The 144,179-nt window shown below is 38.1% G+C and overlaps 1 protein-coding gene and 1 pseudogene across 2 annotated transcripts; both read left to right on the forward strand.

Annotated features, from left to right (window-relative positions):
- Positions 1–39,100: 39,100 nt before the first annotated feature.
- LOC149826630 (cysteine-rich receptor-like protein kinase 10) lies at positions 39,101–96,543 on the forward strand (annotated as a pseudogene). Its single transcript, XR_016435095.1, has 5 exons — positions 39,101–39,355; positions 55,793–56,331; positions 94,697–94,934; positions 95,883–96,030; positions 96,108–96,543. The product of XR_016435095.1 is annotated as a cysteine-rich receptor-like protein kinase 10 (transcript).
- A 34,855-nt stretch (positions 96,544–131,398) lies between these two features.
- Positions 131,399–140,254, forward strand: LOC149826631 (G-type lectin S-receptor-like serine/threonine-protein kinase RKS1). Its single transcript, XM_090018351.1, has 4 exons — positions 131,399–131,578; positions 131,655–131,862; positions 139,372–139,592; positions 140,063–140,254. The coding sequence occupies exons 1-4, from the start codon at positions 131,399–131,401 to the stop codon at positions 140,252–140,254; spliced, it is 801 nt and encodes a 266-aa protein (XP_089874477.1).
- Positions 140,255–144,179: the final 3,925 nt, after the last annotated feature.

Genomic DNA, 144,179 nt, shown 5'->3' on the forward strand with positions numbered 1-144,179 from the left:
CACCTATCTTTACTCAGTCTTCACGTTGCTGGGCTTTCTTTCATAACCATAGTTCGGGACAAAGCCTCACAACTGGGCCACCTATTTGGGTTAAAAAAACCTTGCCATGTACCAAGGGTCATAGTCCAAAGTATATCGGCAGGTGCTCAAGGATGTTGGAAGACATGAACCTAAAACCAGAGAAATTGATTTTATGCCACGTACATCGAGCCTTGGCTCGAGTATATCGGCATAGCATGATTGGACACAGATGATCTGAGCCTAGAGACAGGATTAGGGTCCTACACCTATTTCAAAACTTGTGCACCTAGAGTCAGCTTTTAGGGAATTCTGTGTGTGCATACTTGTTTGTGCAGGATGTGATTGAAAGTACTTTGTTTATTTCCCTTTATTTTTTTTATTCTCTTATATTTTTCCTAATTTTTCCAAAACCACTTGACGATTTTTCAAAATCCCCAATTTTTTCATCTATTTCTATATACTGCCTAAAATCTCTATTTTATTCAAACCCTGGGCGATTTTCAAAAAGATCCTCTATTTTCTTCAAAAACTCCAGGTGATTTCCACCCTTTCTTCCCTCTGGATCTCGAATTTCCAAATTTGGTTTTTTAGTCTACCTGCATTTTCTTCAAAAATTATGTGATTTTTCTCTCAAAGTCTTATCCTTACTTCTTTTGTAAATTCCAGCCTATCCTGATGGCATCCAGTAAGCTTGATTTAGTCTTTCCTGAGGGTCACATCTCCTACGAGGTGCGACAAGGTCTTCCCGAACATTGAACTCTCAACACTGGATCCTTCATTCCCCGGTGGTATTATTCATGACTCAAAAACTTCTCTCGTATGTTTCCGGACCATTTGAGCGATTGTGGATTGGAACTGGCATCCGTAGTGGGAAAGCAGATAGTCAACGGTAATTTGATCCATGCACTAGCAGAGGGGTGGAACCCGCGCACTTGTACTTTCTGGTTCCCATGGGAGGAGATGACCCTTCTGATGGATGAGTTTTCAGAAATTATAGGATTGCCTGAGCCAGCCAGTCAGCCTAGAGATCCATTGGAACAACAGTTCTTGATCAATGTCAGGGGTTTGGATCCTCAAGATGCCTTAGCTTGCGTGATAGGATGTAAGTCTTGGTCGCTAATCGAGGAAGCTGAAAATGAATATGTGAACCTGCTCGAGATTTACAGACAGTATGAAGCATTCGTAGAAGTCAACTCTTTATCTCGAACAGCTCAAGAGAGAATCCAGCATGCGATGGTCTTATGCACTGTGGGATTGGCTCTCTTTTCAGATGGATGGAGTTACGTAGACATCAGGATAGTTCAACTTTTGCGGAGGTGGGGAAGTCGACAGACTAGCCGCCTCTCTATAGTCATGGCCGCAATGGCTTTCTTGTACTGAGGGTTGACCTGTTTCACACTTGGAGAATCAATTTTAATCGAAGGGTGCACCTACACATTATAATCCTGGTTCCTTCGGCATGTACCCACCAGGGCCAGTTCATTTAGATACAATGAGGAAAAGCTTCTTCCAGTGGCACGATACTGATTCTTGATCGACAACCTTCAAGGGGAAGAAGACATGTGGGATTACTTTGATCGTCAGGAATCACCTCCCAGATATACTTGTGCATACGACAAGCGGTTCAGGCTACTTGGTCCATTCGTTTGCACCTACTATCATCCAGAATGATGTGTCAGGTAGTTTTCTCAGAAACAGAAGCACATAGAAGCTCGTCTACTATCAAAGATCATGTCACAGTTCGATCTCACATCAGATCAGTGGTCCGGAGCATACCATTCTGTCAGACATGGCTGGGATTATTTTGTAACTCATACTATTTTTTCTGGTCCTCGAGTGTCTTCTGATTATAAAGAGTGGTGGCAAATTGTTTGTCCGCCCCTTCTTTCTCAAGCTTATTATTAATAAAATTATTTTTCTTTCAACAATTCTCACTCTTTTATGGTTTGACGACTTCGCCTAGGTAACAAGGCATATTTTAGTTGTTTATCTCTTTCTACAAAGAATATCAATGCAATTATCGTAATTCCAACGACGACCCAATCCATGGTAATGGGGTATACTTCAAAATTGTCAACCTAACCCTCGTCAAATGTTTTCCCCTCTATTTATTGTATTCCAAAGCTATCCTTCCAAGCTAATTGCCCATTTTGTCCTGCAGAGAGCACTTGCAATTTTATATGGTTCAAACAAGATCCAGCAGGAAAATCGCACCAGTTCAGCATATCAATTCCCCTTCAGCCTCCAAGCAAGAAATGTCGTCTCCACGATCTCTCAGGGGTCAGATCCAGCAGCGCAATGATGATATTGATTCCCATATATATGCTTTGTTTCAAAGAATGATAAAGAAAATGCTATCTGAAAAAACAGAGACCAGTTCAGGAAAGAATCGTAATAAGAAAAAGGGTAAGGGCCGAACAATGAAAAAGAATGTGAAGATCTCCAAAAAGCAGTGTCATCACAAGGAAACTTTTGAGGAAGCAGAATCAGTGGGTGATATTGATGAAGAATATGAAATTCAACAAGAATTTAGAAGGTCGACTCAGGGACAGGGGTCGGATTACAAGTCCAAGAACCAGTCTGTTAATGACCCTGACCAGCCACAGCTCAGAGATGTGGTCAGGATGGTCAGAGACCGGCAAGCTCATGACAAAGGCAAAAAGGTCTTTACAAGCGAAGATTTTTATGACAAGCTGGATGGGGATGATAATCTCGACAATCTCCCTAAGAAATATATCAAATTCGATGGATCTGGTGACCCAAAAGCACATCTCGCCATGTTCTTCGCAGAGTATTCCAAATTTAAAAGGGACAACCGGGATTTATTCCTTTGCTTCCCTCGCAGTCTGGAGGAAACAGTTGCGAAGTGGTATTCAGAGCATTTGAATCCAATTGAATTGAAAGAATTTGACAAGGTGGTGAATTTGTTCATCGAGCGCTTCATTTTCAATGTTGAGGCACTTCTAACACTCAATCATCTATGCGGCCTCAAGCAGAAAGAGAATGAAAAGTCCAGAGACTTTATTCACCGATGGAGGTTAGCTTACAACAAGATGAGAGACCCCATATGAGAGAGACACGCATTGTCATTAATATTGAGCAATTTTTCACAACCTCTGAGAGGCCTCATTTCTACTGCACCATCAAGAACGTTCATCGAGTTGACAGAGCGAGCTGAATGGCTCGAGTTGAGTATGGAAAATGGAGTCTATAAAGGCTTCACATTTACCAAGAGCAATAATCAGAATGAGCAAAAAAAAAAAAGCTCAATTCACCCATTCTACCAGAAACAACAATTGGAATCATCACAAGGGGCAAAACAAAGACTTTTGTTATGGTGCAGAGGCTTCGAATCCCCATAAGAATGACCAGAAAGGCAAGTCGGCTCCTCAATACAATAAACCACTTCAGCTAGAGCAGGGATCAAAACCCTGTGAAAAGGTGAAACATGAAGGGTGGAGCTATGACAGTAAATTCACTCCGCTGGATCAATCGCTCAAGACTGTGCTCAAGTATATATTGACCAAAGACATGGTCAAATTGCCCAGAATGGTCGATCCCCCCATGCCCATGGGGAAGTTCAAAGATCAATTTTGTAAGTTTCACAGGACAGTGGGGCATAACACTAAAAATTGCTTTGTTCTCATGAACATTGTTCAGGACCTTATCAACAAAAATCTTCTCATAGAGGGTGCTGAAGATGAAAATATGGAAATTCTAAAATAACCATTTCTCCATCATTCCGCTGCAGTTATCTCATAGAAATCATTTCAGCCGCAGGATCACATTATGCCATGCTCCTACAATGATACCCAAGTCCAAAATGAGATCCTCATACTTCAACAGGCTCAGTCAGATACTCAAAAAATGGACCTCATTTCAGCCTTCGGCAAGCTAGATATATATGCAAAAAGAGCCAAGAGAATTCCAAGATTCCCCAAACATTTCATTAAATCCGTTCTAGAAAATGGCAAGACATCTGCACAAAAGCCAATAATTGCCCTATCCAATGTCTTAATTTTGGATTTGGCACACACTTCATCCAAGCATCGACAAGTGTTAAGTAACTTATTGCAAAAAATCAAAGTGAAGACGAGCACTACTCCCGAAGATATGGCTCAGATCGTCAATCAGGCCATGACTAATGCTCTGATCACCTTTTCAGTTAAGGACCTGCCGAAACCTCATGCATTTCACAACAATGCTCTGTACGTTGTGATTCGAACCAGAGGAATGAAGGCAACAACCTCAATATATGCCCAGAAATGACAGCAAAAGCTTTGGGCATCAAGGAAGAAGAGTACATCCTGGACCCAATCACCATCTATGGGTTCGATAATCATGGTCAGACTGCAAAAGGAAAAATCTTCCTAGAGATCTTCATTGATTATTCCGTCTATTCAGTTCTCTTCCATGTGGTCAATGTGCCACCAACGTACAATCTATTGTTGGAACAAACATGAATCCACAACACAAATGCAGTGTCATCTACCTTGCATTAGTATATAAAGTGGTCAAAAGGTGGCATGATCACAACAATCTTGGGAGAAGATCCGGAACAGAGGCTTACGCGACTCATGATTCCCAAACCCACTTTTATTGCCGATATCCCAAGCATCAGGGATATTGATGAAGTCAACCTTGGAGAAAGTATGGACATACTACAAATAGCAGAGTCACCAAAGCATGCGGTAGCCATGACTCAATGGAAAGGACCACAATTCTTCAAGATTGGTGGTCACCTAGATTACAACATTGTTAAGAATCATCCCTTATTTTCACAATTCATGAAAGCCAAGAAGGGGTTCGATCTATTATTGAAACATGGATATCAGCCATTCAGAGGATTGGGCATGAATGAAAATGGTCAATTGGAGCCGGTAATCCCTGAGCATCACCCTCGCAGAGACGGATTGGGTTTTACTAGCAAAAGATCTCAAGAGAACATTGTCTTTGTCAAGGGAGCACATTAGAAGCATTTAGTCTTTTCATTTCTATTCTTTTGTTTTCACATCGGGATAATATCCCGTGTCATTTCAATCATTGTTATTTGATCAATTCAGTTTTTCAATAAAGTTGCAAGTTTTTCTCCATCTATCAGGATGCCATCTGTCTTCTTACTTCAAATCTTCGCAAATTTATCATCATTTTACTTTCTTATTTTTTAAATTATTTTCTTAACAAAAGCAATTTATTTTATGATGGGTGATTTTCCTGAATAAAATTCATTCTACAATTTTCAGAATGTTATCCCGATCAATCAAGAAGCTCACCCTCAATCCAAGCGCCTTTCCAAAACCGGTCGTGATCCACCGAGTTAAGGCAAGAGCAGAATGCCGTCAGGCTATAAAGCAGTCAGAAGAGCCCACAGAATTTGATTCAACTCTTCAAGAATTACCTGAGTTTACAGCGATTCAGAAATAAGATGAGCCGTTATCCTTAGTTCAAGATCCGACTGCGGACATTAATATCGGATCGAAAGATAATCCCAAAATTCTCAAGATCGGCACCAATTTGAGCCCAGAAGAAAAGAAAAGGCTCACCAATTTTCTCAAACAGCATGAAGAAGTATTTACATGGACTTATGAAGACATGCTGGGTCTGGAAACTAAATTAGTTGAGCATCGCCTCATCCTAAAGCCAGATGTTAAGCCAGTTAAGCAGAAATTGAGAAAGATGAATCTCCGAGTAGAGCAGCAGGTCAAGGAAGGACTTGAGTACTTGCTCAAAGTTGGATTCATTCGAACTATTAATTACCCAGATTGGTTAGCAAATATTGTTGTTGTTCCCAAGAAGAATGGTAAAGTTCGAATTTGCCGATTTCAGAGATCTCAACAAAGCAACTCTAAAGGATGATTATCCACTTCTTAATATTGATCTTCTGATCGACAACACGGCAGGGCATGCCATATTCTCTTTTATGGACTGGTATTCCGGATATAATCAAATTAAGTTGGTCGTTGGTGACCAATCTAAAATATCCTTCATTACGCCTTGGGGTACTTTTTATTATATCGTCATTTCATTTGGGCCCAAGAATGCTGGAGCAACCTATCAGCGTGCAATGGCCGCCATCTTCCATGACCAGATGCACAAAACCATGGATGCATATGTTGATGACATTCTAGTGAAATCCAAAGAAGAAGAAGATCATATTGGTGCTCTTGATCAAGTCTTCAAGCGACTCATTCTTTACAAGCAAAGACTCAATCCTGAGAAATGTGTCTTCGAAGTTAAATCAGGCAAGTTGTTATGCTTCTTGGTTAGCAAAAAGGGGATAGAAGTGGATCCCGCTAAAATGAAGGCCATCATTGACATGCAGCCTCCGACTAATCTCAAAGAATTGTGAAGCCTTCAGGGACACATGCAATCAATCCGGTGATTTATATCCAATCTGGCCATGAGATGTGAGCCTTTTAACCACTTACTCAGAAAAGGAGTAAAGTTCGAATGGGGCCAGAATGTCAGCAATCGTTTGAACTTATCAAGAAGTATCTTCTTAATCCTCCTATCTTGAAGTTGTCAAAATTGGGAAAACCCCTTTTGCTATATGTTTCAATTAATCAAGTCGCCTGTGGTGGATTCCTGGCGCAATATGAAGAAGGTAGCCTGATTGAGCACGCCATCTATTATGTGAGTAAAACATTTATTGACTATGAAAAGAAATACTCTCAAATAGATAAGACATGTCTAGCCCTAGTTTGGATGTGTCAGAAGTTGCGACACTACCTGTTGGCATCCGAAGTCAAGATTCTATCAAAACTAAATCCTCTCAAATATATTATAGAACATTTTCTCAGCGGACAGATCGCCAAATGGCAAGTCCTATTGATGCAACATAATTTGGAGTATGTCTCTCAGCAATCTATCAAAGGCCAAGCAATTGCAAACCAATTAGCAGACTTTCTTTTGGCAAATGATGTAAAAGCCGAAGATGATTTTCCCGATGAACGGATATGTAATATTCAACAATCTTCAGTTTGGAATTTATTCTTCGATGGTTCCAAGAATATGGTAGGCATAGGAATCAGGATCTTATTAATTACACTGGAAAAGGAGATGATCCTCTTTTCTCTCAAACTGGATTTCCAATATACTCATAATATGGACGAGTATGAAGCTCTGATTCAAGGCTTAAAAAATTTACAAGACTTCAATGTCAAGAGAGTGCATGCCTATGGTTATTCGTTGCTCGTCGTCAATCAAGTCCTAGCTGAATGATAAGTGAAAGATCAAAAGTTACTTCCCTATCAAAAGATTGTTTCAGCCCTTATCAATAATTTTGAAGAATTTCAGCTTTTTCATATCAAGAGAGATTTCAATCAAGTAGCAGATAGTTTAGCCAACCTAAGCTCCATTATGTCTTTCAGGAGCGAAGAATCCTGTCGTTCCTTTGAAATTGGCAGACTTGATCAACCTGTCTTCATACAAGCAGAGCAAAAGAAGAAGCCCTGGTATCATGACATCAAGAATTTCATTGAAACTGGTGAGCTTCCACCAGGATCGTCAAAGAGGGAGCAGAAAGCGATTCAGCGTATGTCCACCCGTTATTTTATTCTTGCCAATGTTCTCTATTGTTGGGGGTTCATTTTTGAGTATTCCAGGTGTTTAGATGAATATGAAGCCAAAGAAGTTGTGCGAGAAGTACACGAAGGCATTTGTGGTGGCCACGTCGGCTACCAGACTCTGGTTAAGTAGATCATTCAGGCAAGATACTATTGGAAAACCATGCAGCAAGACTGTTATCGTTTTATGAAAAAATGCGTTCAATACCAGATGTATGCACATTCTATTCATGCGCTAGCAACATATTTGCAATCTGTCATCTCTCCATGGCCATTTTCTATGTGGGCTTTTGATGTTGTGGGCCCCATCACTCCTTCTGCTTCAAATGGCCACAAGTATTGTCTTGTCGCAGTAGAATACTTCACCAAGACGGTTGAAGTTGTCACTCTACGTATGGTAGAAGGTCGACACGTGGTTTTATTCATCCACAAGAATATTCTTTGTCGTTTCAGCATACCACACGATATCGTATCGGACAATGGCAGTCATTTCAAGAATGAGAGAATGAGGACATTCTGCTCAAAGTTCAGAATCCATCATCACTTCTCCGCTCCATATTATCCTCAAGGGAATGGTCAGACAGAGGCCACAAATAAGATTTTGATTCGAATCTTGGAGTGAACTATGGAAATAGGACGTGACTGGCATGAGAAGATCAATGATGCATTATGGGCATCTCGAAGCATCATTCGTACTTCAACTAATGCTACTCCGCCAGAACTTGTCTACGGAACTGAAGTAGTACTGCCTCTACATGTTCAGAAACCCGCTCTAAAATTTGCATCACTTTTAGAGCAACCACTTGATCAATATCAACAATAGCGACTGGTACAACTTGATTTACTCGATGAAAGAGGGCTCAGAGCAGCGGAGCACGCTCAATCATATCGTCAGAAGATAGTCAGACAATATGCAAAATCTGTCTTTGAAAGGAAATTCTGAATCAACGATCTAGTGCTCTGATTAACGGCCTATCTCAAGCACCTCCCAGGTGGCAAGTGGTCACCAAATTGGGAAGGTCCCTATGTTGTCAAGGAGGCATTACCCCACAATTTATATCGGTTCATCAATGCCGACGGAGTGGAACTGCCAGATCCCATCAATGCTCGACATTTGAAAAAATTCTATACTTTAATCATGTCTTATTCTTTGTAATTCCTCAAATTTTCTTCAATAATGGTCAAATTCTCCTTTCTCAGTTACACTGGGGTATTTTTGAAATTTTGTTTTTATCTACAAATATTCTGTTTGCGGGCAGGATAAACAAATCTCTCATTTTGCACAGATGAGCACCCATTTACATCATTTTTCATTCGAATTTGCATACATCTTCATTCATTTGCATCAAATTCATTTCCCCTTCAGGTTAAGGGATAAACCTGAGTTACCCATTCAGGATAAGGGATAACCCTGAGATCCTGACAATCATTCTCGTTACAATTCCCAAATATTTTGAGAGCGCCGACCTCTTTCCAAAAATTCAAGTCTCGATTGAAAAACAATGTTGATTTTTAAAATCCAGTTTTTACACTGGTTCATTTCCAAAATCCAGTGTTTGTGCCAGTACATTTTCAAAATCTAATGCTTATATTGATACATTTTCAAAACTCGGTACTCATACTGGCATTCTTTCAAAAATTTAGCGCGCGTGTTAGTGTCTTGCTGATTGGTCGTGTTAAGTCGACCTCTTGGGTTCAGTCATCGTGCTGATCATTCATCAAAATTCAAGCTCTATTTTCCAATTTTGACCTTCGGGTCACCCAATTCCCAATTCCCAATTCTCAAATTCCAATTTCCAATTTCCAATTTCCAATTTCCAATTTCCAATTTCCAATTTCCAATTTCCAATTTCCAATTTCCAATTTCCAATTTCCAATTTCCAATCTCCAATTTCTAATCTCTAATTTCCAATCTCCAATCTCCAATCTCCAATCTCCAATCTCCAATCTCCAATCTCCAATCTCCAATCTCCAATCTCCAATTTCCAATTTCCAATTTCCAATTTCCAATTTCCAATTTCTAAAATCCAATTTTCAATTTCCAATTCCCAATTTTGACCTTCGGGTCACCCAATTTCTAATTTCTAATTTCCAATTTCCAATTTCCAATTTCCAATTTCCAATTTCCAATTTCCAATTTCCAATTTCCAATTTCCAATTTCCAATTTCCAATTTCCAATTTCCAATTTCCAATTTTGATCTTTTGGTCACCCAATTTCAATCATTTTCTCTTGCAAGAGACCCTTTTTATAGGGAGAGTTCAAGGGAGCTCGTTCTTTTCACATGCTATCCTTTTGTTCACTTAGCCTCTTTTCAGGGAGATTTTGAATGAACTTGTGTCTTTGTGAACCGTTTGCAAAATAATTTTCAATTTCACACAAGGAACCCTTATTTCAGGGAGAGCTTCGACGGAGGCTCGCTTTCCTTGTGGCCCTCCAAATTTCTATACTAGGCCATTTTATCATGGAGGACCCTCATTTTAGAGAGAGTATGATGGACTCGCTCCTTCATGACCAATTCACCGACCTCACCATTACCTGTCCCTTTTCATAAGAGAAGCCTAATGTTATGAAGTTTTGACAAAAACTTAAATTCTCTTCGAAAGTTCATTTTGCAAACACCCCCTCTTCACGGAAGAGAGGAGTAATTTCTATTTCTCATTTTGAATCTTCTCCTTTGGGGAAAGGAGAGAAGAATGTTTGTCATGGATGTGTTAAGTCGGACTTCAAATACTCACTTTCACCAAGGGTTTCAAGAATATTTTGCCAATTTGTCATTAAATATTTATTGATTTCAAAAATCTTTATTGCATAAATCTTTACTTCAAAATACCTTCAGCATTACTTCTGAAAGAGCGAAGCTTTCGCGAAGAAGGATTCAAAATCCAAATTCTTTCTATTGGCCAACCAAAGGGATGAAGAATAAATCCTCGATATGGCCAGCAAAGAAAATTCAATGTTGTTGCAAAGCCATAAGTGATTGATATTGATCGCAGCTATGACACATCTTTAAAGACCATTCTTGTAAAAATGAGGCAGTCGAAATATCCTGGGTGATAAAGAAAATTCTACTCAATTCCCATATCTCCTCAATCATCTAAGCTGCAATTAAATATCTGCAAAAGGGATCTCTCAATCATCGTCAAGTTGAAGACTGGTGGGTGAGTTAGACCCCCGGGGCCAAAGAAGATTTGGATCATCTCTAAGATAAAGGAGTTTGTGACAGATCCTTCCAAGGAAAGTTCAGATCACAGCTAAGTTGAAGGCGAATGTGATAAACCTCCCGACAAACCCTAAAAGATATTTAATTTCCGTTGTCATCAAGAGACCACCTACCAATAAGCCAATACCGTCAATATAATTCCTAAGAGAAGAAGAAGGATCAGAACATCTCCAAGTTGAAAGAGTTTGTGACGTACCCTTCCAAAAAAAGAAGAAAAGTCAGGACATCTCCAAAATGAAGGATGATGCAATAAACCTCTCCCCAAAAATCCAAGAGAGCTCCAATTCTGTAAAAAAAAAGAGTGCGGAAAGACCATCATGAAAAAAGAATCCAAGGATATCAAACTGCCAAATCTGCCAAGAATCTTCTTTAATTTTGTGAAATTCTATTATCAATATTCTTTCACCAATTGCTTTCACAATGTCAAGAATATTGTCTTTTCTGTTCATATCAAGGAAATTGATAGCTTCCTTGAAAGAAAGCCAATGGCAAGCATTTTGAATTTGAATCTTGATTCTACAAAGTTAAGCCCAATTGGAAGTAATACTTCAGGTAGAAAATAGGGAATATTTTCTCACCAATGTGCATCATTTTCAATTACTTTGAATCAACAACAATTTTCAATATTTTGACAATATTTTCTAGCTATCCTGACGTGAAGTGAGAGCTTGTTGTCAGCTTTTGACACATCCTAGCATCATTTGTCATCCCTTGTTAGGACTTGATAACAGGAGTTTTTAAGGTTCCTTCTCTTCTTTTGGTATAATCTGAGCGCTCGGGTTCTCAGATTCACACACTTCCCTGTGTCCCCACTGTCCTACCATTGACAGTCCAATTTCGGCTTGAGGTTAAGCCACCAATTATTTTCTCGCAAAAGGTCATCAAGTTCAAAAGTTATTTAGTCTCAACAACGAGGCGCCCAAAATCAACCTCTTTTCAAACTTTAGGGATCCCAATTTCCATCCTTTTGCAAAACCCCTATCGGATTTATTGTGCGGAAGTTCGAAGGTCCCATCATGGTTTTTTCAGTCAAGGATTCTATCATTTTCATTTTCCCGATCAGGTTAAGGGTTTAAATCTGAGCCTCATTCTGATGAGGTATTTCATTTCCCGATCAGGTTAAGGGTTTAAACCTCAGTCTCATTCTGATGAGGTATTTCATTTCTCGATCAGGTTAAGGGTCAAACCTGAGCCTCGCTTCTATATGAGGTATTTCTCGTCCCATCCAGGTCAAAGGCAAAACCTAAGTTTCACTTCTACAAGATGAGTCTTTCTTCATCATTCTCCATTTCATATCTATCATTTTTCGTCAGGGCTAATTTCTTCATAACCAGTTAGATCCTTCTAATTGAGGCATTTTTTTATGTAGCCCAAATTTGATGTATTTTTCTTTGCCACTAAGCTCGGCCCTATACCAACTTAGTAGAAAAGAGGGGCATCTGTAAACACCCTAAATTTTTACCCTCATTCACAAACACTTGCCTCCTGCCACTGGGACCCACTCTCTGCAGTCTTCAGGGAACCAGCTAGTTGAAATCTGAGCCAAGGTTGTTCACAGCCCAAATTTTTACAAAAATTTCAATACTTCATCCTACAATCAAGATTCAACCCTCATTTTGGCTCAATTTCAATTATCAGTTCTCATCCTCAGATGAAAAACTCCAAATTCTTTGTCTCTGCCAGGGATCCGGGATTCTAAGTTCCTCATCCAGGGTTCACATTTTACATGTCATTGCATATCACTGCATGCATTCGACATATCATTTCATTACATTGCATGTCATTGCATCTCATCATCGAGATCCAACACTCCTGTTTTTAAAATATTGGATTCAGATTCGAGTTTTAAAACTTTTCTTGCAAAATCAGTTTCAAAACCTAGGTTTTGAATCGACATTTTATCATTTGTCAACCGCTAGGACACTTATATTTTAAATGTTTTTCTTAGAAAACAATCTGGATTCATTTTAAACTCAATTTCAATTGATTTCAATTGATTTCAATTATCAGATGAGACCCATTTAGGTGGTGTCGCTTCTGGATTCTTTCTTTTATCAAAATCTCAAAAAATTCAGAGTCCTAGTTGGATCAGGACTCTGTATTTTCATCTTTTTGAACCTTTTTAAAACTCTATTTTTTATTTTAAACCAGTCGTGGTCATATTCCTTGCCCATTTCTGTCATTTTGACCAAAATCCCAGAGTCCTAATTGGATTAGGACTCTTTTTCAAGAACCCCAATCGGATTAGGACCCTTCTTCAGAGTTTCGGTCGGATTAGTACTCTATCTTTCATGGCTATTTTCGCTATTTTCAATCAAATCTTTTAAAATCTTTCGAAATGAGTAAAAAACTCAGAGTTTCAGTTGAACCAGAACTCCATTCAAAGAGTCCCAATTAGATCAGGACTTTGACCTTGATTTCAGTTTCGAGAGAATCTTTTCAAAATCTTTTTTTTTATCTTTCCAAATTTCAAAATTGTTGCACGTTTATAGAATTTCAAAAATTCTGAGATTTTATCCCAGAGTCCTCATCGAATCAAGACTTTGTCTCAGAGTCCTGATCGAATCAGGACTCTATCCTGAGTTCATTTTCTCACTTCATTTTCACCGATTTTCAAAAGTTTTTTTTAAAATCTAATCATTCACTTTTTAGAAAAACCAAAAATTCTTAGAGTTCTAGTCGAATTAAGAGTCTTCCTTAGAGTCCTAGTCAGATCAGGACTATGAACCGAACTTCAACTTTATCTTGTTTTCATCTATTTTTCAAGATCCCCTCATCTGTGTTCTCATAAAATCTAAAATTTTGAGAGTCTTCGTTCGATTAGGACTCTGTCCCCAGAGTCCCAGTTGGATCGAAACTCTGTTTTGATTTCAATACTTATTGCTATTTTCACTATTTTCACAAGTTCTTTCATCTATTTTTTAGAAAATACCAAAAAGATCTAGAGTTTCAGTCCTATCAGGACTCTATCCCAGAGTCCTAATCCAGTTGGGAGTCTATTCTGAAGTTTGTTTTTACTCCCATTTTTATCTTTTTTATTTGTTTTTCAAAAATTAGGTCATCTTGCAGAGTCACGGTTGATTCAGGATTCTCTTTCAGAGTTTCAGTTGAGTTAGGATTCTAACCTTAACTGCATTTTTCTGACCTGTTTTACCAGTTCTGATAAAGTCTTTCAAAAACTTCTTCATTTGGCTTTCAAAATTCTAAAATCTCAGAGTCCTAATTGGTTCAAGACTCTGATTCAGAGTTTTACTTTGCTTAGAACTCTATTTTCAAACCTTTAAATTTCATTTGTTGCTTTTAACCCCTCTTTTAAAGCCATTTTCAGTCTTTATTTCAAAACCCTAATGTGGGGCCCACTCAGTTGGCACCATATCTAGAGGAGTTTTGACCCAGTCAGAACTCTGTGCCATTTTAAAACTTTTAATTCCAAGTCTACCTTTGAATGTCTTTTGACTCATTTTCATGTTTCAAAATCGTTTTTGAAAATTCAAATGGGGCCCACTCGAAGTGGTGCCACATTTGCAAAAGTCTGGGTTAGACTAGGGTTAGTCAGTGTTCTAGTTAGGTTAGGAGCTTAGTAGGTTTCAAATTAATTTTAAAAAATTATTTTTACTTTGGTTTTAAATAGTGATTTTAAAATTTTTAAAATCAGGATTTTAAAATCCAATGTGGGCCCACTCTAGGTGGCGCCATATTTGGGAGAGTTTAGGGTTAGCCAATGTCCTACTTAGGTTAGATGTCTAGGTGAGCCAAAGTTTGTTTTTAAAACCTCCATTTTTATTCTTTGTTTTTAACTTCGATTTAAAGCTTTAAAATTTAGGGTTTTAAAAAAAAAACAAAAAACAAATGAGGCCCACAAGGGTTGGCGCCACATTTGGGGTATTTTAGGGTTTTGATTAGGGCTTAGATAGGTTAGTAATTAGGTTAAATCCCTTTAGAAAAATTGCTCCCACTAATTTTTTTGGATAAATTTTAAAAGGGGCGAAATTGGAATTAATTAGCCCTATTTTTAAAACCTAATTTTGCCTATTTAAAGGAGCCCATAGGGAGGTCGACCCCTATTCCTTTCTCAGTAGTTTCTTGGAGATTCTCTTTCTTCCTAGCTGCTTCCCCCATTGCTGCAACCTCTAAGGTAAGATCTTCACCTTTTATCTCATCATTTTTATGAAATTTATTACTTTTTTTTTAGATTTCACCATGTCCGCCCTTTTTTTCATGGGTTTTAACCATGGATTCCATCCAAGAACCCAAGGTCAACCCAAGAAGATGATATAACTCATTTTGATGAGTTTTTCCAGGATTCTAATCCATTAGAATCATTCACATGACTGTTTTCTATGTTCTTAACCAATGAAACATGAGATTTACCCGTTAAATGGGTTAAATCCATGTTTTCAAAGGTAAAATCAATTTTAATCATGGATTCCCTATTTTTTTTTTTCTTATTGTATTAGTATTTATTTTATATGGTCCAGCATTAAATTAAATTTTGTTATGCTGTTTATGTAATTTTTTTTTATTTTTCATGTTTAAATCATAGTTTTTAGTGTTTTATTATATTTTTGTGGGTTTTGATTCTAGATCTGTAGAAATCATGCTATTTTGTGTTTAAATTTCTGTTAAAAAAATCTGATTTTTTTATGATTAGTCCATGGATTTGTCAGTAAGTCTGTGTAAAAAAATCAAAGGTTTTGGGATTTGGGAACCTTATTAGAAAAATACAAAGTCAAATCGTGATTCTTGTTGCTTAAATTCGTTATTCATATTCAAGTATAACTTGCAGTTGCGTTATTTTTGTCATCCAAGATCCGATTCATAATTCGTAAATTGCAGTCGCTCCATATTAGAGTCTATTATTTACTGTAAATTTTTCATAATTTTTTGTCGTTGTTTGATATTTTTATTTTATTAGAGAGTCAGATCAACTTTTTAGAACTCGTTATATTTTATTAAAACCCTAATTCAACTTGTGTTGATCGTATCTCCCTAACCAAAGATTTGATCAATGATCTGTAAACGGGAAGTTTCTTATCTGTATGTCTTCTATTCACTGCTAAAATCCTAAAATTTTCTGATGTATTTTGCTATTTGTCTCTATATTTAAAACCGGAAGCATCTGTTTTGATAGTTTTTATATTCGTTATAATTGATCAAATATTGCTGGAACGATGTCTCCCTAACCAAAGATGATTTTTCCGATCTGTAAAAAGGAGAATATTTGTTTTTATGTGTAGTATTTTTCTATAAAATTTTATGAATTTATATGCTGGTTTCATCTTTGATCTGGGTCTGACACCAAAATAGGTACGTGCCTCCGGATAAAAATAGCATATTTTAATCTTTTTTTTAATATTTTTATATTAAAATTATGTAAAAATTTGATATTTCTATTTTCAATCTAATTTTAGGGTTATAAGGAGTACATATATCGATTTTTATTAATTTTGGATATCATTTGATACTTGAATTGAATATATTGCAAAACAAGGTACCCGTAGGATCCTAAAACACTGACAAAATCATGCTTTTCATGATATTTTTGATTTTTTTTTATAGAAATTCATGTTTTTAGGGTTTGTGTATGTTTTTAATCATATTAAGGTGTTTCTCATCTGATTTTATGTTTATTTGAGCCCCAAATCTAAAGTTTTTACCAAAATATTTTCTTAAAACCCTAATTTCAAGGCCATAGTCTTCTTATCAGGGGCATTTTGGTCATTTGACCTCAATTTTGAAATTTCAACCTTTGATTTTCTCATTTTCTATCATATCATATCATCTTGTGTTTGATTTATTCTCATTTGAATTTCAAATTTTGCATTTTACAAAACATCTTTTTAAAAAACCCTGATTTCAAGGCCATAGTCTTGCTATCAAGGCCATTTTCTATCAAATTCTGCATTTCTCAAAGATACAAAAAGATTTTCTCAATTCTTTAAAACAATGTCTTCCAAATCCATATTCATTCATTTCATTCAATTTGTAAATTTCAATTCTAGTTCAGAGAAATAGATTTTCTCAAATTTTTTTAAGTCTTACTCAGAAATTGATTTTCTTAAAACTCTGAGCTTTCAAGTGGTATTTCAAGTATTTCTCAAGTTCAAATCACAATTTTCCAAGATATATCCTCAAATTCAAAATTTGAATTCAGAGAAATCAAGTTTTTTTTTCAAAGTTATTTGAAATCCTTCAGAAATCGATTTTCACAAAACACTTGGATTTCTTCAAAAAATGATTTTCTTTTTTCTTCAAAAATGTTCTCTCTATAAGGCTCACAATTTTCAAAGTGTCATTTTTTCCAAGAATTCTCTAAGTATTTTTCAAACTTTGAAGCAAACATCATGTTTTAAAATCTGCATTTTCAGAAATTCATAGCACATGCCTGATTCTTTGTGTATTTAGGAAATAGAACATCGATTTAGATAAGTTGAGTAAAGCAAAGCACTAGATTGATCCTTGGTTCAATTACCTCTGGTAAAGGCGCCAGGAACGGTTGAACCTCGTACCGACAGGCGAGTCCCATTCTACGAAATTTTTCCGTATTTTAAAACGAAGGCGAGTTATTTTCAAAAAACTTTTTCAAATGTCAGTTTGACTTGCAAAAGTAAAATTTTGCAATGATAGCAAGGGGACATCGCCTCGACAGAGCATGAGTCCATAGACTTGATAGGGATCAACACCGTAGGAGGTGTTGTAAAAGCCAGTGGCAGGAACCAAATCAATTAGAGAGATGAAGAGTTGATTCAGGTTTCTCTGATAGTCGCTCTGCGAACCAAGTCTCTTTCGGAGCAGTTATATTTTAAATAGGTCTTGCTTATAAGGTCACCTTTAGTGCTAGCCCGGAGAATGAGATGGAGTCAGAACAAGAAGAAACGCTCATAAGTATGGTTGATGATTGCATTGTTTTTTGTCTTTGCACGTGGAAGAGATAGGGAAAAAGGGAGGAGAATGGTTGGAGTCTGAATTAGTGGCCTCTTCATTGTACCCAAATAATTATAAAGTTTTTTCCAAAATGATCCCCAACCTAATGAACATTATCGGTTGATTTCTCAAGATAAAATTTGAAATTCCACTAGAGGGGGAGTGAATAGTGAAATATGAAATAGATCGATAATATAAAAAATAAAGGCAATAAGGCACAACACATAAAACATAAGATTTATACTGGTTCGGTCGAGTTACTAACCTACATCCAGTCCCCAAGCAAAACACTTGAGCCTTTCACTATAAAATCCGAGTCACCGGATAAATAGTACAACACCCTCTTCCTCAGATGTCTATTTCTCTCAACAGAGAAGGGAAAACACCCTCTTCCTCAGAGGTCTACTTCTTTCAACAGAGAAGGAAAACACCCTCTTTCACAGAGGTCTACTTCTCTCAACAGAGAAGGGAACACCCTCTTTCATAGAGGTCTACTTCTCTCAACAGAGAAGGGATACAATGAATAACAGAAAGTCACAATACTTCCTAAAGAACCTTCAGAATGATATGAATGCACGAATGAAGATTCTCAGAATGTTATTTTCTTTCCACACAGATGATTCTCTTTGTCAAAGAACTTTTCTTGACTTTTTCTCTTTCTTTTTCTAGGCTCTCTTTTTCAAATATTGAATAAAATTTGTTCTCTTTGTAAGCTCACATGTCTTGTTCAAAATACTATTTTGTTTGTGTATATATAGCCTCAAGAAAATAGTTGTTGCCTTTTTTAAATGATTGTCCTTTTGGGATATGAGGTATTAGGTCATTTCAAAAACAACTTTGTGTGTACTATATTGCTTTTTCAAAAAGTCTTCTTACCATAAGTGTAGCATTTGGGGTACACTATTCGTTGTTGTGTTTTAAATGAGATATAATTTGTAAAAGGTCTATTCTCATAATAAATGATTTGTAGTACATTGAACGTTGGAATATAAGTTATCATGTAGTTTTGTCTTTACTCAATTTAATGATTTGTAGTATATTAGTATTTTTCTTACAAATCGTCACTTCTTTAGTTAAATGCATGTAAGTACAATAAATGCTTTATTGAGTACTTTATTTATAAATGGTCATTTCTCAAATGCTTTTTGAGGTGTTATTCAATGTTTACAGAAAGAATGATGACTTTAAGTAAGTCAACATTCTTGAGTGTGGATTTTATTTATTAAATAAATAGTCATTTCTCAAATGCTTTTGAGGTGACTTTTAATGCTTACAGAAAGAATGATGACTTTAAGTAAGCCGACATTCTTGAGTGTATAAAGTAAATAAAGTTTTTTCCAAACACAATTGTCTTGTATATAAAATAATATTTGTTTTCTCAAATTGTCAATTCAAGATAGACGATTATGTATTATGATTAAATTCATTTTGTCTTTTTCTTTCATACTTGAAATCATTAGCTTTTATTTATTTTCAAGTTGTCTTTTTCATAAATTAATGCTTTTGAAATCATGAGCTATTATATCTTGTCAAAATACCTTTTTCATAAATGCTTGTAAGAAAGTACAATGATTTGTTTCCAAAAAGGTGCTTTTTGAAATATCGTATCCTTTTATGAAAACATAGCTTTTTGTAAATAGATGGCTTGTATGATAAAGCATGTAATATGAAATATGCAATATGCATGCTTCTGAAGGTTCTGTTACATATGACTCTAAAGAAGAAAAAAGTCTTCATCTTGAAGTAGACGATCTCCTTGGATGATCTTTATGGATGTATGACCCATCAAGCTTTTTCTTCAGAGAGTATGATTGCACCAAATAGTTGTACTTGAGAAGGTTGTCTCTGATCATGCATAATACTTGCATTTTATTAATAATTATTTATGCATGATCAGTGTTAAAATCGATCTAAAAACCCATTTTTATTGTTAGTTCTGAGAAATTGCATTGAATTGAATTTTATCAGAAATTCGTATTTTTCAAAGCTTTCCCTGCATATATTTTCTTTAGTGTTTCTATTATAGTTAGAATGTTTTAATCATAGTTTAGTTTGCTTAGGTTTTTTAATTTTTAGGAAGTTTGTTTGTTTGTTTTTAGACAATAAAAGTTGTTTTACTAAAATGGGTCTTTTGAAAAATATGGAAAATTGTGGACTTGTTTTGAAAATTTTCTTTTACCCTAATTTAGTATTATAAGTAATCTTCTACAGCCAAAAAAAAAAGATGTCTCTCTCTTTGGGATTGACGCCTCTCTCTCTCTCTCTCTACCTTCAGCCGATTTTGCTTTTTCTTCTTCTTCTTCTTCTTCTTCTTCTTCTTCTTTCTAGCCAGCGGGTTCCTCTTCTTCCTTCAGCAAAAGGGAGGCAACGTGAAAATCTGATATAGGGAGAGACCGTTCTTCCCTCAACCAGTCCAGCCGATCCACTCGGTAACTTCTTCTCCCCTCTTTTTTTTACGTGTTCAGAATAGTTTCTTATTTTATTTTTTTTTGCTGAAAAGAATAAAAAAATCATATCCTAAATTCTGCGTAAATTGTTTCCTTCTTTTGTCTTTAGGGTTAATGTGTGTGGTGTGTACCGTATAGTTAGATCTACATGGTATACAGTTTCTTTGTTTTTTGTCTGTCAAAATTTAAAAAAAGAGAAAAAAAAAGGTAGCAACGTGTTTGATCTTTTATTTTGATTCCTTCTCAACGGTCGGCTCAGTCTGTGCATATAGTGTTAGGTTCAGCAATATTTTTTGGGCCGATAGTTTATTTTGCTTCATTGTGTTTGTTTTATTCATTCTTGTTCAACGTTTTTGTTTCTGTAGGTTCAACATCTTTGTTTTACAGCGTGATTCAGTTTAACAGCAGCATTTTCTTAAGTCAATAACATAGTTTAGTCGATACATGCTTAAGTGCCTTAGCTTTTAATTTCATTAGTTATATGTTTCAGCCATTTATTCCTTAACCAACGTTTTAAGCAATTGCAGTTAACAGATTTTTATGTAGGTAAGGTTATTTGATTTTTACATAGGTTAGTGAATCATACTTTAGGCAGATTCAAGTAACGTTTTAGCCTTCTTTTTGTTGCTTCCTATTAACGGGTTTTGTTTTGTCAACTAGTGCATTGCCTGTAGCGATAGCTTAGGGTAGTTTTATTTAGTTAGTTTATATTACATTGAACTCACGTGATTTGTTGTAGGGTTATTGAGCATGCATATGTAGTCAAAAACAGGGTAGCTGATTGCTATGTTATCATTGCATTGACATATGTTTTATCATAGTTGGGTCAAACATATATTTGTGTTTTATTTCCAGATTCTATTAGTTTATATTCATCTTCCTTACAACATAGAATTTAGACTGAATTAGTTTATTTTGTCATTCATTAGTTAGTTAATAATTTTTGTTATCTTGCACATAGTTAATAAGTAGTTTTAATCAATTCGGGATTAGCCAATTAGGGTAATTTACCTTCAGCCAATTTTTAGTTCTCATTCATGTCATTACTTGTTAACATTAGTTAATAGGTTCAGCTGATTACCTTCTTGATTTTTTTTAATTCACTTTAGTTAATCTATTGCTTCTTGAATTAGTTAAGTTTAGCTACTACAATTGTTTTCTTGATTTTTTTAGTTAGTTAGGTAGTTTTGCTACTCTGGCTTTTAGTGTAGGTTGTTACATGTTCGTTCATAGTTCAGTTCATGTTTAGTTTAGTTTAGTTAAGTCAAATCCTGTTTGTGTTAAATTTTTTTGTCATTTGTTAGGAAATTCCTAGTTAGTCTTCCTCGTACTGCTTTTTGTTTTGTTTTTGTGTTTTGCAGGAAAGCGTTTGGACGTGCGAGAGAAGTGATCTCGAGCTTCTAAAGAGCCCTCTGAGGTCCCCTCAAGTGACCCTTAGACCCTCAGAAAGGTCCTCAGAGAGCCCTTAGAAAAGCAAAAGTTCAAGAAAACATACATTACCTCAAGAAGGGACAAGAAGACTCAAAGCACTGAAGCCTTTCTTTTCTTTTTAGATTAGGGTTTTATTTTATTTTATTAATTGGGTCTGTAATAAAACCATTTATTTATTTTGTTTAAGCCCTCTGTGTAGGGCCGTACTCTCGTAGTTAATTATTTAATTAATTCTTTTTATTTTGGCAATAAAGAGTAGTTAGATTGTGTGTTTGAATACGAAGTATTTTCCGTTCCCTGAGATCGACCCGGACTTCACCACTTGTGCGAGCCGGTTTTTATATTTTTGGTGTCTGGCTTTCACCGGATTTTCATTAAAAAAATTGTTTTAAAAAGGGTTTTCATAAAACTCACACCAGTCTCCATTCTTCTTAGGTGAAATAACCTTGCATCAAATACTCGTTAAATGCATGACAAATCATATCCAGTCATAATATAACATCTTTCATGAAGGCATATCATCATATCATATTAAAGCATATATGACAGTATATCATATTATGTGTCATCAAAACATAGTTTCTCAACATTTTCCCCCTTTTTGATGATGACAAAATATGCTCCCTCTGTCAAAAATCCATATGCATAATAATAATGCTATCATAAAAATGCATAAGACATAAGCATAAAACATAAAAGTTTTAAGTTTAAAGTAGGGATCAGAGTATTTTTCTCCAACATAGGAGACAGGTTTTTCTCCCCCTTTGTCATAGACAAAAAGGTGGGGATCAGAGTATAAAAAGTATTATTATTACAGACCAAAGAAAAAGTCATTCAGAATCGGATGTGTGATTAAGCTTCTGGAGTAGAGCATCTTGGCCGATCTTCAAAGATTGAAAGGCTTGGCACAGAGAAGCTTAGTTCTTTAGTAGGAGATCCTGAGAGTTCTGTACGTCGACAAGGGCTGAGAATATGTCGAGTTCAAAAGTTGTTGCCAGATCTGTCTCACCATGGCCTTTGTCGTCAGAGTGGTGTTGAGGTGACCCTTCTTCAGGAAAGTAGGAGTCATCAAATACATGAATGGAATAAGAGACGACATCATTTTGAAGTGGCACTTGGAAGTACGTAAGAATGTGGGTGATAAAATAACCGAATGGGAGAGAACGAAAGGTGCAAAAATTAATCATGTTATTGAAAATGATGTTGGACCAATTTATGGGGAAGTTACAGAAGATCGCATAGAGAATAAGAGAGATTTCATTTGCCACGAATCCCTTCGATGGTTGTTTAGGGAAGACATTGGAGGAGAGGATCTGTGACAATAGCAGAGCATGAGTTTTTAAATTGCTTGTATGCCACGGGAAGTGGGTTGAACGAGTAGGGTGGAGGACCTTCTTGAACACAGTATGATCTATAGGTACTATGTTTGGTAGTTCGATGTCATAAGAAGAAATGTTAAGAATACAACCTAACAAGGGAATGTCAAAAGAAATGATTTTTTCATGGACCATGGATGTGATAGTCGACTGGTTTTGGTTGACTGATAGTTTGGTGTAGAAAATTTTGATGAGGTGAGGATAAATGGACATAGAGTTGGACGATCCTAAGATATAAACAAAGTCTTGAAAAGAGGTTTCTAGGTCGAAGGAGGTGAATGCTTCAAAGTGGACTACCTTACCAGTTTGGATCGGCAGAGAGTTAATGGAGTGGAAGAGGTGAATGAGATCAGGATATCTCAATTTGACTGCCTCAATCATATTGACATCAGAAGATCTTGAAGAAAATGCCATTGCAAGTAACTTGAGAGAATAAAAGCTTGAAGAAAATGAGAACTTGGATAGAATAAGAGCTTGTAGGTTGATGAAATTTTTTGAATGAATTCGTGAAGAATGAATAATTTCATTAAATAGAGGAATGAAAATTATTATAATACCAAGTGAATGGCAAGTGAAGTGAATGAAATTTAGATTTTAGTTGAATTGAGAACTCGTGAATTGTAACTTAAGGCACTTGTGAATGATAGATCAAATCATTTTTTGGAAGATTGTGTTGATGAGAGTATATTATATTATGATAGATGACAAGAAGAATATAGTTTCAAGAATTAATTTTCTATATAAGGAAATTTTAATATAGGAGAGTCCATCGTATTGTGAAAGTTGTCATAGTTTGAGTATGGAGTGCTCTTTGGAAGTAGTGTGTGAAAAAAAATACGGATGAATAAAATAGGATAATTGAATAGAGCTAAAGAGGTGTGTTCCACGATGTGAATTATGAAACATAGATTTTAAATATTTCAATTAAAGAGGTGATGAGATGTGAAGAGTCTTGGAATAAAAATATCGTAAAAAGAAGGTGTGTAAGAGTGTTATAAATGTGAGATGAATAATGACCTAATAAAACAAACAACAAGTAAAAATATTTTTACTTAAAGAGGATAGATTTAAAATTCGTAAGGGATGCATTTAGAAAGAGACAAAAGAGACTTATGAGAGAGGAGTGATGATTGCTTATATAAAAAATAGTTTTTATGGATAGGCGTGGAAGGATCAAGAGTGGTAAAAAAAATGATGTCATACATGGATTTTTGAATAGGACATGGATGGAGAAGAGGACAAAAATAATTGATGATTGACATGAGATGATAGACATAAAGTAATGTCATGATTGTCTAGAATTAATGTTAATTTGAAAGACATAGTTTTAAAGAAACTCGACATGAGAGAGTTCACGGTTTTAGAGAATAAAAACTGAGGTTGTCAAGGCTTGTAAAGGGGCCAAAACCACGGTTTTGAGATGACAAAAAAAAAAAAGAGACTCAACTTTCGTAGAAGAGAGAGAGAGAGAGAGAGAGAGATGGGACCAATGAAAAGGACAATAATTAATAAAAAATATAATAGGAGAGACATGTTTGTCGAAAATGAGTTTGTGTAAGGATTCTTATAGGGATGTGTAAAAGTGATGATTGGACATAAAGTTGACTGTACTTTGAAAGATGTATTGAAAAAAAGTTGACATAAAGCATTTGTTTTTGTGTTTAAAAGGCTTGTGGTGTATGTGAACTACTCTTTTTGGCTTTGAAAAAGGTGGTAAAAGGGAATGAAGACAAAAAAAAATAAACAATATAAACACTCGATTATACATTATGATGATTGTCTAAAAAGCAATTCGTAAATGAATGAGGGAAGACAAAAGATGATTTGACATAGAGTGTTTTTGACATCCTTATATGTTAAGTTTTATAAATTTTGTAAAGGAAAGTGTGTAGTAAAATTATATTTTAATATTTTGTAAAAGTGAACTTGTGTAGAATAATTTTACTATATCCCAATTAGTCATATGAATTAAATTTATAAATCACTTAATTTACAGATTCCTAACTCTCTCCTAATTCTTATAAAGTCTTCGTTTTTTAAAGGTTTAGTGAAAATATCTGCTAATTGTTTATTAGTGGGTATAAATTCCAGTTTGATTATGTTGTTTAGGAGTTGTTCTCTTAAAAAGTGGTGTCTAATTTGAATGTGCTTAGTTCGTGAGTGTAAAATAGGATTTTTAGATAAGTTTATAGCACTTGTATTATCACACAAAATAGTTGTATTTTCAAATTTTAAACCAAAATCTTTTAAAGTCTACTTTATCCAGATGACTTGTGTACATGCTAGGCTTGCAGCTATGTATTCAGCTTCAGTAGTTGACAATGATACACAGTTTTGTTTCTTACTGAACCATGAAACTAGTGAGTGCCCTAGCATATGACATGTTCCACTTATGCTTTTTCTGTCAGATTTACTTCCAGCGAACTCAGCATCATTGTATGAGATTAAATCAAATGTAGATGATTTTGAATAAAATAACCCAAAATCAACTATCTTTTAGATATCTCATTATTCTTTTTACAGCTTTAAGATGTGATTATTTTGGATTTGACTGAAATCTAGCACACAAGCAAACACTGAACATGATATCTGGACGGCTAGCAGTTAAATAAAGTAGTGATCCTATCATACCTCTGAATAACTTTGTATCCATAGTCTTACCATCTTCATCTTTGTCCAATACAGTAGTTGTGCTCATAGGAGTATTCTTTGAAGCAGTTGAGTTCATGTTGAACCTCTTCAGAAGTTCATGAGCATATTTAGACTGATTGATGAAGACTCCATCATTGGTTTGCTTAATATGCAGTCCAAGAAAGTAGGTGAGTTCTCCCATCATACTCATTTCGAATTCTTTCTGCATGGACTTAGAAAAATCTTCACAAAGACTGTTGTTAGTAGATCTAAAGATGATATCGTCCACATATATTTGAGCGATTAAGGTATGATTATTCACTATTTTTACAAATAAGGTTGAATCTGCTTTGCCTACAGAAAATTCAGTTTTTAATAAAAAAGTTTTAAGTCTGTCATACCAAGCACGAGGTGCTTGTTTTAAATCATATAAAGCACGTTTTAGTTTAAAGACATGATCCAGAAATTGTTCATTTTCAAAACCTGGAGGTTGTTTTACATAAACTTTTTCATTTATAAAACCATTTAGAAAAACACTTTTAACATCCATTTGATAAAGTTTGAAATCCATATAGCTTGCATATACTAAAAGCATTCTTATAGATTTAAGTCTAACAACAGGAGCAAATGTTTCATCAAAATCAATACCTTCCTCCTGGTTGTATCCTTGAGCCACTAGCCTTGCCTTGTTTCTTATAACATTACCTTTTTCATTCAGATTGTTTCTGAAGATCCATCTTGTCCCAATAATTTGATGATCTTTTGGTCTTGGTACAAGATCCCAGACATCATTTCTTTGGAACTGATTCAGTTCTTCAGTCATGGCTAGCATCCAAAACTCATCAATGATGACTTCATCAATCTTCTTTGGTTCAAGTTGAGAAATGAATGCCATGTTTGCAATCCGTTCCAGCTAAGCTCTTGTTTGAACCCCCTTGGTCAGGTCTCCCAAAATCTGCTTTTGAGGATGATCTCTGATTTCAGCAAATGTTCTTTGAAGATCATCTTTATTAGGTTTAGCTGTGTTATCTAAGAAAAAATCTGTACTTTCAAGATCATCATCGTTAGTCTGCTTATGAACAGATTGATCAATAGATTCACAAAAACTGACATGCATAGATTCTTCAATAGAATTTGAACTCTTATTAAAAACTCTGTATGCTTTACTATGACTTGAATATCCTAAGAATATGCCTTCAACAGATTTAGCATCAAATTTATCAAGGCTATCTTTTGTGTTAAGGATAAAGCATTTACACCCAAAGACTTTAAAGTAGTCTATCCTTGGGGTTCTGTCATAGAATAGTTCATAGAGAGTTTTATTTAATAAGGGTCTGATAAGAACTCTATTTGATATATAGCATAGAGTATTAAAAGCTTCTGTCCAAAAATATTTAGCAAGATTATTATGTTAGAGCATAGTTCTAGCAGATTCTTGAAGAGTTCTATTCTTTCTTTCTACTACACCATTTTGAGGTGCAGCTCTAGGAAAGGCAAAGTTATGAGAAATACTATGCAAGTTACAAAAATTTACAAAAAGATCATTATCAAATTCTCCACCATGGTCACTATGAATTTTGATAATAGTAGAAGATTTTTTATTTTGTAATTTTTTTACATAAAATTTCAAATTTATAAAACGTATCACTTTTGTTTTTCAAAAATATTACCCAAGTAAATCTTGAGTAATCATCTACAATGACAAAAGCATATTTATTATGATTAAGACTAGCTACCCTAGAAGGACCAAAAAGATCCAGGTGGAGAAGCTCTAAAGGTCTTTTACTTGAAACAATATTTTTTGTTTTGAAAGATGATTTTGACAATTTTCCTAATTGACATGAATCACAAAAATATTCTTTTTTAAATGATATTTTAGGTAACCCACATACCAAGTTGTTCTTAGCTAATTTAGACATATATTTAGAGTTAACATGACCCATTCTCATGTGCCATAAATTTTGAGTGTCATTATTAGCTATAAGACAGTGTTCAGTAATATTTTCTAGGTATAATTCATATATATTATTTTTTCTTATACCTTTTAAAATAATATTTTTGTTGGTGTCTGCTATGAGACATGCATCATGTTTAAAACTAACGTTATAACCTGTGTCACACATTTGACTTATGCTTAAGAGGTTATGTTTTAAACCTTTAACAAGGAGAACATCTTTGATAAGAGGTTTGTCGATATTACCAATATTGCCAATACCAATTATCAACCCTTTGTTGTTATCTCCAAAGGTGACGGTTCCTCCTTTTTTATGATGAAGAACAGCAAAAAGATCTGGATGTCCTGTCATATGTTTTGAACATCCACTGTCTAGTATCCATCTGTTCTTCTTCTTTAGTGCCTGCAAAACATCAAGTAAAACTTCTTTTTGGTATCTGATCAGGTCCCTTTTTGTTAGACTTTGGAACCCATATCCATTTAGATTTGGGTTTGTCTACAAATTTAGAGGAGTACATGGTATTAAAATTGAAGTTGTAATACTCCTGTTTAGGCTCAGCAGAACCTTTGACAAAAGTAGTCCTTTGATTTATACAAGAAGGTTTATTTATATGAGAGTAACTAATACCATTCTTGTAAAAAGAGAATTTCTGAGAGGATAGGAGTTTATCCAGGTTCTCTTTCCCTTTGGTAAACTTGAAAACCGTTTTCATAAGGTTTTCAGTTTTGCTTTTTAATTCTGAAATTTCTACTTGAAGATTTTTTGTCTTGGAATTAGTAGAACTGATTTCAGAAGTAAGAATAAAATTTTTCTTTTTCAACTCAGAAATTTCAATACTGAGTTCTTCATTTTTCTGGAGAAGCTCTAGATTTTCATATTTCAAAATTTTGTTTTTGAGAATCGCTTTTCTTGATTCTTCAAAAAGTTCTTGAAAAGCATTTTGAAGTTCTTCAAAAGAAAAATCAAAAGATTCACTTACAGAGCTATCTTCTGCCATGAAGCACATGTTAGTTGTTTCGGCTTCATCATCACTTGACTCTTCACTTGTGGATGGTTCTGAATCATCCCATTGAGCATGCAGAGCCTTTTTCTTGAAGAACCTTTTCTTTGGTTCCTCGGTTTTGAATTTTCTTTTTAGAAGAGGACAGTCACGTCTCATGTGACCTGGCTTATTACATTGATAGCACATGGTATCTTCCTTAGAATCTTTTTTTTCCTTGTGCTTATTTGATAGCTTGTTCTTTCTCATGAAGCGTTGAAATTTTCGAGTAAGCAGCGCAATTTCAGATTCCTTTTCTGAGTCCTCATTCTCAGAAAGGGCTGGGAAAGCTAGAGTTTTCTTTATAGGTTGTTTCTCTTCCCTTCTTTCCTTCATATGAACTTCATAGGCCATAAGATTGCCTATTAAGTTATCCAGAGTAAGCTTGGATAAATTTTGAGCTTCTTCAATAGCTGTTGTCTTTTTCTCCCAATCAGTTGTAAGAGATCTCAAGATTTTCTTCACCTTATCGGTCTGAGAATAGGTTTCTCCCAGAGATTTAAGGTCGTTGGTGATGTTGGTGAATCTTGTAAACATCTCTGTAATGGGTTCATCATTGTTCATTTTGAACAACTTATATTTTCGAACCAGAGATGAGATCTTGGCTTCTTTCACTTTGTTGGTTCCTTCATGAATAACCTCCAAAGAATGCCAAATATCATAAGCAGATTCACAAATTGATATTCTGTTAAATTCATTTTGATCAATGGCACAATACAAAGCATTCATAGCCTTTGCATTTAGATTGGCCATCTTCTTTTCTTTATCAGACCATAAGCTATAGTTTGAGGATGGAGATGTGTATGGATATTCAACAATTTTCCATACAGCAAAATCTATAGACTTTAGAAATATGGTCATTCTGTATTTCCAATATCCATAGTTGGAGCCGTTGAAGAAAGGAGGGCGAGATGCGTGTTGTCCTTCAATATCACGAGCATAAGAGGTTGATGTCATTTGTGCTAGAAGACTTGTTATGTCAAAACTAGCAAAACCTACTCTGATACCAAATGAAATTCCATTAGAGGGGGGGTGAATAGTGAAATATGAAATAGATCGATAATATAAAAAATAAAGGCAATATAGTACAACACATAAAACACAAGATTTATACTGGTTCGGTCGAGTTACTGACCTATATTCAGTCCCCAAGCAAAACACTTGAGCCTTTCACTATAAAATCTGAGTTACGGGATAAATAGTACAACACCCTCTTCCTCAGAGGTCTACTTCTCTCAACAGAGAAGGGAAAACACCATCTTCCTCAGAGGTCTACTTCTCTCAACAGAGAAGGGAACACCCTCTTTCACAGAGGTCTACTTCTCTCAACAGAGAAGGGATACAGTGAATAACAAAAAGTTACAATACTTCCTAAAGAACCTTTAGAATGATATGAATGCATGAATGAAGATTCTCAGAATGTTATTTTCTTTTCACACAGATGATTCTCTTTGTCAAAGAGATTTTTTTGACTTTTTCTCTTTCTTTTCTCTTTCTTTTTCTAGGCTCTCTTTTTGAATATTGAATAAGAAATTTTCTCTTTGTAAGCTCACATGTCTTGTTCGAAATACTATTTTGTTTGTGTATATATACCCTCAAGAAAATAGTCATTGCCTTTTTGAAATGATTGTCCTTTTGGGATATGAGGTGTTAGGTCATTTCAAAAATAACTCTGTGTGTACTATATTGCTTTTTCAAAAAGTCTTCTTACCATAAGTGTAGCATTTGGGGTACACTATTCGTTGTTGTATTTTAAATGAGATATAATTTATAAAAGGTCTATTATCATAATAAATGATTTGTAGTACATTGAACGTTGGAGTGTAAGTTATCATGTAGTTTTGTCTTTACTCAATTTAATGATTTGTAGTATATTAGTATTTTTCTTACAAATCGTCACTTCTTTAGTTAAATGCATATAAGTACAATAAATGCTTTATTGAGTACTTTATTTATAAATGGTCATTTCTCAAATGCTTTTTGAGGTGTTATTTAATGTTTACAGAAAGAATGATGACTTTAAGTAAGTCGACATTCTTGAGTGTGGATTTTATTTATTAAATAAATAGTCATTTCTCAAATGCTTTTGAGGTGACTTTTAATGCTTACAGAAAGAATGATGACTTTAAGTAAGTCGACATTCTTGAGTGTATAAAGTAAATAAAGTCTTTTCCAAACACAATTGTCTTGTATATAAAATAATATTTATTTTCTCAAATTGTCAATTCAAGATAGACGATTATGTATTATGATTAAATTCATTTTGTCTTTTTCTTTCATACTTTAAATCATTAGCTTTTATTTATTTTCAAGTTGTCTTTTTCATAAATTAATGCTTTTGAAATCATGAGCTATTATATCTTGTCAAAATACCTTTTTTATAAATGCTTGTAAGAAAGTACAATGATTTGTTTCCAAAAAGGTGCTTTTTGAAATTTCGTATCCTTTTATGAAAACATAGCTTTTTGTAAATAGATGACTTGTATGATAAAGCATGTAATATGAAATATGCAATATGCATGCTTCTGAAGGTTCTGTTACATATGACTCTAAAGAAGAAAAAAGTCTTCATCTTGAAGTAGACGATCTCCTTGGATGATCTTTATGGATATATGACCCATCAAGCTTTTTCTTTAGAGAGTATGATTGCACCAAATAGTTGTACTTGAGCAGGTTGTCTCCATTCTTCTTAGGTGAAATAACCTTGCATCAAATACTCGTTAAATGCATGGCAAATCATATCCAGTCATAATATAACATCTTTCATGAAGGCATATCATCATATCATATTAAAGCATATATGACAGTATATCATATTATGTGTCATCAAAACATAGTTTCTCCACAAAATTGAGTCATGTGCTATCACATTGCACAAGTATATGTGCTTCTACTGCGCACACCACGCCTATCTAACACAGCTTGTCAGATTTGGAGCCCAACGGGCAACAGATGATGGGTGGTTGTCAAGCCTCTCTCTCTCAAGATCGTCCCCACCTTTTACTTGGTTAATACATCACTGTCCTTGAGTTAGGTGGTGTCAGTTATTATAAGAAAAAAAAGTGGGCATAGTTTAACCATAGTTACGAGGTTAGCAGTTTTGCCATGGTTATACTATCATTAATTTGCTTCAGTCCCACTTCACCATTGTTATGTCACATCAGCGCCTTCAACATGAAGAGAAAAGGAGAACTTAAAACTCCCTGGTAAGGGTGTCAACGGGTCGGGTTTGGTTCAGACTCAGCTAAAATCAGACCTGGCTCTGATTTTTTAGTATGATATCGGGTCTAGACTTGGGTCTAATCTGACCGACCATAAGAAAAACCAAATTTGGACCCGACAAGAACTATATGAACTAGACCCGGGTTATACCCAGTAAAATACTATTTTTATCATTTTTGTATTGAAAATTTGCCAGTCTTAATAGAAACACTGGTCGAGCCTGGGTCTAATATAAAATTTCTATACCCAGATTCATGTATTAATCAAACTTTCGGGTTTAGACTCAGGTCTTAATTGGGTCTTCTTATTTATCACCATACCCGGACCCTATAGGGTTTGGTAGCGGTCAGGTCTGGGTAAACCCCACCGGTTGAGACCCCTAGTCCCTAAGGGTGAGCCTGCAAGAACAGTGATGGACCAAAATCTAGATCCACTAACTTTGACCAATTCTGTGTCCAAAGATGGACGCCAATGGGTCGGACAAACAACACCCAGTTCTTCATGATGTACATCTGTCTACCTTCAAGACATATAGTTCACAGTCAACAGTAACCTACCCAGCGCAGTGGACCACAAAATTTGCTGACTCAATCTAGATCCAGGGATTTTGACCAGATTTGCATCCATATGTGGTGCCTAATCGTGCATCATACTTTCACGAGACCATACGGGATGGGGCGGCCGGATTAGGCCCACCAGAGGCTGTTAGTGGGTGCAATTACTGTGCTAAGTCGGGTCCAACCACATGGACAAAGGCAATCACAATCGATACTGCACTGTGGACCACGAAAGTTCCCAAGACTTAGACCAGATTCATGTCCACAGACTACTCCTTATCTAGAAATTCTTTTGTGGATCTTACTTTGACCAGGTCATGCAGCTTTGGCAAGCCTGGCTAGGCCCTTCCAACACCCTTGGTGGGTCCGATTAAGGTGTTGAGCAATATCCAAAAACATGAAATGCGAAGTTCATTGGGATAGAGACTCACCACCAAACCTTGTGCCATGAACAACCAAACGACCAAAAAAAAAACAAAGATGAGAAATTCATGATGCATGAGAGGGTCATAAAGTCAAAACTAGAGCGTATAAAAATGGCTGAGAGACAGAAAGTTTGAGGCACTCAATAAATAATTGCTACCTTGGGCATATGGATGGCAGTGGACTTGGGGGACCAAATGACAACCCGGTGTGGGGGACCAAAAGCGCACTTCTAATGCGAAGATGGCGAGAATAGAGAAAAGAGAATAGCGAAAGATGGACGGTGGGATGTGTAAACCCCCATGGTCATTCAACAGTTCAACTGTAGGAAAGGGTTCACGACTCGGAAAGGAAAAAAAAGATACACACGTTACAAGAACGGGGGTCTGGCAGATGAGGCTCACAGGATGGGGAGGGTTGTGTATGTTCGCCCCCGATGATTCACTGAATCCCACGTCCGTGTTCGGGGGATCGAATGAGCGCCACGTATTCATGCACTTGGCGCTCGTATTCCCGTGTATGTTGACATAACTTTGCATCGGACTCTGGTGTTGTTGCAAAGACTTAAGTACCCTTTATTGCTATTCTTCTCATAAAGTGATGGTTTGAAAAAATGACAAAAATGCCCTTCATTTAAAAAAGAAAAAACAAATAGTTCAAAAAAAGGACAAACATGTCCTCCATCCAGAAAGTCGAGGATGATGTTGACTCTTCAAAGTCTTCTTCTTTTTCTGTTCAAAAAAAGGACAAACATGTCTTCTTCTTCTTTCTCCGTAAAACACTGTAAAACCCTTTCTCTCTCTAGAGAAGAAATCAAGGGAAACAAAGAGTTCTTCCTGGAGAAGGCCATGAACATCAACCCTCTCACTCTCTCTCCCTTCTCTGTCTACTTCTGTGCACATCCAACAGACGATCCTACATTGCTCCATCGTCATCTTCTTCTTCTTCCTTCTTCGTAAAACACTGTAAAACCCTCTCTCTCTGTAGAGAAGAAATCAAGGGAGGTAAAGGGTTCCTCCTGGAGAAGGCCATGAACACCAACCCTCTCACTCTCTCTCCCTTCTCTCTCTACTTATGTGCCTGATTTAGAGTTTTTGCCTTTACAGGAGGGGGGTCCGGGGGCTCCCCCCCGGCGCGGATCCCGCTGCGCGGTCAGCGGGCGGGGGTCCAGGGGGGGCTGCCCCTGGCGGGGGGCTCGGGGGGGCAGCGCCCTCCGGACCAAATTTTTTTTGGGCCTTCCAACAATGATTTGTAGTATTATCGGGCTTTCCTACAACAATTTGTAGTATTTGTAGTGTCTTCCGTAAATCGCGAAACGCTATAGCGATTTGTAGTGTCTTCCGTAAATCGCTATAGCGATTTGTAGTGTCTTCCGCAAATCGCTATAGCGATTTGTAGTATCTTCCGCTTTGTAGTGTCTTCCGCAAATCGCTATAGCGATTCACAAGCTCCGCTTTGTAGTGTCTTCTGCAAATCGCTATAGCGATTCACAAATCGCTATAGCGATTTGTAGTGTCTTCCGCTTTGTAGTGTCTTCCGCAAATCGCTATAGCGATTCACAAATCGCTATAGCGATTTGTAGTGTCTTCCGCAAATCGCTATAGCGATTTGTAGTGTCTTCCGCAAATCACTGCAGGATTATCCGAGAAGTCACCGTTCTCGCCCTCCTCCTCGACAGCAACCCAGTCGGTGCAGTCGCGCTGAGGATGGCCAGCAGAAGCTCCACCACGTCGTCTTCCTCTCCCTAGCGAGGAGGTCTCAGCGGAGCCGTCATTTTGGTGACGGGTGTTCATCTCGTTCCGGTGACGGGTGTTCTACGAAATGTAAATCCCCCCTTCTGTAAGGGCAAAAGGCCATGAACACACTGGGAGGAGCCCTCAGACCCCCTTCTGTAATGGTAAAAGCTCTGAATCAGACTCCATAACTCTTCAAGTTGAATGATGCTACCCACACTGGGAGGAGCTCTCAGACCCCCCTTTCTGTAAGGGTAAAAACTCTAAATCAGACTCCACAACTCTTCAAGTTGAATGATGCTACCCACGCTGGGAGGAGCCCCCAGACCCTCCTCCTGTAAGGGTAAAAACTTTGAATCAGGCTCCACAACAGTAAATGTGCAGGTCAGTCGGTGCTTGATGGAGCAATGTATGATCTTCTAATGGATGTGCACAGAAGCATAAATAGAAGGGAGAGAGAGAGAGAGAGAGAGAGAGAGAGAGAGAGAGAGAGTTGAATGATGCTACCCACGCTGGGATGAGCCCCCAAACCCTCCTCCTGTAAGGGTAAAAACTTTGAATCAGGCTCCACAACAGTCAATGTGCAGGTCAGTCGGTGCTTGATGGAGCAATGTATGATCTTCTAATGGATGTGCACAGAAGCAGAAATAGAAGGGAGAGAGAGAGAGTAAGAGGGTTGATGTTCATGGCCTCCTCCAGGGGAGATTTCTTTCTCGGATAATCCTGCAGTGCAGAGACTGGGTCTTAAATAATCATCTTCGGGGCACTTAAGTCTTTACAACCACTCCTTTTCAAGAACCGTCATTTTTTTTGCACCAATGAAGGAGAGGGTACTTAAGTCTTTGCAATCGCATCAAACTCCAACGCTAATTAATGGTGACAAACATGGGGATACGAGACGCACATGCTTACATACGTGATGCTCTTTGGGACCCGATCATGAGATGTAGCTAACTGCCCTGGTCGGGGGGAACATATAACCTGCTTCCCACAGGATGGGGCCATCTTCTGCCTTTCACGTGGGGCCCTCATACCCAAAACAGGATTAAATCTTACAACCAGCACAATGAAGACGATGGTGATGTCGTACGGCGGGGGAAACACCACCATCACTGGTCTATGGCACCAACAGAGACCATTCATTGTTTCCTGGTGACGTTGTCTGTAAGTATCAACAAAACCGAGTAAACACAAAACTTTAGGGTATGTTTGATGCGCTGTTCTCAGCGAGATTCAGACGGAAATCTCGCTGAGAACAGTGATTTGTCTGCTGCGTCCATAATTCTATGTAATTTTAGTTCCACCTCCCCCTGTTACAAAACAAACAGGAACGGAGGGAACGAAAAAAAATGCATGACGGGCGCACCGCGCCCGTCGATCCGTCTCTCTCTCTATGTGCTCTCTCTGTGCAAGGACTCCACTGGAGTGATGGGTGGTGGCACAACTGCCTCCCGCCCCAAGAGGGGGCGTCCCTTTGGCAACACAACGGGTGCCTCCTCCTCCTCGTCTGCCACTGGTCGTTTGCTTCGTGCCTTTTTCGATGATTTTTCTGGCCGTTTGTAAAGGTGTTTTATGATCTTTTCCCTTTCCTCTTTGGGTTGAGGAGTGAGGGAACCGAAGATGGAGGAGATGTCGCTGCCGGCTCTCTTCGAGCATGCTTGGAAAACGTATTCTGCAACCACCATTCTATGTAATTTTCATTCGACCTCCCCCCTCTCTATGACCTATATCTCGCACCACCACCATCACCGGCCACCTCAATCGCAGGCTCCCGATCTCTCCCACCCTCTCTCTCTTAACCGAGCCCGCTCTGTGCCCTCTATCTCTGGCCACCACTCATTGCCGACCACCATCGACCCTTCTCTCTCTAACCCCCCCTCCCCCCCCCAAAAAATAAAAAATAAAAATAAAAAATAAAAAATAAAAAATAAAAACAAACAAACCAAACCACCCCAAACTACAGACCAAAATTATTCTTGATGATGACATGATTCCGGGCAAGAAGATGCTCGAGATTTTGTCACACATTGCAGGATTGGATAAGTATAAAAATTCTGTTTTGAGCAATATTGGGAGGATATTGCCTTTCAGACAGAAGGATTACACCTTTCCCAATTACAAAAAGTTCCGTTCCGAGGAAGCTGGATTTTATTTGCCAGATCCAGCTTACGGAGTCACTGTGGACCGGATTGTTTAGGTGGATTTTTTGTCTAGCTCATGGTTTTTGTCTTCCGATCTTGTGAAGACTCTGTTAATTGAAACACCCTTCACTTTCATGACTGGTGAAGATCTTCATCTCAGGTATGAGGCTGACTGTAATCAATCTTTAACTTGTATGTCAATGTATAAAATTTGATTTCCAAACTGTGGTTGAATTACTAGATGTAAATGTTGATTTCAACTTATATTCAATTGCACATACTCTGTAAAGTAGCAATTGTACCTCTTAACACATATTATGCATTTTATGTTCTACCAATTCAGATTCATAAACTACATGACTCCATTACATTCTTGCCCCTGGCAGGGATTCTTCCCAACCCTGAGCCCATCCTTGTGCTTTAAATTCATCTGAAGTTTAAAACCTATAGCTTTATTTGTAAAAACAAGTATATTTTCACCTTTTGTATCTGTTTTTCAATTTGGCCATGATGTGTGCCCGATAGCTACTCAGCTCACGTGTTGTTTGTGTTTCAATCTTGTAGCTACCAACTCCAAAAGTACAAGAATGTAGGCTCATTTGTCTTACCAGTTGATTCTAAAGACAAGGAGACATGGGGAGACAATGAACACATACTTGCTTATATTTCTAAGACCACTGTAATTTTTAAGGATATAGTCCAAGTCTGTGATGATCAATGGTGGCATGCTCTCTCAACTGGTTACATAACCCAGTGGGTTGCTATGTATCCTCAGAAAATAGATGCCCAGTTCTATGCTCATTCTGTCAATGAAGTGAGAGCATTAACACCTCTTCTGGAGAAATTTAGATCAACAATTGGAAAGAAGGCCTATATTTTGGTGTCTGGTGGTAGTTTTTGCCCATGTGAAGGCACTGCAGATGCACTCAAGTAGCCAAGGGCAGGTTGCTGTGAGAGGAGATTCAAGATCTTTGATTTAGCCATTGGTGCTACTGGGGGAATTTTAGATTCTGAGGTGCCCGTCCTGCATGTTGTTTATCCTTATTGAGAAGTTATACAAACCAACTTATCTGCTCCCAAGTTATTGAGAAGTTGAACATGGTCAATTGTATAGATTTTATCCTTCATCTGATTAATGAAAATTATTCATTTCATAATCCTTCATTCTAAACTTGCACGGTTTATGATATCTTCAGGATTTGTTATTCTCTTCTCTGAAACAATCTGATATTTTTGGAAGGCCATTGCATTGTTGCTCTTTGCTCTTTTTTTTTCTGGTGCTGAATTCTGCATCCCATGGTTAGTAAGGATCAAAGTGTCCTGGATTTATCTCTATATGGTGCCTACAACAACAACAACTACGCTTTCATCTCAAAACAATTAGGGTCGGTGGATTCACATAATTTACAGACATACAATTTGAGATTTATTTGGAGCAAAATCCATATTTAGGGCAAAAATGTCATTCAAAGTCTATATGCAAGGCAAAAAATTATATTTGGGGCAAAAATCTATATTCATAGCAAAAAATCATGATTTTAGATATAATTTCATAATTAAATCCATATTCGGGCAAAAAACCACAATAAAGTTGTTAGAACATGTAAAATGATAGACGAACCCATTATTCTTGATTGTCCAAGTTGTTCACACATCGTCATCAAACAGCGGACAATTGAAACATAACATTTGAGTACGGTTCAAACAAACGTTGAACTTAAAACAGTTGTTACAAAACGAACTTCCATTCTTTTTGTTCATTTGGTTCAACCCTGGACAAGCCATTAAACATACCCTCAGCACCAAAAAATCACTAGGTGAAAGTAAAACAGTGAAAATGCACAATCTTTACTAGCAGATTTTCACTGTTTCACGTAGTAATTTTCTCTGTTTTACTAGGATGTACTCTGCTAATCATGGAGTCTTCTCTCATAAATATCTCTCCAGGCTTCCGTGTGGGTGACGTCTCTTTTCTTGACTTCCTTTCTTTCTCTATTTTTCTTTGCCTAAGCATGCACACTTATAATTCGATATAACACTTGGAATTGGGTTGGATTTATTTTGAAAGGCAAGCTGGGTTAGGCAGACTCTACTAGATATCTCTTAAGCCCCATGTGGTATATGTACTCAAACCTGGGCCTTCAGCTTAGCACAGACCCCGCTTACCATAGGATACCACCTCTGGTGGTGATTGGGTTGGATTTTTTGCACATGAGCATCAATTCTTTGAGAACTTGATAGTTGGTCAATCGTTGGCTACTCAACCCAAACTCAATAAATTTGCCGTTGGATGTATCAAAGGTATTTAAAATAAAAGAAAAGGGCAAAACTCATGTTACGTGTCCTTTCTCTCTCTCTCGCCCTCTCCTTGTGTGCTCTCCCCCTCACCAACCCGGCATTGTTGCAACCTCCCCATCTCCCTGTCTTTTCTCCATCTTCTTCTCGTTGTCGTCGCTGCGTGCCCTCTGCCCATCTCCTCTTGTTCTCCTCCTTTTTCTCTTCTCTCTTGCTGCAACCTTAAACTGTCTTCCTCTCGAAAGATCGCGAGAAGGGGAGAAAAACCCCTCACCCTATGTGCCCTCTCCCTCTCGAACCCACGCCATCGCTGTAACCACCTGTGTGTCGAACACAACACGCTGGAAACTCGCTTGTCACCAGAAATTCTTAGGTATGCTCTCTCTCTCTCTCAAAACCCTCTCACTGCCTCTTTCTTCACCTCTCTAAAAACCTTTGATCCCTCCCTCTCTCAAAACCCTCAATCTCGGAGAAACTCTGTCACCAGAGAACTTCCCCCCACTTCGCCCTGTCCATGCAACGCTGCATCTCTTTGATCCCTTTCTCGAGAGAGGAAACCCCTAAACCTCCCCGTCCGATTGCTTTTTCTGTTTTTTTTTTCTAAAGAAAAAAAAATTACCAATTACAATTACAAGTATATGTTGCCTGAGGTTTCCTAAAGAAAAAAAAATCACCAATTGATTTATGATCGTGTATGATTGGAACAATTCTTGACAAGAAAAAAAATCTTAATCGTTTCACCCAATGTTTGTTTATCAACCTTTCATGTTCATTCTAAATGAATCTCAATATTGTTTACCTTTACTTTCATATATTGTTTTTTGTTATTTTTTTCTATGTTTGTATGCATTTTGTTAGACAACATGAAAGAAATTTCATCACCACCACCGTTGAAAGTGTTTTTTTTTTTTTTTATACTTTTCAAAATAATCATGAAAAAAATAGAAGGGAACTGAACAATATGCCCCAGGTTTTAATTTCTAACAGGGTCTCCCTATTCTTGAAAATGATTTTTTTCTGTCTACACCCATAACCTTATGGAAAAGTTCTCAACACTTACTTGGCAGCAACATTTCATTATGCATGCATTCATAACTATCCTAAAGTTGGGTCATGCTATTTCTGCTAAATTATTGTCAAGTTTTTGTATTGGATTCAAGAGTTTAACAAATTTGGTTACAAGTGTGTACTTTCATGACCATGTTCTATCTTTTCTGTTGCACATTCCAGTGATCTAACTTGAGAATTCATGTAAATACCTACTCGAACAATGGTAGTCAACTGGGGATTTGGGTCTTCAATAGTAAATGTACAAGTCCTCATATCTAAATGTATTGTTTGATTAATATAGTTGAACAAGAGCAAACCCAGATCTAAATGTACCATTTGGTCTTCCTAGTTAGTTCTTGAAATGACATGTTGAAACAAAAGATTAAAATTGAGCAATAAGAATCATTGCAGTTTTCTGCAGTGCAGCTAACATCATTAACACTTTAAAATTTAATTTTTAATACACAATTTAATGTGAGATTTTATGTATGGTATTATCTTAACTGAATCAATATTTAAGGAGTCAACCTGCAAGCACCAACGTTTAATAGCTTTTTAGAACTGAATTGGAGAAAAAGATTATCAAAAACAAATTTAGTGATATAATGCTCAACTTGACTGAGTTCTAGGGAGTTAGCTTGCACACAAGAGCTTCTTCTAGGTAAGAGGAGGCCCTCTAGAACTTAGTTCAAGATAGAGACTACCTGATACCAAAACATTTATCAAAAAACAATGGAAAATCCTTTTGCCATCTAGTTACAAAACTATGAGTGAGTTATAGGAATAAGAGTATGACTCAAAGTTGAATCCAATTCTCTATTCTGGACATTGGCTTCAGGTGTACAACACAATACGGATCCATATTCAGAATCTGAACGGGATTTAAGCAAACCATTTAATAATGAACTTAAATAATAATCAATTGAAAAGTATGAATAATAATAATTCAAAATGTCTAATTTATAATCAAAATATCCTAAGGACAAAAGGACGGGTTTAGGTGGCCATCCACAAGATCCCACCTTCGTGCTAGTAAACTATTCATCACCTTTATGTTTCTTATGTTGGGGGGTTAGACTCGTTTTGAGCCTAAGTAGGAAATCGCTAACTAATAATGTACATACAAATCTAAGTATATAAATAACATGCAAATATCAACAAAGTACAATAATCATGCTATCATTCACGCAATCAATTATTGCGATTTCAATCAAGAGGTATTTCAGCAAACCATAACAACAATTTATGCATACAACACTGGGTCTCACATAAGATAGTTTAGGATTTGGATCCATTCGGATACAAACCAACAAAAAACACAACACTATTGCATTAAATTCGAACCGGATCCAATCCAATATCAATCCAATGCATTAAACTTAGAAATAGGTTTTGAAATAGATTTGGATTTTTATCCAAATTTAAACCACACCTATACTATTTATATAAAATAAGGATGGCGTTGGGTGGACCCAACCCAATCCAACACCATAACTGACCCATCCATCTTTAAAAGTGGCTTGGACTTGGGTTGGACCCAAATCCAAACACACTTTCCCCACCCATGTTAGTGTGTTGAGTTTGGAGTTGGATGGGGGAGGGTTAACAACCCCCCCCCCCCCCATCCTCGCCACCATCCCCCTCTCATACTCAACCTCTCTTAGCTCTCATCTTCCCTCCCTCTGCTCAACCTTTGGTGAGTCACCACTAGAGAAGCCCATGCCACCCTTGCCTCTATCACCCTCGACTGAGGTAAAACCCTCCCTTCCCCTTCTCCTCCCTCTGCTTTCTTGGGAATACATCTACAACAACCGCTATTGCTGCTGCTACCACGTTGGTGGGTGGTCGATGCTGCCCTCTGCCACTTCCCCTCTCCTCCTTTTTCTGATCCTTTGGCTGCACATGGCAGCTAGGGTGCCTTGGGTCGATGGCTTCGACGACTTGCCGCACCACTTGCAGTGCAACAAGGGCCCCTTGCTCACCCTCTTCTCCCTCTTGGCTCAGCTAGGGAACTAGAGCCACCAGTAGTGGTGGCTCGGTTTTGCCACCCATCAAGCTGCAACAGTAGAAGCAGAGCTTTAGCGATGATTTTTTTCAATATTGAACTTTAACGAGGATTTTTTTCGTTACTATTGACCTTTAGCAGTCACTTTTGTCGTTGTTATTGCTCGTTTGGTGAAAAAACTCATCTTTTATGTTGGTTGTCTGTCAAGCACGCGACGACCAATATGTTCAAGTACGTGTCAAGTACCTAATGTTCAAGCACCAACCTACTACACTATACATATATACATACATGTTTATTTCAAGTATGCAGTTTTGCATACTTTGGCTTTATTTAAATTATGCATTTATTTCATGTAATTTTGTATACTTTGGCTTTATTTATGATGGCCTTTTGACGTAGAATGCTTTGTTATACGTGACATATATAATTATTCAGATTATGCAATTTTGCATACTCCTGCTCTATTTAAATTATGTGAGCTCTTATTTAAATTTCAAAATTTTGTGTACTTTTACCTTATTTACGATGGCCTTTTGAAAAACGCTGTCTTGTTATATTTGTACGTATATACACATATCAGTATAATTTACTTAGATTATGCAGTTTTGTCATACTAATGTTTTATTTAAATTATGCACACATTTATTTAGTGTACACAATTTTGCGTACTCTTACTTACTTTGAATTATGCGAGCATTTATTTAAGGTTCGTAGTTTTGCATACTTCTGCTTTAATTCAATTTTGAAAGGCTCACATATGAGACTTTAAGTCTGCATGCCTTTGATGTTTAGCAAAATAAAACACGTGTCCGCATATATGAGATATTTGACATCTATGTGCGCTGCCTATCCCACAAATAATATAGAACTCCCATTCTTGCATACATCAAAAATTCATCTGTCAAACATCCTTCAAATATTGGTGTGTTGTTCGAAACACTGTTCCTACCAGGTTTGAACTTTAAAAAGATGAGATTGTCATGTTTGAGATATTCGTAACTGAGTCTACTCTTTGAACATGCAAACACGAGATTTCAACTATATAGACTTTGGTCGTAGACACATCAAGTTCTTCCATTTTGCATTCAGGAATGACCCGGATATGACCTGTCCTGAGGTTCGAGAAGTCTTGAATTTTCAAAATTTTTGGTTATTTTTGTTGAAAAAAAACCAGGTTGATTCTCATCACATTGGTACTATCAGATATACGAGACATGCTTATACATTGATGAATGAATTGAGGTTTATTACAAACTTCTTTGTGCAATAATGAAGTATTACAAAAAAGAAAATCACATGCAAATACTCGGATAGCCTTTGTAGGCAAGATGTTTGATTCGGTTTAAAAGGTCAAAGCATGTTCAATATGTTACTCTAATAAAAGAAGATCTGATAAATCCATTCGACCTTGAGTTATATCAATAGAAGGGATAGGAGGTATAGATTCCAATGGACAATGTTGTTAACAACTATACTTCTAGAGTGCCGGCGACTCAGCATCCCAAGTCATTATTTAGGTTTTTTATTCACTAATTAAGTTTTTTAATAAAAAATTTAAAATTAGAGTTTTTTATAGTTAATTTGATTAGTTTTTCTTTGAGTTTTTATGATTAGGACTTTAAAACAAATTTTTTAAAGCTTTTTATTGTTAATTTGATTAAAGATATTTTATTTTCTTTGGTTAAGGTTTGAATTAAGGGTTTTTATTTAATCTTATGGTTTTTTTGCTTATTTATAATTTATTTTATTTTATTTGGTTAGGGTTTGAATTATGGGTTTTTATTTAATTTTATATTTTTTTCTTATAGCTTCGAGCTTTTTGGTTTATTTATTGTATTTAAAATTTTTATAATTTGATTAGAGTTTTTGTTATTTTCTTTGGGTTAGGGTTTGAAATAAAGTTTTTTTAATTTAATTTTATGGTTTTTTCTTATAGTTTATGTTTTTTTGGTTCATTTTATTTATATTATTGCATTTTAAGCATATATGATTTAATAGGATTTGATAATTTAATTTTTTATTGTTAATTTTCTTTTAAGATTTGATTTTTTATGATAATCTTTCATAATCAGATGTGATATGACAGTTTAAATCATTTATATATAAAAAAATATCATTTCTTATTTTTTCTCAAATGACTTATATTGTAAACATTTTTTAGTTTTTAGATCCAGTTTGAGATCCATATCTGATGCAGTGCGGGAGTGGAAGTGTCGGCTTGCTCGTTCTTGACGTCGGCTGGAGAAAAGGGCACGACCCTCACGGTCGTGCGTTGTGCAAGAATGAAAAGAATGCCCACCGTAAATGATGGGGCTTAAATTTTATTTAATGAAAATTTTCAAACATACATACAGAATGTAACTAAAGAATCAACAGTAGATTGGAAATAAAGAAGGCAAAGGAAAGGACGGCTGGAAGAAAACAAACACTAAATGACAAAAAGGGAACAATAAAAGGAGTCGGCTGAATGCAAGCAATAACAACGAAAACTAAAGAAAAAAACAAAAAACCCAAGGCTGCTGCAATCAAAACTGACATATCATTAAAGAAATGAAAAAGCTGACAGGAAAGTAATAAAGAAAACAGAAAATGAAGACAAAGGCTGCTGCCAACTGTGCGTTAAAGAAAAAACTCAGAAAAAAAGCATAAAGGAAAAGGCTGTTGCAGCATTGATATTTTCTTCCCCCACTTTCACGAAACCCTAGGCAGCTTATTTAAAGGGTTTTGGCTGGATCCCGGGTCTCGGGTCCGTACCCGAACCTGATATGAACTCTACGTGCTGTTGGATCTGGGCGCCTGGGATGTTCTGGGCCTGCTCTGCATCATTCTCCCCGGGTTGGGAAGAAGTCGGCTCCGACGACTGATCTTCCCCACAGTAAGCATATAGAGCAAACACATTGAAGATAGGCGCTTCCATTTAAAATTATGATCTGCTCTTGACTCTGCAAGCGTACCAATGACCACCTCAACCCAGAAGTTGCTGCCTTCCTCATCCCGAAAAGTTCTTGATGATGGCTTGATGTAAATTCCTTCATGATTATACTGTGAGGTGACATTATTCCTCCCCTGATTGATGGAGGTCCAAGCCTTCAAAGGATAGTGAGGAGATGAAGTTGAAAAGCAAAAGACATTGTCGTTCATGGTTGTAACAACAAGGTCAAGGTCATCTTCACCATCAACATTATCTGCCAGAACCATGCTGTATGAGGTTTCACCAATAGCAACATTAAGATCAAGTAAAAGAACCTGATTCATAACTCTGCCATGAGTACGATAAGGAAACAAACGAACTTGCGACCCATCTTTTCCACTAAGAACAAAGATGGTCCCTGATACTCTTGGAACCACAACGTCTATCCTCCTATCTGAAAAAGGTGGAAAGGATCCAACCCGATCCACGTCGATCCATGGATTGTGTACAACCATGTAACATATCCATACTTATGTATTGTAACCCACTTAGACTGTCGGGTCTGGATACACCAGACCCGGATCCATATAACTGTGTTGTAACATTATAAAAACACCTTTTAGGTCACGATTCTAAGTATGAGAAAATAGAATGCGTAACAGCTGAAAAAGGCCTTGCGTTTCTTCTTTGTCTCTCTCTCTCTCTCTCTCTTTTCTCTACAGGTGAAAAACTTTCATGGTATCAGAGCGTAGATCCGACTAAGGCTGGGAAGGATTCCGGCAAGAGCGAAGTTCGGAAAATCAAGGTTTTTTTCTTCTTTCCCCTTCTCCTTTTTTTTCTGTTCCTCCTTTCCCCTTTTCTTCTGTTCCTCTCCATTTCATCCCCTCTTTGCTCACTCGTCCGCTTTTTTTTTTAAATCTACTGTGTACCCACACCTCACGTGGGTTCCTTTTCTTGGTGAAACCGTGATCCACGTGACCTCTATTCACGTGGGTTTCATATTTGGTGAATCTGCGATTCACGTGCACCCTGTTTACGTGAACACAGACTGTGGGTAGTGTTTTACGTGAAACACCGAATCTCTCCTTAATTTTTTTCTTGATCTTCCTTACCTAATCTCCTCTAAGTCTGTCTTTGCATATTCGAATATTTTTGTTTTATGATTCTTTACTGCTATGCTATGAAACTTATTCTTTGATTACCTATTTCTATTCTTATAAAAAAAAAGGGGGTTCTTTTAACATGTGAAGGCATTCTTCATCTCATCAATCTCAGTTTCTGGACTGCATAGAAAAGGTTCAGAAACTGAGTTCCCTGCATCCGACAGCCTGCGATTCTATATCCTAAAAAAAAAAAAGGGAAAGCAGGCTGAACTTTTTGTGAACACTCTAGTTGACATTCTCGTTGTTTTTTTCAAATGGACCCTTATCACTCTCAATCAAATCTTTCTTCAAGCTTCCTCAACCAACTTGTCTATGAAAAGTTGAATACCTCAAATTTCTTGATTTGGAAGAGACAAATTATTCCTTTTATAAGGAGTCAATGTCTCTTAGGTCACCTGGATGAAACCACTCTTGTTCCACTAGAATTTGTCCCGAGAGAAGAGAAAGATGATCAAGGGGCGAGCTCGATCGTGTATGTCAAAAATGTAGAATTTCTCAATTGGGAAAGGAAATATCAATCAGTTGTCGCATACATCACCTCAACCTTGTCTCAAGAAGTTCTAGTTGCCATTCCCGACAATTGTACAACGCTACAACTCTGGGAGCAACTAGTTCAGACGTATTCACAGGTTTCTCAAGCAAGGATGGTTTTCCTTAAAAGGGAATTTCAGTTGTTAAGAAAAGAATCCATGACCATCATGGAATATTTGAACAAGATAAAGACCATCACAGATCAACTTGCAGTTATAGGATGTGTCGTAAGCGACAATGACATGGTGCAACAAACTCTGAGTAGATTGGGATCTGACTACAATATGATAGTCACTTCACTATTGTGCCTTTCTGCTCTTCCTTCCTTCGATGCGTTACGGGCGAAATTGATTCAGTATGAAATGACTCTGAAGGGATTCCATGAAGAAACTTACATCCACACAAATTCTCAAGAAGTTTTTGCCATAGGAGTGACTTATGGTAGAGGACGAGGACGAGGACGAGGAGGACAAAGGCGAAATGGATACGGAGGGTGTGGTCTGCTCCCCACTCCAAATATGTCTGCTCATGCGCAGGGATCAAGATCCGTTCCCACTTGCTTCTTTTGTAACAAAAAGGGGCATATCAAGGCGAATTGTTGGCACAATCCAGAGAATAAAGGAAAGGGCCCATAGACAGAAACGAAAAGAAAATTCACAAATACTAGAGATAGTGGAGAGATCAAAGATCTACTAATATCTGCCTTGTCAGAGTTGAAATTGAAGCAGAGTGATGAAGGCACTTGGTTTGTTGACTCAGGAGCAACGACTCATGTGACAGGTGATGCAGGTAAAATTTCTAATCCTATTCCTTATTTTGGAAAAAGTAAGATTGTTACTGGAGATAGATCCCACCATCTTGTTTCTCATGTTGGAAAAACAGTCATTCCCATGTCACATTCCACTCTTACTCTTTCTGACGTTCTTCATGCTCTTGACATTAAGAAAAACATCGTCTCTGTCTCCAAGCTTATTGATGATAATAATACTTCAGTTGAATTTACTCAATTCTCTGTGCAGGTCAAGGACCTACACACGAGGGAAACATTCACTGAAGGAAAAAGATGAGGCAATATGTATGTCTTTGAAGAAGCTCCATGTCATGCTGTCCGCCCTGCTCATCTGAATTTGAAGCCTTCGTTAGAGTCGTGTTCATTTTCTTCTGCCAGTGTTTTTAGTATTTTTAAATGTAATAAGTCGTTCTTATGGCATAGTCGGTTAGGACATTGTGGGAGTCATTTCATTAAGAAACTTGTTTCTAATAATCTCATTCCAAAAGAAAGTCTCAATGGGAATGAGAGTAGTCATAAGTGTTCCAGTTGTCTTTCATGTAAGAGTCATGTATTGCCTTTCCATTCCATTAATAAGAGAGCTTTAAAACCTTTTGAGATTATTTGTTCTGATGTATGGGGACCCGCCCCAATTGTCTCTGGATCTGGGAGCATATACTATCTAATCTTTGTTGATAGTTATTCTCAATACACTTGGATATATTTCATAAAGAATAAGTCAGAAGTCTTCTCTTTGTTTCAATTTTTTTTTCCTTGGTCAAAAATCAATTTTCCGAGTCCATTCAATTTTTCCAATGTGATGGAGGTGGGGAATTCTCATCCTGTGATTTTGTTTCTTTTCTTCGAAATAATGGAATAGGAAGAAGGGTGTCCTGCCCCCACACCCCTCAACAAAATGGGATTGCTGAACGAAAACATAGACATATTGTTGAAAGTGCCATGAGTATGCTTCATGACAGTCATCTCCCTATCAACCTATGGACAGAAGCCTTTCATTCTGCCGTGCATGTGATAAATAGACTGCCCATGGTTGTTCTGAAAAAGAAGTCTCCTTATCACTGTCTTTTTGGAGCTCATCCTAGTTATCATGATTTGCGTGTCTTTGGTTGTGTTTGCTATGTGCATATTGATCAGTCTCTGAGAAACAAGTTTCAGGACAAAGCCCAGAAATGTAGGTTTGTGGGATATGCAGATGACTACAAAGGATATAGGTGTTATGATCCCACCAACAAACGTATCAGAATCTCAAGAAATGTTGTTTTTGATGAACAAAATTTTGATGACGGAGCTGATGCAACGAATATGCCAACTGAAGTTTACTATCCTTGGTTGAGTTCAGAACTATCCGATCCCACTGACTTTAACCAGAAGTTGGTGCAGTTCCTGAGGAATCTCTCTTCTTCCGCTGCGGCCAATTTGAGCTCCATGTACGCGAGCGGCCGCACATGGCTCATCGATTTTCAGACCCTGTATGGGATGGTGCAGTGCACAAGGTACCTCTCAGCGACCGACTGCAGCACTTGCTTGGGCCAGGCAATGACTGATATTCCTGCTTGCTGCAATCAGAGACAAGGGTCGGTGATTGTGAGTGCTACATGCAGTCTAAGGTATGAAATATATCCATTCCTCTTAGGTTCAACAACAGATGCGTCATTCCCATCCTCATCAGATGCCCTTCGCCGTCGGCTCCTAATGCAACCAGTGAGTTGCTCTCTCTCTCTCTCTCTTGTGTTTGTGTGAAGTAATGAAGATGACTGATGCACAAAATTCGGGTGCAAGGAAACCTGGTTCATACGCCCTCTAGGATTTCATTGATGCCACTTGTTTTGATCAAATCTGTTCGCAAGATGGATTCAACACGATCGATTTAATAAGAATCGACAGTGTTATTTAAAAAAAAAACATGATTTTTAAAATCGCAAACTTTTTGAATTTTTTAGCCATTGATCTTTAATCACCAAAAATCCTCCACACAAGTTGGATTTTAGCAATTGAAATGTTGATCTTCACAAAATGAATGAGCTAGATCACATTTACAAGGTATGGTTTGAAGAAAGCAACTCGCATCAATGAGATTCCACGGAGGGTATAACAATAAGGATGACTTCATGGATGATTGAAGTGGCAGACCACGTGATGTCGGAAGAGAGCATTTAATGCTTCCTATTAAAAGAGAGAGAGAGATGTTAAATTATGTAATCAATCATGCAATGTAATATATATATATATATTTTATATATTAATATATATGTATATGTATCTACTTATTATATATATAAAATATATATTTCTAATTGTTTAGCCATAGGGGTAGTTTAGTCTTTTTACACATATTCTTTTTAGAATATGTTTTGTAATTATTCTTTTCTTTTGTATTTTTATTTTTTATTTTTTTATTTCTTTTTGTTAAAGGTGGAAAGTACCTCGGAGGGGCCCACCATCTAGTCGTTGGCCCCCTTCCCCTTCCAACAGTCACATTTGTGACCGTTGGAAGGGTCTCCAACGGCTAGAGGTGGAGCCTCTCCAAGGACTCCGCCTCCTCTATTTAAAGGGGCTCCCCCCTTGTGTATTCTCATGCTTGTGGGATTATAGCCCAAGCTCTTTTAGTGAAGTTTATGACTTTTGGGTTCGCATTTGCACATTTGTGAGTTTATATTGTGCTCTTTGTGCACACGTGTTCTTGTTGTGCGTGTGTGCTCACTTTTGTTTCCAAGAATATTGTTATATTGTTCTTGGTATCTTGTTGGAGATATTTTTACATGGTATTAGAGCCACATTAGTAATAAAGGATCATGAATTTACTTGTTTTTTGAGTACCTCGAAAAACGTGCCTTTGGATATTTGAAGATTGAACTGGTGGAGCTTGCTTCTCAAATATTTTGGAAGAATCTTGTGCAAGTAAGAGCTTAAAATCTTGTGTTGGTGCGTATTTCTCCCTCTTTCTTTACTCCTTAATGGGTGAAAAAGAGTCTAATTTTGCTCTCGGCTTTAAGCTAAATGGATCCAACTATCACGTTTGGGCCGGGAATATGGAGGCCCACATAAAGGGGAAGGGTCTATAGGGCTATGTGCAAGGCACAATCCCCGACCTGGAATCGAAAATTACCATTGTTAATGAGGGTGAAATCAAAATTCTCGATGGAGAAGAAAGGACCAAAGCTCTTGAGGAGTATTAAAAAAAGCACGAGGAATGAGAAATGAGGAATGAGGAATTTTAAAATCCTCTCTTGGATTTTTTCCTCCGTAGAAACAAGAATCAATGCCAACGTCATCAAGTTCAAGAAGGCCTCTCAAGCTTGGGAATATCTTGAGAAGATGTACACGTCTAAGGATTTATCCCATAAATATTATCTTCAAAAGAGGGTGCTAACGCTTCAACAAGGGGAAATATCTATAAGAGAGTATTTTGCCGAGCTCTCTTCTATTTGGGACGAGATTGCAATGCTGAAACCAAAATGGAGTGGAGAAGCAATAGAACTTCGCCACAAACAATTAGAAGAAGATAGGTTCTTCAATTTTTTGAATGGGCTTAGGCCCGAATTTGAACAAATTCGGTCTTCCCTTTTATCCGCTTTCACTTCTCCCTCTCTTGAAGATGTAATTACTAAACTTAGTGGGGAAGAGACTCGCATGGAAATTAGCAAGAACCATCCAAGTGTTCTTGCTACTCACATTGAAGAAAATGAAGGTACTAATGCCGTATCAAGATCGGGGAATAATTTAAAGACCTATAATCCCCCTCACTTCAAGAATCAAAACTCAAGTGGTCAAGGGGCAAAGAGGGACTATAGCAAGCTTACATGTCATTTTTGTAAAGAGCCGGGGCATATTAAACCTATTTGCCCAAAATGGAAAAAATTGCTTGCAACGACTATGACATTTCAACCGGAGGAATGACCATCATCATCAAATGGGTCCCTTTCTTTTCAACAAATTGTAAAAGCCTTACAACCTCTTTTCAAGGGAGGGGTTTCCGGAGCCGCTAATGACTACTTCCTCACCTCCTAGTAAGACATCTTGGCTTCTTGATTCCGGTGTATCTTTTCACATGACCCCGAGTGCTTGTTCTCTTTCCGAGTTTTTTAAAAATTCTCTTCCATCTTTTGTCTCAACGGCGGATGAAACACCTCTTGAAATTAAAGGAATAGGTAATTTTGAAAAACAAGATTTTTTTTATTTCAAAAATTCGTCTCATACCAAAACTAAGTTTAAATCTACTTTCGGTCTCTCAACTCTCGAACCATAGTTGCGATATAAAATTCTCTTCTAACAAATGTTGGATACAGGATCGCCAGTCCGGGAGATTGATTGGGGTAGGCTCTAGGAGAGGAGACCTCTACTATGTGGATTTTCTTCAAATTCCCAAGAATCAATTTTGTAATGTTGCTCAAAACAAAGATATTCATGTATGGCATAAGAGACTGGGACATCCCAACATTGTTAAAATCTCTTATTTGCCTTTTATTAAACATCTTTGTAAAAAGGATTTTGTATGTAATGAATGTATTCTTGGAAAAATGAAAAGTATACATTTTTCACAAAGATCCATGTTTACAACGAAACCCTTTGAAATTGTTCATTCCGATGTATGGGGACCGGCTCCTGTAATATCTAAAGGAGTATTCTCGTACTATGTGATTTTTGTGGACGATTACACTAGATTTTATTGGATATATTTCCTTAAACATAAACATGAAGTATTTTTAACTTTTAAAACTTTTCATATGATGGTTTTTAATCAATTCAATGGAATTTTAAAAATTCTTAGATCCGACTCCGGTGGCGAATATCTTTCAAACGAGTTCAAGAGTTACCTTGAAAGTTATGGTATCCTTCATCAAAAAATTTGTCCTAAAACTCTTCAACAAAATGGGTTAGCTGAACGAAAGCATAGGCATATCATTGAGACAACTAGAACCTTACTCATTTCGCAAAATATTCCAAAGAAACTCTGGGCTGAGGCAGCTCTTGCATCGGTTTATCTCATAAATAGACTTCCATCAAAAAATTTGAACAAGATTTCTCCATTTGAAAAATTGTATGAGAAAGAACCTGATTATAGCAAGTTAAGGGTTTTTGGATGTAAATGTTTTGTTCTTACTGATAAAAATGACAAACTTTCCCCAAAGGCTATTCCTTGTTCCTTTCTTGGTTATTCTAAAACTCAAAAGGGTTTTCGATGTTATGATGTTAAAAATGACACATTGTATGTTTTAAGAAATGTAAGCTTTTTGGAAAATCTTAGTGGTTTCGAAAACCTTGAATCTAATGACGAAAACATAGACTATTCTTTTTTATTTGATCTGTTATCTGAAAGTGATGATACTAGTGATGATAAGACAAATCCGAATGACTCCAGTGATAATAAAACCAGGGAAACCGGTCCTGTGTCTTCCCCATTTTCCCAACATGTTGATAAAGAACCTCCTAGGAACCCCATCATCTATACCCATAGAGATAGAAGCACCTTCAGAAGTGCCCTTGAAAGATATGATGATGATAGTAGGTCTGCTCCTCAAGGTGAAGAGAACCTTCGTAGGACCGAAAGACATAGAAAACCCCCTTCTAGGTTCATCTCATATGAATCATTTTCACCTAAACATAGAGCATGTCTAAGCTCCATTCATTCATATATAGAACCTAGAAACTTCGAGGAAGCACGAAAATGTCTTGAATGGATAGCCGTCGTGGATAATGAACTCGAAGCTCTGAAAAGAGCCAAGACATGAGAATTTTAAGACCTTAGAGGTAAGAAAACAATAGGATGTAGATGAGTATTTAAGGTTAAGACTAAGAGTGATGGATCCCTCGAAAGATATAAAGCTCAACTGGTTGCAAAGGGGTATAGTCAAGAATACAAAATTGATTATGAGGAGACCTTTGCTCCAGTAGCTCGTATGGTTACTGTTCGATGTCTTATCACTGTTGCATCCATTAACAATTGGAACATTTATCAAATAGATGTTAAGAATGCTTTCCTGAATGGTGATTTGAATGAGGAAGTCTATATGGATGCCCCACCTGGAATGGAGACTCCCAAAGGAAAAGTGCTTCGTCTTAGGAAAACACTCTATGGCCTAAAGCAAGCCCCTAAGGCTTGGTATGACAGGTTTAACTCAGTAATATTGGAAAATGGTTTTTCTTGTTTTACTGACACTGCTTTATTTGTTAGAAAATTTAATGTAGGGATTGTGATTTTGTTGTTGTATGTAAATGATATGCTCATCACCGGAAGTGATTCTAATGGGGTTAAGAGTATAAAATCAATTTTAAAAGATAAATTTGAAATGTCTGATTTGGATTTTCTAACTTATTTTTTGGGAATCGAAGTAACATACTCTCATAGAGGGTATTTCTTATCTCAAACTAAGCTTGCTTCTGAGATCATTGACAGGTCAGGTATTACAGATGAAAAGGTTTGTTAAACTCCTGCTCCCTACAGACAACTTGTTGGATCACTAATGTATCTGAGTATCACCCGATCAGATATATCTCATGCAGTCCATACTGCAAGCCAGTTTCAGCACACACCAACTTCAGTCCACATGAGTGCCGTCTTGCGAGTCGTAAGATACATAAAGGATACTCTAAATAAGGGATTTTTTCTTTCCTCTTCTTCAGATTTAAAGTTAATTGCTTATACTGACTCTGATTGGGGATGTGACCCAAATAACCGTCACTCCACCACTGGTTTTTGTGTGTTCTTAGGAGACTCACTGATTTCGTGGAGATGTAAGAAGCAATAGAAAGTTTCTCTATCTTCAACTGAAACCGAATATTGTGCCATGACAACTACTACCATGAAAATTGTGTGGATTCATCAGTTGCTGGAAGATATGGGGGTCACAATCGAATGGCCTACCAAGCTTTGCTGTGACAACAAAAGCGCAATTTATATTGCTAAGAATCACACTTTTTATGAGCGGACCAAACACATAGAGATGGATTGCCACTATGTTCGTGAGGCGTACCTCAAAGGAGTCATTGACCTTTCATATGTCACGTCAGAATATCAGTTGGTGGATTTCTTCACTAAAGCTTTGTGTGTTGCGCGCTTCAACTTCCTTCTTAGCAAACTCTCGGTCATCCTGCACTAAGTTTGAGGGGGGGTGTTAAATTATGTAATCAATCATGCAATGTAATATATATATATATATATTATATATATATATATATATAAGGTAATACATATACATATATTAATATATATGTATATGTATCTACTTATTATATATATAAAATATATATTTCTAATTGTTTAGCTGTAGGGGCAGTTTAGTCTTTTTACACATTCTTTTTAGAATATGTTTTGTAATTATTCTTTTCTTTTCTTTTATATTTTTATTTTTTATTTTTTTATTTCTTTTTGTTAAAGGTGAAAAGCACCTTGGAGGGGCCCACCATCTAGTCGTTGGGCCCCTTCCCCTTCCAATGGTCACATTTGTGACTGTTGGAAGGGGCTCCAATGGCTAGAGGTGGAGCCTCTCCAAGGACTCCACCTCCTCTATTTAAAGGGTCTCTCCCTTTGTGTATTCTCATGCTTGTGGGATTATAGCCCAAGCTCTTTTAGTGAAGCTTATGACTTTTGGGTTCGCATTTGTGCATTTGTGAGTTTATATTGTGCTCTTTGTGCACAAGTGTTCTTGTTGTGCGTGTGTGCTTACTTTTGTTTCCAAGAATATTGTAATATTGTTCTTGGTATCTTGTTGGAGATATTTTTACAAGCGAGACTTCGGGAATCATTTAAACTGAATCGGGTGCTAAATTTTTAAGTATAATAGAAAATGACTGGTATTTTTCCAGGTCGTGTGTCCTAAAAGAGTGGCTTTTGGTATTTCATTAATAAAATATAGTTGAAAGCTCAAAAGATACCCGAATGGCTATGTGGGCACCTTTGGAAGTGGGGAAAAGACAAGAAAATTTTACATAAAATATGAAAAGCTGAGCCCTCCCATCTTGGGTTCAAGTGGGAGAATGTTTTTCGACCATAAACTTTCTTGTTTTTTCTCTAATTTTCATGTCCATACATACGAAAAGTTATCCACCAAAATCGGTGGAGCAATGGTGGTGAAATTTCTCTCAGCCGTACGATTACATGCTTTTCATATGATAAGATTCAATTTTTATATTAAGTTTTTACCATTATCAAACTTGGTGGCAAAGGTATAGAATTATTACCAATATGGCAAGAAACCCAATTCCATGGAATATGTCATGCTATTCGACATTGAAGAATTGTTCATTATTGACCAACTCTAGTTTATATAAATATTATGTCAAAGTAGGTTTCAAATGCATGTTTTTCATTTTTTTTCATGTTGTAAATTTTCATGGTCTAAATCATCTAATCAATGCAGGTTCGGGTTCAAAGAAAAAAACTAGTCCCGCCATAATTGCTGTCTCCATATTGATTCCTTTTACTAGTGCTCTGCATGCGTCCTTCTTGGACTCTTGTTAAGAAGGAAGTCAAAGAAGCAAACTTATAAAGGCATAAACAAGCGTAATGAAGAAATTGAGGACATGGAATCATTGATTTTTGACTTGGGCATCATAAGAGCTGCCACCAACGACCTCTCTGAAGAGAACAAGCTTGGGGAGGGTGGGTATGGTCCTGTCTACAAGGTCATGGTCATTCTCTTATAATCCTTAGGGTATTAGGGTTGTTTGGTAATCAAAATCTAAGGGTCAGAGCCCGAAAAATGACTTGTACCTGTATATGGGTTTTGTAAGGCACAATAGATGGTAAAGAAATAGCAGTGAAAAGCCTGTCCAGTAGGTCAAGTCAAGGTTCAGCATAGGAACCTGGTTAGGCTCCTTGGTTGCTGCATGGAAGAGCAAGAAAAGATTCTAGTTTATGAGTACGTGCCCAACAATTGCCTGGACAGCATTTTATTTGGTCAGTACACCTTCTGCTTTACCTTAAACTTTTTTTTAATACACACTATACATGCACATAGTTAGTAGATAAGATAATATTATAAAAAATATATATAAGTAGATAACCACATGCTACGTAAAACAATTGTAGATAATATTTTCAATTCGAAGAGTGATTCTCACTTTAGGCGACAAATTATGCTTGCCCCTAATCAGCAAGGTGTACTCGTGAGCAAATATTTTATGGATTTTTTGGGCAAATTGGTGACTGCCTTATGGGCGATTTACAAAATAGTCTCTGCCCTATACGATTTTGCAAATGGGTCTCCGCCTTTTTTATTAACCTTTCCCTGAGGTTAACAGTCATTAGTTTCTTTAATGCTAATGGTTAAGAGCAGTTGAATTGACAATTCTGCCCTTGTACAAGGACCAATTTGCAAAATGCGAATGACGTAGGGGCTAATTTGCAAAAGGTTAGGGATAGTCTTCTTGATTGATGCAGTGTTGCATTATCGAGACTTTTCTGATCTCTTCCTCTTGTTTTTACCTCTTTTCCTTTTTAAATCTCCAAAATCCATCTCTTGTCCCAAATACTTGGTGCTCTCTATCAAAATGCCACTAGAGTCAGGATGCCACTTCCTCCCCTTTATGGTCCTGATCATCGTTGGGCAGAGACTTCGCACGGATACGGATTTGCAGCGGGATGAAGGCTTCACAGTTACGCCATAAGGGACTTCATGTGTTTATATGCTTGTCCTCAACCAGAACCTTGCATACACACTTTCTGAGTAATCTTTACTCACCCCTGTGTTTATATGCTTGTTCTCAACCGGAACTTTGCATACACACTTTCTGAGTAATTTTTACTCATTTACCACTTAGACATATTTGAGTCCCATCTGACTTACATGTCTAGTGAAAACATCTTCAGTGACTGCCTTGGTTAGCGGGTCTGCTACCATGTTACTTGAAGGAACAAAGTCCACTGCTATTTTATTTTTCATAAGCATATCATGAATATATTGATACTTAACTTCAATGTGCTTACTTTTAGAGCTATCTGCCCTTGTTTGTATTAGTCTTATAGCAGCTTTATTGTCACAATATAGTTGAACTGGATCTTTTGGAATGTCCAATTTCAACTCATTTAAGAAACGATTTATCCATACACCAAATGTGGCTGTCATGTTAGAGGCTATATACTCAGTTTCTTGGGTATGATGTGCCACACACCCTTGTTTCTTGCAAGACCATGCAATTGCCCCACCTCCTAACATAAATACATAACCAGATGTCGACTTTGCTTCATCCCTATCACCAACAAAGTCAACATTTGAGTATCCTATAAGCTTTAAACTATCTGATTGATAGCATAGCTTAAGTTCCTTAGTTCTCTTCAGATATCGAAAAATTCTCTTCACTGCTTCTTAGTGAGAGAGCTCAGGGTTACTTAGATATATACTTACTAGACTTACAACAAAGCTTAAGTTAAGTCTTGTACAATGCATTGCATACATCAGGCTTCCAATTGCCTGAGCATAGGGAACATTCAACTTTTCTTGTCCATCCTTTAGACAGTCATTCTTACTTAGCTTTTGGCCTTTTACTATAGAAGTACCATTTGCCTTGGTACTTTCCATTCTAAAGATAGAATGTGGTCAAAATATTTTTCTTGACTTGGACATAGCAATCTCGATTTTCTATCTCTGTGGATTTTAATTCCAAGGATATATGAAGCGTCACCCATATCCTTCATTTCAAATCGAGAACTTAACCATGATTTAGTCAAATTTATCATGTTTATGTCATTCCCTGCAATTAATATATCATCAACGTAGAGGGATAACACAATAAACTTACTCCCACTTTTCTTGGCATATACACAGTGATCTACACTATTTTCCTCATAACCCAATTTGGTTATAGCATTATGAAAGGTCAAATACCACTGTCTTGGTGACTGCTTAAGTCCATCCAAGGATTTATTTAACTTGTATACCTTATCTTCTTGACCTTTAATTTCGAAACCTTCTTGTTGCTGCATGAAAATAATTTCATTTAATTCACCATTTAAGAAGGTCGTTTTCACATCCATTTGATATAAGTCAAGATCAAAATAAACTATCAATGCCAAAATAATACAAATAGATGCTATTTTGGCTCCAGGAGAGTAAGTTTCTTCATAATCAATCCCTTCTCATTGAGTATAGCCTTTTGCTACAAATCTGGCCTTGAATCTATCAATAGATCCATCTGCCTTGAGTTTTTTCTTTAGAACCCATTTGCTACCAATTGCCCTATATCCATTAGGCAAGGTAGCTAATTCCCAAACTCCATTCTTTTCTATGGAGTCCAACTCATCTTTCATTGCTTCCTTCCAGAGTTCAGACTCATTAGAAGCAATTGCATCTTTAAAACTCAAGTTATCAAGAGTTTTATCCAAATCTATGAAATAACATAATTCCTCACTCAAGAATGTATAATAATCATTCAAATACGATGGACGAGTTCTTGTTCTTTTTTGTCCAGTTATTGGTTGTGAAGTTTGTTCATTATTCACAACTGGATCGTTATGCACTAAATCTTGAATGGGTATCCCAGGATCATTTATGATATCTAGAAAGACATCATCTTTAGGATAAAAAACGCTTTCTTGAGTTTCCAAGAATTCTACCTCTACTCTTTATAAATCCTTTTTTAGGATTATATAGTCGATATCCCTTTGGGTGTCCCATGAAGATGCATTTGATAGTTTTACTATATAACTTGTCCCTCATTTGACTAGGAATTAACACATGCGTAGGTGACTCCCACTTTCGTAAATGACTCAAGTGTGACTTCCTACCAGTCCATAATTCACGGGTAGTAAGCTCTACAACTTTAGAAGAAACCTTATTCAGGATATACATGGTGTAGACGTTGAACCTAGCCCTAGATAGATAGATAGAGAGAGAGAGAGAGAGAGAGAGAGAGAGAGAGAGAGAGAGAGAGAGAGAGAGAGAGAGAGAGAGAGACGGCTGCACTTGAAAACACAGAACTCGTTATGTTATTAGGGCCTCTCTCTATGTTAAATAGAGAGAGGCTTAAAAGCCTAATTACAATAAAGCCCCATTATAAAAGCAACATTCCAAATAGCATATTACTATAAAAGAACTTTACTTAAAACCACCTATTCTCAACACTCCCCCTCAAGCTGGAGCATAGATATCAATCATGCTCAGCTTGTCACAACATTTTGAGAAATTTGGTCTAGCGAGAGGTTTTGTAAACATATCTGCAACTTGGTCTTCTGACTTTAGATATTTTGTATTGATATGACCAGCTTGAACCATATCCCTTACATAGTGGCAATCAACCTCAATGTGCTTTGTTCTCTCATGAAATACATGATTGTTCGCGATATACGTTGCAGCTTTGTTATCGCACATCATGGTCATGGGAGAGGACACCTTCACCTGAAGATCAAGAAGAACAGTACGAATCCACATCAATTCAGCAGTTGTTTGGGCCATAGCCCGATATTCTGATTCTGCACTCGACCTAGAAACCACATTTTGTTTCTTACTTCTCCAAGAGATCAAGTTGTCTCCCAGGAACACACAGAATCCTGTGGTAGATTTTCTATCCACTACAGATCCTGCATAGTCAGCATCAGAATAGGCCACTATCTCCAGAGTTCCACCTTTCCTGAACAATAACCCCTTTCCAGGAGAAGATTTTAGATATATGAGAATCATAATAGCTGCATTCCAGTGTGCCTCACTTGGTTTGTCCATAAACTGACTAACTTTACTTACTGCTAAAGCAATATCCGGCCTGGTCACAGTTACATATAGTAGTTTCCCTACTAGGGAGCGATAGCTTTTGCTATCAACCAGTTTTGACCCTTATTCAAACAACTGAACTTTATGGTCCATGGGAATATTTGCTGGTTTAGCTCCCAACATTCGTGTTTCCTTTAATAAGTCAAGAACATACTTCCGTTGAGACAAAACCATCCCTTCACGGCTCCTGACAACTTCTATACCCAGAAAATACCTCAGTGAACCAAGGTCTTTTGTAACAAAGTGTTTTTGAAGATGAGCCTTTGTGGCATCAATAGCTTTCACATCATTTCCTGTAAGAATGATGTCATCCACATATACCACCATAACAACTATGCCAGAGCTAGTTTTCTTTATAAACAGTGTATGATCTGCTGCTGACCTATTAAAGTCAAAACGTGACATCACTTCAAACAACTTTTGAAACCATGCACGAGGACTTTGTTTCAAGCCATAAATCGCCTTTTCAGTCTACACACCTTTTGACACTCCCCCTCAACCTCGAATCCTGGAGGTTGTTGCATGTAAACGGTCTCAGATAAGTCCCCGTATAGAAATGCATTTTTCACATCTAATTGGTACAAGCTCCAACCATGCTGAACAGCTACTGAGAGAACAAGACGAATGGTACCCATTCGTGCAACAGGCGAAAAAGTTTCAAAGAAATCAATACTATATGTCTGAGTATACCCTTTGGCTACTAATCTGGCCTTGTACCTTTCAATTGATCCATCAGATTTGTACTTTATAGTATATACCCATTTACATCCAACAATGTCAGCATCTGCTGGGGAATCAACTAGATCCCATGTATGCTGAGATATTAAAGCATCCATTTCTTCTTGCATAGTCAGCTTCCAGCGAGTATCAAGCTCTGCCTGCTGATAGTTCAGAGGAATAGTTTCAGCAGATAAAGCTGAAATAAAAGATTTCATCTGATTTCCAATTCTGGCATCGGAGACAAAATGAGATATGAGATATAAGGTACATTGTCGTGTCCCCTTGCGTAGAGCAATCGGCCTGTTATCACCATCATGAAGATCACTATTGTCAGTAGAACTTACCTCAGGGGAAGAAGAAGATGAAGGCACTTGCGGAGGTGGATCTCTACGCACATATACCAATGGAGGATTATGAAATCTGGAAGAGGATGAAGTTTGGTTCGGGAATGAGGGCACGGATTCCAAAGGAAAAGGAGGTATAGGTAATGGACAAGACTCAGCTGGATCAACTTGCAGCAGGGACCCAGTACTAGAGTAATATGGAGTGGATTCCAAGAACGAGACATCCGCACTGACATACTCTCGGCGAGAAGTGGGATCATAACATCAATATCCCTTTTGATTTTTGGGATAACCGATAAATATGCATTTTGTAGCTTGAACAACTAATTTATCACGGTCAGGGCCAAGTTTGTGTACAAAAGAAACACATCCAAATACTTTGGGCGAGAGGGAGAAGAGGGGGGTATTGGGTTTTAGGATATGAATTGGAACTTGATCACCCACAGAGGAGGAAGGCATGCGGTTGATCAGATAGCAAGCAGTTGTAATTGCATCTCCCCAGTATAACGCAGGAACATTAGATTGAATCATAATGGTCCTGGCAACATCAAGTAGGTGACGATGTTTTCGCTCAGCCACCCCATTTTGTTGAGATGAATAAGCACAAGAAGTTTGGGGTTGGATGCCATTATCTTGGTAAAACTGTAACAGATTTTTGGATTTAAACTCGAGAGCATTATCAGTGCGAACAATCTTGACACTAGATTCAAACTGAGTTTTTATTTCAAGAATTAAAGATTTGATAATACTTGGAACGTCAGATCGTTCCTTTATTAAAAACACCCATGACAACTTAGAGAAATCATCAACAATAACTAAATAGTATCGACACTGAGTCCTAGTAGGAATCTTACTAGGACCCCATACATCTGCATGAAGAAGTTCAAAGACTTTATTACTCTCTGACTCGAAGGAAACGAACTTCGATGATGCTTGCCCAACTGACATGCTTTACACTGAAATGATGTGGTGGAAGGAATCTGAGGAAAGACTGAACGGAGCTTTGACAATGAAGGATGACCAAGACGACGATGCCACTGAACAGGACTGAATGAATGTTCCACTGCAGCATGAACGGTACCCATTGGATGATGTAGGTAGTAAATTCCATTTTCTTTATAGCCTCCACCAATCTTTTTCCCCATCAACAAATCCTGAAAATGACAACCCATTGGATCAAATATTACTCTACAGTTTTGTTCTTTTATAAGGCAACTAACAGAGAGTAAACTTTGAGGAAATTTTGGAGCATGAAGAGCATTTTTCAACTGTAATGAGGAGGAGATAGAAATATTTTCCTGACCAACAACCGGGGAGGTGCTTCCATCGGCTAATGAGACTCCAAGTTGCGCCTTAATATCCTTTAGATCTGAAAAAACAAGTGAATTTCCACACAAATGTCTGGATGCACCAGAATCAATAATCCACTTACTGTGAGTCGGATGAAGAGGATTTCCAGTTGAATAGGCAACCCCAGCTACAGGAGAGGTGGAACTCAAAGGACGAAGAGCTATCAGCTCATCATATTCAGCACGACTGAGGGTGATACTACTGTCACTTGCAGAGATATTTTCCTGTGTCTTTGCTGCCTTGAGAGTAGTAACATTTGCTTTAGGAGCATATGACTTTGATGAAGAGGAGGTTGGACGGCCATGCTTATCCCAACAATGATCTTCTAAATGTCCAGATTTTCCACAGAATGTACATAGAAGCTTTCCTCTGCCTCCCACACCTCGTCTGCGACCTCGTCCTCTGATATTCTGAAGATTTCCACGCCCATAACCAGATGAGACAACTAAGGCAGATGAGTGAGTCACAGATTGAGACTGTGAAAGTGAGATCGCAAGTCTGCTCAGACGATTATATGCCTCAGCAAGAGTAGGTACATCCGAACCAGTCAACATTTGGACTTTTGCAACAGAGAATTCTGAAGATAAACCTGTAAGAAACCGAGCAATCATAGTTTGTTCTTGATGATCCTTTTGTTTCGAACAACAGAGGGGTCTGTGAGCATTAAGTCTTTCAAACGCAGCTTTTACGGAGGCATAGTACTGGGCCAAGGTTTGATCTCCCTGCTGTAAATTATATATTTCTTGTTCAACTTGTAGGATACGACTCACATTCGTCTCTTGTGAGTATGTATCTCGAAGATTGTCCCACATCTGTTTGACCGAATTATAGTAAATTAAACCATCTGCAATATTGGGTTCGACACTATTCATAATCCATGACATAACTATGTCATTATCTTCATCCCAGGTAACATATTTTCCTACCTTTTCAGTGGGTTCGTCTTCAAACAAGATATGTTTTTGACGATGTCCAGATACCGACATCATAAATGTTCTGGACCACCTGGCATAGTTAGTGTCATTCAACCTGACAGACGAGCCGTACGAAAATGGATTGGCAAATGCCTTATATTCTCCAATATTTTCCAATTTTGAATCACATTTCAAAGTTTCAGCCATACTTCTGGTTCCACAAAACTGAACAAACTCCAAACAAAAACAGAAAACAAACCGTGTGTTCCACTCACACACCAACTGATATTACAATCAACAGTTGTTCACACATGAACCAAAAAACAACCCCACGACAGTAGTGAGCAGCAGCCCACAAACAAAAAAATCAGCACGGTAGTGAATCACGACCACATAACTTCTGCATACGCAGACCCTGTTTCATAGCAAGGGTAGCTCCCCAGACATGTACAGATCGACAATCAGCCATTTTCCAATTACGAGCAACACCTTTAGGAGTTGGATTGCTGTTTCTTAAAAAAACAGGAACTCAAGACATGAAAGCACGATAAAAACCAACTCAGGGCCCAAAAGAAAATCAGGGTATCACGGCTGAAATAGAATCACTGATCTCTTTCAAACATTCACTGCAGATTAGAAGGCAAAGATAGTAACCCACAGAAACTAACGTGCTTCCACCACGATATCAAGATCTCACAAAAAAAAACACCAACAGCAATCAAAAGACTGTACCCATTTCCACGATATCAAGATCTCATGCAAACAAAACACCACCAGCAATCAAACAGGGCCCCAAACAGGTGCAGAATCACCAACAGCAATCAAACTTTTTTTTTTAATCACGGCAGAATCACGACAGAAGATACCAACTCGTCAGTAGGTAGTCACGAGGAAAAAAAAAGAAGAAGTTACGAAACCCACAACAAGCATCCACGACCAGCAACATGCCCAGGTCTGTCATCAGATCCAAACAAAAATTTTAATCGCTGACCTGTTTGGAAAAAAAAATTCATTGGGTTGAAGTTTGATCACGATCAAGACATCCTCCACGATCGACTGTGCTTTTAATCACACTCGATCACGCTCCCACGATCAGCTTGGCTTTGATACCATGTAGACGTTGAACCTAGCCCTAGATAGAGAGAGAGAGAGAGAGAGAGAGAGAGAGAGAGAGAGAGAGAGAGAGAGAGAGAGAGAGAGAGAGAGAGAGAGAAGAGATATAGAGAGAGAGAGAGAGACGGCTGCACTTGAAAACACAGAACTCGTTATGTTATTAGGGCCTCTCTCTATGTTAAATAGAGAGAGGCTTAAAAGCCTAATTACAATAAAGCCCCATTATAAAAGCAACATTCCAAATAGCATATTAATATAAAAGAACTTTACTTAAAACCACCTATTCTCAACACATGGTAGTGCAAATTGCTTCTCCCCAGAATTTCTTGGGAAGATTTGCATGGGCCAACATGGATCTTGTCATATCCATTAAGGTTATATTCTTTCGTTCTGCTGCATCATTTTGTTGTGGCGTATAAGGCATTGTTGTATGAAGAGTTATATCATGTCTTAAACTCATCAGAGTTATATTTACCTCCTCTATCTGATTTGATAACCTGGATTTTTCTTCCTAGTAATCCTTCAACTTCATGTTTGTATGCCTTAAACTTTTCTAGAGCTTTTGATTTCTTAGAAATTAAGTATATGTATCCATACCTAGAGTAATCATCTATAAATGTGATGAAATATGATTTTCTTTCGTGTGTTTCTACGGTTAAAGGTCCACAAATATCTGTGTGTACCAGAACTAACAAATTATATGACCTATTTCCCTTAGGAAAAGGTTTTCTTGTCATTTTTCCTTATATGCATGGTTCACATTTTTCAAATTCTATATTTTTAAGAGAATGTAATAAACCCATGTGAATTATTCTTTTCATTTTATTCATATTTACATACCTTAACCTTAAATGCCATAAATATACATCTACATTAAATGCATAATCAATATAACAAAAAATATTCATTGCATTACTTGTAGAAGGAGTTACATTAAGACGAAAAAGACTATGGTCAACATCATAGCAACCCTTGAGCTTCACTTTTTCATCTTTCCCAATAGTGACCGTGTCACCCCGAAAGCGGATTTCGAAGCCCTTTTTAATAAAATCTCTCAATGCTAAAAGATTCCTTCTCATCAAAGGTACATAAAATACATTTGTTAGTAGGAGACTTGTAACACCCCGGATTTCCAAAACAAAGCTAAGTTTAAATTTTCTTAGCAGCGGAATCAGACGATAATGAGTCGTCAGTTTTAGAAAACTCCGAGCACATTACAGGTATGTGGCCACGTAACTCATTGATCACCAAAGTGTTCTATTTTATCGAAAACCACATGTTTATTACAACATCACTGCTAGGAAAAACAATATAGGTTCAATAAAAGGAAGCAGTACAACTCTGTCTAGAGAAACCCTGGAACTCGATGCTGCCTTGCTCCGCATATCGCAACGCAGGTTCAACACCTGAAATCCCCATAAAACGGGGTCAGTACCACTGATGGTCTGGCAAGTAAGTAAACATTAATACATTTAACTCAAGTAAATGCGTCGACCACTAAGGGTCACAATTCGTAATAAAGACGCTCAAGTCTCCACGACTTAGCGTATATCGTAAAAGCCTTATTAGGGCTATGAGTTGAATACCTCGCTCAAGTCTTCATGACTTAGCGTAAGCCTCTTTAGGGCTGTGATTGAAATAACATACTCAAGTCTCTACGACTTAGCGTTTACCTCTTCAGGGTCTCGAATGGATGTCTAGCTCAAGTCTTTATGCTTGACACATCCATATCCTACGAATATAAGGACAGCTCTCCGAGCTTCGCTTAGTCGTACGAATATCATTTGGGGTCTTTTCCCAGTCGGTCTAGTGATATACCGACTATGACACCTTTTCATGAGGTTATACAAGACTTGACACAACAACGTTCATTCACTCATACATTCAAAGCAGCGTTGCACCTAAGCTAATGCTTTGTTTCGATAATTGGTCCTCCCTCTGGGCTTAAGGGACTAATATCTGAGCGACAACGTGACGATCTGGGGGTTGATTATTCTATGTATTTTAGATATCCCAGAGGCCTGTTGACCCCATCCTACTAGTAGGATGATACATCATACTAGAAGAGATCCTTACTAGATAGTCGGATGCATCCTGCTACTGCAGTAGTTGGGTTCAATCCTTAGATATTTAAGGATAACCACGACCTCCATACCTTTGAGTGACGCAGGCCATCAATGAACTCTATCAGGTTCGGGTGAAATATATGTCACTCAAGGCTGCGCCATCACCGTCTTCCTTGGTGAGAAATTCTGAAGGGCTCTGTCAGTCTTACAATTACTTGACGAACATTACGTGCCTATAGGGTAGCCTTTGAGAAGTATGTACCCGACCCAAATCAGTAACCACACGGTTTTCACCGTGGAACAAAATTTGATTCATATGCATGCTTAACTCTGCTCTCGGCACTTTGGCCCTGTCGAGCACCTCACCTCTTCTAGGTGGAAAACAACACACTCTGGCTCAGCGGCTCTTACGAGTCTTGGTTGTGTACGAATTCTTAATGAGCATGCACATGACTCGATCTCTACGGATAGGCTACTCGGCGTATTTTTACGCTACGAGCTCAATACCTCGTCAAGGTGCTACTACTACTTTGGTGCAGTGGCTCTTACAAGTACAGTGCCCTTACAGGTATTAGGGAGACGAGTGATTCTGACATCGTTCCAACAAACGGCATCGTTGTGCCACTTAACTGGTTCTGGTAGCTTATTCCAGAAATTTCAGTAGCACTTCCTCTCTTTAATGGAGAAAGCGTGTGTTTCTTTTAACAACTTTTGCAGCATCTCCCCTCTTTGGTGAGGAAATCGTTGCGCTTTATCCTGGGGATGGATGCACACCGTTGTGCATACTCCGCATCCATCGAGGTTCGTTTGGAACCTTCAAGCCAAAGCTAGGCCAAACGTAAGTGACTTAGTCATTACGAAAAAGCGGTTTCGCATAAAAGCGAAGCCTTTCCAATACGGGCTTCATTCGTCAAGCAGAATCTTGGACGAGGAGCGGTAAGGGAATCGCATGGGCGATTTGGAGTTGGTCTTCATTTGAACGCTCATTTACGCGCCATATAGGTAGTATAAGCTGAAGCCTATGCTTTATTAAGCGACAACGTAAAGTAGTGCATCATATAAGGTCCGATGGGGGAAACCGAACGAAGTATCCTGCCGAAGCAAGTACATATATATGTATATGCAGGAATCGGAAAGACATAATCGAAAATTGCAGAAAGCAGGGAGCCTTGGTATCTTTCAATGCGACGGCGTAAGTAAAAGTATAATCGGAAGTGCAAAATTGGAAATTGCAGAAAGCAGGGAGCTTTGGCATCATACGACGCGACGACAACGGTAAATTACATAGCCTATGCGATATAAGACGCGCCGACAGTATCAACAGATATACACCTAGATCTGTATCCAACGAAAGTCACGAGGCGAGCGGGTGAACACTGAAGTGTCCTAGAGGGCTCAACCAAGAACTAGGGCGAGATACTATTTTGAAGAACGCATATATTGCGCATTCGAACATATATATCCGACGATAGTTACGAGGCGAGCGCGTGAATACCGAAGCGTCCTAGAGGGCTCAACCAAGAACTAAAGCAAGATACTACTTCAGAAGGTATACGTATATACAAACAAGAAAATACTTGAGAGAGATGGATTAATGAAGCAAACTTACTTCAAATCGTGGAAAAAACGACTCCTGAACGCTCCAACGCTTCGAACGAGTTTCGATCCTTCCGTCAAGAGGTCAGACTAGTTCAGATGAGGTCGACCTAGTTGAGAAAGAGGTGAAGCAGGTCAAGCTGCTCAACCTAAGTGGTTTGAACCAAACTGGGTTCGGTCCAAGTCAACTGGGTTCAGCAGGTTCGGTCTTAGCCCAAGCAGTCTAAGTCTGGGTTCAGAAAACCAAACCAAAATCTGGACCAAAAAGGACTTTGACTTTTACTTCAAACCCAACTAGGTTCAAGTCAAGTCAACTGGGTTTGGACCAGGTCAGGTGAGCTAGGACCAGGTCAGGCAGGCTCAGGCCAAGTCAGGCAGACTGAGACCTACTAGGGGAGGTTCTAGAGAGAGTAAGGGCTAGAGAGAAGGGGGGGTGGCGATTTTTAAAGAGAGAGGGGGCTCCTCTATTTATAGAAAAGGTTGCTTAGCCCCTAAGCAACCCTTTTGACCCTTTTGCCCTTTGGCTTTTTTCTAAAATCCAGGTTGATCTTATCCATCTGACTGTTTGATCTTATCCAGAAGGAATATTCCATGGAATATTCTCTGAAAGGTTATGGAAATATCTTAGGAATATTCCAGAACATTCTAGAATATTTTCTGCGGAATATTTTTGTGGGTCCCACAAATATTTTCGCGGGTCCCACAAAAAGTCGGTTTTTCGATGATTTTTTTTCGAATTTTTTTGAGTAGGCCATTATCTTCGTATTGACGTAACTAAGAAAGTTGACTCGTACAAATCTCTTGATTTCATTCAGGCAGGAAGTTGTGACTTATAGAGTGTTTGAGCATATATTCGTGAAACAACGAACATCCTAAGTATAACTGGCTCGCAGGAATTGGTTCGTTTCATATTCTGAGAAAAAATGCTATTTTTACCGGTAAATGCCTCATGAATTTTATTCAGAATTTGTCTGAAAAATTACGGGTCTTACATCATTACCCCCTTAAAGGAATTTTGTCCGCGAAATTCAGTTAAGAGTACAAAGTGCGTAACTCGGGATATTTCTCCCATATGTTAGATTTATAATGTTATTCACTTAGTTCAATACCGTATTTATTCCAATCATAACCTCATATCATGATTCTTGATCGATGAGGTATGCTTCTTATATCTGAGTTCAAATTACGCTACGACCACAGTAGTTTTGTTGAATCAATATTCTTTCAACCAGCTATCAACGTAGCCATCTTGTGTAACTATTTCATATACACACATCATTCCTACTAGGATTTAACCATTTTGGAATAAGTCCCCTGTCAGACTACTTGGTATTGAAAACGTACCTCCTCACAGGTTCGCCCTCGTCAGACTTATCTGATATTGGATCAGTACACCCTCACAGAATCATACTAGCGAAGATACTGATTTTGGAACAATACACTCGCGCAGAGCTGTATACTCTCATAGGCTCGCTCTGGCTAGACGATCTGATCTTGAATATGTAAAACCTCACAAGACTCTCTTCTTGAGAACAATTCCTCAATGATTTATTTTATTAAGTGACTTTTAGCGTTCTAATTACGTAAACTCAATTTCTCAATCATGGGTCTATAGCCATCAATTTTGGGTATAAACACTTAAGATTTAATCTGACAAATCCAAAATTACTTTAGAGAGCAAGGATACATATCGATCCAGATGACCGTACACAAGGTCATAAGCCACTTGTCTCGAGCATTCATTAGATCTTGTCTTTCAATTGCTTCTTACCCTATACAACTCTATCTATCAAGGTATTCAGACTCCTTGATATGGTCATCATTTGTGAGTTGTTCGGCTGTCACCGCATAGACACGACCTGCCACAGGTTTCTGCTCTGCCCTGGGTAGTGGCAGTTGTCGTCGTTGTGTTTGTTGAGAGGGTCCTCCAGATCTCATACCTCTCTGTTGAAGATCTGAGGCCTTCTTGCGTCATTCTCTTACACGATGCCCTAGTTTGCCGCAATACAGGCAACCTCACGTATCGCGAGGACAAACCCCTCCGGGATGATCTGAGCTACAACTTGGGCATCGAAAATTAGACGGTTGGTAGGGCTGATTGGCTTCTACCATCTGTAATGGCCACTTGGCCGGTGGAGTGAAGTTCTTTTCTTGAAAATCCTTTTTATACAAAGGTGGTTGTGATTCCTGACCACCTGGGAACGTCATCTTATTGTTCCCATTACTTGTTACCGGTCTCTTTACTACGATCCCTTTACATCGCTCCCAGTCTGCGCTAATCTTTGAAGCTGCCGCCATAGCGGCTTGGGATGTTTGAGGCATACTAGTTATTACACGAGACCGTAGCCCTTCCCGAAATCCATTGATATACTTATCGGCTCTTTCCTGGTCAGTGTCAAATAACCGAGAGCAGTACCGCTCAAGGTTCTAAAACTTGGTGGTATAGTCGATGAGACTCATACCACCCTGCTTTAGTTACAGAAACTCCATCTTTTTCTTATTTCTGGAGTGCAACGGGAATTAGTTATCCAAGGAAGTTTTCCAAAAATCATCCCAAGGGATGACTTTAAGCTGAGAGAACTGGATGATCTTAGTGGTATCCTACCACTTTCGTGCATTATCCTTCAGCCTATATGTGTTGAAGTTTGTCTTTTTCCCTTCCGGTACTCTCAGTACCAGGAAAACGCGTTCTGTCTCCTCGATCCAGCTTTCTGCAAGCTCTGGATCAGCACTACCAACGAAAATCGGTGGGTCGAGTTTGAGGAATTTTTCATAAGTTATTCCTCCAAGTTTCTCATGGCGAGGCAGGGCTGGTGCTTGCCTTGTTTCACGAATGGCAGACACAAGCCTGTTGAGTGTCTCCAGCAGGAACCCCTGTGTATGGGACTCCTCGCTCGGCATGGTTCTCCTCGTCCTAGGAGCCATTTATCTATTCACGCAAATACACCCAAATTAGAAAAAAGTATAAAATTTATACTTACAGTGTGATACCGCAAACAAGATGGATTTTAAACCAGGTTTCACAGACTCATGCTTTGATACCAATTCTGTAACGCCCCGGATTTCCAAAACAAAGCTAAGTTGAATTTTTCATGATTTTTTTTTCTTTGCAGCAGAACTTAGAAAAGCTTTTAGTAGCGGAATCAAACGATAATGAGTCGTCAGTTTTAAAAAACTCCGAGCACATTACAGGTATGTGGCCACGTAACTCATTAACCACCAAAGTGTTCTATTTTATCGAAAACCACATGTTTATTACAATATCACTGCTTGGAAAAGCAATATAGGTTCAATAAAAGAAAGCAGTACAACTCTGTCTAGAGAAACCCTGGAACTCGATGCTGCCTTACTCCGCATATCGCAACGTAGGTTCAACACCTGAAATCCCCATAAAACGGGGTCAGTACCACTGATGGTCTGGCAAGTAAGCAAACATTAATACATTTAAATCAAGTAAATGCGTCGAGCACTCAGGATCACAATTCGTAATAACGACGCTCAAGTCTCCATGACTTAGCGTATATCGCAAAAGCCTTATTAGGGCTATGAGTTGAATACCTCCCTCAAGTCTTCATGACTTAGCGTAAGTCTCTTTAAGGCTGTGATTAAAATAACATATTCAAGTCTCTACGACTTAGCGTTGACCTCTTCAGGGTCTCGAATGGATGTCTAGCTCAAGCCTTTATGCTTGACACATCTGTATCCTACGAATCTAAAGTCAGCTCTCTGAGCTTCACTTAGTCGTACGGATATCATTTGGGATCTTTTTCCAGTCGGTCCAGTGATATACCGACTATGACACATTTTCATTAGGTTATGTAGGACTTGACACAACAACGTTCATTCACTCATACATTCAAAGCAGCGCTGTACCTAAGCTAATGCTTTGTTTCGATAATTGCTCCTCCCTCTGGGCTTAAGGGACTAATATCTGGGCGACAACGCGACGATCTGAGAGTTGATTATTCTATGTATTTTAGATATCTCAGAGGCCTGTTAACCCCATCCTATTAGTAGGACGGTACATCATACCAGAAGAGATCCTTACTAGATAGTCGGATGCATCCTGCTACTGTAGTAGTTGGGTTCATACCTTAGATATTTAAGGATAACCACAACCTCCATACCTCTTAGTGACGGAGGCCATCAATGAACTCTATCAGGTTCGGGTGAAATATATGTCACTCAAGGCTGTGCCATCACCATCTTCCTCGGTGAGAAATTCTGAAGGGGTCTGTCAGTCTTACAATTACTTGACGAACATTGCGTGCCTATAGGGTAGCCTTTGAGAAGTATGTACCCGACCCCAATCAGTAACCACACGGTTTTCACCGTGGAACAAAGTTTGATTCATATGCATGCTTAACTCTGCTCTCGGCACTTTGGCCCTGTCGAGCACCTCACCTCTTCTAGGTGGAAAACAACACACTCTGGCTCATCGGCTTTTACGAGTCTTGGTTGTGTACGAATTCTTAATGAGCATGCACATAACTCGGTCTCTACGGATCGGCTACTCGGCATATTTTTACGCAACGAGCTCAATACCTCGTTAAGGTGCTACCACTACTTTGGCGCAGCGACTCTTACAAGTACACTGCCCTTACAGGTATTAGGGAGACGAGTCATTCTGACAATGCTCCAACAAACGGCATCGTTGTGCCACTTGATTGGTTCTGGTAGCTTATTGTAGAAATTTCAGTAGCACTTCCTCTCTTTAATGGAGAAAGCATGCGTTTCTTTTAACAACTTTTGCAGCATCTTCCCTCTTTGGCAAGGAAATCGCTGCGCTTTATCCCGGGGATGGATGCACACCGTTGTGCATACTCCGCATCCATCGATGTTCGTTTGGAACCTTCAGGCCAAACGTAAGTGACTTAATCATTACGAAAAAGCGGTTTTGCGTAAAAGCGAAGCCTTTCTAATAGGGGGCTTCATTCGTCAAGCAGAATCTTGGACGAGGAGCGGTAAGAGAATCGCATGGGCGATTTGGAGTTCATCTCCATTTGAACGCTCATTTACGCACCATATAGGTAGTATAAGCTGAAGCCTATGCTTTATTAAGCGGCGGCGTAAAGTAGTGCATCATATAAGGTCCGATGGGGGAAACCAAACGAAGTATCCTGCCGAAGCAAGTACATATATATGTATATGCAGGAATCAGAAAGACCAAATCGGAAATTGCAGAAAGCAGGAAGCCTTGGCAGCTTTCAACGCGACGACATAAGTAAAAGCATAATCGGAAGTGTGAAATCGAAAATTGCTGAAAGCAGAGAGCCTTGGCATCATACGACGCGACGACAAAGGTAAATTACATAGCCTATGCGATATAAGATGCGTCGGCAGTATCAACAGATATACATCTAGATCTGTATCCAATGAAAGTCACGAGGCGAGCAGGTGAACACCAAAGTGTCTTAGAGGGCTCAACCAAGAACTAGGGCGAGATACTATTTTGAAGAACGCATATATTACGCATTCAAACATATATATCCGACGATAGTTATGAGGCGAGCGCGTGAACACCGAAGCGTCCTAGAGGGCTCAACCAAGAACTAAAGCAAGATACTACTTCAGAAGGTATACATATATACAAACAAGAAAATACTTGAGAGAGATGGATTAATGAAGCAAACTTACTTCAAATCGTGGAAAAAACGACTCCCGAACACTCCAACGCTTCGATCGAGCTTCGATCCTTCTGTCAAGAGGTCATAGGTCAGATGAAGTCGACCTAGTTGAGAAAGGGGTAAAGTAGATCAAGCCACTCAACCTAAGTGGTTTGAACCAAACTGGGTTCGGTCCAAGTCAACTAGGTTCAGCAGGTTCGGTCTTAACCCAAGCAGTCTAAGTCTGGGTTCACAAAACCAAACCAGAATCTGGACCAAAAAGGACTTTGACTTCAAACCCAACTAGGTTCAAGTCAAGTCAACTGGGTTTGGACCAGGTCAGGTGAGCTAGGACCAGGTCAGGCAGGCTAGGACTAGATCAGGCAGGCTCAGGCCAAGTCACGCAGGATTAGACCTACTAGGGGAGGTTCTAGAGAGAGAAAGGGCTAGAGAGAAGGGGGTGGCAATTTTAAGAGAAAGAGGGGGCTCGTCTATTTATAGAAAAGGTTGCTTAGCCCCTAAGCAACCCTTTTGACTCTTTTGCCTTTTGGCTTTTTCAGAAATCCAGGTTGATCTTATCCATCTGACGGTTTGATCTTATCCAGAAGAAATATTCCATGAAATATTCTCTGGAAGGTTTTGGAAATATCCTAGGAATATTCCAGAACATTCTGGAATATTTTTTGAGGAATATTTTTGTGGGTTCCACAAATATTTTCACGGGTCCCGTAAAAAGTCGGGTTTTCGGTGATTTTTTTCCGAAAAATTCTGAGTAGGCCATTATCTTCGTATTGACATAACTAAGAAAGTTGGCTCGTATAAATCTCTTGATTTTGTTCAGGTACGAAGTTATGGATTCCAGAGTGTTTGAGCATATATTCGTGAAGCGACGAACATCCTAAGTATAATTGGCTTGCAGGAATCGGTTCATTTCGCATTATGAGAAAAAATGATGTTTTTACTGGTAAATGCCTTATGAATTTTATTTAGAATTTGTCTGAAAAATTGTGGGTCTTACAAGACTGGTCCCTTCTACCTGAAGCCTATAGGTCCCTATCCCGACCACGTCACTATACATGTTATTTCTCATATACACCTTAAGATCTCCAGGCTTTAACTCCTTCATTTCTACAAGTCCTTCCTTTGTTTTAGACACACGTCGCATCGCCCCTGAATCTATCCACCACCTTGGGAGATCACTATCTGCGTTCAATGATTCAGATACAGTGTATACTAATTCTCGTTCTCCATTTACTTGCTTTCCTGGAGTCTCTTTCTTGATTCTATTTGGGCAATTGTTCTTGAAATGCCAAACTTTTCCACAAGAGAAACATGTTTCCCTGATTGCAGTCTTGGAGTTATTGGTTTGCACTGGACGCTTTTTGTTGGATTTATTCTTCTTAAATTTCTTGAAGAATGTGCCTTTAGGCTTGAACTTGTGAGAATTTGCTGAAAAGGATTCTTCAGTATTCATAACTTCATAACTCTCCCTTTTTGTCTTTTGACATGTGCTCTTAGAGTAAGACTTTTCTGGTTTAACCTCATGGCAATCGACACCATCTTCCATGTTGGAGGAAGACTATTTAATATAGCAAAAATTTGCATACACTCGGGAATATCATTTCCTGCTATGGCTAAGTCCTTAGCCATTACCAGGATTCGATTCATATGATCGACTACATTATCTAACTCTTTCATCCTACAAGAGTTGTACTGCTCTAGAAGAAGTTGAATATGGGTTTCTGAAGTCATATCATACTTTTTCTTAACTTCTTCCATCATGTGCTGCAAGAACAGAACAAAAAGGAAATCTCCAGCATAAGCAATAATTCCAGCTATTACTCATGAATGGATTTAGTGTTATGGATAACACTAACCATGACCAACATATTTGGCTTAATGCGCAACACGCATTCAAGCTGTTTACCTTCACAAATTCCACGTCAGAATAGCCCACATACACAGGAGTTTTATTTTCTGTTTAGCACTGGAATAGCCCACAGAAAGTGGGTATCCAACAAGTATTTTCCCATGAAAATTGTAGTTGGAAACTATTCAGACTTCCCTTTTCTTAATTCTGGATAGAAAAGTCGATGCCCTATTTCTTTGTTCACTATAGGTCAGCAAAAGCAAGTCATTCTTCGATTGTATGCATCCTTTAGGAAGTGAAGGGTATCATGTGATATTGATCCTTTATAATCAAATGAGGAAAGCAAAACAGGACATTGTTCTGCATATAACTAAACACCTAAAATACAACAACCAGTAAATTATAAACCCATACAATGTCTGGGAAACTCTTGATCTGCTAACCAGCAACTCATATCTCATAACTCTAGTAAGACCATATCTGCCTAAGATAAAAATTCCAATGCCTGAGACAGACCATTAACAACTTAAGAGCAAACTTTGAGTCATAACCTAAGAAATGCTCAAATTCCAAAGACAGAGGATGCAACAACCAATACACCCCCTTTATATAAGAAAAATAGAAATCGCACATCCCCTTCATAAAGGAAATACAAACAACATACATATAAGATTAAGAGTGAAATCACACAGTCTGTGGTCCAGTTCTTGTATATATATCTTAATCAACATTAACTATGCAAAATCATGAAGAACGTCCAAATGGAAAACACAGATGGGCATAGCGATCACAGTGTTGTCCTAGCTTTTCTGTTGGTAGAGATGATGTATAGTCATTTTCTTCATTCACAGAATATCAATACCGGATAAAACTCAGAAAAATATTTGTGATTCTCTTTTGTATCAAGAGTTAACCATGGGGATTCGATCCTAGAAATGTAAGTCAAAGTTTATTAAACCAACCCAAGAGAAGGATACCCCAAATCGAAAAGAAACTGAAAACCCCATGATTCTTGAGAAAAAGAATAGCCCCAGGAAGGGTTTCCCAAGAACCCATCTCAAATCATCGCACGGAATCGAACCCTTGTTCGATTCCTCCCCCAAAATCCAAGAAGCACCATACCTTTTTGAAGCTTTTCCGGCGATCGGAGGCTGGAGACGCGAAGGCAGGGCCGCGACTAACGTTCCTTGCTGCTACCGTAACAGGAGGTACTCGCTGCAGTCGCTGATGGCTGCTGGTTGCCGCAGCTCGCCGGCGACCTCCTCCTCTCCGCTGCACACCCAACTCGACAGAGAGAGAGATATAGAGAGAGACGAGGGAAGAGATGAGAGCCCGAGTGAAGAGGGCAAGAACCCCCTCTCCACTCCCCCTTTATCGGCCCCAAGCCCTCTCCCTTGCCGAGGGGTGCGGGGTCGGTTACGCCCTGCGTAACCCCCCCCCCCCTTGCCCCCCTTTCTTTTTCTGTTAAGGATTTATCGGGAAACCCTTATCGGGTTGCCCTTTTTTTTCTTTAAAAGGGCTGTTACATGGGTGCGGCTTGTTAAAATATGATGTATATTTATATATATATATCTATATATATCGATTACGACACATATACATATATATGATATATATATATATATATATGTCTACGTGTCTATCTATATATATAAATATATATATATATTTTTGTAAAACCCCATAGGGGTATTTCTGTCATTTCACCTGTACACGCATATCCTTGATATGCTTTTTCTTTTCTTTCTTTTTCCTTTATTCTTTTTCCTTTTTTGTATTTTTTACTTTTTCTTTTTTTACATTTGAGAGGGGTCCACATAGAGTCGTTGGACCCCTCCAACAGTCATAAATATGACCGTTGGAGGGGCTCCAACGACTCTATGGGAGCCCCTCCTTGGGTCCCTTGCTGTGTATAAATAAGGGGCTCAGCCCCATGTATTCCTCAAGCTTCTTTTGAAGCATTCTATGAAGTGAGATATATTTTTTATCTTCTTTTTGTGCTTGACCACTTTTGTGGTTTATTTTGCCCTTTAGTGGCATCTTGTGTATGTGCGTGCTTCCGTGCTTTCGCTTGGAGACGTTGCTCTTTTCATTTGGCACTTCATTACATGGTATCAGAGCCTTGGCTAAGAAGGCTTCATTGGATCCTCCATTGACAAATAATACCTCTCCTCTCTCTTGTCTTATAAAATTTTCTTCTAATGGCCAACAAAGATGCAAAAATCGATCTCTCATTCAAATTGGATGGGACCAATTATCGCATGTGGGCAGCCGCTATGGAGAATAATCTCAAAGGTAAAAGGCTTTGGGGTTATGTATGTGGAACCATTCCGGAACCACAACTTAAGTTAACTAAATTTGAAGGAGGTGAAGAAAAGGCCTTGAATGAAGAAGAAAAAGAAAAGGCTATTCTTGATTACTCTTCTAAAATGGAAGATTGGGAAAGTGAACATGCTAAAATCTTAGCATGGTTCATGAATAACGTCGAATTGAAGATTTGTGCAAATCTTGCTAAATTCAAGAAGGCTAATGAAGCATGGTTTTTCATGAAAGGTATGTACACTCAAAGAGACCTTGCTAGGCATTTTTTTCTTCAAGAAAAGGTAAGAGCTACCAAGCAAGGTGATATGAGCATTAGGGACTACTATAGTGCCCTATCCTCTTTATGGGATGAACTTGTCCTTCTCGAACCGCAATGGGAAGGAAGTGCTATTGCTATGAGACAAGAGCAAATGGAAAAAGAAAGGTTCTTTCAATTTATTCATGGGCTTCGTCCCGAATTTGAACAACTTAGAGGATCTCTACTTCATAGAGCCTCTACTCCTCTAAGCGATATTTTGGCCGATTTATGTCAAGAAGAAACCCGTTTGGCCTTGAAAAGGGATGTTGATGAAGTACATGCCGTGTTTAGACCCGGCAACAATGTAAGATCATATAAACCACCACATTTTTTGAAGAATAATGGTGGAGGAAGGAAAATCATTTGTCATAATTGTAATGAACCAGGCCATATTCGTCCCGATTGCCCTAAATTCAAGAAGAAGGTAGCTTCCGTGGGAGAAACTCCTTCAATCATCAATGAAGATTCAAAGAAGGATGGTGACATAAAGGATTTCATCGCTCATCTAACCGAAACTCTCCAACAATTTATGAAGATGAACGCCTCTACATCATCATCCTCACCTTCCACTTCCGGTGCCGCCATTTCTTCATTCCCAGGTATGTCTTCTTGGATTCTTGATTCGGGTGCCTCTTTCCATATGACTCCAAATGCATCACTTTTGTCAAAACCAAGTCTCAATAAGTTTAAATCATATGTATCCACCGCCGATGGAACTTCTTTAAATGTTGAGGGTATTGGAAACCTTGAGAAAATTTATGACCAAAACAAAGAATTTTTTGTTCCCAAAATCCGAATCATCCAAAAACTTAATCTAAATCTTTTCTCCGTCTCTTAAATCACCGATTTTGGGTGTAATGTCTCTTTTTCACCAACCCATTGCTATGTGCAGGATCTCCGGTCCGGGAAGCGGATTGGGCAAGGCCATAGAAGAGGGGACCTTTACTATATGGATTTTTTGTCTTTGCCATCCAAATCATTTTGTAATCATGTTCAATCCAAAGATATTGAGACTTGGCATAAGAGACTTGGGCACCCTAGTATTTCCAAATTGTACCTTTTTCCATTTTTGGAAAAATTTTGTAATACAAATACATTTACATGCAATGATTGTATTCTTGGGAAAATTCACTCTCTTCCATATTCTCATAGCAATTTTGTGTCAAAAAGGCCTTTTGAACTTGTGCATTCCGATGTATGGGGACCGGCACCCGTTATGTCCAAAGGAGGCTTCTCTTACTATGTTTCCTTTATTGATGATTTTACTAGATACACATGGGTTTATATTATCAAGAATAAATCTGATGTCTTCACTAATTTTAAAGAGTTTCACGCTCTTGTTCAAAATCAATTCCAACACAATATAGCCATTTTTAGATCCGACTCAGGAGGAGAATACATGTCTAAAGACTTCCAAAATTATTTTAAAACAAATGGAATTTTGCACCAAAGATCTTGTCCTAAAACTCCGCAACAAAATGGTCTTGCGGAAAGGAAACATAGGCATTTAATTGAAACCACAAGAACTCTTCTTGTGTCTAAATGTGTTCCTAAAAACTTTTGGGCCGAAGCTCTTCTTACCGCAACATATCTTGTGAATCGTATGCCCTCTTCCTCTTTGAAAAATGTTTCGCCCTTTGAAAAATTATTTAAAATTACTCCCGATTTTAATAGATTAAGAATCTTTGGATGCAAATGTTTTTTACTTAGTTTAGGACAAGATAAGTTGTCACCTAAAGCTATTGAATGTGTGTTCATTGGCTGTGGTGAGAATAAAAAAGGCTATAGATGTTTTGATATTCGAAACAATAAATTATATGTATCGAGAAATGTAAACTTTATTGAAGAACAAAATGGTTTCGATATCCACACATCTAAGGAAGACATCGATTATTCTTTTCTATTTGACTTAGCTCCTAGAATTGAGTCTCCTGAGGCTATTTCTTGTGATACTAGTTGTGATGGAATTTCACATTATAATGATATACAACAACATGACAATACCTCCCAAAATGAAAACCTTAATGATATAAATGTTTATACCCGACGGATAGGAAATGAACATCAACCTGCTATTGACAGATACTCTCAAGACTTCTCTTTAGAAGAATCTACTGACAACAATCTACCTAGGAGATCTTCTCGTACCAGTAGGCCACCACAAAAGTTTGTGTCCTATGAATCTTTTTCTCCGAATTATAGGGCCTGTCTTATGTTAATACATTCGTATCACGAACCTACATCTTTTAAGGAAGCTAAAGATCACCCACATTGGATTGAAGCCATGAAAATCGAACTAGAGGCTCTTAACAAGGCCCAAACCTGGAGCATTATTCCTCAACCTTTAGGGAAGAAGGCAATTGGGTGTAGATGGGTATATAAAGTCAAAACTAAATGTGATGGGTCTCTTGAAAGATACAAAGCTCGTTTGATAGCAAAAGGCTATGCCCAAGAATATGGGATTGATTATGAAGAAACTTTTGCTCCCGTGGCCAGAATGACTAGTGTACGAACCTTAATTGCTTTAGCATCCATCAAACAATGGCCTATATACCAACTTGATGTTAAAAATGCTTTCTTAAATGGAACTTTATGTGAAGAAGTTCTTATGGATCCTCCGCCGGGTCTTGAAATTGGGAAAGGCAATATTCTAAAATTAAACAAAGCTCTTTATGGGTTAAAACAAGCGCCAAAAGCGTGGTATGATCTTTTTAGCAAAGTAGTTCTTGATAATGGTTTCTCCTCATGTTACACTGATACTGCTTTGTTTGTTAAATCCTCTAATGAATACATAACCATTTTGTTATTATATGTTGATGATATGATTATCACAGGTAATGATAAGAAAGGTATTGATCTTATTAAAAATATTCTTAAGAAAAATTTTGATATGTCTGATCTGGGTTTTTTGAGGTATTTCTTAGGAATTGAAGTTGCATACTCCCCCAAGGGGTATGTCCTATCTCAGATGAAGCTTGCCTCTGATATTATTGCTAGGTCTGGGCTAACAGATGACAAAAGGGTGGAGACTCCAGAAGTGATCAATGCCAAGATGAGAGCCAATGATGACACTCCTTTAGCAGATCCCACGCCTTATCGTCAATTGATTGGATCATTAACATATTTATCTATTACCAGGCCTGACATTTCCCATGCAGTTCATAGTGCAAGCCAATTTCAGACTGCTCCTACCACCACTCACATGGCAGCAGTAATGAGGATTATCAGATATCTAAAAGATTCCATAACTAAGGGAGTATTCTTATCCTCTTCTTCACCTCTTACTTTACTTGCGTATACTGACTCTGATTGGGGGGGTAACCCCGATGATCGTATTTCTACCACAGGTTATTGTGTGTTTCTTGGGGAGTCACTTATCTCCTGGAGGTATAAAAAGCAGCGTAAAGTTTCTCTCTCATCTACTGAAGCTGAATATCGTGCGATGGCCACTGCCACAACTGAGATTATATGGTTAAGAAGCTTACTTAAAGATATGGGTGTCTCATTCTCAACTCCCTCAAAGCTATGCTGTGACAACAAGAGCTCCATTTATATCGCTAGCAATCACACTTTTCACGAACGAACGAAGCATATTGAGATGGACTGTCATTATGTTCGAGATGAGTTCCTACGTGGCACCATTCAACTCCCATATGTTCCTACCGAATATCAGTTGGCGGACTTCTTCACCAAAGCCTTGCCTTCGCCTCGCTTCTATTTCCTCCTTAGCAAACTCTCGGTGATTTCACCGTGTGTTTGAGGGGGGGTGTTAAAATATGATGTATATATATATATATATATATATATATATATATATATATATATATATATATATATATATATATATATATCGATTACGACACATATACATATATATGATATATATATGTCTACGTGTCTATCTATATATATAAATATATATATATATATTTTTGTAAAACCCCACAGGGGTATTTCTGTCATTTCACCTGTACACGCATATCCTTGATATGCTTTTTCTTTTCTTTCTTTTTCCTTTATTCTTTTTCCTTTTTTGTATTTTTTACTTTTTCTTTTTTTACATTTGAGAGGGGTCCACATAGAGTCGTTGGACCCCTCCAACGGTCATAAATATGACCGTTGGAGGGGCTCCAACGACTCTATGGGAGCCCCTCCTTGGGTCCCTTGCTGTGTATAAATAAGGGGCTCAGCCCCATGTATTCCTCAAGCTTCTTTTGAAGCATTCTATGAAGTGAGATATATTTTTTATCTTCTTTTTGTGCTTGACCACTTTTGTGGTTTATTTTGCCCTTTAGTGGCATCTTGTGTATGTGCGTGCTTCCGTGCTTTCGCTTGGAGACGTTGCTCTTTTCATTTGGCACTTCATTACACGGCTTGGGTCCGGACCCGAGACCCGTAACCCGACCCTAACGAGATGGATCCACAAGTTGGATCCAACTGTGGATCCTCGGATTAACTTTTTTTAAAAAATTAAAAATTTTATTTATTTAAGATTATACATGTATATATATATATATATATATATATATTAAAATATATATAGGTACATGGATCCGGTATGTGGATCCCGGACCCATCTACACACCTCTTTTAAATAATTATTCCCCGAATTATTTAATTAATTAAAAATTATTGTACTTATACGTACATATCAAATTTACGAGGTAAATTTATTCGGAAAACCCCTTTATGGGTCTTGGATCTGCAATTTGGATCTAGGCCCAATTTGCATATTTTAAAATATTTTGTAACAAAAATTTTCGGGTTTTACAGTTGAAATGGCTTTCAATCTCAAGAGACACTTCTCTTGGAACGTGACTCTTGGAATAGCCACTCCAAGAGTCACTTATGGCCATATGACCTTACAATTGAGATAATCATCATTTTTATTCCACTGATTTATGCATCATAGATTTCCTTTGGTTCGATTCTCACAACTTCTTGAAACAACTATTGGACCTCCCAAATGGTGATTTTGCATTCAAATTCTTTAATAGATCTAGGCATCCGAACCAATTTGCTGTTAATATTCGTTATAATTCCATTACTTAGGACTTTTGTTATGATTTGTAAATAGTTTTGTGTCATGATTTACAAGCTACACCGTGTCACGATTTACTTGGTGTTGTTCTCACAATTTACAAGCAACACCGAGTTACGATTTACTTGGTGTAGTTGTTGGGGTTGTCATGATTTGTAGGCATTGCATGCCATGATTTACTTGGTGAGGGTGCTGGGATTGTTGCGATTTGTAGGCGGCACAATGTGACGATTTACACCTATTCAAAGGAAAGACACACTCACAAAAGGAATTAACGTGGTTCGGCTACTCAGCCTACATCCACAGAGAAGAGGTCACTCCCTCGCAATTTATTCAAAGCACTCAATCAATTTGGATTACAATATACAGGGATATATATAGGCAGCTCCAGCCACACCAAACAAGGAAATGAGTGGCTTGAGATAGACTTTCTCTATATAGGGATAATCACTATAGTAACAACAATAACAGATGCTAATAAAAAAGGGAAGATATCCGTTTTAACATTCTCCCCCTCAAGTTGGTGCGCAGATGTCAATCAAGCCCAACTTGTGACTTAGTTTGTGATGCATTTCATGATTTAGAGATTTTGTAAAAATATCTGCCAATTGTTCCTTGCTCCCAATGTATGATGTGAATATTTCTTTGGCTTGAATTTTTTTCTGCACAAAGTGAACCTCGATGTGTTTAGTTCTCTCATGAAACACTGGGTTTGTTCCAATGTACATAGCAGTCATGTTGTCACACTTGAGTTCTATCGGTTGGGTTAAGCTTATACCTATATCTCTGATGAGAGCTTTAATCCAGATAAGTTCCCATGTGCATGTTGACATGGCGTGGTATTCTGCTTCTGCGCTGGATCTAGCAACAACGGATTGCTTCTTGCTCTTCCATGTAACCAGATTTCCTCCCACAAATGAGCTGAAACCCGTGGTGGATCTGTTAAAATGTACCCATCAATTGCTGTAATTAGACATATTTTATATATATAAAAGATGATACATATACATATATGGTATATATGTATATGTATCCTCCTATTTATATATATAAAATATATATTTTCCTTTTGTTTAGCCGTAGGGGTATTTTAGTCTTTTCCTCTGTTTTACGCACATTCACTTTATGAATGTGATTGTAATTTATTTTATTTTTATTTTTATTTTTCTTTTATTTTTTATTTCTTTTTTCTCAAGTACCAAAAGGTACCTTGGGGGGCCCACTCAAATAGACGTTGAGCCCCTTCCAACGGTCACATTTATGACCGTTGGAGGGGCTCCAACGTCTATGAGTGGAGCCCCTCCAAGGCTCCTTTTTGTTGTTATAAATAGGGGCTCTCCCCTTTGTATTTCTTACTTCTTGAGGGAGCTTATGCTCCATTGTAATGGGGTTTTTACCCCTTCTCCATTATTCTTTAATGATATGCAACTTATGACTTTATGTCATATTTTTCCCTTTTTATGGGTTTTATGTGTTAGCACATTATGTGCTTATGTTGTTTCCCTTTAATGGGTATATTTGCACTTCACGTGCATAGATATGGGTTCATTATTGAACCCAATGTATTTCAAGTCACTTTCTAACATGGTATCAAAGCGAGGTCACGATGGGGTTGTCCTTTGGTGCAACGGAAAGCATGTCACTCAAGAAATGGTGAAGTATTCATTGCTCTTCCTAAAGTATTATGCTTTTCAAGTTATTCGGTATGTATCCCTTTTCTTAAAAGTATTATGCATTTGACAATATGTTTCTTGCATATAGTTTGTTCGTTTAATGGTCATGATAGTTGAATTATTTCTTTTCACATTTCGTGTGCTCATATATTTTGAAAATATCTCCTTTTAAATTTGGTGAAATCGTTTGTTGTCCAAATATAAAATTCGTGTTTATTTTTCGAACTACTCATCGCATATAATAGTAATTTATGTTTAAAAAAAAAAAAAAAATTTTACCTTCAATTATGTGAGATTTATAGTTCTTAAATAAATATTTCATGATTGACCTATAAGTTAACTTTTAAAAATTATATATATGATTTCTTGCTAAAATAATGATCTTTGCTTAAAATTTCTTAACTCTCATATGAACCCTAATTTGATTCGAGTTCCCCTCTTGATTATGGATTTTAGTGCATTTTTGAAAAATTTGATATAATCATTATATGAGAATCTCTCACATCTAAAATCTTTGTTGAATCCTAAAGTAGTTCTTGTTAATGATGACTTATAAGAACTCCTAAAAAGTTTTTCAATGTTTCTTTTTTGAAAAATTATCTATGATAAACCATTAGGAAAGATTGTTTTAAAAGGAATTTCCCACATAGAGTGCATAGTTCATCTATTACATCCTTTTTGGTATAAATGATTTCATTTTTCATCCTTATAAACTTGTTGGTTTGTATTTTTCATAAGGTTTCGAAACCTCTTAATAATATCTTTAAAGATACCTACATTGGCCATAATATGGTTTTCTTTGTCCTCAATTGCACTTATCAAGCATGTAATTACATAATTAAAATTTGAGAATTTCAAGCATTGCTCTTTTTATAAAGTACATACTTGCTCACTTTTGTGTATTTTTGTATTTTGTGCACATTTGCTTCTCAAATATTTTGCGCTTGTATGCATTCCCTCTTTTTTATGATATACATGCCTTAGTGCATGTTTGTTTACACCTTGGTGTGTATTTGTTCAAGTATTGTATGAGTGCCTCCGTGCACATCTTTTATAAAGCCTTGTGTGCTTACATGTGTATTGTCTCTTCGTAGACATTTTTTGCATTATGGAGCCTTTATGCACATTTCTTTTGTGAAAAATATAATGAATTTAGATATTGAGTTCTTTTTAAATCATTGTAAGTGCTTATATCACTTTGTATGTGTCCGCATATCTCATCACAATCAAAGAATATTTTAAAATTGTTGTATGGGATTTAATCCCAAATCTATAAATTTTCAAGTGTTTTTTGAATATTCTTTCCTTGAGTATTGTGTTAAAGCCTTCTTTGTGAACCATTACGGTTCTTATGATTTCTTTGATTAAAAGCTTGATTGTCTTGATGAATTCTTTATGTTGTTGCTTAATAAGTCTTTTTTGGTACAAGACTTCTTTTGAAGATTAAGCATAATTCGTGTTTATGCAAAATTGTTTTGATGGATTATATTGGACCTTTGATTCAATTTGTTAATCGGTCTTCTTGGTAAAAACTTTTATTTGGAAAATGATTCCTTATGTGGTTACTGCCCTTTTGTGGCACTTATATTTGTCCATCACATGTTATTTAATGCATCATTTATTTGGCCTTATTATTGTTATATTAGAGATGGTTGTTGAGGTGAGTTATGGGCACCTTGGGACTCTAAAATGATTTGTTATTTGATCTCTAATTATGAGTGTGTCACTCATTTTTTCTCTTGTGGCCATTGATATTATGGATGCCTCTATGTAAATGTGATGGACATATGGTGTTTGAAACCTTAAATGTTTTAAGGTATATTTAAAATCAAGGTGTTTTGGGATTATAGCCCAACCTTTTATTTGTTTAAGAATCTTATGAGTGCACTTGCACATTTTTGATTCCGTATGTTGTGCTTGTTGTGCACATGTGTTCTTGTGTTTTTTCACAAGTGCTCTTGGTGTGTGTATGTTTACACATTTGTTCTCAAGAATATTATTTTATCGATTGTAGTATCTTGTTGAAGATACTTTTTACATGCATTTATTCCAAAATGTTATGAGTATTCTTTTTTAAAAGGAATATTGTTTCATTCGAGGTTTTATTTATATGTTGTCATTACAAGCTTTATTGCCTCAAAAGTCCTTTCCTTTTATGCCCATTATCTAAGTGTCATCATATGTAGACAAGAATTTTATTACACCTTCGTGTGTTTTTAGCCCTTTGTTGGCTTTTGCTCTCTTGGTCTAGTAGCTGAACACACTTGTCTTGAGTGATCTTATATGTAGACAAGACACGTTGATTCACACCATCGTGTGTGATCTTAGTCCATGTTGGCGTTTGTGTTCTTGTTCTAGTCGCTTAGATGTATGCCCATGGTTGACTTATTTCACTCATTTCAAGTGCCATCTTATGTAGACAAGAGATGTATTATGTTTTAGCCCATGGTTGGCTTATTACTCTTGTTCTAGTAGCTGAACATACTTGGTTTTAAGTGTATTTTTACGTAGACAAGAGATACTTTTTAGTCCATGTTGGCATGTATTCTCTTGCTCTTGTCGTAGATACACTTATTTCAAGTATTATTATATGTAGACAAGAGGTTCGTTTACACACCTTTGTGTGTGTCTTTTGCCTTTAATGGCTTTATATTCTTGATCTAGTAGCTTATACACTTGATTTATGGGTTTTGGAGGACTAATGAGGAAGTTGTTTGTAATGAATAAACTATTATTGAAATTTGCAAAATTTCATTCATGACTTGTGTTTTTCAAGTAAATCATCTTTTTGATATGCATATCAAGTTGATTTCTTAGCATTTAATCTATATATTAAGTGCTTATGGTTTTTGCCACCCTTATATGTAAAATGTTTTTTTTTTTTCTCTTTTCAATTAAGTGTGACTTTCATAAATGTTTTTAAAAACCTTGTGAACTCTTGGGCTTATTTTGCCTAAAGTATGCTTGGAGACTTCGTTTCTCTTATTTGGAACTTCACTACATGTTTGAAGCATGTTTTAGTTCTTTGAGTATCAATTCATATAATGATTCGTATATGCATATGCTCTTTATGGCCTTTTTTGGGCTCTCATTCAATAAAGCATATGTATGTTATGCCTCTTCGTAGGCTTCTTGTGGTATCCCTTAGTGGATCATTTTGTTATTCCCCATTATGGGGTTATATTTGTCCAATGGTGGACCTTATGAATGCATTATGCATTCTTGCAATTTTTGCATTTGCTTCCGCTCATTTTGTTTTAACATAATGTATGATTTAGAAACTTTGGTTTTCTAAATTTTTCGTTTCATACTAAAGTAACTATCATATTATGCATAAATTTTGCACCTTGTTAGGAATGTTCCTTTTTTTGAGTAAAGTGCAAAGATATTGTTTACTTGTTCTTTGTTGTTTTCTTTTCTCAGGATCTTGGAGATAGGACAAAGGGAAGTACCCTGGATGGTTCGGGAAATGGGTTCATCATTTGAAGACAATTGGAGGAAGGCTATTTCAAGTTTCATTGCATCCTTGCCGAAGCCTCTTGGAGTCGCCGAAGCCTCGTGGAGTTTTGCCCTTTTTTCAATCTTTTCGTTTCCCTGTAAAGCTTGAGGGGGGGTGTTAAAATGTACCCATCAATTGCTGTAATTAGACATATTTTATATATATAAAAGATGATACATATACATATATGGTATATATGTATATGTATCCTCCTATTTATATATATAAAATATATATTTTCCTTTTGTTTAGCCGTAGGGGTATTTTAGTCTTTTCCTCTGTTTTACGCACATTCACTTTATGAATGTGATTGTAATTTATTTTATTTTTATTTTTATTTTTCTTTTATTTTTTATTTCTTTTTTCTCAAGTACCAAAAGGTACCTTGGGGGGCCCACTCAAATAGACGTTGGGCCCCTTCCAACGGTCACATTTGTGACCGTTGGAGGGGCTCCAACGTCTATGAGTGGAGCCCCTCCAAGGCTCCTTTTTGTTGTTATAAATAGGGGCTCTCCCCTTTGTATTTCTTACTTCTTGAGGGAGCTTATGCTCCATTGTAATGGGGTTTTTACCCCTTCTCCATTATTCTTTAATGATATGCAACTTATGACTTTATGTCATATTTTTCCCTTTTTATGGGTTTTATGTGTTAGCACATTATGTGCTTATGTTGTTTCCCTTTAATGGGTATATTTGCACTTCACGTGCATAGATATGGGTTCATTATTGAACCCAATGTATTTCAAGTCACTTTCTAACAGGATCTTCTATCATTAGTGTCTCCGGCCCAGTCGGCATCAGTGAATCCGATAATGTCTAGATTTTCATTCTTTTTCATAAGAATACCTTTACCAGGGGTCTCCTTAAGGTATCTTAGGATTCTGTGGGCTGCTTCATGCATGAATTGACTAATCTCACTCACCGCATAAGAAATAACTGGACAGGTAATAGTGAGATATATCAATTTTCCCACAAGACGCTGGAAACTTTCAGTATTGTCAATCGGATCTCCGTCATTTTTTTTAAATTTGCAGTTGGCTTCAAGAGGCATTCCAACATCCTTTGCTCCAATTACTCCAGTATCTTTAAGAAGGTCTAGAGTATACTTGCGCTGGCACAAGAATATTCCTTTTTTTGAGAATGCCACTTCGATGCCAAAAAAATACCTTAGTTTTCCAAGATCCTTGATCTCAAATCAGGCATGTAAGATTTCTTTGGTTTTTTGCATCATAGTTCTATTATCCCCTGTCAAGATTATATCAACGTATACCAGAAGTATCACAGTGCCTTGAGTAGACTGGTGAACAAACATAGTATAATCCGAAGTACTGCGTTTAAAGCTGATGTTGGTGAGAACCTCACTAAGTTTTGCAAACCATGCCCAAGGAGACTTCTTGAGGCATGTACACCTCTTCTTATACTTCGCCATGAAGAAAGGCATTCTTCACATCTAATTGATAGATGCCCCACTGTTTATTGGCAACAACTGATAGGAGAATACAAATAGAGCTCACCTTGGCCACTAGAGCAAATGTTTCAGTGAAATCAATTCCCTCTTTTTTAGTATACCCTTTTGCAACTAGCCTTGCTTTGTATCTTTCTAAAGAGCTGTCACTGTTGTACTTTATTTTGTATATCCATCGACATCCTACCATTTTCTTTCCATGTGGTAGCTTAACCAGAGTCCAAGTGTTGTTTTTTAGTAATGCCTTTAACTCATCATCTATTACAGACTTCCAATGAGCATCCTTGAGAGCCTCATTGAAGTGTGTTGGTTCATGATGGTTATAGATCTTGGTTAGATAGGTACGATAGGACTTTGTCAATTTGGAAAAATCAAACTGTTGTTCTATGGAATGATACTTAGGGGATTCATTAGCACATTATGAGTAGTAGTCTCTTAGGCAAACTGGTGGTCGAGTGGATCGAGATGATTTCCTAATGAGAACACTTTCTTGACCAAGGTTGGGCATAACCATAGGCTGATTTGGATCGGTACCAGACACAGAACCAACAACAGATGGGTTTGTCTCAGTGTCAGTAACAAAAGGACTTGCTTCAAGGGTAGGAGTGTTATCTTGAAAAACAAATTCCGGATCTTCAAAAATAGGTAAAATGAGACTTGGATCTCGAGTAGTCTCGACCTGAATCTCCCCCTAGAAGTAGGGTTCATTTTCAAAAAATCTCATATCTCGTGATACAAAGTTTTTTTCTAATAGGATCAAAGCATTTGAAACCCTTTTTTGAGGACGAATATCCAATGAAAACACACTTGACGTCTCTTTTTCAAGTTTATTTCGAAAGTTGGTTTGAATGTGCACAAGAACCTTACATTAAAAAACTTTCAAATGCTGAATTGACACTTTATGGCCCCTTAACTTTTCCATTGGAATACTGTTTTCCAAACTCGAACTTGGAATACGATTTATGATGTAACAAGCAGTGACAACAACATCAACTCAATAAGGTTGAGGGATGTTCATATGAAACATGAGAGATCGAGCAATATTGAGAAGGTGTCTGTTCTTTCTTTCAGCGACCCTATTTTGTTGGGGAGTCTCGACACACGTGTTTTGGGGAATTATACTATGTTGCTTCAAAAAAATCATTAAGGACTTCATTCAGGTATTCACCTCTATTATCAGACCTCAGGATTTTGATCTTGTGTTCAAATTGCTTGAGCACAAGATTATAAAAGGATTTAAAAACCGAGACCACTTCCTTTTTTGGTTTCAAAAAATAGACCCATGTAGTTTGAAATTTAGCTTCAATAAAAGTAACATAATACTTGAACCCAAAAATCGAGTCTATTGGGGCTGGACGCCACACATTAGAATGCACTAATTCAAACAAATTGTTACTTTTGGTGAACGATTTTTGAAAAGGAAGTTTAGAGGACTTAGCAAATTCGCAAGCATCACAAGCCAAGTTGTCATTCCTTACTTCAGGCAACATCCTGATAATTTTGGCCGAGGTATGGCCAAGACGAGAATGCCAAAGACTATAGTCATTGTTAGATTGAGCAAAACTGAGCAAGGTATGCAATGGTTGGCTGAAGACATATAATCCATCACATTCTATGCCTCTACCAGTCGTCTTTTTCGTTTTCCTGTCCTGAAATTTTATACCCTTAGAAGAAAAAACAACCAAACAATCATAAGTTTTGGTGATCTTACTTACTGACATAAGATTAGCAGTGAGCTTAGGAACAATGAGAACTTCTGATCTTGACTTATGAGATTCATGTTTTTCATGCGGGTGACCATCATGATGGATCGATCGGCAGTGTAAACCGGTTTTGAAAAACTGGCTATACCGGTGTCATGTTTTGTTATGTGATTTGAGGCTCTTTAGTCCACAATCCATTCGTTATTAGAAATATGGGACAGAAAAATATGAGATTTGCCTTGTTGTTCAGCGATATCATCTTTGATGGGAGCAGTGGATGCTAAATTGGTTTTTGCCATTTGCTGGAAAAACAGTGCAAGTTCATCTTTGGTAACAAAGTTAGCAACTTCTGGTTTAGACTTGACATCACGGTTTGGACGTCCCACCAGATCCCAACACCGTTCCTTGGAATGACCCACTTTGAGTTTTGATCTGGCTTTGAATCGATCTTTATTGAGGTTGGTGAACGGGCTGGACTTGTTGTCAGACTCAGTGTAAGACTCCTTTTTCTTATATCCTACCTGAAAATCCATTTTTTCAGGTTGTACCTCTTTGATTTTTGGACTCGGATTCATCACTTTCCGTCGAGTTTCTTCCCATTGTATCATGGCACATACAATGTTGTATGATGGCATCAACGTCATCATCAGGATCTGACTTCGCAGAGGTCATAATCTGGGTCGAGGCCAGCAAGAAACTTAAACACTTTATCTTCTTCAAACCTCCTTTTACTCTCTAGTATGTCATCGGTTGGGTGACGATATTGCAACAATTCGTCCCACATCCCTCTAAGGGTACTTATGTACTCGCTGAACGACTTATCATCACGAGTTAATTTGGTGATTTCAAGTTGGAGTTCATAAACTCTGGAGAGAATAAATTGTTCGCCATAAATCTATTGGATTGCATCCCAAATCTCCTTTGCAATGTCAATAAACAAAAAGCTTTTTGCAATGGTTGGTTCCATAGAATTCAAAATCCAGCTCATAACAATATCATTCTCAGATTCCCATTTTTCATATGTGGGATCTGAGATGTCTGGCTTCAGATTTTTTCCAGTGTTATATCCTAGCTTGGATCTACCATTAAGAACCAACTTAATGGATTTTGCCCAGCCCAACTCAGGTAGTCAGTCTCTAAGAATAACGAGTTTGTAATTTTAAGCAAATGAATTTGAACATGGCAATCAACCTTATGATTGGCAGAGATTTCAACAGTGGAATTGATAGAATGGTCGGCCATGTTCGCTCCATCTTTCTGCATAGGATTGATGCCCCGAAGATTGCTTCAACAACATGGCTTTGATACCATGTTACAATTTGTAAATAGTGTCGTGTCATGATTTACAAGCAACATCGTGTCATGATTTACAAGCAACACTGAGTTACGATTTACTTGGTGTGGTTGTCGGGGTTGTCACGATTTGTAGGCAGTGCATGTTACGATTTACTTGGTGAGGCTGTTGGGATTGTTGCGATTTGTAGGTGGAACAATATGATGATTTACACTTATTCAAAGGAAAGGCACACTCACAAAAGGAATTAACATGGTTTGGCTACTCAGCCTACATCCACGAAGAAGAGGACACTCCCTCATAATTTATTCGGAGCACTCAATCAATTTGGATTACAATATAAAAAGATATATCAGAGTTACCGGAAGCGCCTAAGTAAAAGGGAAAGCGTGAAACGTTGTGCTTCCGAAGCGTGCAGGGAAGCGCGCTTCCCTTTAATGGGAGACATGCTTCCCTTTGATGGGAAGCACACTTCCCATCACGCTTCCCCCATTTTTTTTTCAATTTTTTAGTATTTTTTATTTTTTATTTTTATTTTTTTCGCTTCCCCCTCGCTTCCTAGGTCGCTTTCGGTTCGCTTCCGAGACGATTTCCGAATCGCTCCTAAGTGGTCCCACACTTTCCGCTTCCTAAAATTTTGAAAGTGCCTCGCCTCTCGTTCCCGCTTCCCGTATCGCTTCCCGCTCCCGCTTCCTCAACTGGCAACCATGGGATATATATAGGCAGCTCCAGCCACACCAAACAAGGAAACAAGTGGTTGGAGATAGACTTTCTCTCTATAGAGGGATAATCGCCATAGTAACAGCAATAAGAGGTGCTAATAAAAAAGGAAAGCTTCATGCCAAATGCGGACCTGCTTCTTAGGTAACAGATAGATATCCGTATTAACAACTTTTGGTTTGCCTTAACATGTCAACATGTTGAGACTGTTTGTGCACATGGCACTTATATTTGATCGGCCCTTGATGAGACCCTACAAGGTCAAGTTTTAAGAGAAAAAAGTTTTCTATTTTTTTTTTGTGTTTTTCTCTTCCTCTCACTGTGAAGCTGTTCAAGATAACTTTGTCGTGGTGACTAGCCTACTCAATGCTAAGGGTGGATAGTATTACACGAGAGGTGAGGCTTGGTTATATCCCATAATTGAAGTTGTGAACAACCCTACTCCACTCAGGATCAAACCTGATGGGGCAACTGTCGCTTTTAAGAAAACACTTTGTTGCACGCCTCCAAATATTAGCCCCACTATCAAGATAGAAGGTCCCAAATCTCCAACAACCAAATGGTTTTTCCAGCATTTTTCTTTTCAATTCTGACCTTGTAGATGTGCTTGGAATGGTCGATTTGCTAGAAATCCACATCTCATACTTTTTGATGAAAAATGATTTTCAAGGCTAAAGAAATTATGAAGATTTCTTTTTTCGAAAGCAGAAGTTATGAAGATTTCTAGTTGTCGAAGTCTAAATCTGTTGATCCAAGAATAAATCTATATGAAATCAACCAGGTAGATAGATCACATCAATATATTTTGAATTTAGAAAAAGAAATGAAAACCCTAGAAAGCCATTTTCCGTGTTTTATTTTGTAAGCTTTTATCACTATATGTATATATATAGCTATCCCAAAGAAACAGTGTATGGAAAAATAATTGAAATACTAATACGACAGTTTTTCATGCTTATCCACCAGATCCAATTAATCGTCTGCAACTTGATTGGGCTACACGTCTCAAAATCATTACGGGCATAGCGAGGGGCCTTATGTATCTGCATGAAGACTCACGACTCAAAATTATCCACAGAGACTTGAAAGCGAGCAACGTCTTGTTGGACAAAGAAATGAACCCAAAGATTTCAGACTTTGGGATGGCAAAGATCTGCAATATAGATGAGACACAAGGCAATACAAAAAGAATCGCCGGGACATAGTAAGTTCATACTAAGCTGCTTAATATATATTCCATGCCCTTGATAGACTTACATTCAACTAATCTCACCAACAATCTGATCTTTCACTGTCTTGTGCACCCATGAAAAGGTATCTTAATATACTTTAAGGCTATGCTTAATAGATAGATTATGGTTTCTGGGTTTTTGTTATACTAACTGCTTCAAAATCCAAATGAATACAATCATTAATTTCAACAAAAAAATATCACATAATTAGTTGGCAACAAAGTATATGTAGCTTGATTGTGTCATGAGTTGCAACCTTGAATCTGTTTGGCAAGATCTACCGCTATAAACTATGCTTTGGTCAAGTTAAATTATGAAATAATAGGATATAATGCAAATCATGTCTTGTATTTATATCAGTAACTCAGGTTACATAAGATTAATTACCATAATTGCCCACTTCTGAGAATTGTTAAGCTTAAGCATACACAAACTAAAAATGGGTATGGAAAAGATTCATTTCTGTGCTTTTGTTGACGGATGTAATGTCTTCCTAGATAAATTGGGATCATGGCCTTATGGTTTATTCTAGCATTAAATGAATTCACTTGATCTTCTGCAACCAAGGGCACTTGTTTGGCCTCAAATGAGAACTGTTCTCTCATAATGGTGAGAGCGATTCTGAATTTGCCCCATTTTCTCACATACAAGCAAACTTGAGATGGCATCCTTCATGCGACTCAAAATCACAGTAGGGGCCATTTTGCTGACTTTCTCATGTGATTTGAAATCTACCTTGTCTGATTTCAAATCACATGAGATGGAATCACGTGATTTTGAATTATGTGAGATGCAAGCAAACGTGAATGAAAAAGAGGAGACTTACTACAAATTGCTCTCAATTTAAATGACATAAAATTTGCTTATTGTGGATTTATTATCCAAATGGGAAAGCTTGTGACATCCTTTATTTTTGGCAGTGGCTAGATGTCCCCAGAATATGCAATAAAAGACAATCACTTTGTTAAATCAGATGTGTTTAGCTTTGGAGTATTACTGCTAGAGATTGTTTCTGGCCGAAAGAACACTTCATTTCAGTCAGAGATCAGTTGAGACATGCTTAGTTATGTACGTATCCTTTCAGTTGTTACTGCTGCAATACTAAAGATTCAACCAGATCGAATGTTTATTCCAAATTGGTGCAGGCATGGAAGCTATCTAAAGAGAACAGGCCAACAGAATTGGTAGATGAGGCGTTGGGCGAATCGTATCAAAGAAATGAAGCACTGAGATGAATCCATATTGGACTACTGTGTTCAAGATGATGCAGCAGATAGACCAACAATGTCCTCGGTTGTTCTCATGCTTGGTAGCACCTCTGTGACTCTTCATGCCCCTTTACCACCGGCATTTTATGTGGGAAGTAGGTCAATGGAGGGGCCAATCAGTGTGTCTGATGCTAGATCAACATCAGAGACCCACTCTTTGGGTGTATTAGAGTCGTCACCATCTTCAAATGACTTGATAATTACTGAGTTGCGAGCTCGATAAACTTCTTAATACCACTAACAGGTCATGGAAGTTCAAAAGAATTCCTCACTGTATGTTGTAGAGGATACTAGACGGATGTTTTTGTGGAAGCATTATTGACTTCCTTGTGCCACTGTAATCTCCCTGTGGCTCAGTTGGGTGAGGTCTTAAAAGGGTTGCAATCATGCTTTTAATGCAAGGAACTATGCTGCCTCATTTTGCATGATTTGTTTTATTGTGGATAGGTGACTAGAGTTTGAAATTTCTAAAGTTATAGATGTTAAAAGTAAACGAATTCGTTCTGTAGTTGATCCGTTATATATGGTATCAATTTGGATTGGCATTTCTTCAGTTGGAAAATGTGGTTCGAGGAATTTGTACTTCAAGGAGTTCAACGAAGACATCCAGTTTCATATATGCGTACTTTTTTTTACCTCATTTTCTCCTTTTCAAATGTCCTGATCTCATTTTCATGAAGATAATGCCACATGCTTAGATCAACTTTCATGACAAGGTTTTCATGCCACGAAAGCAACGTGTAATGGAGTCAACAAGTTCCCAGAAAATTATATTTAGAGCTGTCATCAAGCATAAGGAAAATTTAAATGACGTATTTCAATCCAGGATGCACATGTACCTGCTTCAATAACCTTGATCTCGAGATATCCTATTAAGAATTGTTGATGAAATGAAAGTGGACATGAATCAAGCTTCTTTCTAAACATAATCTTGCGACTGATCAAATGCCTCATTGCGCCAAGCAACAAATTTTTATGAGGTTTCTTCAAACGTATATCCAAAATGTTTCATTTCATGAGTTAGAGTCCAGCATAAGATGAATACTGCTTGAATCAGTGTGTGACCTATCTGCCATGACAAATTCACGAACAGAAAAGTTTATTTCAATCCAAATACAACCTGGAATTTTTCAAACTCCACAATCTGTTATTTTTGCTCTAAGCTTAGAAGCATTATTTCACTGATTTGATGCTGCATACTTGTTGGACAAAAGGATATAACTACTAGAATTATAAGGCGCAATCTCAAAAGAGTCGGTGTGCAACAACTTCAACTAGCTTGATATTATCATGAAGTCGGCAAGCAGAAAGTGGAGGCCCCCAGATGCCTGCATGTTGGCTCCATAGGCATACTCTGGATAAGCTGATAAGCCTCCTCAAGGCATGCAGGACGGCCAAAAAGATCAACCATACATGAACAATGAGTGGTGGAAGGCAGGCAACCACATTTTTTAATCATGGAGTTAAAATAATTCCTACGCTCATCTGCAAGCCCTGTATGGTTACAAGCCGTCGAGATGCTCATAAATGTAAAACCCACCCGATTGCGTCAGGTGGAGAGGAATATCTTAAAAAAAAAGAGACGACAGTGGGGAAAAATGAGGAACCGCTTTACCCTCTCGTCTGTGAGAGGATGAGGATAAACCTCAACTCCCCCCATTATCAGGAGGGTGAGGCTTATCCTCACCCACCGTGAAGAGCCCTCATGGTAAGCCCTGTCCCACCAAATAGTGAGAAAGAGAGAGTTGCAGAAAGATGGAGTTTGAGAGAACTGGAGAGAAAGGAGGAGCACCACCAGTCGGAGGAGCCGCCACCAACATGTAACGCTCCTCCCCTATTTCTTTTTTTTTTTCTTCCAACTTTTTTTGAAAAGAAACCGGCAGCCAAGGCTGTCGGCATGCTTGAGGGGAGGAAGCCGATAGTCACCGGCTGCCGGTATCATCTCAAAGAGAGAGAGAGAGAGAGAGAGAGAGGAAGTTAACTACCGAGATGATCAGTGCACAACCGAGTCAACCTTTTTTTTTTGTTTTTTTAATCTCAGATTAGACTTAGTCTGGGCTGTACCCAGTCCCAGTCGATCCCTCAACTTGGCCAGATCCTGTCTGGGTTTACACCCAAACCAGTTCAGGTTGGGCTGACTTGGTCTGGTTCAGTCCAGATCGAGTCGGTTGACTCTCAACTAAGAACGGTCAAGATGATTGTTCTGTTCTTTCTTCCCACGAAAGTCGGCAACCAATGGTTGCCGGTTTCCATTTTCTACTGTTTCTCTCACTATGCCCGTAGCCATGGTTGTCAACCTCCTCTTAATAGACAAGGGAAGGGGATTTTCCTACCGATGGTTGCTCCTTTGAGCCCCTCTGGTTTCTCTTTCGAGCTCTTTCTTTTCACTTCTTTAGCTCTCAAACTCTCTTAGAAGGATGCACCGTCAGGGCTCTTACAGAGTCCTCACGATATGTGAGGATAACTCCCACCCACAAAAATTGTGTTGAGGGTGAGGTCCATCCTCGCCTCCTCCTGCAGGAGAGAGGGGGAGGTGGTTCCTCATTTGGAGGAACCTTCTTTTTCCTTTCTCTTCAAATTTTTGTTTTTTTCATGTTTATCCACGAGCTTGCTTGGGTTTGAAGCCACCAGGCTGGGATGGATTGGGTCTTACACCTGCCCGGTAAAGATATTTTCTGGTTGCCGTCAACATGGCGGAAAAGGACATATACCTCGAATATCAAGCTCACATCCTTCAACTTAAAGGTGTCATGCCAATCCACCTAGCCAAGTGTGCATAGTTCTTGTGGGCTAGTTGACCTGTAACTTGATTAACCATTTGGGCATGGAGTTGAGTAAGGGCGATTTTCTCGATTGTATACATATTAATCACTATCACAGTTATACATGTGTTTTTAGTTTTTTTGTCTGTGTGTTGTTTCAGTCACTAATTTTAATGCTTAAGTAATATGCGTGTTCAGTAGATATGTGTACGTAGCGTTCAAGTTGCATCTAAAAAAAAAAGAAAAAAAGGGGGTTTGTGTGTTTACAAATTAGCATTTTATTTCCATTCAACGTTTTATTTCATGTTATTCCATTCAGTCAGTTTTGTTCTGGTTATATCCATCATTTTATATTTTTTTTGTGTTATTTATTGAGATCAACGACTTGTGTTATTCAGTTTAGCGTTTTTGTTGGTTGCATATAGTGCCGGTTCTTTAGCAGCATAGCAACGTCCATGTTAGCTTGTTTTCTTTAATTTTTTTGTTCAACAAGTAGTCTAAGGTATCCTTAGTTTATACACTATCAAAATAATGGGTTTGGTTTTCTTTTTAGTAGTAGACGTATGCTGTGAAGATGCATTAGCATGTTCCACGGTAGTAAAGTCTTTGTGTGTGTCAAGAGTATAAGTCACGTTAGTCTTTTTATTTTCTGCATAGTTGTAGGTTAATTAGTTACATTGAATTTATGTTCTTAGCAAGGCTGATACATTGCTAATTGATTGAGTTAGTTGATTTGATTAATTTCATTAGTTACGTAGCGTAGATCCAAATTATTAGCTCTTATTGTTTTGTTTCATTCATTTGCAATAGTCGTTTTAAGTAATTGTCAGGTTGTAATCACCGGATTGCATAGTGATCAACGTTGTCAATCACAAACTCTTCGTGCGTGTTTGACGTTGAGCATTATGCAGTCCCTCATAGGTAGATGATAGTTAATTGGGCAAAGATAATTCGAATAGTTAAAGTTTTTTTTATTGTTAGTCTAATTAAGGATCTAGTTAAGTTACTCATACTGCACAGTGTTAGATTTGTTTAGTATCTAAATTGTTAGTTGATTTTTGCATAATGTTAGTTCGATTAATGTATTTTTGTCTGTTCTAAATTCAGTAATTCATACTTGTTTGAGTATTGTTGAGATTTTGTCCACGTGATTTCATAATTTGTTACTTAGTTTTACTATTTCATCTTTTAGTAGGTAGTTACTTAATTAGTTTGGATCTTCATTTTGAGTGTTTTTTATTGAATTCACCTGTAGATTTGTTTTAGTCCATTCGTACTGTTGTGTCTGTGTCATTGTTTTGTGCAAGGAACATTGAAACATGTGGTAGAGCCCCTTTTATGCCCTCAAAATACCCTCCGAGGTCTCTAAAAGGTACCCTCAGACCCTCAAAAGTGCCCCTCAAGGGAGCACTCAGAGGAAGAACATAAATAAGATTTAAGCAAGGGACAAAAGGACCACGGCAAGAAATCAAGCACTGAAGACTCTTGCTTTTCTTTTTAGATTAGGCTTTTATTTTATTTAATTCAATTCATTGGGTTTGTAATAAGGCCTTTCTATTCTTTTATTCGTTTAAGCCCTCTGCATAGGGTAGTACTCTTGAGTGATTCATTTATTTAATTAATTCTTTTTCTTTATTTTGGCAATAAAGAGTAGCGTAGTTGTGTGTTTGAATACGCGTATTTCTCATTCCTCGAGATCGACCCAAACTCCACCACTCGTGCGAGCCAGTTTTTATATTTTTGGTGTTTGACTTTCATTGGATTTTAATTCAAAATTATCGTTTTAAAAAGGGGTTTCCAAAACATACACTAGTACCACATACAAACATTGTGCGCTACCTCACACATCAATGAGGTCAATGACCTCGATGTCCTGACTAGTCATAGCATAAAAAATGTAGGGCTTTAACTGTTGCCCATTGCCCTTGAAGTTCTCGCCCGAACGTGGGTCCAAAATATCAATAGCGCTATGTAGGAATTCCTCCTGGACTATGAACGGGTCGTCCCATCTAGACTTCAGCTTTCTTGGGAAGAGATGGAGTCACAAATTAAAAAGCCAAACCTTCTAACCAGGCTCAAATTATTTCCTCAAAATATGCTTATCATGAAAATGCTTAGTTCGAGCCATGTAGATTTTGGCGCTCTTATATGTATGGTTTCGTAACTCCTGAAGCTCACTCATCTACAACTTTCGTTTAGCGCTAGCTTGGGCCATGTCAAAATTAAATTTCTTAATCGCCCAATAAGCTCTATGTTCCAACTCAAGAGGGAGATGACATGGCTTTTCAAAAAGCAATCGGTAAGGGTACATGCCAATCAGAGTCTTGAAAGCAGTCTTGTATGCCCATAATGCATCATCTAGGCTCTAGGACCAGTCCTTTCGATTTGACAGAACTGTCTTTTCAAGAATCTGTTTGATCTCCCTATTGGAGACCTCAACCTGACCACTCGTCTGTGGATGGTATGTCATAGCAATCTGATGATGTATAGAATACTTCTTGAGTAAGAAAGCAACATGCACATTCTTAAAGTGCTTACCTCTATCACTAATCATGACACTTGGGACACCGAACCTACTAAAGATATTGTGCTTGATAAATCTAAGCATCTCTTTATGATCATTGGTTTGGATAGCCACGACCTTGACCCACTTGCACACGTAATCGACTGCTACCAAAATATAAATATAATTGAACGAAGGCAGGAAGCAACCCATAAAATCGATGCCCCAAACATAAAAAATCTCAACTACAAGAATGAAGTGAAGGGACATCATATCGCACTTGGCTCCCTGTCTACTGACAACATAATTATCTCCTACAAAACTTGTGAGCATCTCAATGCAGTGTCGACCACCATAATCCATATTGGATGACCTTTGCAGCAGTCTTTCGACTAGAAAAGTGTCCTCCATAGGCCAAGGAATGATAAAACTCTAAAATGGATGGGAACTCCTCTTCAAGGACGCACCTTCAAATCATCTGGTCTGCACATAACCTAAAAAACTCTGGATCCTTCTAGAAATAATGTTAAACCTACGTTAGAAAATGATCTCTCTCATTCTTGTTCCAATGTGCATGGCACTTTCTAGTCACCAAGTAGTTGATGATGTTCGTGAACCAGGGCAGACACTTCACATGAAGAAGTTGTTCATCCAAAAAAGAATCATCAATCTCTCCCTGATCAGTGGATGTCTTCACAATCAGTCTGGAGAGATGGTCTGCTACAAGATTCTCGCATTCACTCTTGTCTCGAATATCAAGATTAAATTCTTTTAACAGAAGAATCCACCATATGAGACATGGTTTGATATCATTTTTACTCATCAGATACCGCAAGGTGGCATGATCTGAGTAAACGATAACCTTACAGCCCAACAAGTAAGAACAAAATTTTTCTAAGGCAAACACTACTGCTAGCAGTTCCTTCTCAGTAGTCGTATAATTAATCTAAGCCCCAGAGAGGGTCGTACTAGTGTAATAAATGGCATGAGACCTTCATTCAATATTCTGGCCAAGAATGGCTCTGACTGCATAATCAGAAGCGTCACACATGATTTCGAAGGGTACTAACCAATCGAGAGAATGAACAATAAGAGTTGTGGTCATGGCCTCCATCAGAGATAAAAATGCCTTCAAATAGGCATCATCAAAATGAAACGACTGGTCCTTCGAGAGCAGGTTATATAACGGTCTAAAAATTTCACTAAAATCCTTAATGAATTATCTGTAGCAACCTGCATCCCCTAAGAATGATCACACCTGCCGCACTGAGGTCAATGGAGATAATTTGGCTATAAACTCCACTTTTGCCTTATCAACCTCGATCTCTTTCTCAGACATAATATGTCCAAGAACAGTCTCCTACCCCTACCACTAGAAGAAAAATGCGTATTAGCGATGGACGCTATCCGTCGCTAATCCATCGCTAACGTGTTTAACGACGGCTTAGCGACGGAAAACATCCATCGCATAATCCTAGTCGCTAAACTACGACAAAGTTTATCTGTCGCCAATCCATCGCTAATTAGTGATGGACGACAGATCATATCCGTCGCTAAATAGAGACTGATTTGGTTATGCGACGGAATTTAATCCATCTTTAATCCATCGCTAAAGTGTAACGAGGGATACATATCCATCGTAAACCATCGACTGATTTAAATTGGTGACGGATTAGCGATGAATAATATTCGTCGATAATTTAAATTATTTTTTTTTTAAATATGAAACTCAAGAAAAATTTCTTGTTATACAATTCATATAACCTGCTTATAAAAAACAAAGTACACATAAAAAATACATATACAACTGAAACAAATTAAACACAAGTTCTAAGTTAAATAACTTTAACAACCAAATACAATCCTTGTCAAGTTATAATTAGTTACAAGTACGTCAAACAAATTAAACACATGAATCTAATCCTTGCCAAGATTCGGGGCATCATCCTCTTCATTTTCTCAATCTGCCCCTCCCTCCATGCCTCCATCAACTCCTCTACGCTAATCATCTCCAGCATCCTACAAGAGAACCAAATGTTAGTATTTACACTACAAGAAAAATGGCCATTAGCGACGGAAGTTTGCGACGGATTTTTTCCATCACAACTTTGCGGCAGATTAACGAGCGAAACAAATCCATCGCTGAAATTCGTAATATTTACGAAAATAGCGACAAAAAAACTTTTGTCGCCAAATTCATCACTAATTACCAACGGCTTAGCGACGTCAGGTTTTTGTCGCAATACCTGTAGCATTTAGCGACAAATTTGGTGATGAAATTTTTTCGTCACTACGTAGCGACGACGTTAGCGACGGAAATATTCTGTCACTAACTGGTCATGTAAATTTGCGATGGAGTTACGATAGAAGTCGGTCGTTGCCAAATCTGTCGCTAAGTTTCCCGTAAATCCCTAATCAGAACCCTTCTTTCTCTTTCATGTTTCGTCTCTCTCCGCCCGACGCACTCCTTGGCCCACCGCCCGCCACCCGTCGCTCCCTGGTTCGCCGCCCGTCCCTCTCCCGGCCCATCGCCCCCTGTTCCGCCGCCCGTCCCTCCCCCGACCCATCGCCCCGCGTTCTGTCGCCCCCCGCCTGACGTCTCCCAGGTAAGTGGGTCATTTTTTTCTCGGCAGCGGGGGTGCCTGCTTCTTCTTTTTTTTCTTGCAGGGGGTCGCCCCATGCCTTAAGCATGCGAAAAGAACGAGCTCCCTCGAACTCTCCCTGTAAAAAGGGTCTCTCACAAGAGAAAATGATTGAAATTGGGTGACCAAAATTGGAAATTGGAAATTGGAAATTGGAAATTGGAAATTGGAAATTGGAAATTGGAAATTGGAAATTGGAAATTGGAAATTGGAAATTGGAAATTGGAAATTGGAAATTGGAAATTAGAAATTGGGTGACCCGAAGGTCAAAATTGGAAATTGGAAATTGGAAATTGGAAATTGGAAATTGGAAATTGGAAATTGGAAATTGGAAATTGGAAATTGGATTTTAGAAATTGGAAATTAGAAATTGGAAATTGGAGATTGGAAATTGGAAATTGGAAATTGGAAATTGGAAATTGGAAATTGGAAATTGGAAATTGGAAATTGGAAATTGGAAATTGGAAATTGGAAATTGGAAATTGGAAATTGGAAATTGGAAATTGGAAATTGGAAATTGGAGATTGGAAATTGGAAATTGGAAATTGGAGATTGGAGATTGGAGATTGGAGATTGGAGACTGGAGATTGAAAATTGGAAATTGGAAATTGGAAATTGGAAATTGGAAATTGGAAATTGGAAATTGGAAATTGGAAATTGGAAATTGGAAATTGGAAATTGGAAATTGGAAATTGGAAATTGGAAATTGAGAATTGGGAATTGGGAATTGGGTGACCCCAAGGTCAAAATTGGAAAATAGAGCTTGAATTTTAATGAATGATCAGCACGAAGACTGAACCCAAGAGGTCAACTTAACACAACCAATCAGCAAGACACTAACACGCGCGCTAAATTTTTGAAAGAATGCCAGCATGAGTGCCAGGTTTTGAAAATGTATCAATATAAGCATTGGATTTTGAAAATGTACTGGCACGAACACTGGATTTTGGAAATGAACCAGTGTAAAAACTGGATTTTGAAAATCAACATTGTTTTTCAATCCAGACTTGAATTTTTGGAAAGAGGCCCACACTCTCAAAATATTTGGGAATTGTAACGAGAATGATTGTCGGGATCTCAGGGTTATCCCTTATCCTGAATGGGTAACTCAGGTTTATCCCTTAACCTGAAGGAGAAATGAATTTGATGCAAATGAATGCATATGTATGCAAATACGAATGGAAAATGATGTAAATGGGTGCTCATGTATGCAAAATGAGAGATTTGTTTATCCTGCTCGCAAACAGGATATTTGTAGATAAAAACAAAATTTCAAAAATACCCCAGTGTAACTGGGAAAGGAGAATTTGACCATTATTGAAGAAAATTTGAGGAATTACAAAGAATAAGACATGATTAAAGTATAAATTTTTTTCAAATGTCGAGCATTGATGGGATCTGGCAGTTCCACTCCGTCGGCATTGATGAGCCAATATAAATTGTGGGGTAATGCCTCCTTGACAACATAGGGACCTTCCCAATTTGGTGACCACTTGCCACCTGGGCGGTGCTTGAGATAGGCCGTTGATCTGAGCACTAGATCGTTGACTCAAAATTTCTTTTCAATGACAGATTTTGCATATTATCTGACTATTCTCTGACGATATGATTGAGCGTGCTCCGATGCTCTGAGCCTTCTTTCATCGAGTAAATCAAGTTGTACCAGTTGCTGTTGTTGATATTGATCAAGTGGTTGCTCTAAAAGTGATGCAAATTTTAGAGCGGGTTTCTGAACATGTAGAGGCAGTACTACTTCAGTTTCGTAGACAAGTTCTGACGGAGTAGCATTAGTTGAAATACGAATGGTGCTTCGATATGCCCACAATGCATCATTGATCTTCTCATGCCAGTCACGTCCTGTTTCCATAGTTCGCTCCAAGATTCGAATCAGAATCTTATTGGTGGCCTCTGTCTGACTATTCCCTTGAGAATAATATGGAGCGGAGAAGTGATGATGGATTCTGAACTTTGAGCAGAATGTCCTCATTCTCTCATTCTTGAAATGACTGCCATTGTCCGATACGATATCGTGTGGTATGCTGAAACGACAAAGAATATTCTTGTGAATGAATAAAACCACATGTCGACCTTCTACCATGCGTAGAGTGACAACTTCAACCCACTTGGTGAAGTATTCTATTGTGGCAAGAAAATACTTGTGGTCATTTGAAGCAGAAGGAGTGATGGGGCCCACAACATCAAAGGCCCACACAGAAAATGGCCATGGAGAGATGACAGATTGCAAATATGTTGCTAGCGCATGAATAGAATGTGCATACATCTGGCATTGAACACATTTTTTTATAAAACGATAACAGTCTTGTTGCATGATTTTCCAATAGTATCTTGCCCGATTGATCTACTTAACCAGAGTCTGGTAGCCAACGTGGCCACCACAAATGCCTTCGTGTGCTTCTCGCACAACTTCTTTGGCTTCATATTCATCTTAACACCTGAAATACTTAGAAATGAACCCCCAACGATAGAGAACATTGGCAAGAATAAAATAACGAATGGACATACGCTGAATCGCTTTCTGCTCCCTCTTTGACGATCCTAGTGGAAGCTCACCAGTTTCAATGAAATTCTTGATGTCATGATACCGGGGCTTCTTCTTTTGCTCTACCTGGTTTATTTGCTCTGCTGGTATGAAGACAGGTTGATCAAGTCTGCCAATTTCAAAGGAACGACAGGATTCTTCGCTCCTGAAAGACATAATGGAGCTTAGGTTGGCTAAACTATCAGCTACTTGATTGAAATCTCTCTTGATATGAAAAAGCTGAAATTCTTCAAAATTATTGATAAGGGCTGAAACAATCTTCTGATAGGGAAGTAGCTTTTGATTTTTCACTTATCATTCAGCTAGGACTTGATTGATGATGAGCAACAAATAACCATAGGCATGCACTCTCTTGACATTGAAGTCTTGTAAAATTTTCAAGCCTTGAATCAAAGCTTTATACTCGGCCATATTATGAGTACATTGGAAATCCAGTTTGAGAGAAAAGAGGATCATCTCCTTTTCCAGTGTGATTAATAAGATCCTGATTCCTATGCCTGCCATATTCTTGGAACCATCGAAGAATAAATTCCAAACTGAAGATTGTTGAATATTACATATCCATAAATCGGGAAAATCATCTTCGACTTTTACATCATCTGCCAAAGGAAAGTCTGCTAATTGGTTTGCAATTGCTTGGCCTTTGATAGATTGCTGAGAGACATACTCCAAATCATACTGCATCAATAGGACTTGCCATTTGGCGATCCGTCCGCTGAGAAAATGTTGTTCTATAATATATTTGAGAGGATTTAGTTTTGATAGAATCTTGACTTCGGATGCCAACAGGTAGTGTTGCAACTTTTGACACATCCAAACTAGGGCTAGACATGTCTTATCTATTTGAGAGTATTTCTTTTCATAGTCAATGAATGTTTTACTCACATAATAGATGGCGTGCTCAATCAGTCTACCTTCTTCATATTGCGTCAGGAATCCACCACAGGCGACTTGATTAATTGAAACATATAGCAAAAGGGGTTTTCCCAATTCTGACGACTTCAAGATAGGAGGATTAAGAAGATACTTCTTGATACATTCGAACGATTGCTGGCATTCTGGCCCCCATTTGAACTTTACTTCTTTTCTGAGTAAGTGGTTAAAAGGCTCACATCTTATGGCCAGATTGGATATAAATCGCTGGATTGATTGCATGTGTCCCTGAAGGATTCGCAACTCTTTGAGATTAGTCGGAGGCTGCATGTCAATGATGGCCTTCATTTTAGCGGGATCCACTTCTATCCCCTTTTTGCTAACCAAGAAGCCTAACAACTTGCCTGATTTAACTCTGAAGACATATTTCTCAGGATTGAGTCTTAGCTTGTAAATAATGAGCCACTTGAAGACTTGATCGAGAGCACCAATATGATCTTCTTCTTCTTTGGATTTCACTAGAATGTCATCAACATATGCATCCATGGTTTTGTGCATCTGGTCATGGAAGATGGCGGCCATTGCACGCTGATAGGTTGCTCCAGCATTCTTGGGCCCAAATGAAATGACGATATAATAAAAAGTGCCCCAAGGCATAATGAAGGATGTTTTAGATTAGTCATGAGCGACCAATTTAATTTGATTATATCCGGAATACCAGTCCATAAAAGAGAATATGGCATGCCCTGTCGGGCTGTCGATCAGAAGATCAATATTAAGAAGAGGATAATCATCCTTTAGAGTTGCTTTGTTGAGATCTCTGAAATCGGCAAATTTGAACTTTACCATTCTTCTTGGGAACAACAACAATATTTGCTAACCAATCTGGGTAATTAATAGTTCGAATGAATCCATCTTTGAACAAGTCCTCAAGTCCTTCCTTGACCTGCTGCTCTACTCGGAGATTCATCTTTCTCAATTTCTGCTTAACTGACTTAACATCTGGCTTTAGGATGAGGCGATGCTCGACTAATTTAGTATCCAGACCCAGCATGTCTTCATAAGTCCATGTAAATACTTCTTCATGCTGTTTGAGAAAATTGGTGAGCCTTTTCTTTTCTTCTGGGCTCAAACTGGTGCCGATCTTGAGAATTTTGGGATTATCTTTCGATCTGATATTAATGTCTGCAGTCGGATCTTGAACTAAGGATAACGGCTCATCTTATTTCTGAATCGCTGCGAACTCAGGTAATTCTTGAAGAGTTGAATCAAATTCTGTGGGCGCTTCTGACTGCTTTATAGCCTGACTGCATTCTGCTCTTGCCTTAACTTGGTGGATCACGACCGGTTTTGGAAAGGCGCTTGGATTGAGGGTGAGCTTCTTGATTGATCGGGATGACATTCTGAAAATTGTAGAATGAATTTTATTCAGGAAAATCTCCCATCATAAAATAAATTGCTTTTGTTAAGAAAATAATTTGAAAAATAAGAAAGTAAAATGATGATAAATTTGCAAAGATTTGAAGTAAGAAGACAGATGGCATCCAGATAGATGGAGAAAAACTTGCAACTTTATTGAAAAACTGAATTGATCAAATAACAATGATTGAAATGACACGAGATATTATCCCGATGTGAAAACAAAAGAATAGAAATGAAAAGACTAAATGCCTCTAATGTGCTCCCTTGACAAAGACAGTGTTCTTCTGAGATCTTTTGCTAGTAAAACCCAATCCAACTCTGCGAGGGTGATGCTCAGGGATTACCAGCTCCAAACGACCATCTTCATTCATGCCCAATCCTCTGAAGGGCTGATATCCATGTTTCAATAATAGATCGAACCCCTTCTTGGATTTCATGAATTGTGAAAATAAGGGATGATTCTTAACAGTGTTATAATCCAGGTGACCACCAATCTTGAAGAATTGTGGTCCTTTCCATTGAGTCATGGCTACCGCATGCTTTGGTGACTCTGCTATTTGTAGTATGTCCATACTTTCTCCAAGGTTGACTTCATCAATATCCCTGATGCTTGGGATATCGGCAATAAAAGTGGGTCTGGGAATCATGAGTTGCGAAAGCCTCTGTTCCAGATCTTCTCCCAAGATTGTTGTGATCATGCCACCTTTTGACCACTTTATATACTGATGCAAGGTAGATGCCACTGCATTTGTGTTGTGGATTCACGTTCGTTCCAACAATAGATTGTACGTTGGTGGCACATTGACCACATGGAAGAGAACTGAATAGACAGAATAATCAATGAAGATCTCTAGGAAGATTTTTCCTTTTGCAGTCTGACCATGATTATCGAACCCATAGATGGTGATTGGGTCCAGGATGTACTCTTTTTCCTTGATGCCCAAACCTTTTGCTGTCATTTCTGGGCATATATTGAGGCTGCTGCCTCCACCTATCAACACATGAGGAACAATCATTCCTCTAGTTCGAATCACAACGTACAGAGCATTGTTATGAAATGCATGAGGTTTCAGTAGGTCCTCAACTGAAAAGGTGATCAGAGCATTAGTCATGGCCTGATTGACGATCTGGGCCATATCTTCGGGAGTAGTGCTCGGCTTCACTTTGATTTTTTACAATAAGTTACTCAACACTTGTCGATGCTTGGATGAAGCCTGTGTCAAATCCAGAATTAAGACATTGGATAGGGCAGTTATTGGCTTTTGTGCAGATGTCTTGCCCTTTTCTGGAACAGATTTAATGAAATGGTTGGGGAATCTTGGAATTCTCTTGGCTATTTTTGCAGATATATCTAGCTTGCCGAAGGCTGAAATGAGGTCCATTTTTTGAGTATCTGACTGAGCCTGTTGAAGTACGTGGACCTGATTTTGGACTTGGATATCATTGTAGGAGCATGACTTAATGTGATCCTGCGGCTGAAATGATTTCTCTAAGATAACTGCAGCGGAATGATGGAGAAATGGTTGTTTCAGAATTTCCATATTTTCATCTTCAACACCCTCTATGAGAAGATTTTTGTTGATAAGGTCTTGAACAATGTTCATGAGAACAAAGCAATTTTCAGTGTTATGCCCCACTGTCCTGTGAAACTTACAAAATTGATCTTTGAACTTCCCCATCGGCACGAGGGGATCGACCATTCTGGGCAATTTGACCATGTCTTTGGTCAATATATACTTGAGCACAGTCTTGAGCGATTGATCCAGTAGAGTGAATTTACTATCATAGCTCCACCCTTCATGTTTCACCTTTTCACAGGGTTTTGATCCCTGCTCTAGCTGAAGTGGTTTATTGTATTGAGGAGCCAACTTGCCTTTCTGGTCATTCTTATGGGGATTCGAACCCTCTGCACCATAACAAAAGTCTTTGTTTTGCCCCTTGTGATGATTCCAATTGTTGTTTCTGGTAGAATGGGTGAATTGAGCTTTTCTTTTTCTGCTCATTCTGATTATTGCTCTTGGTAAATGCGAAGCCTTTATAGGCTCCGTTTTCTATACTCAGCTCGAGCCATTCAGCTCGCTCTGTCAACTCGATGAACGTTCTCGATGGTGCAGTAGAAATGAGGCCTCTCAGAGGTTGTGAAAAATTGCTCAATATTAGACAATGTGTGTCTCTCTCATATGTGGTCTCTCATCTTGTTGTAAGCTGACCTCCATCAGTGAATAAAGTCTCTGGCCTTTTCATTCTCTTTCTGCTTGAGGCCGCATAGATGATTGAGTGTTGGAAGTGCCTCATCATTGAAAATGAAGCGCTCGATGAACAAATTCACCACCTTGTCAAATTCTTTCAATTCAATTGGATTCACATGCTCTGAATACCACTTCACAACTGTTTCCTCCAGACTGCGAGGGAAGCAAAGGAATAAATCCTGGTTGTCCCTTTTAAACTTGGAACACTCTGCGAAGAACATGGCGAGATGTGCTTTTGGGTCACCAGATCTATCGAATTTGATAAATTTCTTGGGGAGATTGTCGAGATTATCATCCTCATCCAGCCCGTCATAAAAATCTTCGCTTGTAAAGACATTTTTGCCTTTGTCATGAGCTTGCAGGTCTCTGACCATCGTGACCACATCTCTGAACTGTGGCTGGTCAGGGTCATTAACAGACTGGTTCTTGGACTTGTAAGCCGACCCCTGTCCCTGAGTCGACCTTCTAAATTCTTGTTGAATTTCATATTCTTCATCAGTATCACCCACTGATTCTGCTTCCTCAAAAGTTTCCTCATGATGACATTGCTTTTTGGAGATCTTCACATTCTTTTTCACTGTTCGGCCCTTGCCCTTTTTCTTATTACGAATCTTTCCTGAACTGGTCTCTGTTTCTTCAGATAGCATTTTCTTTATCATTCTTTGAAACAAAGCATACATCTGGGAATCAATATCATCATTGCGCTGCTGGCTCTGACCCTTGAGAGATCATGGGGATGACATTTCTTGCTCGGAGGCTGAAGGGGAATTGATATGCTGAACTGGTGCGATTTTCCTGTCGGATCTTGTTTGAACCATATAAAATTGCAAGTGCTCTCTGCAGGACAAAATGGGCAATTAGCTTGGAAGGATAACTTTGGAATAAAATAAATAGAGGGGAAAACATTTGATGAGGGTTAGATTGACAATTTTGAAGGATACCCCATTACCAGGGATTGGGTCGTCGCTAGAATCACAATAATTGCATTGATATTCTTTGTAGAAAGAGATAAACAACTAAAATATGCCTTGTTACCTAGGCAAAGTCGTAAAACCATAAAAGAGTGAGAATTGTTGAAGGAAAAATAATTTTATTAATAATAAGCTTGAGAAAGAACGGGCGGACAAACAATTTGCCACCACTCTTTATAATCAGAAGACACTCGAGGACCAGAAAAAATAGTATGAGTTACAAAAGAATCCCAGCCATGTCTGACAGAATGGTATGCTCTGGACCACTGATCTGATGTGAGATCGAACTTTGACATGATCTTCGATAGTAGATGAGCTTCTATGCGCTTCTGTTTCTGAGAAAACTACCTGACACATCGTTCTGGATGGTAGTAGGTGCAAAAGAATGGGTCAAGTAGCCTGAACCGCTTGTCATATGCATAAGTATATCTGGGAGGTGATTCTTGACGATCAAAGTAATCCCACATGACTTCTTCCCCTTGAAGGTTGTCGATCAAAAATCAGTATCGTGCCACTGGAAGAAGCTTTTCTCCATTGTATCTGAATGAACTGGCCCTAGTGGGTACATGCCGGAGGAACCAGGATTATAACGCGTAGGTGCACCCTTCGATTAGAATTGATTCTCCAAGTGTGAAACGGGTCAACCCTCGGTACAAGAAAGCCATTGCGGCCATGACTATAGAGAGGCGGTTAGTCTGTCGACTTCCCCACCTTCGCAGAAGTTGAACTATCTTGATGTCTATGTAACTCCATCCATCTGAAAAGAGAGTCAATCCCACAGTGCATAGAACCATCGCATGCTGGATTCTCTCTTGAGCTGTTCGGGATAAAGAGCTGACTTCTATGAATGCTTCATATTGTCTGTAAATCTCGAGCAGGTTCACATATTCATTTTTATCTTCCTCGATCAGCAACCAAGACTTACATCCTGACACGCAAGCTAAGGCATCTTGAGGATCCAAACCCTTGACATTGATCAAGAACTGCTGTTCCAATGGATCTCTAGGCCGACCGGCTGGCTCAGGCAATCCCATAATTTCTGAAAACTCATCCATCAGAAGGGTCATCTCTCCCCATGGGAACCAGAAAGTACAAGTGTGCGGGTTCCACCCCTCTGCTAGTGCATAGATCAAATTACCGTTGACTATCTGCTTTCCCATTGCGGATGCCAGTTCCAATCCACAATCGCTCAAATGGTCCAGAAACATACGAGAGAAGTTCTTGAGCTATGAATAATACCATCGAGGAATGAAGGATCCGATGTTGAGAGTTCAATGTTCGGGAAGACCTTATCGCACCTCGTAGGAGATGTGACCCTCAGGAAAGACTAAATCAAGCTTACTGGATGCCATCAGGATAGGCTGGAATTTACAGAAGAAGTAAGGATATGACTTTAAGAAAAAAACCACATAATTTTTGAAGAAAATGTAGGCAGACTAAAAAACCAAATTTGGAATTTCGAGATCCAGAGGGAAGGGAGGGTGGAAATCACCTAGAGTTTTTGAAGAAAATAGAGGATCTTTTTGAAAATCGCCCAGGGTTTGAATAAAATAGAGATTTTAGGCAGTATATGGAAATAGATGAAAAAATTGGGGATTTTGAAAAATCGTCTAGTGGTTTTAGAAAAATGAGGAAAAATATGAGAGAATAAAGAAAATAAAGGGAAATAAACAAAGTACTTTCAATCACATCCTGCACAAACAAGTATGCACACATAGAATTCCCTAAAAGCAGACTCTAGGTGCACAAGTTTTGAAATAGTTGTAGGACCCTAATCTTGTCTCTAGGCTCAGATCATCTGTGTCAAATCATGCTATGCCAATATACTCGAGCCAAGGCTCGATGTACGTGGCATAAAATCAATTTCTCTGGTTTTAGGTTCATGTCTTCCAACATCCTTGAGCACCTGCCGATATACTTTGGACTATGACCCTTGGTACGTGGCAGAGTTTTTTTAACCCAAATAGGTGACCCAGTTGTGAGGCTTTGTCCCGAACTATGGTTTTGAAAGAAAGCCCAGCAACGTGAAGACCGAGTAAAGATAGGTGGGGTGGTTTTTGAAAACATGAGCACATGTAAGCAAATAGAGGGCTCTAAATTCTAAAGAGATAGATTTCTTTAAATTTTTTTGAAGAAGCAAACATTATTTTCATACAAATCCTAAATTGAGGAGGGTTATATTAGACCTAAGTCTATGTGAGCATGAAAATTTCTTCCTCAATATGGTCCTACCAAACCATACCTAGTCTACATGCAATTCATGTCAGTTGGGTTCAACTCTAGGCTCCTAGGTTCACATGATATTATAAAGTAAAAGCTGACATTCCATAGAACACGATTTTGACAATTTGAACTAAGTCAAGCACACAATTGATCAGGTGAAGACATGTCCTCTCACGGTGGCCAAACATGTTATCATTGCAAAATTTTACTTTTGCAAGTCAAACTGTCCTTTGAAAAAGCTTTTTGAAAATAACTCACTTCCGTTTTAAAATGCGAGAAAATTCTGTAGAATGGGACTCACCTGTCGGTATGAGGTTCAACCATTCCTGACGCCTTTACCAGGGGTAATTGATCCAAAGATCAATCTAGTGCTTTGCTTTGCTCAACTTATCTAAATCGATGTTCTATTTCTTAAATGCACAAAGAATCAGGCATGTGCTATGAATTTCTGAAAATGCAGATTTGAAAACATGATGTTTGCTTCAAAGTTTAGAAAATACTTAGAGAATTCTTGGAAAAGATGACACTTTGAAAATCGTGAGCCTTGTTGAGAGAACATTTTTGAGGAAAAAAGAAAATCGATTTTTGAAGAAATCCAAGTGTTCTGTGAAAATCAATTTATGAAAAATTTCAAATAACTTTGAAAAAAAAACTTGATTTCTCTGAATTCAAATTTTGAAATTGAGGATATATCTTGAAAAATCATGATTTGAACTTGAGAAATACTTGAAATACCACTTGAAAGCTAAAAGTTTTAAGAAAATCAATTTTTGAGTAAGACTTAGAAAATTTTGAGAAAATCGATTTCTCTGAACTAGAATTGAAATTTGCAAATTGAATGAAATGAATGTAGATTTGAAAGACATTGTTTTGAACAGTTGAGAAAATCTTTTTGTATCTTTGAGAAATGCAGTGCATTTTGAAGTTAGCCTAAGAGTGTAGGCTGAATGTGGCTAATACAAAGATCACAAATCTGGGTCTCATTCATATTCTGACTATGTCCATGAATATGAATTCCACCGAGTTTGTCAACTCCCTAAGAGCTTGTGCACGTGCCATTCGTGTCAACCATGGTGAAATTGAAATATGTGCATGAATGGCAAACATAACATTTATATATCAAAATTTAAAATATATGTAATGCAAACCCTAATTCTAAGCAGGAATTGAAATTCTTATTCCAACTATATTTACAATTTACATCACTAATTTAATTTAAATAAATGAAATACAACCTTGAATATCCCTGCAAAACTAGAAAACATGTTAGCACAGAAATGTAGGTTTATCTAGATTTATCCGAAAATATTGGAAAATTATTGGATATTATCCAAATATAAACCTAATTCATACTTCCCTGATATAAACATAAATGATGAAATTGAATTGGGAATATGAAAATGAGATTTGGAAATTTAAAATTGGGGTCAAAGTGACCAAAATGCCTCTGATAGCAAGACTATGGCCTTGAAATCAGGGTTTTTTCAGAAAGATATTTTGTAAAATATAAATTTTGAAATTCAAATGAGAATAAATCAAACACAAGAAAATATGATATGATTGAAAATGAGAAAATCAAAGTTTGGAATTTCGAAATTGAGGTCAAATAACTAAAATGCCCCTGATAGAAAGACTATGACCTTGAAATTAGGGTTTTCAGAAAATATGTTGGTAAAAACTTTGGATTTGGGATTCAAATAAACATAAAATCGAATGAAAAACACCCTAATATGATTAAAACATACACAAACCCTAAAAACATGAATTTGTATAAAAAAAATCAAAAATATAATGAAAAGCATGATTTTGTCAGTGTTTTGGGATCCTATGGGCACCCTGTTTTGCAATATATTCAATTCAAGCATCAAATGATATCCAAAATTAATAAAAATCAACATCTACACTCCTTATAACCCTAAAATTAGATTGGAAATAGAAAGATCAAATTTTTACATAATTTTAATATGAAAATTATAAAAAACACTAAAATATGCTATTTTTACCCATGGGCACATACTTGTTTCGGTGTCAGACCCAGATCAGGGATCAAACCATCATAGAAATTTATAATATTTTATAGAAGAATAATAGACATAAAAACATAGATTCTTCTTTTTACAGATCAGAAAAATCATCTTCGGTTAGGGAGATATCGTTCCGATAATATTTGATCAATTATAACGAATATAAAAACAGATGCTTCCGGTTTTAAATATAGAGACAAATAGCAGAATACATCAGAAAATTTTAGGATTTCAGCAGTGAATAGAAGACATACAGATAAAGAACTTCTCTGTTTACAAATTATTGATTGGATCTCCGGTTAGAGAGATACAATCAACACAAGTTGAATTAGGGTTTTAATAAAACATAACGAGTTCTAAAAAGTTGATTTGACTCTTTGACAGAGGAAAAATATCAAACTGTAAGAGAAAATTATAAGAAATTTACGATAAATAACAGACTCTAATATGGAGCGACTGCAATTTACAGATCATGAATCAGATCTTGGATGAAAAAAAGAACACAACTGCAAGTTATACTTGAATATGAAAAACGAATTTAAGCAGCAAGAATCACGATTAGACTTTGTATTTTTTTAACAGGGTTCCCAAATCCCAAAACCTCTGATTTTTTATAGAGACTTATTGACAAATCTGTGGACTAATCATAAAAAAATTAGATTTTTTTTTAACAGAGATTTAAACATGAAATAGCACGATTTCTACAGATTTAGAATCAAAACACACAAAAATATAATAAAACACTAAAAACTATGATTTAAATATGAAAAATAATAAAAATTTACATAAACAGCATAACAAAATTTAATTTAATGCTGGACCATATGAAATAAACACTAATATAATATGAAAACAGAAAAAATATAGGTAATCTATGATTGAAATTGATTTCACCTTTGAAAACATGGATTTAACCCATTTAACGGGTAAATCTCATGTTTCATTGGTTAAGAACGTAGAAAGCAGTCATGTGAATTATTCTAACGGATTAGAATCCTGAAAAAAACTTATCAAAATGAGTTAAATCATCTTCTTGGGTCGACCTTGGGGTTCTTGGATGAAATCCATGGTTAAAACCCATGAAAAAAGGGCATACATGGTAAAATCTAAAAAAAAAGTAATAAATTTCATAAAAATGATGAGATAAAAGGTGGAGATCTTACCGTAGAGGTTGCAGCAATGGGAGATGCAGGTAGGAGGAGAGAGAAGCTCCAAGAAACTACTGAGAAAGGAATAGGGGTCGACCTCCCTATGGGCTTCTTTAAATAGGCAAAATTAGGTTTTAAAAATAGGGCTAATTAATTCTAATTTTGCCCCTTTTAAAATTTATCTAAAAAAAATAGTGGGGGCGATTTTTCTAAAGGGATTTAACCTAATTACTAACATATCTAAGCTCTAATCAAAACCCTAAAATACCCCAAATGTGGCGCCATCCCTTGTGGGCCTCATTTGGTTTTTTTTTTTTTTGAAAACCCTAAATTTTAAAGCTTTAAAAACAAAATTAAAAACAAAGAATAAAAATGGAGGTTTTAAAAACAAACTTTGGCTCACCTAGACATCTTACCTAGGTAGGACATTGATTAACCCTAAACTCTCCCAAATATGGTGCCACCTAGAGTGGGCCCATATTGGATTTTAAAATCCTGATTTTAAAAATTTAAAAATCACTATTTAAAACCAAAGTAAAAATGTTTTTTTTAAATTAATTTGAAACCTACTAATCTCCTAACCTAACTAGAACACTGACTAACCCTAGTCTAACCCTGACTTTTGCAAATGTGGCGCCACCTCGAGTGGGCCCCATTTGAATTTTCAAAAATGATTTTGAAACTTAAAAATTAGAAGTTTTTCAAAAGACATTCAAAGGTAGACTTGAAATTAAAGGTTTTGAAATGGCACAAAGTTCTGACTGGGTTAGAACTCCTCTAGATATGGTGTCAACTGAGTGGGCCCCACATTAGGGTTTTAAAAAAATTGAAATAAAGACTGAAAATGGCTTTAAAAGAGCGGTTAAAATCAATAAATGAAATTTAAAGGTTTGAAAATAGAGTTCTAAGCAAAGTAAAACTCCAGATCAGAGTCTTGAACCAATTAGGACTCTGAGATTTAAAAAATTTAAAAGCCAAATGAAAAAGTTTTTGAAAGATTTTATCAGAACTGGTAAAACAGGTCAGAAAAATACAGTCAGGGTTAGAATCCTAACTCAATTGAAACTCTGAAATAGAATCCTGAATCAACCGAGACTCTGCAAGATGTCCTAATTTTTGAAAAACAAATGAAAAAGATAAAAATGAAAGTAAAAACAAACTTCATAATAGACTCCTAACTGGATTAGGACTCTGGAATAGAGTCTTGATAGGACTGAAACTCTAGATCTTTTTCGTATTTTCTAAAAAACAGATGAAAGAACTTGTGAAAATAGCAACAAGTATTGAAATCAAAACAAAGTTTCGATCCAACTGGGACTCTGGGGACAGAGTCTTAATCGGACTAGGACTCTCAAAATTTTAGATTTTATGAGAAAACAGATGAGGGGATCTTGAAAAATAGAAGAAAACAAGATAAAATTGAAGTCTGGTTCAGAGACCTGATCTGACTAGGACTCTGAGGAAGAGTCCTAATTCGACTAGAACTCTAAGAATTTTTGGTTTTTCTAAAAAGTGAATGATTAGATTTTAAAAGGAACTTTTAAAAACTGGTGAAAATAAAGTGAGAAAATGAACTCAGGATAGAGTCCTGATTCGATCAGGACTCTGGGACGAAGTCCTGATTCGATCCGGACTCTGGGATAAAATCCCAGAATTTTTGAAATTCTATAAAGGTGCAACAATTTTGAAATTTGGAAAGATAAATAAAAAGATTTTGAAAAGATTCTCTCGAAACTGAAATCAAGGTCAGAGTCCTGATCTAATTGGGACTCTTTGAATGAAGTCCTGGTTCAACTGAAACTCTGAGTTTTTGACTCATTTCAAAATATTTTAAAAGATTTGATTGAAAATAGCCATGAAAGATAGGGTCCTAATCCGACCGAAACTCTGAAGAAGAGTCCTAATCCGACTGGGGTTCTTGAAAAAGAGTCCTAATCCAACTAGGACTCTGGGATTTTGGCCAAAATGACAGAAATGGGCAAGGAATATGACCATGACTGGTTTAAAATAAAAAAATGGAGTTTTAAAAAGGTTCAAAAAGATGAAAATATAGAGTCCTGATCCAACTAGGACTCTGAAATTTTTGAGATTTTGATAAAAAAAAGAATCCAGAAGCGTCACCACCTAAATGGGTCTCATCTGAGAATTAAAATTAATTGAAATTGTGTTTAAAATGAATTCAGATTGTTTTCTGAGAAAAACATTTAAAATATAAGTGTCCTAGCGGTTGGCAAATGACAAAATGTCGTTTCAAAACCCAGGTTTTGAAACTAATTTTGCAAGAAAAGTTTTAAAAGTCGAATCTGGATCCAATATTTTGAAAACAGGAGTGCTGAATCTCGATGATGAGATGCAATGACATGCAATGCAATGAAATGAAATGATATGTTGAATGCATGCAGTGATATGCAATGACATGTAAAATGTAAACCCTGGATGAGGGACTTGGAATCCCGGATCCCTGGCAGAGAAAGAATTTGGAGATTTTCATCTGAGGATGAGAACTGATAATTGAAATTGAGCCAAAATGAGGGTTGAATCTTGATTGTAGGATGAAGTATTGAATTTTTTGTAAAAATTTGAGCTATGAACAACCCTGACTCAGATTTCGACTAGCTGGTTCCCTGAAGACTGCAGATAGTGGGTCCCAGTGGAAGGAGGGAGGTGTTTGTGAATGAGGGTGAAATTTTGGGGTGTTTACACCCCTTTGATATTTGCAGGAGCTACACCGTCGTGGAGAGCAAGAGTGTCGTGGAGTAGTGCCCCAACAACACACCAGCTATCATATGGTTCGATCCCTGCTTCTTGCGATACTCTGATATTGAGTTCTTCGGCGATGTTGATCTAAACTATACATTTACGTGGCACAACCCCGAACAAAGGCTGGAGCTTTCGGATGTGGATAGTCGCGCCCTGAGGGTATGTTTGATGGCTTGTCTAGGGTTGGACGGAATGAACAAAAAGAACGGAACAGAACATTGGTTCTGTTCATTCCGTAACAAATGTTCCAAGTCCAACGTTTGTTTGGACCATACTCAAATGCTATGTTCCAAATGTTCGTTGTTTGATGATGATGTGCAGACAACTTGGACAGTCATCGATAATGGATTAAATTACTTTGTTTTGGATCGTATGACCCGATCCATCCACCATTTTACATGTTTTAACAAATTCATTATGGTTTTTTGCCCGGATATAGATCAAATTATGAAATTATATCTAAAATCATGAATTTTTGCTTCAAATATGAATCTCGATTGAGATTTTTTGCCCCGAATATAGATTTTTGCTCCAAATTGTTAAGAAACACTCAAGAAAGAAAACAAAGAAACAAGAACAATCAAACCACAAAGAAGAGGGACACACAAATTTACATAGAATTTTTTTTCCTTAAATCCAAGAGAGAGTAAAAAACCACAACCGCTCAGAGAGAAATCTTATTTCTATTTTCAACAGTTACAAGAGAAAAAGAAAAGAAAGAATTTATACAAGGCAAGGGCGACAACCCTAAACCTAAACAAGTTGGGTCGAATCCATAAGAAACCGAGTCTCAAACATAAGCCCAAAAAAAAAATTTGTCCCCAAAGACCCCCCCCGCCATGCCTCCCCTGCCCCCGACCCCCGCCCACTGACCGTGCAGCGGGACCCGCGCCGGGGAGAACCCCCAGACTCCCCCTCCTATAAGAGAAAAAACTCTGAATGAGGCTCTACAACTCATCACAAATAAGGATCTCAAATTGGATTTTTGCCCAGAATATGGATCTTAAATTGAATTTTTGCCTTAAATATGAAGCATAATGCAGATGGTAGGATGCAAAACATCAGGTCGATAAAATTAGTATCTGAATGCACGATATCAGAAAAACATTAAAAAAAAGAAAAGGCTATCCTTCCAAAATTGCTGCAGTCTGAGCAAGCTGGAGAGGCCTTTCGACTGCATCCTAGACTTTGGTATGGTCGGATTCATACAAGTCCTCAATGCAAGATATAAAACTTGAAGCCTGCAGAGATGGGCAACTTGTTATAAACATCAACAAGAAAAACCATGTACAAATATATTAAAAAATGAAAGAGTAATTATGCCAAAAAAAAAAGGAACATCAATTTAGATAATTTTCAACAAAAAATTCAACCTTCCACTTTGATGAATACAATCAAGGAAAACAAGAAATTATAGTTGTTGGAACATTTGCATCATCCTCGTGCGCAGACTATAACCAAACTAACCATACTTAGCGGCAATTACAACCTAGAACTACCTATCTAATGATAAGTCAATTTTAGGGAAATTTTAACATTAACTACCGACTAAAGTATTTCTCTTTCACTTCCAGCATCTGCCCACAAAAATGGACATTCTAAGTGCCTAGTGGATTGCCAGCTTACAAATAAATAACTTAAGGTGCAATATTAGATTAGCTCATATGATGTTTTTTACTTAAATGCAGATGCTCTTCCAAACATCACTGTTTCATCTATAGCATTGCCTTCAAGGTTTTATTATGACTCTTCAAGCGACCATTTTGTCGAGGAAAACAAAATAATAGAGAAAAGAGTTTTCGACACAAAATCAAAACACTGAATGCGAATGGAGCTCGAAATCAGCTACTCCGATTCAGAACCAGCAGATCTCAAGCTCGATTGACACTGGTTTAGCACAATCGAGTCCATCCGAGCTAAATTACAAAAACTACATACAAAAAATTACCAAAAAAAAAACAAAACAAACAAAGAAACGCATTGTTGATCCATAGCAATTTCAGCAATTAGAACAACAAAAAAAAACATAAAAAAAAAATATGAAGGATTTACCATCTGGCGAAGACGGTCCAGTTGTAGAGCGAGAGGTATAGATGCCGGAGGGCTGAAGCGAAGCCCCCCATCAACAGAGCTTAGAGAGGAGATGGCGAATTGAAGAAGAAAAGGGAGTGGAATCAAGTTGGATCTAGGGTTTTTGAAGAATGGGAATAGGGTGGATTTCTCCTCCTCCTTTTTATTGAGTGAGATAATTGGGGAAAAATTTTAGGGTTTTAAAGAAGGGGAAGAAGGGGAGAGGCAGAGGAGAACATGTTCTCATTGATCCAAACATCCCCACCTCCATTAACGGCATCATAGAGAGCATTCAATCCGAAAAACGAGCAACCCATCTTCTCCCTAGAGTGAACCCACGATGGCCGGCCGAACGATCAACCTCGCCGGTGCTAGCGCCCCTCCAAAGAGTGAACCCACCATGGTCGGCCGGACGATTAAGTCACGATCTTCCGACGAGATTGGTTGGGTGGTGGTGCTGAGTGGAGGTAGATTGAAAGAGAGAGAGTCAGTGTCCCTCTGCCTTGCTCAATCGATGGAGAGAAGCATCGACGGGCGCGGTGCGCCCATCGATGCATTTTTTTTTATGTTCTTTCAGTTCTTGTTCTTTTTATAATGGAAGAGGGGTGGAGCAAAAATTACACATCAAAATGAATGTGGCGGACGTGTGGAACACCGTCCACCGCATTCAATGTTTGTTGAAAATCGTTGTTTTCAGCGTGATTTTTGTCTGAATCATGCTTGGAGCGGCGCATCAAACATACCCTGATGTATCCCCTGACTAAGCAGGCCCGCAAATGACCCAAAAATGTTCGCTACCAATGAACAACAGCAGAAGGACCACAACTTTAGATATGGTCTAGCTCAGTGCACAAGGGACCTCAACCAAGCTCAATGCCAGAATTGTATAGACACTGCAATGACATAGATTGAATCATGCTGCAAGAGATACCAAGGGTGGAGGGCTGTTTACGGAAGCTGCAACGTCAGGTATCGGCAACAACTGTCACTGCAGAGACCCAGCACCATCACAACCAACGCCTTCTCAGCCCGCAGAAAATGGTGAGCTTAGTCATAAATCTCATTATCGGGATTATCTCGAGAAAAAAAAACTCACAATAAATTACAGTGAATTTTTTATCTAGGGGCCAACTTTTGCCCTTATTTTCATATAATGCACACATTTCTGAAATTTCAAATATGGCCAAACCTTTCCTAAAAACTGTCAACCAGAGTTATTAAAAGCATTGAGGCGTAGCGAGGCGCTCCACCAAAATCTGAGGCGAGGCGTAAGCCTAAAAAAAATTTTTTTTTTAACTTAAAAAAAATGATCTAAAATTATAAATAAATATGAAATGCTTTATTGATGAAGCGCCAACCGACACGAAATAAAAAATCTCAGATAAATACGAAAAAAATATGAGATTAACATGTAAAAGTAATATTAATGCAACAACTTGATCTATGTAAGTATCTAATTGCATAAATATGAACATTCATTCAATAAAAAACTAACATTAACAACAAAATGCATATTAGCACTAACAACATCATGTCATAATTAAAAAATGCATGTTAACATTAACAACCAAATGTTAATGTGTTTGTCCAAAATTCTTCAAAATGAGAGTGTTAACATTTACAATTACAACTGAAAGTCCCAAAAAACATATAAATGGCCAATAGCTCTATGATATGAATTAGGGCCTAGGCTCTTGTTGTGTCTCGTCATCATCAATATTTAAGTCTTCAATATCATCATATGAAGAATCCATATAAATAGGTTCTTCTTCATCTTCATTCTCTGACTCTTCATCATCTACACTTTCTTCATCCACGTCCTCAATTACTTCTTTTGCTTTTCTTTTTCCTTCAATAAAGAATCATGTATTAAATATTTATGTTATGTAATTAAAAAAATACATTTATATTCATAGCTAGGTAAAAGAAATATAACTTTACCTCGATCTCTTGAAGACATGTCTTGCCTAGAACCACTTTGTGAAACATGAGGTGAAGTGACTTTTTCAATAGGCACATGCTCAATGGCATTTATGTTGAAGTTCGGATCCAACCATGAATCCTCCAACCAATTGGGATCACTTGGCAACACTCGATCTTCCTTCTCCACAATCCACTCATCGTCTGAGTCTATATGATCTAGACATATAGGATCTTTGGTAGCCCTCCTCTTCATATTTCTCTCTCTTAATTTCATATTGTATATTACAAAAACCAATGCATTCATCTTCTCTTGTTCAAGTTTATTCCTTTGTTTTGTATGCACCTATAATTTCAAATCATTGATAATCAAATATAAGATAATTAAACATATAAAAATGTATTTCAAAAATAAAATACAAAGTCACAAACCAATGAGAAAGTACTCCAATTCCTCTCACAGCCCGATGCAGTGCATGTCAAACTTAAAATTCGAATTGCAAAATTCATCAACTTAGGATTTTCGTGCCCAAATGAACTCCACCAATCAGCTGCATTCAAATAAAATAATAAAAAATTAATAAAAACATTAAGAATGTCATAATTAACAAAAACATAAAAAAATATTGACAAATAACAACATAATTGCAAACTTACCAGGACTTTTTAATTTTCTTGTTGTAACAGCTGCCTCTCTGCCAAACAAGCCCTTTGCCTTTTTATATGCATCGATTTGTGTTGTAATTTTCAACCAAATATTTGCATCAAAAACTAAATTTTCAACACAATCATAAAAGCCACCCATAACTTCTCCATCAGGGTTGAAGTTGTCAGCATAATGAAAATGTGGATTTAAATAATAGGCAGCTGCATGCAAAGGCTTATGGAGTTGCAAGTCCCATCGTCTATCAATGATATCCCAAATAGGTTTATATTTTCTTTGGACATTGTCAAGGTTTGAAGCAATTTCCTCCTTTGCTCTATCCATTGCCTCATACAAAAATCCAATAGCAGGTTCGTCTGCATCAACGATTCGCAATACTTTGACGAGAGGTAGTGTAGCTTTAATTGCATATGATATGGTAGCCCAAAACTTATGATCATTAAGAACAATACAAGAAATGTTCTTAGCATCAGATTTCTTATAGTAATTAGATGTTCTAAAATTTGAAGATAAGAACATCGACTTTAACTCTTTCTTATAACATCCAATACTATGAAGTGTAAGATATGTTGTGGCAAAACGAGTGACGGCTGGACGTAGAAGTTCTTTCTTCTTTGTGAATTTTCTCATTAAATTTAATACCCATGCATGACTATAAATGTATCTTGTAATTTTTTTTGCCTTTTCCACTGTATCTTTAAAAATTGATATCTTTCCAATATCTTCTAACATAAGATTCAAGCAGTGGGCTGCACATGGTGTCCAAAAACATGTTTTTCCTGCTGTTAATATATTTCCAGCTGCCACATAATTTGGTGCATTATTTGTAATGAATTGCACCACATTACTTTCACCAACTTCTTTAACAACTTCTTCAAACAACTGACACAAATTTGTACTAGTTTTTTCCATGTCGCTGATGTCAACAGACTTCAAAAATATTGTCCCAGATGAGCTGTTCACAAGAAAATTAATTAAGTTTCTTCCTTTCCCATCTGTCCAACCATCTGTCATAATACTGCAACCAACCTTTGGCCACTCTTTTTTGAACTCTTTCAAAATTTCATGAGTACAATCTACCTCGTCCTTCAAAATCCACGTCCTGATCTCATGATAAGAAGGTGGTTTGAACCCTCGCCCATAATTTGCAATAGCTTCTACCATTGCACCAAAATATGGACTATTGCAAAGATTAAATGATAAGTCATTTGCATAAAAAAATCTACCAATGGCACGACATACATTTTTTCTTTCATCCCTTTTGAAAGCAGTGTTTATTGTGGTTTGTCGTGCTTCTTTGTTCACAAAAAGGTCCATAGGACCAGCTGCACTTGTTTTTGCATCACTACCTGATCCACTAGCTTCTTTATTCGCATTATCGCCGGTTGATGATCCAAAATAAACACTTCTCCCGATATCCAACTTGGTTTGTTCTAACTCTTCTTTCTTTAGCCTCTGATCCTTTAGATGATTCTGAAAAAATCTTTTCACGTCAGGTGGAACTGCTTCGCACATGCTTACACAATGCTTTGTGCCAGCTAAGTGATGTTTTGGCCTATAGATGCCTCATGTAGTCTGTTTATGACAGTAATTGCAAATTACATGTCCTACGAGTTTGGGATCTTTAGTAGGATTTGGAACTTTAACTCCATGATCCCATCCTACATCTTTTGCCATTGTTCAACTGCAAAAATACATAACATAAAATATATATTAGCATCATGCATTCTGCTGACCACATTACATGAAAACAAATGCAAAATAGACAATCTTGGTGTATAAGCTATATATGAATCCTAGAAAAAAACATAATTGAGCAACAGGAGCTACGTTGCTCATGTGTGCCAAAGTAATAGAAACAAAACAATGCCGGCATACATAACTCTTCTCTAATGTAACAGACTAATATACAACATGCTAACTGAAGGCATAGTAGTCAGGAAGTTGCAAATCTATCAAAATATAATGTGAGTTGAAAGGTTCTTTAAGTATTTTGTCAATCTTAACCAAGTTTGGTCCGTTGCAGGTTTTGTAAACCAAACCCATGATTGTGATCTCTTTAGTTCTTTAAGTTGAAAGAAAGCGAAAAGATGGCTACTTGTGCATGTCCAGAGACTAGAGTATTTCTATATTTGAAGAGGCAAGGAATAACATCCAAAATATTTTGAATCCGTAGTTACTAAACTAATACATAAATACAAACAAGGCTAAAAGGTGACAAGAAAAACATGAGTGACAGCATGGCAAAATAGTGGTTTAAATAGTTGACATGATAACCTTTCATAGTAGAGAACCAAAGAGTGATGGGAAGAGTAAAATAATCTCTCAAGAAAAAAAGAAAAAAGAAGAAGATGGGAACAGTAAAACAAAGCAAAAAGCTAAGTAGATGACAAATCGACTTAACTTCAAATTCCCTAAGGCCTTAATATTATCTGTCACCTGGAAGTTCAGAGACATCCAATTCATAACAAGAAGTATGGCAGAAGTATATTGCTTGTCATACAATAATCAAAGAAACAAACTTCTAAATTTTTAGCTACAAACTGAAAATTCATATCATGAAGAGAGAATTCAGACTTATACTAATTCACAAACAAAAACATACACAGATTTTTTTTTCTTTAACATCCAAAAAGCCGATGGCATCGGCCTGCTCGTGGTTTCATCATTCTGAGGGCCTTCATGGCATCAGCCTGCTCGTGACCAGGCTATAACAACACACTTTCAATCCCTCTTTTCCTCCATTTAGTGAAGCAAGCATAGTGTTTTGCATGGCACCCATAACCACATTTAGGTTCCAGTCATCCATATCGCCATTCCTGTCATTAGGACCTCACTGATGCAAGTTGTTTTCATCAAATTGGACCTTGTGTATGTGATTTACATCATCCATTTAGTGAAGATCGGCATTTGAATAGACAAAATCCGACTTATGTGCAAGACTTTTTGCTGATTCAAAAATCAATAACCATTAATAAAAACATGGTTTTTTTGTTAAAGAACACTGTCAAAATAAATTGAAAATCATGTTTTTTTTTTGTTAAAGAACACTATCAAAATATTGATTTCTATTAAATCAACCGTGTTGAACCCATCGATAGGGCCAGATTGATCAAAATAACTTAGTACCAATGAGATCCCAGAGGGAGTTATGACCACAGAGGATGATATAGGGATGAGTGGAGTCGGGTTCCCCATAAACGTAGGTTACACGGTTTCACAAAGAACAAATGACAAAAGAAGAAGCTGGGGAAAAACACACAGATCTTACCTGTCACCGGAAAGCGCAGAGGTCGCCGGAAGGGACGGCGGTGGCGGTGAGTCGCTGGCCGATGGTGAGTGGTGGCCGGCGGGTCACCGATGGCTTCTCAGCAGAGGGAAGAAGAAGGTGGAAGAGTGGTGGCCGGCGGCGAGTAGTGGCGGGGGACGAGAGGGGACGGAGTGGAGAGAGAAGGGGCAAGGGCTTTCTCTCGCCCCGAAGCGCCTGCCTTTTTTAAAGACAGGTTCTCGATCTTTCGAGAATACGGGCCCGAATCCGGGTCGATCTCGGGTCCGGGCCATCCGATTTCTTAATACGCGCCTCAGTTTGAGGCTCGCCTCGCCTCAAGGCGTACGCCTCAAGGCGCATGAGGCGTACGCCTTGAGGATGTTGCGCTTTTTAAGTGCACCTCAAGGCAAAAAGGGCCTCGCCTCGAGGCGAGGCGCACTTTTTGCACCTTGAGGCGCGTTTTTAACAACACTGCTGTCAACCAAGGCATGTATTTTATTATTGTCCTTTAACTCACATTAAATCATAAGTCAATTAGAATAATGTCCATCATCATTTAAAGTTCACTGTTTACTTTTTCCTTTTCCTTTTTATGAGCATAAGTACTTTGCAGCTTTCAAAGGATAATGCAAGAAACCAAAAAGACTCACCTTTTCCATTATGATGAGTGTTGACCTGAGGTCCTATTTGACAGTTTAAAAAAAAATGGTAAATATTTGAATTTTCAGAAACGTATGGCCCATATTTGACATTAGGGTCGAAAGGTTAATGGCCCCTGAATAAAAATTTTCTTAAATTAAAACATCTGTTTTCCTCCAAAAATTCTCCGAAAAATGTAGGCATGTTTAAATTAAAAAGCATATAAATACATAAAAACACAAATTTCTAAAAAATATATATAAAAATATGAATACCACGCTAATAGCGTGATAATACGGCAATAAAAAAATGCAATTTTTTCAAAATAGGTGATATTTTGAAAAAAATGCTATATTTTTTCGGGATTATACCGGCTTTTGAGAGATTTCAGAAACTGGGATATATATGTAACTCTACCTTGTGCGTATATTGATGACTTGTAGGTGGCGTTGTCTTGCTTTTATTTGATATGATTAAGGATGACATTGGACCGGGCAGGGCGGGGGGACAAGGTCTTGACCTCCTGCCCTTCATTCTTGACTTTATCTCCGCACTGATTTTGATTTTAAGCATGAAATTAACTTAGGGTCTCTAATTGACAGTTTTAGTGGAAAGTTTTGGTAATGCCTTTTCAAAAGGTATGGAACTTCTTTTAAAATATGAGTCTAAAGGTGCGTCGTTCAATGATAATTTTACCTGAATCTAACTATTTTCGGCATAATCTCTAAAAAAAGGACTTAATATATAGTAGACCCTTGTTTGACAATTTACCCTAGAGAATCTCTTCTTGCATAGAAGATCTTGATTTTTTCCCAAAAATTGGAGGAATGCTTTAAAAGGAAATTAAAAAATCAATACAGTTGGGGGTGACAAGAAGTTGCACCCGTAAAAAAACAAAAGGGTCAATGCCCATTGAGATCCCGTGCTCTATGGTGCTAGGAAGAGGGGAACTGGAGACCTTAACCTTCTACATTAGCAAGAAAATTGACTGCACCAGGAACCTATGATCTCTCACTAGCAGCCCATGCACTTTGCTATTGCGCCAAGAAATGGCCCTCAAAGTAACAAAATAAAAAAAATTCAAATGTAAATCCCATTTAATGAAACCTAGATTTTTTTTTTAATTGCATGAAACCAGTGTTGTAGTTTTGATGTCCCAGCCAGGTTGGATGAAATAGTTTAGAGAACACACAAAAACAATATAACCAACAAAGAAACAAACCATACACAGCCTACGTCTGTTAGGAGAGTACCGAGAACTTTATTATTGAAGAAAGCCCAATAACCATGTAAGCAGAAAAAAAAAACCAGACCGCAGAGGTGGTATCCCATGTGTTAAGTGGGGTTCTGTACCAACCTGAAGGCCCAGGTTTGAATCCCTCTGTCACAAGGGGCTTAAGAGATATCTGGTAGGGGTCTGCCTAACCCCAGTTTGCCTTTCCAAAAATAAAAAAAAGAAAAGAGAACAAACAAAAAGCTGTCTTTAATAACCGGAAGTTGTACCAATGCATGTGATCTAACTATGCAATGCAACCTTTCTAAAATCCAAGCGAGAATATCTTTCTCAACACCAAAAGACTCTCTCTCTCTCTCTCAAAACCCTCAAGAGAAGCCCAGTACTATTAGAAGACTCGTCTCCTCTCTTCAATTAATGCTGACACTATCCAAAAAACAGAATTCCTCTCTTTCCTTGTCTTTTTTTTTTAATGCACAAGAAATCTCCAATATGTGCTTTCTTTTCAAATCCATTACCATGAATAATAAAAAAAACTATGTCAAGAAAGAGTCATCATATGTGCAAGTGGGACTCACACATTTCATGTTCAAGTCACAACTTAACAACCAGAGCCTAGTTCCAATAAATATGAGAGAAAAAGAGCATTTTTAAATATTAGTTAAGAATGCCTTTCATTTACCGTAAAACATTGGATGCTATGAATTAAATAATAATAATAACAATAATAATAATAATGTGGAATCACTTATATTTACATGAACCAAAAATCAAAATAATTCACTCACTTTGAGCAGATGGTAATAATCTTTCCGTGGACTTCGGCAATATGTTTCATCTTACATGCAATTACTTATTTTTCCATGAGCCGAAGATCAATTCTCTGAAAATGGTAGTTAGTGTTTCCATATAACATCATGTTTGGAAACAACCTGGGAATCTTCTAAACCTTTCCATATATACTTTGCATTATTTTTTATGAGAGACTTTTCCATCTAATACTGATAATAACTAGGCAGGATTAATGGCATTGGCATGTTTGTTTAGGAGGTAAGAAAAGGAGAATTGTGATTATCATTTGCTCCGCCATGGCCGTGCTTGTGCTGGGAGCTTTTGTGTTGTTTCTCTGGCGAAAGAGAAAAGATAATGGCGAGTCCAACCGGCAAAAGCTAGATTTTGCATGTTGTTTTACATGGCTCATATTTATTATAAGCCACTTCCATTTTCCTTGGCTCTATGACAGAGGATCAAAGAAGATATAGCAGTGAGATCCCTTCACTAGACTTCGGCAGCCTCGGTAAGGATGAAAGAGACCATGAGCTACCTCAATTCAGCCTAAAGATTATACAAGCAGCTACCCACAATTTCTCAGAGGACAATAAGCATGGGCGAGGAGGATTTGGCCCTGTATACAAGGTATTTCAATATAATATCAGTCTGCATCTTATATTTACAATGGAGTATCAACTGAATCAAATTTTATTCCTTTTAGGGTGAACCAAGTGGGTGGCTAGTAGCAGTGAAAAGGCTTTCCCAAGGTTCTGGGCAGGGTCTTAAGGAGTTTATGAATGAAGTTGTACTGATTGCAAGGCTTCAACACAAAAACTTGGTTAGGCACTTGGGCTGTTGTGTGGAGAGGGGAGAAAAGATGCTTATCTATGAATTCATGCCCCACGGTAGCCTCGATGCATTTCTTAATGGTAATATAACCATCTCTGCTGAGTACCCTTTTCAGACTTGCACCATTCTAAGGAAACTGACACAATGATGTAGGGTGCGGCTGGGAAATTTTCGGCGACGGCTACCATTCCGGCATCCTGTAAGGTGGTGGCCCTGCATAACAAAAACAAAAAAAAACAGACAGTGTACCTGAGGCTGCCATTGACGGAGGGTGGAGGACGTTGCCGGAGAAGGGCGCTCTTCAACTTAGCCTATCCGCAGCCACCACAAGTGCAGGCCACTGTATGCGGACGGTAAGTCGACCTCTTCCCTCCTTGAACTTCTATATTTTCGCACTCTCCAGGGTTGCTTATGAAACCCTCTTTTATAAGCAAAAAATGAGAACGGTTTGAGTAACTGTTCCCTCTGATTGTTGGTTTAACGGAAGGAACACATTCATGTGGGGAAGCGTTACCCACATCGTGGGTAACCACCACCAACGTGGTGATTTAACCCAACATTCTTCCACTTGTTCCGACGATAAATCTTTTAACCAGAAAACCTTATGAGAATAACTTGATGAATAGAATGACCTTTATATTCTATTCTAAAGGTTCTTAGTTGAATCTCTAATCCTTATGAGATTAATAACAACCATAATGAGAATAAAAAAAGACTGAAAGTGATCACTTTATTTATATGCATATGTCAAAAAGAGTTTAACAATCCCATCCTCATTACATGTTCGGAATATAATCCCGGTGCTAGCCCTTTAGTAAGAGGATCAACGATCATCTCTTTGGTACCAATATTGACAATATGCACTAAATGATTCTCCGTCTTTTCTTTAACAACAAAATACTTCAATTCCATATGCTTGCATGACGTAGTACTTTTGTTGTTATTCAAAAAGGACACCACAACTTCATTATCATAGTAGACCTTCAGTGGCTTCCCAATGGAATCAATCACCTTTAACTGTGATATGAAGTTCTTTAACCATATAACCTGCGAAGTAGTCTCGTACAATGCAATGAATTCTGCCTCCATGGTGTGGGCAGCAGTGGTCGTCTGCTTTCCACTCCTCCAAGAGATCGCTCCCCCAGCAAGTAAGAAGACGTACCCAGTAGTAGACTTTCTACTATCCAGGCATCCTCCTAAATCCGCATCTGAGTAGCCAATGACCTCGAGGTGATCAACTTTATGATACGTTAACATATAGTCTTTTGTCCCTTGCAAGTACCGCAAGACTTTCTTGGCAGCCTTCCAATGGGGTAAACCTGGATTAGACTGAAATCTGCCAAGTACCCCTACTGCAAAAGAAATATCTGGTTGAGAACATGTCTGTACATACTGCAAGCTGCCAACAACTGATGCATATGGATAAGCACTCATCTGTGCTTTGTCAATATCGTTCTGTGGACAATCCTTTAGGCTCAGCTTGTCACCTTTTGATATGGGTGTAGAAGTAGGAGAACAATTCTCCATCCCATATCGCTTTAACACATTTTCTATATAGGATCTTTGGGAGAGGCCTAAAAACCCTTTTGCTCGGTCTCGACGAATCTCAATGCCAAGAACATAAGCAGCCTCACCCATATCTTTCATATCAAAATGTGATGTAAGAAACTGTTTTGTCTGTGAAAGCAACTTTATATCGTTGGTTGCAAGTAAAATGTCATCCACATACAAGATCAATATAATGAACTTACTCCCACTTTCCTTAAGGTATATACATTGATCAATAATGTTTTCTGTAAACCCGAAAGTCACAATGACTTGGAAAAATTTAATATACCATTGTCGGGAGGCCTGTTTAAGTCCATATATTGATTTGTTAAGCTTACAAACCAAACGATCATTTTCAGAGAAACCAAGAGGTTGTTCCATGTATACCTCTTCATTCAGATCCCCGTTGAGGAACGCTGTTTTCACATCCATTTGATGTAGCTCTAAGTCAAAATGAGCTACAAGGGCCAGAATAATCCTCATTGACTCCTTAGTTGAGACAGGAGAGAATGTCTCATTATAGTCAATGCCCTCCATCTGGGTGAATCCTTTAGCAACCAATCTTGCTTTATGTCTCTCTATGTTACCTTTGGAGTCTTTCTTGGTCTTAAAGACCCATTTACACCCTACGGGCTTTACTCCTTTAGGTAACGTGACAAGATCCCACACTTGATTTTTAGCCATAGAGTCTAACTCTTCTTTCATGGCTTCAATCCAGTGCAAAGATTGTTTGCTTTCAACAGCTTCCATAAAAGTCAACGGGTCATCATCCATATCTATGAAATCACCAGGCTCCTGAAGGTACACCACATAATCAGGATGTATGGCAGATCTCCTAATCCTTGTGGATCTCCAAACAGGTCGTTCCTCAGGCTCAGATGGAACCTGATCATCATGCTCGTGCTCTTCCGCATTGTCCACAATAGGTTCACTTTGGATTTGTGCATTAACAATCGAATGATCAACCACACCATCATTAGGAATAACAATGTGGTATCTTTCGATGTTTTCCTTAACAGGTGATGAAACTGGATCCTGTATTTCCTCAAAACCAATGCTTTGAAGTGCACTTAATCCTACTGAACCATCTTCTAGGAATTTAGCCTTATCCGTTTCAACAATTTGTGGTGAGTGAGATGGGCAATAAAACCTATACTCTTTTGATCTTTCTGGATAACCAATGAAATATCCACTGGTTGTTCTTGGATCAAAGGCTTTAATGTGGGGGTTATACAGTTTAGCCTCTGCAGGACATCCCCATATGTGCATATAAGACAGTGATGGTTTCCTACCTGTCCACAGCTCGTAAGGAGTTTTAGGCACAGATTTCGTAGGAACCTTATTCAAAATATGCACAACAGTCCTTAAGGCTTCACCCCACAACTTTATGGGAAGTGTTGAATAATTCAACATAGCCCTGACCATTTCTTTAAGCGTACGATTTCTCCTTTCAGCTACACCATTCTGATAAGCACTACTAGGCATGGTATATTGAGGCACAATGCCTTCCTCTTTAAGAAATCGTGCTAATGGTCCTTCCCTTTGCCCCATCTCAGTAAATCTACCATAATATTCGCCACCTCTATCAGACCTGACTATTTTAATAACCTTATCGGTTTGTTTCTCTACTTCTTTTATAAATTCCTTAAACATCTGAAAAACATCAGATTTTTCGAAAATCAAGTAGAGATACATATACCGATAATAGTCATCAATAAAGGTGACGAAATACTTTTTGCCTGTGTAACAGGGAGAAAACGGTCCGCATACATCCGTATGGACTATTTCTAATATCTCACTACTGCGTTTGGCACCCTCTTTATATGTATTTGTATGCTTAGCCTTTATGCAATCAACACATGGGTCATTGTCAGTAAAATCTAGAGATTGCAAGATCCCTTCATTTACCAGTCTCTTTATTCTCTTTTCAGAGATATGACCTAACCTTCGATGCCAAAGCATGTAAGATTTATCATCTGTCATGCTACGTTTATTTCCAACCAATGCGTATTCAGAAGTCAAAGACTTCTGAGTTCGGATCTTCACATTCAATCTATATAAACCATCATAAACTGATGCAAAACCAATTTCAATTGAATTTCTGAATATGAACATTTTGGAATTTTCAAACTTAAAACAATATCCAAATTTATCCAACTTTGAAATTGAAATTAAGTTTCTACTATACGATGAAATATAAAAGACATCATGATGATCTAAAACTACGCCCGTATCTAGAGTAATCCTGCAGGTTCCAACACCTTTCACATGTGAACACATCTTGTTTCCCGAATAGATGTTTTTCTCATGCATTGTTGGTTCCCTTCTGCTCAGGAACAGCTGTAGACAGTTGGAAATATGAATACTAGCACCAGAATCAATCCACCAGCTATTTTCAGGAATTTGTAATAAATTACATTCATGAGAAACAAATGACAAATTACCTCTCTTTTCCAACCATTTCTTGTACTTTATGCAATCTGCCTTTATGTGTCCCTTCTTGCAAAAGAAGCACTTTATGGGAGCAGAGTTGGATTGCTTATCTTGGGATGACTTATCCCCAGCTGGCTTCTTCCTAGCATTTCTCTTAAATGCATTCTTTCTTGGTCCTACTTTGGACATATGAGAAGCCATATGTGCACTCTGCACCTTCTCACCTTTCATCCTCTCTTCTTCTTCAACACACTTGGACATGAATTCATTAAATGTCCATTCATCATTATGTGTGTTGTACGAGATTTTGAAAGGTCCGTATTCCAAAGGTAAGGACGTTAGAACTAAATGCACTAGGAAAGAATCCGAGATGGTGAGCTTCATGTCATTCAGCTGAGACGCTATGTTTCTCATCTCCAAAATGTGCTGGCGAATGTTTCCCCCTCCAGTATATTTCATATATATCAGTTTTGACATCAGGGTACTGGCTCTGGCCTTGTTTGAACTCATAAACTGTGCCTCAATGGCATTCATGAATTCCCTCACTGTTCTGCATTGTGGGATAGCACTCCGAATGTTCTTAGCTACTTTAGATTGCAAAAGCAACAAGCTAAGTCTATTCGAGCGCTCCCACTTCTCAAAAGAAATCTTTTGATCAGCAATACTCTGATCAGTGAGGGCAGCGGGTTCATCTATCCTTAGGGCCAGATCTAGATCCATATACCCTAATGCAAATAAAACAGTTTCTTTTCAATCACTAAAATTAGATCCATCTAGAAAAGGTATAGAGCTAGAGCCATCTAAAATCACAAAACTAGAAATTGCATGACAAAAAAAACACGTATCAAAAAACATTCATACGAGACTAAAACTTTAGTGGAAAAAGCAAAATGATAAAGGCCCTTGATATGCTTCTTTCCAGACGAGTGTAGGGGGTCATCAGAGTCCTACTTTGGTAAGAGCTCTGACACGCGAAACCACTTCGCCTACCAACCATATTCGGTAAAACTAAGGTTCTTGTGAAGATAGACCATTAACACAAGGTACCTTTGGATACTCATGTGTGATGTATCTCGACGCATTTACCTTATTCTACTCTACTTAAATTCCAAACACGATAAAACTACCTTTGGGTCGTCTATCGTTTCATGAATCTAAGTACAATGTGCATATCGGCTTAGGAACTGTATGATAGTATAAAATTTATTTATGACTCACGTGTATTCAGTCACATTGGTGACATGAAAACACTGATTCATCTAACTATCCTTAATGCTAATATGCAAAATTATATCTTAAAATGGTTTGTAAACCGAATGGACCAGACATATGACTCTCGAAATGGTTCTAAAACTGAATGAACCTGTCATATGTTCCACGAACCAGTCTTAAAGCACTCTGAACCGGTCTGAAACAGCCCCGAACCGGTCATCCAAGGGTCCGAACCGGTTCTGAACGTTATGAAGTGGGTCAAATATGAACAAAAAGTTCATAAAACCCTATAACCGTATGCCAAAATCTGTGTATTTTCTTATATCTAAGAAAACAGGGTCTTAGCATCTCGGAACCGGTGAGAAACTGAAAGGAACTGGCCAAAAACGGCTCTGAACCGGTCCTGGAAGGGGACTGAGTCAGTCCCTGATCCGGTTCAGGCCAAATAGTGCCTGGACCCTTCTGGATCCGAGTCAGACCCGACTGCTAACTGGATCCGGGTCAGACCCGGGGTTATCCGGATCCGGGTCACACCCGGTACAGTCCGGATCCAGGTCGGACCCGGTATGATCTGGATCCGGGTCTGACCTGGTTGCAACTAGATCCGGTTCGGACTCGGTACATACCGGATCTGGGTCAGACCCAATTGCAACTAGATCCGGGTCATACCCGGTACTGACCGGATCCGGGTCGGACCCGGTACTGACCGGATCTGGGTCGGACCCGTTACATTTCGGATCCGGGTCGGACCCGATACAGTCTAGATCCGGGTCGGACCCGGTACTGACTGGATTCGGGTCGGACCTGGTACATTTCAGATCCGGGTCGGACCCGATACAGTCTAGATCTGGGTCGGACCCGGTACAGTTGGATCCGGGTCGGACCCGGTAATGACCAGATCCGGGTCAGACCCGGTAATGACCGGATCCGAGTCCGACCCAATACCGGACCCGATCCGGTTCCTGTCATTAAAGAAAAAAGGGCAGAAAACCCCGATATTTTCAGAAATAAGGGGTTTTCCCCTTTTTCATTGCCGGCGACCAATGTCGCCGGTCGGCGACCCACGCCGCCTGCCGTCGATTATCGCCGGCCCCTGCCGGCAACCAATGCCGCCGTTCGCCGGCGACCAATGCCGCCGCTTGATGGCGCTACTTCTTCGACGAAAGCAGCCATCCACCAGCCAAAAACGATGCCTCAGAAGACTTCAGAAATCCGGTGACTCAATAGTCGCCGGCGACGGCTCCTGCAGCCTACTAATGGCGGATGGAGAAAATAAAAGACGCCGGCGGGGACCTCGCCGACAGGAAAACCTCCAAAAAACAGAGGTAAGTCTTTTTTTTTTTTTATCAATCTGTCGCCCAACGGCGACAGTCGCCGGTGCCGGCGACAGGCGCCGGTGACCAGCAGCAGGATCACCCCACGGTGACCTGCGTTGCTGGTCAAACCGAAGCACACCGCGCAGCGGAAGCGTGGTGGGCCCATAACCCAATGTAGGGTGCGGCTGGGAAATTTCCGGCGATGGCTACCATTCCGGCATCCTGTAAGGTGGTGGCCCTGCATAACAAAAACAAAAAAAAAACAGACAGCGTACCTGAGGCTGCCATTGACGGAGGGTGGAGGATGTTGCCGGAGAAGGGCGCTCTTCAACTTAGCCTGTCCGCAGCCACCACAAGCGCAGGCCACTGTATGCGGACGGTAAGTCGACCTCTTCCCTTCTTGAACTTCTGTATTTTCGCACTCTCCAGGGTTGCTTATGAAACCCTCATTTATAAGCACAAAATGGGAACGGTTTGAGTAACCGTTCTCTCTGATTGCTGGTTTAACGGAAGGAACACATTCATGTGGGGAAGCACCAACGTGGTGATTTAACCCAACAAATGACACCAATCAGCTCTATAGCCAATAAGCCAGTTCCTAAGAGAGCAGACTCACTAGTCGGGGTTGGGGCTGCCATATGAGCTAGAGGGCTGGGCCCACCCTTCATGTGGCTTCCATATATGCCGGGGTTTGGGGCCCACCCTTCCCAAGGTGGTGGCCAGTGGCCTCCATTCGCGGAGCTCCCTTCTTCAGGTGGCTGCCACATGGCCTCTGAGGCCCACCATTTCCTTAGGACAGGAGCAGATCCAGTGTTTGGAGGCAGAACACCTTCTACTAGGGGAGCATAAAAAACGGGGGAGCCCCGTATTAAAGAGGGTACATAGAGTTTTGAGCCCGAATACAGTACAACTTCTCCTTAGGGCGAGAGCCCTTGATCCAGTGGACTGAGTGCTTAGCAAAATACTCGGGTTGTGTATTGGATCAGGCCTCGGTTCCCAATGGAGCTTCCAAAAGTGTAAGTATATTGTATGTTTGTGCGTGGAGGGGGTGGAAGTAATCAGTTTTTTGGGTTGTTGTAGATAAACAGAAGCGTAAATCACTGGATTGGGAGAAGCAATTCGAGATCATCATGGGAACTGTAAGGGGGATTCTCTATCTTCATCAGGATTCCCGGCTCAATGCCATTCATCGGGATCTCAAAGCAGGCAACATCTTGTTGGATGAGCAGATGAAAGCAAAGATTTCTGACTTTGGAATGGCTAAAATCTTCAGTGGAGATAACGACCCCAAAGGCATTAACATTAATTTTATTCTCATATTATTCAAAAGAACAAGAGATTGTGCAAGAGAACACTGTAGCAAGTTAAAACCTACATAACTTTACACCTCATGATTATAAGCAGAGAGGTACTATTACTGAAATAAAGAAGCAATTAAGAAGTGGGATGCAACCATTTTTCTAGAAAGGTCGGATAGGATAGGATAAGATAGAAAATTAAGGGGATCTAACATCAGAGTCGAAGGAATAAAATGGTGATAAACATTTATGATGAGTAATTGTTTCTGAAGGGAACTATTTGTAGCTTGCCACATCCTTTGCTGCTAAAAATAGCCCTCTAGTGCTAAGTTTTACGGCCTTTAAAAGTTTAATTAATTTTATTATTAAGAGAACGTCATTACTTTGTATGCTATCTCGTGCTATTTTTAGTTGCTTGCATCAATCTGACTCTGCTTCTTGCATATGTATCTTTGTTAACCATCTCTTTACACAGAACTCTTATGAGATATTTTCTTGTTTTTTCACACAGTGGATACATGGCTCCAGAGTATGCCATGGATGGGCTGTTTTCTGTCAAATCAGATGTCTATAGCTTCGGCGTTCTGCTCTTAGAATTGTCAATGGCCAAACAAACAGTGGATTTCATCTTTCCCAGCTGGGTCATGGTCTGGTCGGATATGTAAGTCATGCATCTCTCTCTCTCACTCTGAAACACACACGCACACACAAAGTGGCTAATGAAATCCACTTACAGACATGGACCCTATGGCGCAATGGAAGAGAATCAGAGCTAATAGATCCAATGATTGGAGAATCAATACCAACAAGCCAAATAGTGAGATGCATACGCATTGCCTTACTCTGTGTTCAAGAGGACCCTGCAAATAGACCCACAATGCCAGCCATTATAAACATGCTTGGAAGCGACTCTGCGGCCCTTCCAATTCCCACACAACCCCCTCTGGTTTTCAGAACTGTCACCGGTTTGAGTAATCCATCAACCAACACCAACAGTTTCTCTACAAGTGCTGATTTGAGCAATCCATCAACCAGTACGAACGGTTTCTCTACAAGTAACAGTGCAGTTGCTGAAACTTTGTCAAGGTAGCAGCAATCATATACAGGAGCGTGCTGGCGGCTCTAATGGGCAGATTAATTAGCCTCATCTTTCACCAAATAAAAGTCTCTATTGGATAAACTGCAATCTACTTAACTTCATGGCAAGATCCTACAATACGGGGCTAACACCAATAACATGTGAACCAGTGATGCTTTTTGTTTACAAGATTTTGAAAGAAACTACAGCTTCTGATTGCTCTCTCTCTCTCTCCCTCTTATCCAGAAACTACATTGATGACAAGCTGGCATGCAACTCAATTTGCATCATAGAAAGCATAAAGATTTAAAATACTTTTGGACAAAATTCTTAATCTATGATCCAGTGCCCTTGACATATCTCAATATCCTCTTACATGGGGTTTTGCAAAATTTGGCTCATAGTTACTGTAAATATATAATTTTTGTATATATATTTATATATTTATATATTTATATATTTATATATATACATATATAATTTTATTAATATTTATTTTTTATTTTATTTATTTTAGTCAACTCAGAGTTAACTAGGACTAGCTGATAGGTTTTAGTCCAATGGCTAGTCATTATAGCCATCAAAATAGGTCCAAGTCAAACGCCGTTGGATCTAGTCCAATGGCTGGATGGTCTCTTCTCTCTCATTTGTATATAAATAAGGGGTGAACCCCCTTCATTCTTTAATGCTTATTGCATTTATGGCGAGTAAATAAAATTATAATTTTTAATTTATGCAGAAACGGTCCATGTATGCAGAAATATGTGAAGTGTTGGTGCCATTTAATTAGCTTGCGATCATTATAACTTGATCTTTACACTTTTGTTTCTTTTTACCATTGTTGCAGTTCTTAGAGGGAGATGAGAGACAGGTGAAGGTCTCACCGTGTAAGACCCGCAAATTTCTGAGTGTTTTATTGTGTGATTTGAGTTGGAATGTATGTTTGTGTGTACTTGTGAAGTAGCACGTGAATTGATGAAATTTGACTATGCTTTGTATTCGCGACCTGAAAATCGCGTAAATATAATGTGCAAATAAGAAGTGTCTAATTCTGGACGAATTAGCTTCCAAGAATTTAAGGGTTAAATTATATTATATTTTTATGGGTTGTCCCCGAATTTGGGACTTATACGAAGTAAAAACCTCGTCAGTGCATGCGAATTACGAGTTTTGACCCAAGTTTGGACTTGAATCGTGATACGCTTAATTCTCGCAATTGGATGAGAATTTCCTTATAAGTCTTCATGCATTTCGTGTTAATTTAGATTTGGTACAGCACTAAATGATTTATCGGAATTTATTTGATATTGTAAGGCATTAAATAAGTATTGTTTTGACACTTATTAATTGGCAAATTTTGGATCTTGGATCCGGGTCACCTAGAGGACCCAAATCCTTTGTGCGCCCTTCTAAGAGGACGAGTTTAGACTTGGTTGACCAGTTGGTCAAGGGTTTGACCAGCTGGATGGCATACTTGTAAGATTTTGCATGGCTTTTGAAAAATAGGCCACGATTGGCCCTTTTCTTCTTTTTGAAACCCATGATGAGCCTTGAAGCTCATCATGAAAGGTGTTTTTCAATAAAGGGGACCATGGGGTTGGTGCCCCATGGCGTTTTTGTAATTGTTTCAAAACAATTCAAAATGCTAAAATCTGATTGGGTGAGCTTGGGTGGCTCTTTCGTAAAACTTTCAAACATTAAAGGTACTTTGCAATGGCGTTTTTGAAAGATTTCTGAAATGTTTTAAAAGCTCAACATGCATTGGGCGTGGATACCCATGGGTGGGGCATGGAGCACTCCAGCCCTCCATCTTATGAGTTTTAATCCTAGCTGTTCCTTTTTGTAAACCCTATGTACTTAAGGTTTCAAGAGAGAGAAAGAGAGGACCTCTTGGGCGATTTTCTTGGAGGAACCTCTCTCTCTTCCCCTTCTTCCTCTTCTTCTCCAAAACCGAGTGAGAAAAGTCATGAGTGTGAGTGTGGGGTGGTTCCAGCCGTGAGCACCTCCTTCATCTCTTTAGCTGATTCAAAGCCGCGAAGGTGAGACACCTCCTTTTCCCTATGCTTAGTGTGGACTTCGGATAAGTAAATGCACCTTGTTTCATGCATTTTCGTAAGTTGCCAATACATGTTTTCCTTCGGATTTGTGGATGTTTAATGGATTAGACTGCATGCATAATGAATGTCCGGTTAAGTATGTTGTCAAGCTTCTTTCTCATGCAATATTGGCATTGTAGCTGAAGGCCATACGGTTTTCCACGTTGGCATGTTTATTAGTACTTCTTAAATCCTATTTTAGCATTGGAAAAGTGTGACTTGCAAGATAACGATTTAACTTTTCGTTTTCCTCAAAAGCTTCAAGTATCATTTTTTTTCATGATTTGCTTTGTAACAGCAAGACTTCTTAAAGTCTGGTTCGGTTGGCAAGGTGGCACGCCTTGGCATAAGCCTAGCTACCTACCCGTTCGGGTTGACCTCCTTTGGAGGTGCTGGCTTAAGCTCAAGCAGTCCGAGCCATGGGGAAATCGCTTCCTATCTTAACTTTTTGCCTCTTTCCTCTCGTCTTCGTCCTACTTGAGCAAAACCCCTTGCCAGCGCCCATTACGGGTGGCTGGGGTTTTCGTTAAGCAATGACATGGTCTGGACCGAATCGGTCCAGACCTGTCAAAGGCCATGGCCGGTCATAGCCGGATTGGGCATTTAGCCCTTTTTGCTTTTTAAGTTGCGTTTCGGCCTTGGCTGCAGCCTTGCAACTGCAGCTGGGTGCAGGCGGTAGGCCTGCACCCCCACCTCCCTTTTTTTTTTGGTGCTAGTTGTAGCCAGCTGGGTCTGGACCAATCGGTCCAGACCATGCTCAGATCTGAGTGTGCCTCCTTTTGGGTCTGGACCAATTGGTCCAGACCTGAACCGATTTCTGTGTAGCTGAGCCCATCCGGTCTGGATGTCCCGTCCAGGCCTGGGCTGCCTTGCGTTGTTGCTGAACCATGTCGGGGTCATGTTCTGGAGCAGCCTCTACACAAACCCAACACTCGGCCACTGCGTTTTTGTGACAACATAGCTGTCCCTGTTGCACCCTCGCCATTCTATCCAACCGGGCCTGCAATGTACGGGTTGGGTGTCCCATGGCACCAAGTGATAGTTTGGGGCGGATACGTTTTTGACAACACCAGCCGCAGCTGGACTTCTTTTTGCCTCACCTTTACTTGTTTAGCACGCATCCGGGCTGCAGCCCAAAGGGCTGCAAGTGTGTTTGGAGTGGGATCCAATATCCCAACAAGTGCGCTAAGTGTTTTGACTTATGCGATGTAAGTGTGAGGATCGATGTAATGCATCATGATTCGACTTAGCGTAGTTGGTACACAATTTTTAAGTACATAGATGACACGCGTGATGAAGGTGATCACTAACTCATGTTAACAAATCTCGTATGTTTGTCAACTAAGGAACGTGGGCATAATCGTGTTTGCTATGTCTTGAGATGCACCATGGATATTGCAGTAGTGCGAGACATAT

Source organism: Nuphar pumila, chromosome 10 (assembly GCF_984573655.1).
Source record: "Nuphar pumila chromosome 10, dmNupPumi1.hap1.1, whole genome shotgun sequence".
Lineage (NCBI taxonomy): Eukaryota > Viridiplantae > Streptophyta > Magnoliopsida > Nymphaeales > Nymphaeaceae > Nuphar > Nuphar pumila.

What these genes read in the sequence shown, in the direction of transcription:
- LOC149826631 (XM_090018351.1), top strand. Translation starts at nt 131,399, where the DNA reads ATGACAGAGGATCAAAGAAGATATAGCAGTGAGATCCCTTCACTAGAC. An exon ending in GATTTGGCCCTGTATACAAG is followed by an intron (nt 131,579 to 131,654) that starts GTATTTCAATAT and finishes TATTCCTTTTAG; the next exon opens with GGTGAACCAAGTGGGTGGCT. An exon ending in CCTCGATGCATTTCTTAATG is followed by an intron (nt 131,863 to 139,371) that starts GTAATATAACCA and finishes GGGTTGTTGTAG; the next exon opens with ATAAACAGAAGCGTAAATCA.